At 46.2% G+C, this 111,430-nt stretch overlaps 2 protein-coding genes and 1 pseudogene across 2 annotated transcripts; 1 reads left to right on the top strand and 2 right to left on the bottom strand.

Annotated features, from left to right (window-relative positions):
• Positions 1-968: 968 nt before the first annotated feature.
• On the bottom strand, positions 969-67,320 carry LUZP1 (leucine zipper protein 1). Its single transcript, XM_036446456.2, has 4 exons — positions 67,195-67,320; positions 16,895-16,996; positions 6,789-9,967; positions 969-4,730 (listed from the first exon to the last, which is right to left on the bottom strand). The coding sequence occupies exons 3-4, from the start codon at positions 9,846-9,848 to the stop codon at positions 4,575-4,577; spliced, it is 3,216 nt and encodes a 1,071-aa protein (XP_036302349.1). The 5' UTR covers positions 9,849-9,967; positions 16,895-16,996; positions 67,195-67,320; the 3' UTR covers positions 969-4,574.
• On the top strand, positions 39,070-39,768 carry LOC118723788 (annotated as a pseudogene).
• An 18,943-nt stretch (positions 67,321-86,263) lies between the features above and the next one.
• HTR1D (5-hydroxytryptamine receptor 1D) lies at positions 86,264-104,598 on the bottom strand. Its single transcript, XM_045585035.1, has 2 exons — positions 104,530-104,598; positions 86,264-88,742 (listed from the first exon to the last, which is right to left on the bottom strand). The coding sequence occupies exon 2, from the start codon at positions 88,153-88,155 to the stop codon at positions 87,022-87,024; it is 1,134 nt and encodes a 377-aa protein (XP_045440991.1). The 5' UTR covers positions 88,156-88,742; positions 104,530-104,598; the 3' UTR covers positions 86,264-87,021.
• Positions 104,599-111,430: the final 6,832 nt, after the last annotated feature.

The following is a 111,430-nucleotide window of genomic DNA, read 5'->3' as shown; positions in this document are numbered from 1 at the left end:
TTTGGGTAACTTCACTGGTGTATTAATTTTCTGTTGCTGCTGTAAGTTACCAGCAAGCTCTGAGGGAAGATCCCATTTCCTTGCCTTTCTCAGCTTCTAGAGGCTGTCTGTACCCTTGGCTTATGGCCCCTTTCTCCATCGATCTCCGCGTCTTTCGAGCCCCCTCCATCTCACTCTCAGGAGACTTATGATTTAGTTGATGGACCGCCCAGATCATCTCCCCCATTTCGAATTCTTCAATCACATCTGCAAAGCCCCTTTTGCCATGTAAGGTAAAGACTTGTAGGACCAGAATGTCTGCCTATTCCTTACCCAAGGGCTCTTAGCAGACTAAATGTGTGCGTATAATCTGCTTCTAGAAATTGGATTTAACTTGCATTAGTGAATTCTTCCCTAAATGAGGTTTTATTCTTAGCAAGATTTAAGGGACATTGCATTGGTGGTCTGACTGGGGGGCTTTTTCCCTGGTTTTAGAATGAGTGACAGTAATTAGGAAATTTTGCACACCAGGATCAGGGCAAGTGGTATATTGGATGTAAATATCGGATGTAAAGGTGAGAACAGCATACAGTGGAAGGTATAAGGACTTTGGAGCCCAGCTCTGCCATTAATATTGTTACCTTGGGGCAGGGTGAGGGGTGGTTAAGGTGTTTGAATCAGTTAGGTGCTTTTGAGTTTGTTTTTTAAATAGATGGCATAGGCAGCTTAAGAAAAGATTGTTTTGTGTGTGACAAGCCTAAAAATAAAATGTAGCAATAAAATAGGTGCTGTATGATTCAAATGCCAATTCAGTTTTGGCTTCTAGATACATTATTTACTAAGCCTCAGCTATGTTTCCAGTCTTTACAGCACCATTAATTGGCTGAGAATTTTAAATAAATACAGTGAAATATACTAGCTGCACCAACACATAGAAACAGTTGTATGCAGAGATGACAGCAACAATAATGGCATCACTGACTCACACACATGGAAACTAGGGAGCTTTATTGGTTACATATTGTGCTGCAGAGCCAACAGACAGCATTAGAGCCAGAGGATACATGCAGACAGGCAGCTTCAACTATACACATGCACCCAAGGAGCCCTGAGTCACTGCTCATGGCTTCGCCCTGGTTTCCAGCGACAGGGTTCCGTCCTCCTTGGTCCCATGCTTGGAGCAGGAATGTAGAAGCTGCTGCACCTAGACTCCAAGAGCCGGGGAGAGGCCCGCGCACCTGCCTGAGCAAGTGAGTGAGGACCAACAGATAACGTAATAGCAGTTTCCGAGGGCTACTTCCCTAGCCCTCCCAATCTTTAAAATACAAAAAAATAGACTTTATTCTCTTAAAAATACATTCCATTCAGTACATTGTTCTGAGCTGTGAAGCAGCAGGAAAATAGGGCCCCTTTCCTATGATCTTGGTTATGAGGCTTTGAGGAGAACCCTGTTCCCCACTCAGGGTATTCCAAAGATAATCCCTAAGAGCAGCTCTTCCAAAGCAGTCTTAAACAACCAAAAACAAAAAACCACGCCAAAAAAGGCAGCTAGGGACCAGACCAGAGGCTGGGTCCCCGTTCCTTTATTGGAAAGTGGCAGCACTTGGCACTAACCCACTAAATATAATGAACTTAAAACTGCTCTAAGATGACAAGTCCAAGATCAATATAGACCCCCTCACACCCCATGAGAGAGGGTTGGTTTATGTGCAATCTTGCTTGTGGACAAGGATGGAATCCTTGGCCCCACTGCAAATCCCTGTAACCCACATTATAACTGTTTCATTGCCACTCAGACAAGAACAGCCACTGCTTCCTTTTGCCCATATCCCTGCAGCTTTCTCCAGCTGTTTTTAATACCAGAACGGCAAGAGACAGGTGAAAGCACGCACTTCCTCCAGCAAAGCAGCTCTGGAGAGCCAGGTTCCCCCCCTCTACAACCACATACCTGCCAGGAAAAATTGAAAGTTCGAGCTAAGCTGCAGAAAAGGCCTGTCATAAAGTGGGTTTATTGGCTGAGACGGGGAATATTTGGCTTGATTAGAGAACTATTCAACTACCAGGTCTCCCTTTTATTTGGATGTTTCTCCCAGAAACCCTGATGGTGAGGCCTGGGTCCAGATGGTCTCACCTAAGTTGCTTTTTAAAAACATGTCTTCCAACTTTGGAATCTAGAGCCAGCCTTGCCAGCCATTTGAAGCCTAAGGTAACTGAGCATATAGCCTTCACAGGCTATTACAAATGGTATTTTCTGTAATGCTGAGGACATTCCTTTAGAATCTATTTTTCAGCAGTTCTAGAAAATGTGCAGATGAAACAAAATATCCTGAAATAACTGGTACAATCAAACCTTATTGCACTCAGATTTTAAGATAGCCGCCCCAGCAAGAGAGAGTATCAGAGCTGTCCCTCTTCCGCACAGCATTCTGGGTCGCGGCAGATGTTGATGTTGCTGAAATGGGAAAAGATCCAGACTTTGGCACCAGGAGCTGCAGCACCAGAATCCAGGGCTCCAGTGCCCAAGATGAGAATTATCAGCGAGTACTTTGAAGGCATGGCTTGGCACTCATGTTACCAGCAGAAAAGAGCCAGACTTCCCTAGCCTCTTAGCTGACCACCAAGAGAAGACAGTCGGTTTCCTTTAGACTGCCCGGGTTGCCAACCAGTGAAGAATGGTAGGAAGGCTCTAAGTGAGAGGTTGCAGCCTTGGGAAAGCTAGTCTGACTGGTGACCCAGGAGGAGCCAGGAGGAAGGGGTTTTGAAAATTGCATCTAGTTGAACATCTGAGGCAGCAATGTGAAGTAAAGGCAAGCATCATGACTATGCCTTTAGATTGGCAAAACTCCAGAAAATGGAAATGGGAGGACATTCCTGTCCCTGAAAGGACAGTATGTGCTCCCCAAGCCCCCAGCACTGCCAAGTCTGATGCAGACATGGGGATGAACACTGATTCCCACACTGAGTGAAGGCAGAGAAGATGACTCAAGAAGGAGGCACACCAACTGGTGTTATGGGAAGTGCAAGGAGGAGATACTGTATGGCTTTGGTGCCGAGACCATCCATCTCTCCATTTTACAGACTGGAAAAATGAAGTCAACGGAGCTTCTCTGAGCTTACCCTCACAATTAACGGCCCAGGAAAACCATCACAGGACACATTTCCCAAACCCATTTGGATGACTGACACTTTACAAAATCAAGAATCACACCATCACCACCCAGTGGGATGATGGAAAAAGAAGGGTCTTAGAGAATGCCAGATTTAGGAACCTAGAAACCACTTCAAATAACTCATTTTATAGATAGGAGAACGGAGGCAAGATACAAAGCCATTAAGAAAATATAGCTTTCCTGACTCCTACTGTAATGCTCTTTCACTATGAAGGAACTGTCTGCTTCATAAAGGTAGCCTTTGAAAGGGGATCCCTTTTTGGAACTGAGAATGCTATAAAAATAGCAATGTCAAGATTATATGGTTCTTTTTAACTTCCCCGTGTGAAGGGTGAAGAAAACTGATCAGTTTTTATTTATGTGGCTTTCTGAATTGTATAAATCTGGGGCCCTTGATGGGCATGTGTTACCTTTCCTCACATGAAGTCACCATGACAGTTGGTTTGCAGGAATCATGGGCCCACTTCTGTAGGAATGCATCAGCTTGGTAAAGTGCGATACCTCCTCCCTAGGGGGTGGAGAGGAGGAACAGCCCAGGCCTTTCACAGAGCTATTGCTTTGTGGAGTGATTAATGGGAAAGTGCTTCTTCCTGTCCACTTTCCCCTTTGCGAGGCGCTTCCTAGAAGGCAGAGTGTGCTGGGTCAGGCCCAGTTTAGTCGGGGAATATTCCGAAGGTGGAAACAAAGTCAGCGTGAAGTTTCCAGCCACAGGAGAAGCAGGCAATGCCAGTAGCATTATTGGTGCCCAGGGAAGGAGATGCATGAGGTTTGTGCACTTCCAGGTGCCTTTGGAAGGTGAGCTGAGAGCTGGGGTCAGAGGAGGGATGATGTCATTCCAATAGGTGGGCAGGTTACCTGTGTGCTCTGCCCCCTGGAAACAGTGGTCAGCAAGGGGCCAGGTCATAGTCCCATAATCCCCTAGAGGCAGCACAGACCTCTCTGGTAAAAGTCTAAGGAATTCCAAAGGGGAAGGGAATGGAAGCTCCCTAAATGGAGCTGATGGCTGTTAAGTCTTAGGTCCATAGGGCAGACAGGGAGTGAATTGGATGTGGTTAGGAGATCAAGAAATCAGAACATTAACTGCGTGGAAGGGACTATTGTGTGGTGAGGATATAAGGAGTTTCTATATCATTCCCTATTTGTGGCCAGAGTGGCCGATTCTACTGGGAACAGGGCAGGGACAAGGAGAGAGGACTCATGCATCAGTCAGGGAAGGCTGGGCCTGGGTGACTGTCCAGCTTGTAGTTTCTGATCTCCATTGGCCACACGGCAAAAATGACCTGAGCCACAGCCTGGCTTTCTGCCACAATCTCCCAGCCAAGGCCTCGTGTCTAGCCCAGTTAACTGGCCCGGGATCCTTCATAGGATGGGAAGGTGGAAGAGCTGAGCAGGAGCAGAGGGCACAGCAGACCTCACCCGGCTGGCTCAGTTTTCCTCAGCACAGGGCCTGGCTGGCCGTAACCGTTCCTCAGCCTGTACTTGCCCAGGCTCTGACAGCCCCTGCTTCACAGGCAGTTCAGGCCGTTCCATGGAGCTGTGTGGTCGCCTGTAGACATTGAGTGTGCAGTCATCGCCTTCCTCCTGTGCCAATAGATGACAGAAGTGAGATGTGGAAGACAATATAGTGAGTCACAAAGATACCCTCGCTTCCTATATCCAGCCTGGCAGAGGGAGATCTTGCCCAGACACCAGCAAAGACAGGTCAATACAAAAGTTCCTTGGAAATCAGAGTAGACTGCAAACGCCAATCTAGGAACTCCTGGGGGATACTGGGAGTTCACAATGAACAGGAGCCCTACAGAGTATAGGGCCCGGAATGGGGCCATGGGAGTGGTAACCGTAAGCAGTAGCCAGTGTCCTCCAGTTCTGCACAGGAAGACGGTATGCTTTAGGGTCAGAGCCGTTTTCTTGGTGGGGAGGCAGGAAGTATGCTGAAACAAGCTGGACTGCGCCACCAATAAGTCACATGCCTTCCCTTTTATATGCCATATCCTCTCTCTCCTCATCACATACCTTCATAATGTCAGACAGCCAAAGTTCAGAGAGCTAGACACCCATCTTTCACTCCACTGCTCTTCTATCAGACTTCTGCCTTGTTAATGTTTTGCTTTGGTGCTCCAAAGCAAAAATTAAGATCAAAAGACACAAGTATGAGTGAGAAAGGATGGCAGGGTACAAAGAAGAGTGGACTTAAAGAGAGGACTCCTGGATTCAAATCTTAGTTCTTCCAGTATTTCCCTTGGGTGGCCTTGGATAAGGCGCTTTCTGTCATTGACCTTCAGTTTCTACATCTGAAAAAATGGAGATAAAATCTGCCTACAGCTGTTGGAGAGACTGAATGAGGTAAGTAGGTGGAGAAGTGCTTTGTCAAGTGTTAACATTTATCATATTAACAGCTGCTTAGGCATATATATATATATATATGCCTAAGCAACTGTTAGCCCAGTAGCTATGACACACACTGACCAACAGAGGGCAGACACTCAACACACAGGCATGGAAACATGGAACAGACTGATGAATCTCAGAGGGAAGTGGGGGGGGGGGGGGGGGGGAAGAGATTGACTAAAGATCTTTCTTGCATACTAGAGGCTGTGCACAGATTCATGCACCGGTGCGGTCCCTCAGCCTGGCCAGTGGGGATTTGGCCAAAACCGGCAATCAGACATCCCTGAGGGATCCCAGATAGTGAGAGAGCACAGGCCAGGCCGAGGGGGCCTCACTGGTGCACGAATCTGTGCACTGAGCCTCTAGTATAGTCATAATGCCTAGATCCAAATGTCATCATCACAGGCTCCAACATCTAAAAGATGCTCCCAGTGGCTTCCCCTTCAAATGCTGTTCTGACAATCTGACCCTCAAATGAGGAGCTTCTGGATTTACCTACAGGAACCAGCCCTACCTTCAGACTGATGATACAATGGCTTGGCAGGTATCTGGGGCAAAAAGATGCGCAGGCATAAAGCCTATAAAGTAGGCCCATTGTAAGCCCTAGCTCTCTTCATCCCTACATCAGGGGTGGGGAATGTTTGGCCCTCAGGCCGAATAAGGCCGCCAAATCACTTTGGCCCTGCCAAGACATTACAGGTGAGTTAGATGTCTGACTAAATATAGCAGGTTAACTTTTAGGTTAATAATTTTCACAGCCCTCAAATGATGCTATAAATATCCAAAGAGCCCTAGACAGAAAAAAGGTTCCCCACGCCTGCCCTACATGCTAGCAGCTGGCAAAGATCCTCTGGGCTAATGCAGCCAAATATTCGTTTCCCGGCTCCATCTCTGCTCTACAGAAAGGGCCTGGGCTTCCCTCACTCAGCTTCCCCACAGCTGTTTCTTGTGTCTCTAGGAGCAGCTCTGTGGAGCCAGAGGGGGAGCTCCTTTTTGGAGGCCTGCACGCACAAAGACACATAAGGAGACAAATTGGAAAATGATTTTTGGAAATTCATGCTCCTCTGTCAAATACCTTTCTCAAGGTACTTTATTGTCTAAGGGCAAGCCTGCCTTATTTTCCACAGTCATGTGAGCTACTCACTGTTTCCCAGCCCCATGGTCTCCATGATCCTGAGTCACACAAGCCAGGGAAAAGGGGCAAAGGGAAGGGGAAGGGACGGCTGAAGTGGGGAAAGAAGTGGGACTTACCGGGCCTGCCACATGGTTCCAAGCCGCAGCCGTGACAGCATCTCCCACCCGGTTCCGGCGAGGGAGCATCTCTGACACAGTGAGGCTACTTTGGGTCCTTCTAGGAGAGAGCTCAGGGGCACCCCCTGGGTTCCCGACCCTTCGCGTTCCCTGCTCCGAGAGGCAAGACCTGGGCTGCCCAAGGTCTGAGTAGTCTGTAGAGGACCTCTGGGTGTAGGCATTGGTAGACACCACGTTTTTACCCATCTGAGTTGGGGGATCTTCTAAAGAGTTCAAATCTCGCCTGCTCTTCCAAGCGTTCCGCACGGTAACGTGCCTGGCCTCTGAAGGGCTCACCTCTGGAGGGGCACTGTGGCCTTTCCACCTGATTGTCTCTGCAGGGGGTGCATGGTTATTCCTCTCCACCACATCCGATGGCTTGATTATAATGCTGCTCCGAGAGACCACTGTTTCCGGCCTGTTCTTCAGGGACCCATCTCCCATTCTTTCAGCCTCTGTGAACTGTAAGGTGATGTCATGTTTGTGAATGGAGAGCTCAAAGGGGGGGTTGACATGGTTGCTCACTGGCGTGAGGTCTGATGGCCCAACCTGGATATTGCTGGTGGACGTGTGCCTCTCGCGCGGGGCCTCAGCTGGGGCGGCTCTCGGGCCGCTGCCGTCAGAGGGGTAGATAGTGATGCTGCTCGTCACTTTGTTTGGGCCTGGTTTGGAGGTGGATGTCTGTTTCTCCAATGTGGCCTCGGTTCCAGACCCTCCCATGACTTTTTTCACATCTTTATCAATGATGACAGGTTTAATGACAGCTCTGGACCGCAAGGCCTCTCTGGGACTGAAGGGCCTTTGACTCTTTACTCCAGCACCATTGGCCTCTGGGAATTCCACAGTATTGGTGGAGCCTCTGACAGGTTTCACAGGCTCACTTTCTGTCCCAACGTCTTTCTCATCCTCAGACAGGGCTGTTCTAAGGCCCCCTCGGGATTTGGCTGTTTCTCTAAAGTTAGGCTGTTGTTTGTGCTCTGGCTCTGGGGTGATGGTTGTGTTTACCAATTTGGCGGTAACAAGAGACGACGTGTCCATGTCATCATCTGAGTCTGGCTTCTCTCTGCCACTAGATTTGATGACTCGACATCTTAGGGCCTCATGCTGACTGCTGTCTTCCATAACAACTGCTACAGGTTGATCAACTCCTTTATTTGGGGTTGAAAAACCCTGAAGGATGTTCTCTTGGCTTCTGGAGCCATAAGGATACTTTGATGAAAGCGGAGCCTTGGAATTGGAAGAAGTGGTATCAGCCTCTGAACCACTGGCAGCTTTTTTGCCCTTAGAGAGCCCTTCTGAGGAAGATCTTCGAGATGAGGCCAGAGCGCCAAGGACCTTAGAACTGCCAGAGTCTGCGGCCTGAGCTACTTGGCTTCCATTGCTAGGCGCCTGCCCCCTCTTGCCAAAGAGCGCCTCAGTGGAGGTGTCAGAAGCCTTGTCAGCTCTGCACAATATGTCATTGGGAATAGATCCATGGGTGGCATCATTAAATGTCCGTGTTGTCTTCTCTACTTTTCCCTTCATCCCACTCTCAGTGCCTGGCTTGGGAGTACCCCTCCAAACTTTACTGTGCTCCTGAGCAGCTGGAGGGTAGCGGCTGAGCACTGATGGCTGCTCCCTGGACTTCTTCCCTTCACTCTGAGAGGAGCAAGGTGCAAATCGGTCTTCAGTTCTCTTTGTCTCCTGAGTCCCACTGTCTGTACCTGCCCCCATGTTGGAAGCTTTGGCTGCCCTCCTGTTCGTAAAACCGGGAGAGGAAACCTGCCGGTTGCTCAGAGAATAGTTTTCATTAAGAGCAAACTCCCTGTTTCGGTGCCTTTCCCGCTTATGCTGAGGGGACAGTTCCCGAGATGTGTGCTTAGACATAGATACCTCATTCCCGTGGCCTCTAAACTTAGTCCTCTCGTGCCTGCCTTTGCTAGACAGGAAAGCATCCTCCCCTCCTACCTCCCCATTCTCTAATTCTTTCTGTTTCTTGATTTGTAGTTTTATCTCCTCCAACTGGCTGGCTAAGAGTTTGTTTTTATTTTGTTCACGTAGGTAATTATCCTGAAGGTCATTATTTTTGGCCCTCATTTTCTTAAGCTCTTCTTCCAAAGATTCAAAATGTTTGATTTGTGTCTTAAGTTTCTCAATCTCTTGGTTAAGGTCTTTGACTTTATTGTCTTCCTGATTTCGGTTCTTTTCATTTTCAGATTTATTTCTTGTTTCATTCTCTACCTGCTTTAGATAGTCCGAAGTGCCCTTCCTTCTGGATTCTTTGGATGGCAGAGTGGAAGAGATACCGTCCTCAATACGCAGGTCATTCCTTTCCAGAAGATTAGAAGCATTCCTTGTATAATCTCGGTTCATTTTTTTGTTCTGCTCCAGTTTTTGAGTGAGCTCTTTTATAAGTTTCTCATTTTCTTTCTCCTTTTCATTCAGGTATTTTCTCTCACTTACAAAGCTCAGAGTCAATGATTTAAGCTTTTCTAGCTCTGACACTAAACTCTGCTCAGTTTTATCTAGGCGGTCCTCAGAAGACTCCAGTTCTTTCACTTTGACCCTGAGCATTTCCAGCTCAGAGGAGATTTTCTTCGTCAGGTTTCTCTCCTCATTCAGGCTCAAACAGAGTTGGGTGCAGTCATTCTTACTCCTGCTAAAGGCCTCCTCCAGCTTCTCCAGTTCGGCCATTCGTTTCTGAAGCCGCTCAATCTCAGATTTCAGCTCCCGGGTGAGGTTTTCCTCCTCTTCAAGTTTCTCCTTCATCAGCTGACACAGGTCCTCTGCTTTCTTAATTTCCTCATCTTTGCCTTCGATTCTCAGCACTCGCTGCCGCAGCACTTCAATCTCAGCCAGCATGCTGGAGTTGCTGCCTTCTGCCTGGATCACCTTGTCCTGCAGATCCAGGAGCTCATCCTCTGCTTTCTGGAGGTTTTTTGTGGCTTCTTCCAACTCATCAAGGCGGCGGCTTAGACTCTGTAACTTAAACCGCAGGTGGCGGCTGGAGGCAGTATCCTTGTAGTTTGTAAATTCAGCCATGTCTACTGTCAGCCAGTGTGAACTCCAAGAGGCATCCAATTCCACTCGGGGGGATGAGAAATGGTTACCTTTCTTTTGGCATCCACAACCTTCTTTGGCAGCTGGAGACCATTATCACTCTACGGAAGGAAAACAAGCATGTCAGGCAGTAGTAAATAGAAAATCTGCACGTCAGCTCTCAAATGTGCTTCTTGTGCCTAAAACAAAGCAGGTCCTCTAATTGGAATAAACCTACAGGATAAGGTTCTTTATGGCTGATAATGAACTGATAATTTCAGCCTAATGAAGAACTCCACCAGCACCGTGGCCTGGGTGGCTCAGTTGGTGGGAGTGTGGTCCCCTACACAAAAAAGGTCGCAGGTTCGATTCCCAGTCAGAACACATACAAAGGTTGCAGGTTCAGATCCTGGCTGGGGCACTTTCCAGAGGCAACCAAAAAAAAAAAAAAGAAAAAAAAACATTAAAAAGAATGCCTCATTTCCCATGAGAAATTCTTCATCATTTGCCATCTTCATAATCTCAGGAAGTCGTTAGTTTTTCTATAAGTAATTACGTAAACAGCCTGGGTTTTACTTGGTTGTAAAATCAGGATAATGATGCCTACCACCTCTTTCCCCAGTATTGTTCTGAGGTAATGCATGGAAAGTTCTTAGTAACAAAACAGTAAACAATCCTAAGAATGTTAAGAACTATAGCTTCAGGGAAAGAAGCAGACTAGTGAAAAAAAATCACCTTATCGCAGGAACCGGTTTGGCTTAGTGGATAGAGCATCGGCCTGCGGACTGGGAGGTTCCGGGTTCGACTCCAGTCAAGGGCATGTACCTTGGTTGTGGGCACAAACCCGGTGGGGGCTGTGCAGGAGGCAGCTGATCTATGTTTCTCTCTCATCGATGTTTCTAGCTCTCTATCCCTCTCCCTTCCTCTCTGTAAAAAATCAATAAAATATATTTTTTTAAAAATCACCTTATTGATACAGGAAGATAACAGGACCTAGGTTCTATTAAGGCCGAAAGGGAATATAGCATACTTAGAGAATGAGAGGTCTAGGATGACTTGCTCGCACTGAGAAGCTAACCCAAAAATGGTCTCAGCCTGGTAATATCCCTGGGAAACCTACCAGAAGTAAACAGAAATAGTCTGGAAAGAAGTCCCTACCGAGTTCACACAAGAGTCCCACTGATTAAGTCCTGCTGAACCTGAGTCTGCAAGTCCAAACTACAAAACACATAAGGACCACTCTTATTATGACTGAACAAAAGAGGTTTACACCAATAAGAATCAAAGTAAGATAGGCTACAGATCATAAACTAAGTACATTCAAATCTTCAGTCATAAAAGAAGGAATCAAAAACAGGAGACAATAACAAGATGCTGTCAATGAAGATCAGGGGATTTTTCAATTAACCAAGTAAAATTTGCTAGAAATGTAAAGAAAAATAATAGATGCTAATGAAGAGTAGAGTGGTTAATAAGAGATATGAGGAAATTACAAAAGGCAGCACATAATTAAAGATAGAAAAAAAGAACGATAGGTTAACAGATAAGGAGAAATACAAAAGAGGTCCAAAAATGACAAAATTTAATAAGTAGTACTAAAGGAAGGGACAGACAGAATGGGGGGAGGCAATTTATAAAGAGCTATTAGCTAAGAAATTTCATGAGCTGATAAAAGATATAAAATGGAGCTCATCCATCATGGCTTAGTGATTGAGCATTGACCTATGAACCAAGAGGTTACAGTTTGATTCCTAGTCAGGCACTGCCCAGATTGCGGGCTCAATTCCCAGTGTTGGGCGGGCAAGAGGCAGCCAATCAATGATTATCAACTCTCCAAGATGATAAATTGTCCTCCCTTAAAATATACATGTATTTGTCTTGAAACAGAGCACCAAACTGACAGAACTGCAAGGAGAAATGGATGAAGCCAATACTACAATTGGAAAGTCCCATACCCTTCTATCATAAATAGACCTAGCAGACAGAAAATCAGTAGGGACATAAACTCAAATCAACTGGATATGGAGGATATGGACAGATTACTACAGCAGCAAAATATCCATTTCACATGGAACATTCACCAACACAGACCACATTCTGGGCCATAAAACACACCTTAACAAAGAGAAAAGAACAGCATTCACTATGTTCTCAGACCACAATGGACTTAAATTAGAAATCAATACCAGAAAAATAGCTGGGATATACCCCAAATACTTCGTTAAAAGATCAAACAACACATCGGTCAAAGAAATCTCAAAATTTTTAAAATACTTTGGACTAAATGAAAAAATAAAACTTTATCAAATTTTGTGGGGTGTAGCAAAAGCAATAGTTAGAGACAAAGTTACAGCACTGCATGCATATATTAGAAAAGAACAAAGATCTACAATCAAAGATTACATCTAAAACTAGATTTAGGAGGAAAAGGAACCATGGTTTAAGGCATAAGAGAAAACAGCAATCACTGTCTGAGAGAAAAACTGCACCAACAATGATTCCATAGGAAAAGCCAGGGGGAAAGAGAAACAACCTTAAGTGGAATCTGAGGAGGTGCCAAATGACACTTATCTCAGACCCCAAGGTCCCTTCCATTGGCTGCACTTTAAGCCTAGGCCACCAGATGGAGCCCATTCCCAATTCAAAGCACTCCAAAGCCCTGGAGGGTGGGATTTAGAGTAGAGCCTCCCTACCTCAGCCTCTGGATCCTGCCACCACTCTACCTCCCTGGGCCCAACTTTCTCTGTCACCTTCACTTCTTTTGGTCTCCCCCTCTCCTTTTCCCAACTTCCTCATCCTCAAAAGTGTAGAGAGAAAATTCTAAATTTATATATTGATATTTTTATAAGACAGAAACCCTTTCCCTCATTCCCATGCATGTTTCCTACTGTGAGTGCCACTAACAAAACACTACTTTGGCTTTGGCTAGTGTTGCTCACCCTGAGCTTCTAAACTGTACTTACTCGCCCTGGCTGGTTTGGCTCAGTGGATAGAGTATCACCTGCAGACTCAGGGGTCCCAGGTTCGATTCCGGTCAATGGCACATGCCCAGGTTGCAGCTCGATCCCCAGTAGGGGGCGTGCAGGAGGCAGCCGATCAGTGATTCTCTCCCTCTCCCTTCCTCTCTGAAATCAATAAAAACATATTTAAAAAGATAAAAGTAAGATTTTTGGCCTAATTTTTAAAAAAATTTTTAAAAATTAGTTAACATTCAACATTACTTTCTATTTAGTTTCAGGTATAGAGCATGGTTAGACAATGATTTTAACATCTTAACATATTTGGCTCCCTCAAGACTAAAGAAATAGTTTCACCACTTTTATTTAAAATAAAATCACCTACTTGACCCAATCTTTTTATTTTAAAAATGAAGGAACTGAGACTTAGAACTAAACACTGTGATTTCTCCAGCAACTTAGTCTCCTGTTCTTCCCATTGTGTAAAAGCATCCCCCTGCAAACTCTTTTATGTGTTTTTACAAAGTGAGCAGTTCTGATTATACAGACCAATAACAATAAGGTATAAAGTAAACAAATAAAGGACAATCACAAACTAAGCACTACTGTACTAAAGACCAGTGGTCACCAACCTTTCGGACCTCACGGATCACCAGTGGTCCACAAACCACCAGCTGAAGACCACTGCTATAGACAATGTATTAAATACTTAAATACATGCTTTCTCTAGGGATCCCAGATCTATTGTGTACTTGCTTTTAAATTACTTCCCTGAGGTTTTCTCATCCATACAAAGACAATATGCCATGGCTGGGTGACTCAGTGGTTGGAGCATTGTCCTAGTCTGGGTGACAGTCAGTGTTTCTCATGTCAATGTCCCCCTCTCTCTAGAATCAATGGAGGATATCCTTGGGTGAGGGTAAATATACACTAAGCGGCCAGATTATTATGATCTCTGGAAGCATACTAACCTAGCCACTCAGTGTGTGTATGTGTATGTATTAGAGGCCCAGTGCATGAATTCATGCGTGGGTAGGGTCCGGCTAGCCTGGCCAGGGTGAGGGGACATGGGCGGTTGGCCGGCCTGTCTGCTGGGCGAACTCTTGGTTGAGGTGACAACTTGCATATTAACCTTTTATTATATAGGATATACACTGAGTGGCCAGATTATTATGCTTTCTGGGACCATAATAATCTGGCCACTCAGTATATATATATATATATATTAGAGGCACTGGGGGTGATGGGGAGGATCATCCCTCAGCCCAGCCTGAGCCCTCTCACAGCCCAGGACTCCTTACTCCTTATCACCTGCCTACTCACTGGTAATCGCTGCTCCTTAGAGCTGCCGCAGAGGCAGAAGAGACTCCCGCCAGTGCTGCTCCATGAGCCAGGCTTTTGGCTGAGCAGTGCTTCCCCTGTGGGAACGACTGGTCACTATGATGCACATTGACCACCAGGGGGCAGCTCCTGTCCCCGGTGGTCAGTGCACATCATAGCAACCGGTGGTTCTGGTCATTCTGCTGTAATGGTTGCTTAAGCTTTTATTATATAGAAGATATCCTATATAATAAAAAGGAATATGCTAATTGACTGCCACACCCTCAAAGATGGCGGCACCCAGTCCCTTCAGTCCCCCAGTTGCCCAGGGCCAACCAAGGCTCAGGTAACCACGGCCAGCTGAGGCTTTCACTGCCGGCACTGGCAGCAGCAGAGGTGTGATGGAGGCATTACCTTCCCCTGATCACTGGGTTGCCTCTCGCCCCTGAGGGCTCCTGGACTGCAGGCTGGGCTGAGGGACCTCCCCTCCGGTGCATTAATTTTCATGCACCAGGCCTCTAGTCTATATAATAAAACCCTAATATGCAAATAGGCCAAGTGGCAGAATGACCAAACAACCAGTTGCTATGACGTATGCTGACCCACCAGGGGTATATGCAGACCATGGCAGATGTCAGCTGCAGTGAGATGGTAAGAGCAGGTGAGTGGGAGCGCCAGGCCAAGGTGGGGCACAGGTGCTATCATCAGGGTAAGCCTCTACTGAAAATTCTTTGCTTCTACGTGCCATGGTCTCACCCATTGCTGGCACGGGCCCACTTGCACCTGCTGCTGGTGCCTGGTGCCAGCACCAATCGCTTAGTGCCATCAGCGGGTGTGAGTAGTGGCTTCCGGCCCCAATTGTCCCTCAGAGCTTCTCCACCTCTCCTTGCTCCTGAGGGGCAATCGGGGCAGCAGCCACCACTCGCACCCATTGATGGCACCAGCCCCACTAGCACCCACTGCTGGCACCAGCTCCAATCACTCCACATGTGCAAGTGGGGCAGGTATCAACTCATGGGAGCAGCAGTGGCAGGAGAGGGGCTGCCGGCAGACAGGGGACTGGGAGCCCCAGTGAGAGGGGCCAGGCAAGGGCGCAGAGGATGGACCGGGACCTGCCCCTGTGCCCACCACAACCTCACAGCCCACAATTCAAGTTGCATGAATTCATGCACTAGGCCTCTAGTGTAATATTATCTTAAATTATTTACTACTTTTTTTTGCATTTCAACTTGAAAGTTAGTTTCAATCAATAGTTTCAACTGTCTATTTTCTATACCTTTCAACTTGCAAGCATTGGCTATTTGTAAATGTAATAGGCAAGTCTTTTCAATATTGTAATCCAAATTGATGTTCAAATTGTTAAACAAAATATAACCAAGAACAGCCCTGTAGAATGGCACTACAAAACAGCCTGTCTAGATAAACACTGATCCATTAATTGGTACTTGTACAATACCTGTATGAAGCCAGCTCAAAATTTCCTTTGTCTTAGGACCACATGAGAAAATGTTAAATACTTAATCTTATACTTAGTACTCAGGGACACATTATCTTTATAGTGCATTCCTGATTCTACAGACTAGGAACCTTTTCAAAAATAAATTGCCTTTCCCTAGCCTCTATGGTTAGAGCATTGGCTCACAAACTAAAGGGTCATGGGTTCAATTCTGGTTAAGGGCACATACCTCAGTTGCACGCTCAATCCCTGGCATCTGGTCAGAAAGATCAATGAACAAATGAATCCTGACTGCCACACCGCCCAATCAGAAATTAATTTCATAACCCAGTTCCCTGAGGTAGGAAAAATACCCCAGAGAGAGGAATAGAACAAGAATCTTAAATCAATTAACAGGACAAGAATTTGCCCAGACGTTCCCTCCTCCCTCAAGAAAAGCTCTATACTATCCGTGACTACGCCTGTTTCGCAGTAGGGGTTACCATGAGAGTAAAGGTCTTGCTAAGATTCCTTCCATGTGCAGTCACTCCTATGCCTAGACCCAGTTCCCAGACACTATCTCTGGTTGTCTATTGCTCTACCTTTCCAGAGAACTTTTCTCTATTACCCAGCTACCACTGGCGACCAAGACCATGTTCCCCACTCTCCAGTGGCTCCCATCTTGCTTAGACTAAAATGCATCCAAAGCTCTCACCTGGGCTCCAAGGCCCTCTGGGCACTCACTGCTCAAGTTTATTTTATTTCTTTACTACTCTCCACTTTCTTGGTCAACATCAACCAATAAAATACTGGTACACAGAACCCTAGGAAAAGGAACTATTAGTAGTTACCAATCGAATATTTTTTTGTTTTTTAAAGGTAAAGTTAGTCAGAGATTCAACCAAAAAGTAACTTTCTCAAGAGACGTTAGAGTACAATGAAAATAAGTCAGGTTTGAAATCTAATCCTACCATTTACCACCTGTGTGAATGTGGAGAAGTTATATAACCTCTCTCAGCTCATTTCCTCATAACAGCACTTACCTAATAGGGAGATAATGTATGTCAAATAGACTTGGCCTGGCATTTAATAAGTATTCAGTAAATGGTAGCTAGGCCTATTAAAGACTTCCAACTTCATGCAAAGATTTTCCTCTGTCAGACTGGTTAGTTGATTAAATGAGAAACCCTGTGAAGTACTTAGCATAGTATATGGTTCATAATGGTTATAAACAAATACCGACTTTCCTCCCTCTCTCATAATGGTGGAAAAATTGCAGACTTCATAAGTTACCAATTTTATCAGTGTGCCCAGGCTTCACAGCACAACCTACTTACCATTTAGGTAATTTAAGCTTTCAGTCAATGCTCTGGCTGCTCCCCTCAATGGTGGTTGTCCTGGAAACAGTCACTATCTTTCAATGGCAGTTGCCTCTTGACCTAGACAAAATAGAAACAGAAGAAAGAGATTGGTAAAACATGAATCACACCAAGACTGGGCAAGCTGAACCAAAGCCCTGCCCCAAAGACCATCACATACAGCACAGTGTCAGAAAAGAGACAAGGCAGAATCCGACTCGGCTGACTCTGAAGAAAGCTGGCTCTTTCCCAGGGGAGAGGTAAAGCTGGCTCTAGACTTCCCCTGTCCTATCAGATGATATGGTCTCAGTACAGACTACCCTGTCTTTCCTTAAATTAACAGATCTAATACATCTAAAAATTCATATGACATCTTACAGCTGGGAAGAATCTCAGATATCAACTAGTTAAATGCCCTCATTTTTAAGAAAGGAACTGAATCACACAATTGTTTAGAACTAAAGCTGGGATTCTACTTAAAAATAAGATATTCTGGAAAGTGGGTAAGAAAAACAAACATCACTTGGCTATCCACCACACCTAGGGAACATGTTATAAGTTTTATATAAGACAATAATACAGTAGTGTTACCCTTATAAAGAATCTAAATTTCAAGAGTCAAGTAACTTGTCCAAGGTCTTACAGCTTGTTAGTATCTAGGTAGTCAGAATTTAAGTCTATCTGACCTAAATTAAAAAGGCTCTTCACCATTCTCATTGGGTTGCCTTCTATATTGGGCCCTCAAAAGGGTCCCAAACAACCTAGAATCAGAGCTTCTCTGTCTGCAATCTTACCCTGCAGTTTTGTAATGAGCCTTCTTTTTACAAGAGAGCTGAAAGGTGTAATAACCCATCGGGTCTCACCCCTAATATAAGTTAGTGAAGATAGAAGATCTTCTGTCCTATCTTGAGGAAGAATGGAAAGACAGCTATGCCAGGGACAAAACTAAAGCTTTTTTTGTATGTAGTCTTACACTCAAACTATCCCCCTCTCCTTTCATCGCAACTTCCCATCCCTCCCCTTCCATACCCGGTAGCCCACCTTGACCGCCTACCAAGGATGCTGGTCCCTTAAATCTGATTCCCACACTCCCATCACTAATACCATAACACACACACAGAACGTATCCCTGCCTCTATCCCCCTAAAGAGCTGGAAGGCTAGAATTAAAACGGAGAAATAATAAAATGATAGTTTTTTATGGCCTTTTTTAAAAAAAAAGATGAGAGTCTGAAGCCTCAAGCCAATATGACCTGAAGGGAAAAGAATGATTACTAAGCAATGAAAATAGAAAAAAGGGTCTGTATCAGGGACAGCACCCAAGGGAGGACCTGGGTGAGTGTGGAAGAAGCTTTAGTTCTCTCTCTCCCACATATACTTTTATTTTTTAATATATATTTGATTTTTTTTTTTAACAGAGAGGAAGGGAGAGAGAAAGAGTTAGAAACATCGATGAGAGAATCATCGATCAGCTGCCTCTTGCACACCCCCTACTGGGGATGTGCCCGCAACCAAGGTACATGGCCCCGACAGGAATCGAACCCGGGACCCTTTAGTCTGCAGGCTGACGCTCTATCCACTGACCCAAACCGGTTTCGGCCCACATATAAACTTTTAAAAAGACTCAGTCTGAATAGAATAAGTGTGATTACTATTCAAACAGCTTCAAAAGTGGCCCACAGACTTTCGTCCTGCCCTCACCCATCACCTCTTTCCCCCTACACCAACCTTACACACGCACACACACAATTTACTCTACATTGATTATAACTTCTCCCACATACAAATTTTGAACTCTAAGAAGTGGCCAGATTTATGTGCATGCCCACTAAGGTCTCTGTAGCCCTAACAGTGAAAGCAGCACCCCTATTGACAGCTACTGCCCCCACCACCTACTGCTAAATTTGCTGGCATATTACTAAGGCTCAGGGGCTATCCCCTCAAACTGGATAAAATGCACTGACAAAAATCAAACAGGAACTCTAGGTGATCCTCATTTGTTTTCAACAGTCTACATTCTCTCCTATTTCTCAGGGGTAGAAACAAGCAGCAAATTAATTCCTTTCTTTACTTCTGAATGACTTTTACTTCTTGCAGCCTCTGTGTACTAGGCTTCTGTCCCCAGAAACAAGAGGATGACTGTAAACATCCTTAAACTCTTTAGTGCTGCCCCTTCAGAGAGCATTCCACCCAGGCAACGTCTCTGTGCTTGTTACTGTTGGTGGTGATAGTGCTGTGCCTGTTTCTGTGGAGAAGATATGAAAGGACCCTTACAGATAAGGAGAGCCCAAATGCCTCATTTTCCAAAGAAAGTAACTCCCAGAGAAAAGACTTACTTGCCCAAGGTTGCAAAGCAAGTTGAAGTGACTATGACTGAGTCCACCTGAGATAATAAGCCACACTGAAGAAATGCATCAGTCTATCATTTGACTGCTGAAGATTAAAGCTTTCTTAAATACAGATCACTTTTGCTCCCAAACACTTGGATAATAGATAAAAATGCTAGAAGGGAATTCTGCTTCCAATATTATCTTCCCACAGATAGCGACTATAAACTCTAGATAAAAAAAAATTTTTAACAACTGAAATTTCAATTTAATAAAAACAAACCCTAGATCCCCAGTCAGAGCGCATACAAGGGTCAACTGATGAGTGCATGAATAGATGAAGTGACAGGTTGATGTTTCTCTCTCCCTCTCTTCCTCTCTCTCTAAAATCAACAAATAAAAATTTAAAAAAATAAAATAAAATCCTAGGCTGTCCAGAGGAACCAAAGACAGAGCACAGAGCAGCCAGAGATAATAAGGAGATAACAAAGAGCCACAAAAGGAGAATCCAGGTTCTATGTATAAACTCCACCCAAATTTCTGGCTGACCCTGAACCATATATGCACAGGGCAGAATCCAAGGACCTCAGCAAAGGATAAAAGAACTGGACTGAGGCTTGACCTGCCACCTGCCACAGGTAAGGCAGGGTTTGCTATTTTAACCAAGTTAACTGTCTACTAACCAAGAAACCAGTCTCCATAACATAACATTCACATTCATTTATGTTCAGGATAGAAACCCAAATTACATAGAGAGCTAGCAATTAAACCTCTCTGCAAGGAAAAAGACAATCAGCAGAGGGCAAGTCCAAGATGACCCAGATGTTGGAATTATCAGATAAGGATGCTAAGCAAAGAAATTTTTTAAAAATTTAAAGTGGCAATTATAGAACACATTTAAAAAATTCCCTGAATGAGCTTAAGAACAGAATGTAATTGATAGAGAAAGAGACACTGAAACTTGGAGATGAATCAATAGATATTATCTGAACTGAAATAACTGGGCATCTGCAGTCTCTAGAACCACCACACTCCGGCCCTTCAGCTGAGTGTCCTCAATGACAACTTTACTTGCTGGTAACAGAAAGTCTGATCACAGAAAGAACCAGGATGACTAGGGATCACAGAAACCATTATCTTCAATTCTTTTGGACTGGCCACCCCTCATCTACTAATTAATCTCTTGAGGCATCCAGATATAAGCACAGAACAAAGTGTAAAGGTGAAAAATGAGAGGGTAGGATAAAAGTTTAAATCTGAACTAATCATAATATCCGAAGTCCCAGAAATCAAATCTAGTGCCCATTGTGTATACTGAGAAGCAGGAAATAGTTGTTTTTTCCCCTATAATTGCTGAGGTAGCATCCTCAGGATTGTTCAGGAAAAAAAAGCCAGAGGGATTTTAAAGTTTTTTCTGCCCTAAACAATAACTTCACCCAAAAGCCAACCTGGTCAACAGGCTGATGGCAGGAAGGGATGGGACCCAGCAACCACTGGGTCTGGGCCTGCAGAGTGCAGCAGCTTGGTGAGAGCCAACCCAGGGTCCCCAGGTTGGTAAAAGCAGCTCATCTGAATGCCACTACTGACCAGCTTCCCACACTCCAAGCACTTCATGTTGGGTTCAGAACGCTCCAGGTAAAAGTGGAGGCAGAAACAAGCTGCAGAAGACATGTCCATTTCTATTAGCCCCATCTTTTTCTTGTCTCCCACCTCCCACCCCACCTGCCCACAAGGGAAGAGAATCCAGAGCAAGTGATCTTTTCTGATTAGAGTGGAGAAAAAAGAGGTACCCCCTAAATGTAAAAAAAAAAAAAAAAACACCTTGAACTCTGCCACTAACGTAGTCACAACTCAAGAAAAGTCTTTTTTTTTTTTTTAATGCTCTCTGGGTCTCAGTTTCATCAGGTGAACAAAGGTCAGATGAAATAACATCGAAAGCCCTTTCCAATAACAATATGTATGACATCCTGAGTTTCTGGTCAAGATAGGGGAGTAGGTAAACATGCCAAATCAAAATTACAACTAACTAAACTATAAAACCACCTACATTGAGAACTACCTGAAATCTGGCTGCACAGAAGTCCTATAACTAAAAACATACAGAAGATACCACATCCAGACTTGTAGGAGGGGCAGAGACATGGAATAGGCTGAATCCAAACCCACAAGGTGGTTAAAAATCAGGAGGGCTATCTCAACCCGGCTCCAGAGGTTCCCCTGAGGAGTAAGGGTCGCAGTCCCACAGTGGGCTCCAAGGCCAAGGGTTCCAGGACTGGGAAGAGAAGTCCTCTAACTTCTGGCTGTGAATACCAGCCAAGACTGGCTGAGTAACACGGATAGCTGCTGGAGTCCGAGGCGTTCCTCTTAAAGGCCTGTGCATGGACTTAACGGGACTCACTCTGAGCCCCAGCACTGGGGGAGCAGCTCCAAAGGTGCCAGGGACATATGGGGAGAAACTGCATTGCCTGGCTTTGAGACAAGGGCTGGAGGGGCAGCTTTTTCCCAGACAGAAGTGCTAGCACAAGCCATGGTTCCTTTGCTGAGCCTTCACCCCACAGAACTGGCAGGCAGGTGCCGTATCTGAGTCTCCATAAATGTGACTAAACGCTCATTGCCTTGCCCCACCCCCTACTGATTTCCTGAGACCCCCACCCAAACTCTATGAACCCAGAGAGCCCCACATCATAATTAAAATGGCAGTGGTTAAAGAGAGAACCATAAAAGCATCAAGAGAAAATCAGCTATCGATCAGGGCACTGGTTGGCAAACTGTGGCTTGCGAGCCACATGCAGCTCTTTGGCCCCTTAAGTGTGGCTCTTCCACAAAATACCACAGCCTAGGCGAGTCTATTTTGAAGAAGTGGTGTTGGAAGAAGTTTAAATTTTAAAAATTTGGCTCTCAAAAGAAATTTCAATCGTTGTACTGTTGCTATTTGGCTCCATTGACTAATGAGTTTGCCGACCACTGTCCAGTGAGTTCCATAAGACTGTCAGCTGATTTCTCAATAGAAATTTTGCAGACCAGAAGGAACTAGCACAAAATATTCAAAGTGATGCAAAACAAGAACCCACAACCAAAAATACTTAGCAAAGCTATCATTTAGAATCAAAGGACACACAAAGAGCTTCCCAGACAAGAAAAAAGCTAAAGGAGTTCATCACCACCAAGCCAGTATTGCAAGAAATGTTACAGGTCTTCTTTAAGAAGAAATAAGTAATAATATGAATAATAAAATGGCAGTAAACATATATCTACCAACAATTACTTTATATGCAAATGGATTAAATGCTCCAATAAAGACAGAGGTGGCTACCCCTGGTCAGTGTAGTTCAGTCGGCTGGACATCATCCCATGAACAAACGGATGCAGGCTCAATCCCTGGTAGGGTGCGTGCAGGAGGCAGCTGATCAGTGTTTCTCTCTCTTCCTCCCCCTCTCTCTAAAGATCAATGAAAATGTCCTCTGAAGATTAAAAAAAAAAGGGGGGGGCCCTCCCCCACCACCATATGACCGATGAGCATGCAGACTAAGAGACTTGTGACTTTCTTAGGAAACTAGAAACAAACAGGACTAGAATCCAGTAGCCCCATCTTTAAACTTCAGGGTTTTTTCACCGTACCTAACAAAGAACCAAGAGTATAAGCAAGACTGGAACAGGAAGGAAAGGGTGTAAGAACTTCTAAGCACTTTGGAAGCACTATTAATAAATAATTGGGGGAAAAAATTAACAATTGATAAGACTAACTTTTGTTTAGGGATCATTTAAAAGAAGGTTCTCAAGGACCAATAGTTGGCTCTACTGTTACCTTTCCTAACAAGTAGCCTATAACTGAGACTAGGCTTCCTTGGCGCGTGGCCCATGTTCATGGCATTTAGTACAGAACCACAGGCCTCTCCCCCCGCACCTCCCTCCACTCTGAAAAAGCAATGAAAAAAAATATATCCTCAGGTGAGGATTAACAAGAAAAATTTTTTTAGTTTGTTTTAAGAAGTCTTTGTTGGTATATAAACTACAACCTTTCCTATCTATTATGGATTCAATCCCTTCTTAACTTCATATGCAAATATCCGCATTCTCTCTTACATCATCATTCTCTTTAACTCTTGCCCATCGTCATACAAACATGCTACTTGAAGTGTGGTCCACAAACCAGCAATGGCTCACGAAATGTTACCATTCGTAGTACAGAAATCAAGAGTAAGCATTTAGACCACATGTGTCAAACACAAGGCCCGCAGGCCAAATCCGTCCCGCCAGGCCTTGCAATGTGGCCCGCACCGCGCTGTCATCACTGCACTCCGCTGCGTTTCCATCACAATGACAGTTTATGACTGTTCAATAAACCATTCGGCCCACGATTTAGGCTGGATTTTAGATTTTGGCCCCTTCTCTGATTGAGTTCGACACCCCTAAATTTTAGACAGTTGTGTAGCAAAATGACACTGCTGCAACATCCAAACAGATGATCAGAGAACTTCTCAAACAGGGTCTAAACCTGTAAGAGAGTTAATGCATTCACATAGTAAATCACAGGTGGAGTTAGTTACATGAAATCAGACATAGTAATCCCAGACAGGTTAGGAACAAATTAACTGGTCCTGCATCACATAACGAGAAACTGTCCCCTAGAACAGTGTTTCTCAATACTGAATGTGCATGCAAAGCAGCTGGAAGGAGAGGGGAATCTCACTAAAATGCAAACTCTGATTCAGTGAGTTTGCGGTGGGACCTGAGATTCTATATTTCCAACAGGTTCCCAGGCTGAGCCAGAGGCCACATCTGAGAATCAAATTCTAGAATTTCCTATCTTGGGGAAAAAAAAAAAAAAACTCTCTTGGTCTCACATCTTCCAGCTACTTCAGCCCCAATGTCTCTGCTTCTCTTTATAGCAAAACCTCTTGAAAGAGTTGTCTATACTCTTCATTTCCTTTTTTAAAAAAATATATTTTTATTTCAGAGAGGAAGGGAAAGGGAGAGATAGAAACATCAATGATGCGAGAGAATCATTGATTGGCTGCCTCCTGCCCACCCCATACTGAGGATTGAGCCCTCAATCCAGGCATGTGCCCTTGGCCTGAATCAAACCCAGGACCCTTCAGTCCACAGGCTGTTGCTCTATCCACTGAGCCAAACCAGCTAGGGCTATACTCTTTATTTCTTTACCTCTTATTTTTTTAGTTCATTCCAATCAGGCTTCTACCCTCAACACTCCACTAAACTGTTCATCAGAATCAAAAGCCTCAGTATTACCAAATTCTGTGGTCATTCAGTAACCTCTAAACAGCATTTAACACAAATAACCCATCTTTCTCCATCCCACACTTTCTTCTTTAGTTCCAGGTTATCATACTTTCCGGATTTCCTTCTTATTCACTGGCTCACCCTAGTCCAATAGTCAGCAAACTCATTAGTTAACAGAGCTAAATATCAACAGTACGACGATTGAAATTTCTTTTGAGAGCCGAAAACTGACTTCTGCGCATGGGCCACGAAGTTTCAATTGCACTGTTCATGCAGACCCCCATGTGGTATTTTGTGGAAGAGCCACACTCAAGGGGTCAAAGAGCCGCATGTGGCTCGCGAGCCGCGGTTTGCCGACCACGGCCCTAATCTTTTATGCTGGCTCCTCTGCTTGACCAGGGCTGGTCTGAGGAGCTCTTTTTGGTATCTGCAGCCTCCCTTATGTGGGTAATCTCATCCAGTCCCACGACTTTTAACCTGCTAACCGGGGAGTTCCCTTTTTAATGACACAACCTGTAACGGGCGCATACTCTTTCACTAGGACGTGTCAGTACGTCACGCCCGGAGGACGTAATTTCATATTATTATTTTTTATTTATACTTAATGAAATAAATGAAATATATATATATATTTCCATTTATTTATATATATAAAGCACAAAGGAAAATACAAAATTACCAAAAAAATAGAAAAGAATACCGACAAAAAAAAAATGGACACATCGAATTAAAAAATTATAAATTTTACAAACAATGATAAAGATTACAAAAAATAGCCGAAACCGGTTTGGCTCAGCGGATAGAGAGTCGGCCTTCGGACCTAAAGGTCCCGGGTTCGATTCCGGTCAAGGGCATGTACCTTGGTTGCCAGCACATCCCCAGTGGGGGGTGTGGAAGAGGCAGCTGATCGATGTTTCTCTCTCATCTCATCGATATTTCTAACTCTCTATCCCTCCCCTTTCCTTCCTCTCTGTAAAAAATCAATAAAATATTTTTTAAAAAAAGATTACAAAAAATATGTACCGTCCCTCTTGGGGTGCAACATACGGTATATTTCAAGGACGTATTCATACGTCCTACCCGTTCCCGACATTGTTTACGTTTGACGTACTTATAGGTCCCGCTTGGTTAACAGGTTAATATCAGTGACCTCCAGATTTTTATCTCCAGCACTAGTCTCTATGAACTCCAGAAGCATATCGAACAGTCCACCTGACATCTCTACCTAGACGTCTAATTGGCATCAAATACCCACATATTCTCATGTTCTCAATGGTATTTACCTCTACCCTTCTCTCCCCAAACCCATTCCTCTCCAAATCTCCCGTCTCAGTTCACAGGACCACCATTCATCAACTTGCCCAGATGAACTTTCTGGCATCATTCTGAATTTTCCTTTCACTCACACGCCACATGGAAAGCCATCAGCATGTCTTACCAACTATTTCCAAATTCTCTTCCATCTATCCCTCTGCTCTCTGAACCCCCCTATTAATCACTCTAGTCCAAGCTACTGAACTCTCACCCTACTTACTACAATAGCCTCCTTAAACCAACACCCTGCTATCAACTGCCCCATATAGACCACTCTCCAAACAGGCAAATTAAATTCCTAAAAATCTATCCTGATTAAACAAAACAAAATACTTCTAACAGCTTTCCCTTTCACGTAGAATAACCCAAAGTCCTCACTACACCAGCCTCCAAGGCCCTACATGACCCGGCCCCTACCTCTCTGTCCTCATCACTACCAGGTCTCCTCCTCACTTCCTGCTTCTTGTACACACGGTATTCACTCTTCCCTTAGGGCCTTTGCACTGGTTATTCCCTTTGTACAGCTGCTCCTTTCTGTCAATGAAAGGTCATCTTAAATTTTACCACCTCAGTAAACACTTGAACAGCCAATGTAAAGTACCTCTCAACCTCTAAAATGTCACCCCGGTTTATGTTCACTTTAGCACTTAACCCTGTCAGGTATTTTTTGTATTTGTTTATTGCTTGTCTCCTCCTCCCCATCCCTATCCCCACCTTCTATTTAGCTTATCATTGTATCTCAAATACCTGGGTGACGATGATCTAAGATGGAGACACAAATTTGAGTCATATGCATAGATGTGAGGTTACTAGTCAGTGAGGTGGATGAGATCACTCTGGGAGAGTGTCTACTATGAGAAGAGAGGAGGGCCTGGGAGAGTAGAACGTTTAATAGCTCTAGAAGGGAGAATGAGCCTGTAAAAACAACAGAGTAGGAAGAAGAATAAGACACTGTTATGTTACTGGAGCTAAGAGAAAAGAGAGTTTCTAGAAGGAGTGGTCAAGAGTGTCAGCTTCACTGAGAAGATTAAAGACTAACAATGTCTTTTGAATTCAGCTTCATGGAGGACATCAGTGAACTTACTATGAGGTGTTACAGAGAAATGAGAGGGGCAGAAGCCAGACTGGAGCAGATAAGAGGAGTGAAACAATGAATACAGACAGCTTTTAGAAACGTTTGGCTATTTGAAAGCAAAAGTGATGGATCAAAGAGAATGCAGGGCTGAGGAACTCTTCTGTCCGTTTTTGTTTAGTGGGGCTACTAACCTAGAAGTGCAACATGTATAAGTTACAAGTTCCAGTAGTTCCAAGTCACCCAAAGGTCCCAAACCCTTTTTCCTCACATCCAGCTTAGATTGCCACTTCCCGTGGACTGACTAAAATGCCCAGAGCCTCAATCCAGAAGTCTCGTGTTTATACAGAAATCTCCCTTACAACAGTGGAAGGTAAAAATGCCCTTGCATACTTTCCCTTGGTGCTATCAGGAACGGAATACAGGGCTGAACATACTAAGGGCCAGAGTCATCAAGGTTTTCTGTTGCCATTTTAATTTCAAAGACATTTCGGGGGAGTCGCTGTTATTTCTACCCCTAGTAATAAGTTTCTTTCCATTCACGACCTCCACAGAATTTCCCTTTGTTTCTATGCCACACTCCCTCTCCTCCCTCCCTGCTACCCAGGTCACATACTATAGTGAAAAGAACACAGATGGTCTCAGAAGCCAGGGAATCTGCATTCTCACTAACAGCTTGGGTGATTAAATGTTACAACCTCAGTTTTTCCAAGTGTATATCTATCTATATAAAAGTCTAAGTGGCTGAAACCGGTTTGGCTCAGTGGTAGAGCATCAGTCTGAAGGGTCCCAGGTTCGATTCCGGTCAAGGGCATGTACCTGAGTTGCGGGCACATCCCCAGTGGGGAGTGTGAAGGAGGCAGCTGGTTGATGTTTCTTTCTCATCAACGTTTCTAGCTCTCTATATCTCTCCCTTCCTCTCTGTAAAAAATCAATAAAATATAATAAAATAAAAAAAATAAAAGTCGAAGTGACTGTTAAGATCAGAACTACCGGTCGCTACGACGCTCAACACAGGAGCTGCTCCCTGGTGGTCAGTGAGTTCCCACAGCGGGAGCATGGCTCAGCCAGAAGCTGGGCTCACGGCTGGCGAGCGCAGCTGTGTGCGGCAGGACTACAGGGCTGTGGTGGCGGCAGGCGCAGTGGGGCCGGACGAGCAGCAACAGAGCTGCACCTGGCCCCAGCTGGGGCGTCTCCCCAGCCGCCTGAGCTTCAGCACTGCTGTATCCCCCCCACCCGCTGAGGGTACTGGACTGTGAGAGGGTGCAGGCCACCTGTGCACAAATCCATGCACCAGGCCTCTAGTAGAGACTATAATATCTTCATGGGTCTGATATAAGAATTATATGAATATATACAATAAGTGCCTAAGTACATAAGGCCTTGCATAAAATACATTCTTTAAGTGTTGATTCCATTTTCTTCATCACCATTCTGATTAAGTCTTACTTTCTTTTCTTTTTTTCTTTTTTTCTTTTTAAATATATTTTATTGATTTTTTACAGAGAGGAGGAGAGAGGGATAGAGAGCTAGAAACATCAATGAGAAACATCGACCAGCTGCCTCTTGCACACCCCCTACCGGGGATGTGCCCGCAACCAATGTACATGCCCTTGACCGGAATCGAACCTGGGACCCTTCAGTCCGAAGACCGACGCTCTACCACTGAGCCAAACCGGTTTCGGCGTGATTAAGTCTTACTTTCCTTCCACATTTTTATTTAATTTCACTTTCCCTCTGTGTACATTCCTTCCTATGTACCAGGAAGCCCTTGAAAAAGAAACCTTGAGAAATTAACTTATGCAGTTTCAGCAGAAATGATTTTATTTATGGTATTTTTTTTTTTAAAGAAGAGTACTTTCCACTGAGCCAAACCGGTTTCGGCCAGAAATGATTTTAAAGAAATACTAAAATAAGTGGTTGAGTGATGGGGCCAGACGTGTAACCAAGTAGCATCTGAAAAGGCAGGGTGATACCCAAAATTAGAAGAAATAGGCTCCCTGCCAGGTTCTCTGTGTCTCCCCTCACCCAAGTTCCATCCTGTAGCTATGACACTTATTTTTATCTCATTCTTTTACTAAGTCATGCTTAACAACAAGTCTCAAGTCAATGTCTTCAGTATTAAAAACAAATAAAACAGTATTCACACTCCACACATACTGAGCAGTACAAAGGGCAATGGAAGCCTGAGTCCTAGTTTTGTCTCTTTTTTATGCGTTTACGGGTTCTGTGACCCTTGTAAAAGTCTGAGAAGGTTCCTCATTTGGGAAGCAGAAATGACAATATGTACTCACTACAAGATGTGCCTGGCTGGTGTGGCTCAGTGGTTGAGCATAGGCCCACGAACCAGGAGGTCAAAGTTCAATTCCTGGTCAGAGCACATGCCCTGGTTTTGGGCTTGATCCCAGTAGAGGGTGTGTTGGAATGATGTTCTTTATATCCCTCTTCCTTCCTCTAAAATAAATAAAAATAGACCTGACCAGTTTGGCTCAGTGCATAGCGCGTCGGCCTTCGGACTGAAGGGTTCCAGGTTCGATTCCGGTCAAGGGCATGTACCTTGGTTGCGGGCACATCCTCAGTGGGGAGTGTGCAAAAGGCAGCTGATCGATGTTTCTAACTCTCTGTCCCACTCTCTTCCTCTCTGTAAAAAAATCAACAAAATATATTAAAAATAAAATAAAATAAATAAAAATATATTTAAAATAAAAACATGATTATTGTTATAAGTATTTACAGAGTTTATCTTTGACCAGTTTTGGCATCAGTTTTATTGAGAAAAGTCCTCAGTTCTAGAATACTCTACTCTATGACCCAAGGCTACCTGTGTCTAATTCAAGTCCTCCTGTCCCTGATAGCTGAGAAATTTATACTTTTGAATTTCACTTGATTCCCTTTTCTTAGCAAGGTTCTTGACCTTCTCTCCCTAAATGGCTCCATGTCCCAAAATGGTAAAGCCTTCTAGTCCTGATGATCTCCAAGAGCCCGTTTTGGCTCTAACATTCTGAGTCTCTCCACCTAATGCTCCCAGAGCACTTTGTCCACGTCTCTACTTAAGCAATTTCCAGTCTACTTTGCTTTACAGTTTATCTTATATATTACCTCATAAGGAGAACAGGTGTTTGACTTACTGAATTTTATATTCCCCACAGGACTTAACATGGAAATTTGTACACAAGAAGTACTCATGAAATATTGGTAACTGCTTGATGCCAATTTCTAATTTTTTGTACCTACTATCCATGCCACATGATTAATTATAGACTACATCTTATGCTTTTATGATCCTTTTATACCTCCATAGACCTGGCACAGTGTAAAAAATAAACATTTAATATTTTAAAGACCAGTGACTAGTTCATTTCTTGATCAAGGTGAAAAAGCCATTCCCAAGAGATGAGTATATCCACCAAAGACATATACAAAACTAAGAATGTTTATGGCAGCTTTGTCATAGAGCTATAACCGTCCCTCTTATCCATCAACAATGAATAATATTTGTGGTACACCCAAACAATGAAATATTGTATTACATACTACTATATACAATATGGATGAATATCCAGATATAATGTTGAGCAAAAACTCCAGACCCAAAAGAGCTTATGTTATTTGACTCTATTTATATGAAACTCAAGAAGAGATAAACTAATCAATGGAGATGGAAGTTAGGATAAGTGGTTACTTGAGCATCCAATATCAATGAGGAAGAAGTGTGATGGAGCATTCTGGAGTTCTGGAAATGTTCTGTATCTTGATCTCATGTATATCTTGATGTGAGTAGTCTTTACATGACTGTATACATAAAAATTCATTTCTGAAAATTTTGTGTATTATACTGTAAGATATATCGCAATAAATGTATAAACAAATATGGAAGAAGAAAATCAGAACTTTAGTTATCAGTATTTTGTAAAAGTATTAGAAGCCATTGCTAATATACAGCCAATAATAAGAACTACTGTTCTATCTCAACAAGCTCAAACTTAAGAATCCCAGGTCTTCCTACAATAGTAACTGTGAAATAAGGTAATAACAGAAGCTTGAAAAGATGGTGAAGCAGCCTAGCTGGTGTGGCTTAGTGGTTGAGTATCAACCCATGAACCAAGAAGTCACTGGTTCCATTCCTGGTCAGGGCACATGCCTGGGTTGTGGGCTCAATCCTAGTGGGGGGCGTGCAGGAGGCAGCCAACTACGATGTTTTTCTCTCATCAATGTTTCTATCCCTCTCCCTATTCCTCTAGCCTCCTTCTCACTCTAAAAATCAATTTTAAAAAACATATTTTTTTCAAAAAGATGGTTGAGCAAGAAGAGAGGCACTTCTTTGAAATGAGTAAGGATCCAGGGCGAGGAGGAAAGTCAAGATCAGTGCTGATGGAACTAAGAACATAGCTGAAAGAGACAATGAGTAGTATAACAACTCAGATTCCAGTTCTAGCTTTACTACTGACTAGCTATGGTCATGAAGTCAGGCTAACTGCTTCAGTTCTCCAGGCCTCACAGCTTGTAAACAAGATCTCCCAGTATGTAAACAATGTATGGAGAGGAAGTTGAGAGGAATCAAGTAAGAACAGGCCCTTTTGAAAGAGCAAACCACTTATTCTGCAGTATAATTAACAACTTATTTATCTCCCCTCACAAATCTTGAGCTCTTAAAAGGTCAAGATTATGTATTTCATCTATGAATCCAAGCATATGCAAAGAATGTGGCATAGTTCAGTAAATGTTCAATGGCTAAATAGCTGAAAGTTATGAGAAGTACCTTATTTATGTATACTTATATCTATAATAATAAAAGAGTAATATGCAAATATAACAGCAGAACTGCAGAATAACCATCCAGACAACCTTCTGGACAAAGCCAGGGCTGTGAGGGCCTACTCTTCACGAATTTTATGCATTGAGCCTCTAGTAGATTTATAAGAAAGAATAATTCATCTTCCACATGACCACCCCTTTCAAATAACATTGAAAAAATACTATTTTTCTTATTAACACCAACTAAAGGAAGTCCAGAATCATCAAAAAGACTCCTTAGAATGTCCTACTAGAACCCTCAGAAGTCCATGCCTCCTCCTCCTATTCCTCCCTAAATAATATATACTTCCTGATAATAATATCTAATACATATTATTTCATAGTACAAAGTGCTTTTACTACCATACTCTCAACTCATCCTAACAACAATTCTATGAGGAGGTATTATCAAATCATTTTATATGTAAAGAAACTGAGGCTGGCATTTTAAATAATTTGCTGACCTAAAGCAATGCTACAAGCAATTAAAGAAAACTTGCAATTTCATTTGTAGCCTCTTTCTTCAGTGCCCAAGAGGAAAAATAGGAACATTATCCTCTCCTGGCTTCCACAAGAGATGAATTAGTCACTAACTGTTTTTGCTTCATTGATCTTACTATTAAATTTTCCTTATTCCCATGAAAATCAGTTATACAGATTATTTAAGCAAAGAGATCAGGCCAGCTCAAGAAGAAAAATCCCAAAACTATGAACAGCCACATTCAAAAGCTGTTGGCTAACATTCTTGTGTATAAAGCTAAAGAAAAGAAATTAAAACTTGCTCTCACAGGGATCTATAAACATTACTGACCAAGTAGCACTTAGGTAGTTAGTTATGCATAGCTGACTTAGTTTGTACTTTTATTTTTTCTTCAATAATTTGTACTGTCTATTGTCTTCCCTACACCATTACAAATTCTGCAAAGGTCACATCTTAGGAAGGTCTATCTCCTGTAAATGCATATATAGTACCCAAACTAGAATGGACCACTAGACATGTTTTACTGACCCAGTAATCCATATAAACTGCCTTTACCAAAATTAAAAATTATAATACTTTGAAAGTAATCAACAAGTTGGCATTCTTCCACAGAATTAGTATATATAAAATCTAGTCTCTAAGAAACAAACACCAAAGGACACTTAGCACTTACCTTCATGCCAGGCACACATTTGATGGGCACTTATAAAGGTATGCCAAATGGATGGTAACTAAGAGCTTAAAATCCAATAAAAATCACTTAAGGCAGAATAAAATAACCAAGAACCAAGAGATGGGTAGAGAACTGAATAGGAAAAACAGCCAATCAGAGTCTAAGGCAGTTCCACCCAAAGTCATGCTTGGTGTCCCAAAAGGGAACACTGGATTTAAGCACCTCATTACACCCACAGCAGAGACCTGTAGCCCAAGTGCATACACTAAGGAGGGGTCCACCAGACAGGTTCTCTCTTCCATGAGCATCTCAAGCAGCAGCAGCTCACCCCTTCCCCCCAATTACTCCACACCACCAACCAGTGCTGAGGCCCAGCCACAGGGCTGCAGGAGTTAAGACAAGTAGTACTAAAAGTTTTTTCTGGCACAAGCTTAAACCGATTAGTTTAGGTTACAAACACAACTGCAAGATTCCACTACACTGATGAAATTACTCTTTTTCTGCAAACTAAAAATAACCTATTTATCAAATCAAGAGCATTCCTCAAATATTTTTGTTCTTTCAGCAACTCAAAGTTCCATTTTCTCAAATACTTCATCTGGAGTGTTTTATTGGATCCAATTCTCCCCACATCCCCCCAGATTCCCCACTTCTCATCCCAATCCTATGAACACAGCAAGAGATCTAAACCCCGTTCCTAACTTCAGCTTATAGAGTTTCTTTTCCAATAACAAACACGGACAAAGCTTTGTGGTTCTTGCCTTGTGCAAAGCCACAACTGGAAGACTGGCTGAGTTGCAGCAAAGAATAATGAAAAGCAAAATGAAAAAAAATGAAGGACAAGACAGGGCATGATCAGGAAGTCAGCTAAATGCTTTTCATTCAGGCAGGAATGAAAGGAACCCCACCCACTTAGAATAGGGCATTCGGGTGAATGGTTTCCAGTACAGGCAAAGCCAGACTATACTTTATCACCTTATAATACAGCCATCAAGCCTGCTCAAGGAGACTCATAATCAAAGAGCTCTGAACAGCCTACGAGAATCATTATTCTAAGGTTGAAGTGGCAATTTCAAGGGAAAACAACTCACATAAGTTAAACAAATCAAACCTCTCAAACCTCAACTGCAGATTTTCTAGTCATAAAGAGTTGAAGGGGGCTCAAATCATACCACTAGGAAGTGGGAGTTCCAAGGAAGCTTGAATTCCTGTCCTCAGTAGCTCTCCCGGCCTGGAAAAGCCAGCACTCTTTTCCAAAGGTGGAACACTATGAACTCTGAACTTCCTTATAGTAGTCCCTTGTTCTTTGAAATAGCATCAGAAGAATGCCACAATACTGTGCCACCTCATATCAGCAATTTTGACCCTTTTTCATCTCATGACACACATAAACTAGTTAGTAAAATTCTAATTTAAAAAAATAGGTATTTTAATTCGTTCATACTGGACAGCTATTGTGTTGGCTGCTCTCATTTTTTAATTGACAATCTAAGGGAAATAAATTATTCCCTCACTACTCAGGTATTGTATGTTTTAAAAATTCTTGTGGCACAATAGTTGAAAATCAATGTCCTATACAGATCTAACAAAGCATTTGCTAGTCTAGAACAGTTACTTGAGATACACATTAACATACTTCCCACAACTTCCAAGACTTCAATAACCCTTATTTTTAATCGTTTACCATCTGTTTAAGACAAAAGAAATAAAAAACCTGGCTTATTTATACAAATCACACTCTCAAAAACATTACTCCTACAAAAAAAAAAAAAAAAAATAAAAATAAAAAATTGCCTGAGACCACCCAAGCTGTAATGTGGTAACAGTTCTAATGCAGAATCTATTCTGTGTGTCAAAGCAAACTGCAAGCTGTGGCCACTCCTGGATTCATGAAATCAAAGAGAATCAGAGCTAGAGAGACCCCTGGATCAATTATCATCCAGTCCAGCCTTTCACTTTAAAGATGGGGGAAATAAGGCCCAAAGAGAGGAAATGGAAACTTAAAGCAAAATTGGGCCTAAGACTTAGAATTCAAACCACTCAAGCCTCTTCTGCCACACTATACCTCTTGTGAGAATAAGTTTACAAGAGTAAAGTGGCTCAGAAGAGAGGAAAGAAAGTAAATACGTATACAAGAAAGTTTATTCTTGTATTGTTATTTATTTTACTAGAAGCCCGGTGCACGAAATTTGTGCATGGGGGGGGGGGGGGTCGTCCCCTCAGGCCAGCCTGCACCCTCTTCAATCTGGGAGCCCTTGAGGGATGTCTAACAGGTGGTCGGACATCCCTCACAATCCAGGACTGCTGGCTCCCAACTGCTTGCCTGCCTGCCAGCCTGATCAGCCCCTAACCACTCCCCTGCCGGCCTGGTTGCTCCCAAATGCCCTCCCTTGAAGGCCTTGTCCCTCCCAACTGCCCCCCCCCATACTGGCCCAGTCACCCCTAACTGTTCTCCCTTGCCAGCCTGGTCACCCTTAACTGCCCACTTCTGCAGGCCTGGTCCCCCCCAACTGCACACCCCTGCAGGCCTGATTGCCCTCAACTGCACCCCCTTGAAGGCTTGGTCACCCCTAACTACCCTCCTCTACAGACCTGGTCACCCCTAACTGCCTTCCCCTGCAGGCCTGGTCCCTTCCAACTGTCCTTCTCTGCTAGCTATCTTGTGGCAGCCATCTTGTGTCTACATGGGGGCAGCCATCTTTGACCACATAGGGGCAGCTATCTTTGTGTTGGAGTGACGGTCAATATGCATATTACCCTTTTTATTATATAGGATTATTTTCCATATGAACAACTGTAAACCTACTTTTGCCCCACCCTGTACTTGGTACCGTTCCAAAAGACCAACTCCTTGTGAACTCTCCTCCTCCTCTGCTGTTCTGCAGTGTGACTCTGGGCCAGTTACTGTTCCACTCCATCTGTTTTAATTTCAAGTGTTATTTTAAATTTTACCTAAGTTCTACTAAAAGAAAGATATAAATTGCCATTCACACCCTAATAGGGCCTCCCAAATACTGGAAAGGCAAAGTCAAAAACAACCAACAGCATGAAGTGACTACAAGAAACCTCTGAACAGAAGAGATAACATTCTTTGGGAGAAAGGGAAACATTTATCATATTTTCTTCTATAATTTAAAAAAAAAAAAAAACACTCTTTTTTAAAAATTTATTGATTTTAGAGAGAGGAAGAGAGAGAATATTGATTTGTTGTCCCATTCATTTATGCATTCATTAGCTGATTCTTATATGTGTGCCCTGACCAGGAATTGAACCCACAACCTTGGCATACTGGACCAATGCTCTAAGCAACTGAGCTACCTGCCAGAGCCAAAAGGGGCACATCTTTTTAAATACACACACACACACACACACACACACATATACACACATATATACACACACATATAATATATATATACACACATACATATATATACACACACATATACACACAATATATACACACACATATATACGCACACATAATATATATACATATATACACACACATAATATATACACACATAATATATATACACGCACACATATATACACACATATATACACACATAATATATATACACACACCCACACACATATATACACACACACATAATATATATATAAAGGGTGGGGGGAGGGAAGGGGGGAGGGGAAGAGGGAGGCAACACCAATAGGTTGCCTCCTGCATGCCAACTACCGGGCATCAGGCTCAACACCAGGACAGGTATCCTGACCATCAAACCAGCAACCTTTTGGTGCACTGGACGACGCCCAACCAACTGACCCACACCAGCCAGGGAGAAAAGGGCACTTAAAAAAAAAATGATTCAAATGGATGGCCCCATTGAAGGAAGCCACATTTCCAGGCTTCATATTCTAGTACCAAGGCCTAGAATTTCATTTCTCTGAATTTTGGTTTCTTTAACAGTAAAATAAAAAGTATACACTTTCATTCATTATAAGGCCCTTCCAGTTTCTAAAAGGTTCAACCTCTTTACAAGAAAGGAAGATAGTAGTCCTAACAGTATCCAAAAGGCAAGGTACTGAAGTCTTAAGCTTAGCTACTGGCCTGGAGATGGGTCCTGGGAGATAGGCTTCCTAGCTACTAGTCTTCCCACAACCTGACAATGACCATCAGTGGTACCACCAAAATTAAACATGGGAGACACAGTGCATACTTCCTTCAACAGTGTGCCCACCTTTAAGGATTTGGTTTGACCATCTGCAGATGGTTTAAATTTGCCCTCCCTTTCTTTGCATCAAATTAGTATTTATTGATGTCTACTATTAACTATATTAAACACCTCAATATCTTTATTGTTTTCTCTTTTTTTTTCTTTTTTAAATATATTTTATTGATTTTTTTACAGAGAGGAAGTAAGAGAGATAGACAGTTAAAAACATCGATGAGAGAGAAACATCGACCAGCTGCCTCCTGCACACCCCCCACTGGGCATGTGCCTGCAACCAAGGTACATGCCCTTGACCGGAATCGAACCTGGGACCTTTCAGTCTGTAGGTCGATGCTCTTATCAGTGATAAGAGTGAAAGCTGGCTGAGTGGTTTCGGCTCTGTTTTCTCTTTCATTTAGCATTTTGCATTAGACCTATGAAAAAAAAATTTAAAACCTTAAACACAATAACTAGAATTTTCAACTAACAGAACACACAAAAAAAACTATTGAATATAAGCAATTTTTTTTCTAAAGCATCATCAGTCTATATAGCCAATTCAGCATTCTCCTTTCAAAGGTTGCTCCTTCCTAAGGATGTGGCTGATGGTGAAAATGCAAAATAATGAAATCAAAGAGGACAATAGTTTTGTTTTCTGCTGACTTATCAATACATCTTTGGAAGCTACAGTGTAACCGAGATTAAAGCCAAGAATTAAATCAAGCAAAAGGAAATGCAAGCTCCAATGGAAATTATGAAAAGTAATGAATCTTAAATAAGCAGGTACTTGCCTGCCCACCCACTAAGCCTGGGATAAAAATGATTTCTATCAACAAGATTACAAACAGTAATTTTCAAGCTTCAGTATGGATATGGAATAACTTGTTAAAATTTAAGGTACCATCCTCAAATATTCTGATTTATTGGACCTGTTGTAGAGCCCATAGATTCACATTTAAGTTCTGATATAATCCAAGACTATATACTACTTTTCAAAGTACTATGTGTGGTGAAGGGAGAATTGTTAAGTCTCCTGGGTACCTAAATGTTTATTTTCTGGAGTGGTGTAACCTCTACTGTATGTCCTAAAGATATCAATAACATGAAGGCTGATTTTCAACTGTATCAGACCCACTCCATCCCTACAATAGACACTTGAGAATTAATATGGGCTAATTCCAATCATTTAACAAGGAAATCCTCTCCTCCACTACCCCCTAAAGCAACTTGTGAAGTCCTCCACCACTCTTCCTACAAAAGACCCTCCTAAAGGGGGTGAGTGGAAAGAGATCAACCAAAGAACTTGTATGCATAACCCACAGACACAGACAATAGGGGAGTGAAGGCCTGAGGCAGGCGGACTGGCTATAAGGGGTCAATGGGAGAAAAAGGGGGACATATATATACTTTCAATAATAAAGATTTAAAAATAAGTAAAGGGTTACTTAAAAATCCATCATTTGATGTGCTGCGGGGTGAGAACGGCCTGGGAGAGGTCGGGGGGTGGGGAGGGAGGAGATATATATACTTTAAAGTTTTATATATTGTTTAAACTGAGTTTAAACAATAAAGAATTTAAATTTTAAAAAAAAAAAAAACATCATCATTTGGGCTTCCTTTTTTAGACAGTCACTCACTGGCTTTATTCTGGCTCTGTTCATTTGTTACTTCTCAGAAAAGTCTTCCCTATCATCCCTAAGTGAGATCCTCTCTAAAAATAAGCATACACACCACAGACCCAGCCAGTGTGGTACAAATGATTGGGCATCACCCTGTGCACCAAAATATTGCCAGTTTAGTTCCTTGGGACCAGGATGCAGGTCAATCCCTGGTAGAGAGTGTGCAGGAAGCAGCCCATCGATCAATGTTTTACTCTAACATCAATGTTTCTTTAATTTCTCTCTCTCTCAAAAAATTAATTAAAAATATTAAATAAATCAATAAAATTAGTAAAAATAAACACCCTGAAAACAAGAGGTTAAGGATTGGCTTAGCGATAAACCCGTTCACGCCGGAGAGTGTCTCGGTCAGACCCGGCCGCTCGACGGGACTCTGAGGAAAACCTACCACTAGGTGGACGCCCATCTGTCATCATGGGTAAAGGAGACCCCAATAAGTCGTGAAGCAAGATGTCCTCGAATGCCTTCTCCGTGCAAACCTGCCAGGAGGAGGACCAGAAGAAACACCCCAACTCTTCCATCAATTTTTCCGAATCCTCCAAGAAACGTTCAGAGAGATGGAAGACCATGTCTGCAAAGGAAAAGTCAAAGTTCGAAGACATGGCAAAGAGTGACAAAGCTCACTCTCACCGGGAGATGAAAAATTGTTCTCCTCAAAGGGAACGAGAAAGGAAAGAAGAGATCCCAGTGTTACTAAAAGACCTCCATCGGCCTTCTTCCTGTTCTGCTCTGAACACTGCCCCAAAATCAAAAGTGAACACCTTGGTTTATCCATTGGGGATACTGCAAAAAAACTGGGTGAAATGTGGTCTGGCCAAAATGAACAAAAAGCAGCTAAGCTCAAGAAGAAATATGAAAAGGATACTGCTGCATAACGTGCCAAGGGCAAACGTAAAATGGGTAAGAAGGGCCCTGGCAGGCCAAGTAGCTCAAAGAAGAAAAATGAACCAGAAGATGAAGAAGAGGAGGAAGAGGAGGAGGAGCAAGATGAAGAATAAAGGCTGTCCTGTAACGTGTGTGTGCTCTCAGGCAATTGTTTTGCTAAGAATCTGAACACAGCCCTAGCTGGTTTGGATCAGTGGATAGAGCATCAGCCTGCAGATTAAAGGATCTTGGGTTTGATTCCAGTCAAGAGCACATACCCAGGTTGCAGGCTCGATCCTCAGTTGGGGGCATGCAGGAGGCAGCAGACCAATGATTCTCTCTCATCATTGATTTTCTCTCTCTCCCTCTCCATTCCATTCCTCTTTGAATCAATCAATATATTTCTTTTTTTTTTTTAAGTATGTGAATTCAAGTGCAGCTCAATATTAGCTTTAGTATAAAAACTGTACATATTTTTGTATAGCTGGTAAGATTCTTTGTGGAGAAAATGCTTTTATAAAAAAAATGCAGGTTAGCCCTGACTGGTTTGGCTCAGTGGATAGTGTCAGCCTGCGGACTCAAGGGTCCCAGGTTCGATTCCAGTCAAGGGCATGTACCTTGGTTGTGGGCACATCCCCAGCAGGGGGTGTGCAGGAGGCAGCTGATCGGTGTTTCTTTCTCATCGATGTTTCTGACTCTATCTCTCTCCCTTCCTCTCTGTAAAAAATCAATAATATATATATATATTTTTTTTTTTTTTTTAATGCAGACTGTAGCTTTTTGAGGGGGCTACTACATGAATTTTGATGTTAAATGTTTCTAAATATTTAATGGTTTCATTTCCTGTGCATGGTAGCACAGCAAACTCATGGGAATTAGTATCAATAGTATTTTTTGGGTTTTCTAGACTGTTGCATTTTGAGTGGTTTTTTTATTTTGTAATAAAATTATGTATATTAAAAAATATAAACACTCCTTCTCTAACTTGCTACTTGCCTCTCCTATTTTATTTCTCCCATGGTACTTAGCATTACCTGAGATTTTATCTTTATTTGAACTCTCCCTCACTAGAATGTAAGCTCTACAATATCAGAAAGAGGCTTTCTACCACTACCACTGTACTCCTGGTACCCAGAAACACACCTAGCAAGCATGCAGTAGGTGCTCCATAAATGTGTACAGATGAATCAAGCTCTACTTCAACAAACAAAGTAAGTTCTTGATCTTTTCATCCTATCCTATTCAGTTCACCTGCCACACTCACTGTCATCGAACATTTCAATTTCACCCTGGGTGGCAAGTCTTCTTTGTGATGGTTACATCATTCAGGAAACTGAATCCAGGTGCCAACCCAGAGAGACATCCTGCCACCTAATTTCACTACTCGGTGGTAACCTGAGATTCTCCCCCCTCAACTAAACTGCACTAGAGGTTTAAAAGTCCATCCTACAAATGTTTCCAAATGACTTATACATATTGAATAGGTATACCTTGGCTTCTATGTGAGGAGTCAAATACAATGTTGGCAAACACCCGAGTGAGAACTGCAAGTTTCAACAAAAGCAGAACATAGTATGTTGGCAGCCAATATCACTTCACTCTATTCTGTATTGAGTCAGCCAAACACTTTCTGTCAAGACTCAGCTAACTCTCACCACACACAAATACTTGTCTATTCATTTGCTTATCACAATAATCCTACATAATAAAAGGCTAATATGCAAATCAACCGAACGCCAGAATGACCCATCGCTATGATACACACTGGCCACCAGGGAGCAGATGCTCAATGCTGGAGCATGTCAGTGCACTCCCACAGGGGGACTGCCACTCAGCCAGAAGCCCTGAGCTGGGCTCCTGCCTGGTGAGCATAGTGGCATCTGGTGAGCACAGTGGTAGTAGCAGGAGCCTCTCCCGTCTCCGCAGCAGGTGGACATTCCCCAAGGGCTCCGGACTGAGAGGGGGTAGGCCGTCCTGAGGGATCCCCCACCCCTCCTCTACCCCTATCCCCCTCCCCCGAGTGCATAAATTTCGTGCACTGGGTGTCTAGTATCTTATAAAGCACATACTACACTTTACATATATCACCCTAATCCTCAAAATAGTTCTTCCTACAACATAGGTATTATTATCTCCATTTTATAGATGAGGAATTTGAAGCTCCAAGAAGTAACTTGTAAGTAATAAATAAACAGCAGGCTGGGATTCAAACTCATGTCTATTTGAGTTTAAATTCTTCCTTTTTTTCATTGTAACACTTTCATTCCTAAGGCTCTGCCATCACCCATCGCCTGTACTACACCTGCCATACAAAAGACATCTGATAAATGTTTACTGATTCCAAGAATAAAATAAAATATTTTAGTTCAAATGCAAGAATCTGCCTAAGATGAAATTCTTTAGTCCAATTTTAGTTTTAAAACAAAAAATCAAATTCACTCAACTCACTTTAAATAGTAAGTATTGGAAAATATAGCATTTTCAGTTTAAAAAAAAACAAAAAACTGGGTTTATTCCAAAATGGAACCTATCAAAATATAATGTATTACTATAGAAATCTGGATATAAAGCAAGTGAAACTACAAAAGCAATGTTGTTTAATGCACTAAGAGGTGGACATGAAGTAAAATCTGAACTCAAGTTGCCTCCCCAACTAACAATGGTACCCCAGCCCTAACCAGTTTGGCTCAGTAAATAGAGCATCGGGCTGTGGACTGAAGGGTCCCAGGTTCGATTCCAGTCAAGGGCATGTACCTTGGTTGTGGGCACATCCCCAGTAGGGGGTGTGCAGGAGGCAACTGATCAATGTTTCTCTCTCACTGATGTTTCTAACGTTCTATCCCTCTCCCCTGCCTCTCTGTAAAAAATCAGTAAAATATATTTTAAAAAAGAAAAAACCAATGGGTCCTAAAACTCAAATGTAATAATGTCTTTAAAAACACTTCATAGCCGAAGCCGGTTTGGCTCACTGGTAGAGCGTCGGTCTGTGGACTGAAAGGTCCCAGGTTCGATTCCGGTCAAGGGCATGTACATTGGTTGCGGGCACGTCCCCGGTAGCGGGTGTGCAAGAGGCAGCTGGTCGATTTTTCTCTCTCATCGACGTTTCTAGCTCTCTATCTCTCTCCCTTCCTCTCTGTAAAAAGTCAATAAAATATATTTTAAAAAAAACAAAACACTTCATAAACTGTAAAGTGTTATACAAAGATATTAGTGTAATTTGAACTTTAATGACAGAATAAAAGCCTAATGTAAGACTCAACTTATAAGATCAACATTATTAAAAGTCCCAAATATATCTGCATCATTAAAAGAGGTAAGTGTCCTAAACTCCAACTAGTTTATCCTTAAAAAAGATGTGGCTTACCCAATTATGAATCTTTTTATGTCTAAGTCCTATTTTTCCACCTACATTATTAAGTTTCTTGATGGCAGATAACTGAGATATAAACATCAATAAATTGTTTTGTTTTGAGAAGAATTAACAATGATCTCACCACAAGAAATGGGGGTAATGGCAAGGAGGCTGAACTCTTCTATCTCCACATAATAATTCCCTCCTTTCATGCTGAGGAGCTTATCCATTCAGAATAGCAGTTGCCAGGTCTATAAAATGGGTTGATAATTTCAGATAATTTCTTCCAGCTATAAAAGCTATGATTCCTAGGGACAACCAATAAACACTATCAGCATAAGCCTATATATTAGCTTAGTCCTCCACAGCTAACAAGAACTAAGCAAACTACAGAAAAAATTCTCAATAATCTTAAATAAAAGACTACTACTATATATAGCATTGGTCCTAATTAATGCCATAAAAATGCATTTTATCAATGAGCTTGATAGGGAATGATAAAATATTTTTACAATCAGTGGGATATGAATAAGTAAAAGAGGTGAATTAATGAGTGAAGATTTAGCTAGTTGGTTAAGAAGCTATTGGAATTATGTATAAGAAAATCTCATCATTAGGCTCACCATTATTTTTAGCCCTTAAACATAAATGAGCATTGCCCTATCAAAATTCAGATTATAAAGATAACAATGAGATTTGCAATCTTACAACACATTTTAACATCAGCATAGCCTTTTTTCTTATAGTTTCAACATTTCCCCCAATCCACCTCTCAACAACAAAATCCTCCAACTACTCAGCATCTACTAAATAACAAACCCACCCCATCACACTTCCTAAGGAAATAAGATCACTTAAAAGAATGTTGTTTTCCTGATTCATTCGTTTTCTGCGTATGTTTCTATATCTATATATAAGCCATGTGCCAGAATCACAATTCAATTTTACACCTGCAAGTGATCAGGGTTGTTATAATTTCAAAGAATAAAAGTGTACACACAGTAGACAATATATATTAGTTGAGTATATACAGATATAGAATACAAGTGACCAAAATATAAATAAGACTTATGAGAAGTACCCACTGCAACTACAGACTCAAGTATGAGTTCTTTAGTCTGTGTCACTCAAGGCCCTGGCATGCTGGCCATTATCTTTTTTCCTTTTCTGGACAGACTGACCTATTCATTATTTCCTAAGTACAAACTCCTTCATGTTACACCTTTGCCCAGACATTTCACCTGCCTGGAATTACCTCCGTCTCATCAAACCTATTCAAAAACAATTCAAATGTCACTTCCTCAAAAATGCCTTCCCTGACAATCCTAGCCAAAGTTGCACCCGCCTTCTCTCTTGTTACTCCCCACTGCAGTGGTTGACAAACCGCGGCTTGCGAACCACATGTGGCTCTTTGACCCTTTGAGTGTGGCTCTTCCACAAAATACCACGTGTGGGCACACACATACAGTGCGATTGAAACTTCATGGCCATCCTTTCTTCTTAAGTAGCTCTGGAGAGTTTGAGCTCAGAAGGATCTATGATGGGAAACTAAACCACAGAATTGTAGTGACAATATATATGAATAGAGCTTTCTAAGTTCACAAGTATTTTGAAAACACAATTTTGTTTTTTGGGTTTTTTTAAATATATTTTATTGATTTTTCACAGAGAGGAAGAGAGTCAGAAACATCGATGAGAGAATATTTTATTGATTTTTCACAGAGAGGAAGAGAGTCAGAAACATCGATGAGAGAGAATCATCTATCAACTGCCTCCTGCACACCCCCACTAGGGATGTGCCCGAAACCAAGGCACATGCCCTTGACCAGAATCGAACTCGGGACCCTTCAGTCCGCAGGCCGACGCTCTATCCACTGAGCCAAACCGGTTTCGGGCATAATTTGATTTTTACTGCTGTTATTATTAAAGCGGATGTTAACAACTATAACCACAGCCACCAAAGTATAACTGATTCAGACAAGATCATTGGCAGATGCTATAATAAAACCATTTGGTAGGAGAATAGGATATTCACCTTGTTTAAAAGTCTCTCCACAAATTAGTTACATAGAACAGTAGGTACCTTTACAATGGAGATCAAATTTACCATCAACATTAATGGGATAGATTAATATTATGTGCTTCCCCATATGACAGACATAGCATCATCTATGTAATATTACTTACTAAAAATGTTTACACTGCATCTAAACATGATAAAACAATCCTACAAATCCAATTTTAAACTACACCATAAATTAACAAGTGGCAGTTTCTTACAGGTTAGTTGCAATGTGGAACCTGAAGCCACATACATTAACTTACGTTTTGTTACATTAAAATCAATTGGTCTACCTTGCCCTTTGAATGGATCTTTTACCCAAGCATGATTTTATAAAATCATGCATTGATCATTTGGAATGCTAGTTCACTAAGCTGACAGATATGTGGATCTTCTAAATGTTGACACATTTCATTGTCCAATATCAAAAGAATCACTTTGGGTCTTAGCCAGTTTGGCAGTGGATAAAGCACTGGCCGTGGGACTGAAGGATCCAGAGTTTGATTTTGGTCTAGGCACATGCCTCTGTTGCAGGCTTGATCCCTGGCCCTAGTCTGGGGGAATGGGGGAGGCAACTAATTGATGTTTCTCTCTCCTCCTCCTTTCCATTCTTTCTAAAAATCAATGAAGCCCAGTAAATGTGGTTCAGTGATTGAGCACTGATCTATGATTCTCTCTCATCTATGTTTCTATTTCACACAACTTAAGTGGTTATCTTAAAGACTATCTAGTCCAAATCACTTTTCAGATGAGAAAACCGAGAACCTGAAAAATTACATGATATGCCAAGGTCATACTATCTGGCTATGGCAATGCTAGGTCTAAAACTCAAATTTCCCCAGTTCCTAGTCAAATATTCAACTACCTTTTGTATAACCCAAAGCTTCTAGAACTCCATAACTTCTGTATAACCTGTAGTATGGCAATCATTTCAATCAACATATACTCTTTCAGAGAGCCTCTAGTTCTACTATCTCATATATATGTAGGAATTGGGCAATGAATTCTAGGCATATAGATCCAAAAAAATCGGAAAATATCTGCAAGTCATATATCTAATCAGATACTAGTATCCAAAATATACAGAGAATTCTTACAACTCAACAATAAAAAGACTTAATTGCCAGCTCTAGCCAGTTTGGCTCAGTATATAGAGCATCAGCCTGTGGACTAAACAGTCTCAAGTTCGATTCCAATCAAAGGCATATGTCCACTGAGCCAAACCAGGTAGGGCTGCACTAATATTGTTACTAGAGGTCCCAATGCACAAAGATTCCTGCAAGAATGGGCCTTCCTTCCCCTGGCTGCCAACACTACCTTCGCTTCAGCCTGGAGCCACCTTTCCACCTCCCATATATTGCTATAATTCACATAATATTATCTATCAGCTGCCCAGAGGCCTGGGGCAGTGCAGAACACCTGCAGTGTCACCATGGTGACAATGCAAGTGTCCCACCCCACTTGCCTGTGTATGCAAATTAACCCACCATTTTATTGGGTTAATTTGCATGCTCACTCCTGATTGGCTGGTGGGCATACAAAGGTACAGTCAATTTGCATCTTATTCTTATTAGTGTAGATAATCATTTGGTTACCTTTGTCACTTACATAAATTACTAGAGGCCTGGTGCACAAAATTCGTGCTGCGGGGGGGGGGGGGGGGGTCCCTCAAACCAACCTGCACCTTCTCCAATCTGGGACCCCTCGAGGGATGTCTGACTGCCCGTTTAGGCCCGATCCTAATGGGATCGGGCCTAAACGGGCAGTCACACATCCCTCTTACAATCCAGGACTGCTAGCTCACAACTACTCACCTGCCTGCCTTCCTGATTGCCCCTAACCACTTCTGCCTGCCAGCCTGATCAACCCCAAACCACTCCCCTGCCAGCCTGATTGATGCCTAGCTGCTCCCCTGCCAGCCTCTTTGCCCCAAACTACTCTCCCCTGCTGGCCTGGTCACCCCTAACTGCCCTCCCCTGCAGGTTTGATAGCCCCCCAACTGCCCTCCCTTGCAGACCTGGTCCCCCCTAACTGCCCTCCCCTGATGGCCATCTTATGGCGGTCATCTTGTGTCCACATGGGGGCAGCCATCTTGTGTGTTTGAGTGATGGTCAATTTGCATATTGTTCTTTTATTAGATAGGATAATAGCATAAGAAGAGTGTTTATCTGTATATTCCTACTTAGAGGACATGCCTTGCTCAATAATATTGAATTGAGCCTCGGATGCATTAACCTTGTGCTGGTATTTCTCTTTTTCCTGAGAGGGCATACGTGAGAAGCTCACTTTTGTGTCTGTGTGTTTTAAAACAACCAAATAAAAATACATATTGTGCCCTGACGGATTTGGCTCAGTGGATAGAACATTGGCCTGCGAACTGATTTCAGTCAAGGGCACATGTCCAGATTGTGGGCTCAATCCCAAGTAGGGGGCATGAAAGAGGCAGTCAATCAATGATTCTTTCTCATTACTGATGTTTCTATCTCTCTCCCTCTCCCTTCCTCTCTAAAATCAGTAAAAATGTTAAATATATATGCAACAATAGAAGTACAAAGTAGAAAAGTAGTTGCGTTATGGAGTCAGGAAAGGTTTCATAGAAGCAAAGATGTCTAAACTCAATTTTAACCCTTTGTACACCAGAATCATCTAGAGATGCAAATGGGATGGTTTCTGTTTTGGATGCATGGCAGTTAACTGATTAAAGAATGAGTAAAAGTCCTCTCCAGCAGAGAGAGAGAGAGTATGTTTGTGTTTTGTGTATGGCCCAGTGCACGAAATTTGTGCACTCCAGGAAGGGAATCCCTCAGCCCAGCCTGCACCCTCTCAGTCCAGGAGCCCCGTGATCAATCACCCCACAGAGGAAGGCCCCGCCCACCTGCCACAGCACTGCCAGCCAGACAGCCTGGGCCTCCCTCTGCAGGGCAATCGCAGAGCTCCCCCCGACCCCCGATCCATCGCCCCGCAGAGTGTGGCCTATGCCCTCCCTCTGCAGGGGCAATCATGGGGCGATGGCAAGGGCCCCTAACCAACCGCATCACACCTACCTTGGCTGGCCTGGCGCCAGTGTGTGTCATAGCATTTTCTTCCAGATGGTCGTCATTCGGTTGTTTGGTCAATTTGCATATTATGCTTTTATTATTATAGATTATTATAGATATACTGAAGGCCTGGTGCACAAATTAGTGCACAGGTGGGGTCCCCAGGTGAACAATCAGGGTGGTCTTGCCCAGTCCCAAATGGGTCTTAGGGGGATGGGGGGTGAGGGGGGACTACAGGAGGTTGTATAAATAAATACATACATACATACATACATACATACATAAATAAATAAATAAATAGATAAATAAATAAATAAATATTTGTATGGATTTCGAAGAGGAAGGGAGAGGGAAAGATAGAAACATCAATGATGAGAACCACTCCCTTCTGGGGATTTAACCTGCAACCGAGGCAGGTGCCCTTGACCAGACTCAAACCTGGAACCCTTCAGTCCACAGGTTGATGCTCCATCCACTGAACCAAACTGGCTATGGTCTAATATCCCAATTTTAATGAGGAACTCAACTTCAGAAAGGTAACAGCTCACAGCATTATATCTATGCATTCTGTTCAATGTCAGAAATTTAAACTCAATTAATCCTTAAAACAGCCCTAAGAACTAGGTGTTATTAGTACTTCTACTTGTAGATAAAAATAAAAAAAATAAAAAAAAAACCTGTGATTCAGGGAGGTTAAGCAATTTGGTCATAAACAGCAGAACTAGGAATTAAATCCAGGTCTGCCTGATCCTAAAGTTCTCTTCCAGTAGATGTAATTGCTTTATCTACCCTTAATCATTATTCAGCCTAATTCAATATGGTTCCATTCTTATACTCTGCATTTCTACTGACTAGTGGTAGTAGTCTCTTGCCTGGACAGGTACAATACACCTTTGCTAAAGACATTGTTTCTGTGTACTAGGCCTTAGGAAAGGCTAACAGCTAGAGAAATACTAGCCAAGAAAAACTCCAACACAAAGTGACTGCTTCAAAAACTTTTCTCTTCAGGTTTTTCCAAAGGTAGAAGAGCCTCCAATGCTACAGCAGACTAGCCTAAGGAAGAGATGCAAAGAAATCTTTTCATCAAAGAAAAAATGGAAAGGGCAAGTCTGGCCAAGTTCTGTTTACAACAATGCAGAGATCATGCAGAACACATTGCAGCAAAAGCAGGTGCTGGCGGACATCTGAGCGCCATCAAGCCGCGTGAGACCATTAAAAAAATAATGAAAAGCTAGAAGTACTTCGATCCTAAAAATGCCTCTAAACAACTGCAAAAAATTGACATAGGACAAAATAGTGGAATTCAATAGAAGCAGTTCAAGAGTTAAATCCATGAGACAATTCATTTACCTTTTTCCCACATACAACAGGTAAGCTTTTTTCTCAGTTCCCAGCAAATCCAATACCCTTCAAATGCTGTTTCTCTTAGCTTACTAGATGACCTAGGAATGACGCAGCAAGCGACATCCTCCCCACTTCCTCTTTAACAGCAGAAAGAGAATCAAGGAACAGAAGAACCAAGTAGCTGGGAGCAATCTTCCTTCTCATTCCATTCTCATTCCAAACACCAGATTTGTCCTACTTACACAAGAGAAGTGACTATTATTTTTTTTAAATCAATCTTTATTGTTCATATTATTACAAAAGTTCCTCATTTCTTCCCCCCTCCACCAGGTTCCCACCCCACCCTCCGTCCCCTCCCCATCCCCCATTGTCCTCATCCATAGGTGCACAGTTTATGTTCAGTCTCTTCCTCCCTCCCTTTCCACACACTTGATCTTAGCCAAAAGGCCGAGAAGCGATCCCCTTTCCCCGATTGTAAATCCCTTTTCAGATAGTAAATCAGTTACTTAGCATTTTCTCATATCAATAATACCTCCACACAATGATACCCTTCACACAAAAGACATTTCCAAATAGGTCAACCAGCCTCATCCAGGCCCCACCCAAGGCACTCACAGATCATCACCCCAGCGCTATACTAACTCAACACATCCAGATCTAAGCCTTCATCACTTGATTCAGCAGACCCTCAAGTTCCCGCAAAAGTTTCCAGCCATGTCTGAGAGGTAGCCGTGGGGTAGGGGCAGGCGAGGAGCGAGCTGTTCCGGGCCTGGCTGCTCCGGGCCTGGCCACTCCCAGCCTGGCAGCCTCTGCTCCGGGCCTGGCCGCTCCCAGCCTGGCAGCCGCTGCTCCAGGCCTGGCCGCACCAGACCGAGAAGTGACTATTATGACACTCTTCCCAAACCATTTTTTTCTTTCAAACTAAAATTAAATAACCTTTTAAATTTTATCCATTAAATTTAGTTCTGATGTCCTTAGACAAGATCCTTCATGGATTTCTCATCTTTTAAATAGGAATAAATATGCTACAGTCTGCACATGTGTCAAACACAAGGCCCGCGGGCCAAATCCGTCCCGCCAGGCCTTGCAATGTGGCCCGCACCGCGCTGTCATCACTGCACTCCGCTGCGTTTCCATCACAATGACAGTTTATGACTGTTCAGTAAACCATTCGGCCCGCGATTTAGGCTGGATTTTAGATTTTGGCCCCTTCTCTGATTGAGTTCGACACCCCTACTCTAGACCAAGCATGTCAAACTCGCGGCACTCGGGCCACATGCCTAGTTTGTCTGGCATTTTGAGTTTGACATGCTTGTTCTAGACCCTCTCTCTCTTACAAGAATGTTATTTGGCTGAAAGCGGTTTGGCTCAGCGGTAGAGCGTTGGGTCTGCGGACTGAAAGGTCCTGGGTTCGATTCTGGTCAAGGGCAAGTACGTTGGTTGCAAGCACATCCCCGGAGGGGGGTGTGCAAGAGGCAGCCGGTCGATGTTTCTCTCTCATCGACGTTTCTAGCTCTCTATCTCTCTCCCTTCCTCTCTGTAAAAAGCAATAAAATATATTTTTTTAAATGTTATTTGAAGGATATGTTATTTAACGTACTTAAAAAAGTTAAAAGCATAACAATAGCTAACATTGATTGTATGTTTATTTTGTGCCATCCTAAGCCCTTTGCATGAACTCATTTATTTCACAGAATACTATGAGACAGATACTATCTTGCACACAAGCCACAGCAGGATCAGGAAAAAGCCAAAGAACAGTAAGATGGCAAGTCAAACCAATTATTTACTTAACAGTCCACATGGTACAGAGCACTACAAAATGCACAGTGCCAACTTGCTCCACCCCTTCTCTACTAGTCAGTACAGGCCACAGATGAACACCAGAGTTGTTTAATCCAACAACCAGCCAAGTTTCAGACAAAATGGCCATACCAAGCTAGATAGGAATAAACACACTTTTAATTTCTAGTCAAAGAATAGCGTGCTCAATGAGGAAGGTGATCAATAATTTAATGATTATAGAGAGATTAAGAAAAATGTCTGACTACATGGGCATTGGGTTTGTTTTTTTTTTTTAATATATTTTTATTGATTTCAGAGGGGAAGGGAGAGGGAGAGATAAAAACATAAATGACAAGGATCATTGATTGGCTGCCTCCTGCACACCCTCCAATGGGGATGGAGATTGCATGTGCCCTGACCTCAAATCAAACTGTGACCTCCTGGTTCATAGGTCGATGCTCAATCATTGAGCCACGCCAGCCAGGCCGGCATTGGGTTTTTTGATAGGGCTTTTACAGTCAAGTATTAAAGAACATAAATAAGAAGGGAAAGGTGTTAAAGAATGAGTGGAAAAGAAAAAACTGTATACAAATGCACTTCTTTTTTTTAAATATATTTTTATTGATTTTTCACAGAGAGGGAGAGGGATAGATAGCTAGAAACATCGATGAGGGAGAATCAACGACCAGCTGCCTCCTGCACAGCCCCTACTGGGGATGTGCCTGCAACCAATGTACATGCACTTGACCGAATTGAACCCGGGACTCTTCAGTCCGCAGACAGACACTCTATCCACTGAGCCAAAAAGGTTTTGACCAAATGCACTTTAAAATGGTCATCAATTATTGCCATCTTATTTTCAAAAAAAATGAAAATAAGATGGCAATAATTCAGAGACAGAAAGAGGGATTTTATTTGTTTTAGAACAGACAAGACCTCAGTGCATTTATAATCTGAAAGGAAGGACTCAATGGAGAGTGAAGTAAAGATGAAAGAGAGAAAGATAGTAATTGATAAAAGTGAGGTACTAGACAAAGTGGATACTACGGGATGGTTCAGAGAAGAAAAGTGATCCACATGGATCCTGAAAGTCACTGAACAAAAGTAATGAAAATGGAGAGAGCAGATGGTAGGGACTTTGAAAAATTAGGAGCCATGCATAAATGGAAAGCCAATGAGCTAAAAGCCACTGGACTAGAAATGCATTGATTATTCCCTGCTGTCCAAGGAGTCAGTCTTCAACCAGCAAAAACAGGAATAATATTTATTATTCATTAGAGAAAAGGTCTTGTTTTCTTTCTTTTTTTAACTTATTTAGGGGGGGAGAGGGTAAGAGGGAGAGAAACTTCTATTTGTTTTTATGCATCCATTGGTTGTCTCTTGTATGTGAAACGTTGGCATATCAGGACTATGCTCTAACCAACTTAGTTACCAGGACAGGGCCTTGTTTTCAACTGTGAGTTGAAAACAAGGAGATAGATGAAATGTTGGGAGAAAAGATTAAGAACCTAAGGCTTTGCTCACATTTGTACACAGGTTCTAGCTGACCCAGTTGGTAAAGGAACATCAGGAATGAGGCAGAGAGGGGTAGGGTTGAGTTTTATACTATGGAGATGATAGCAGCAGTTAGAACTTAGAAGCAATTATCAACAGCAAACATGAAGAGTAAGCTAAAGAAGTTAATAACTGCAGGTGATGGGAGGAATGAAGAGAGCGGTGCATACCAAAAAAAAAAATGCTAGGTATCATGACACTGAGTTTACAGACCTAACTACATTTTCAAGTGGTATGGTCTTCAAATCCCAGAAGCTGGATCCTGAAACTTCCTTTAATTTTATTTGCCATGACCAGCAATTTGTTGAACTGTCTCAACAGTTCGTTGTTTGTTTTCTGAAGCAGACCTTTGTTTAGGATTTGTGGAGAACTCTACCAAAGGATAATGAGGGGCATTACCCAAAAAAGAAGTGCATGTCATTGACTAGAACTAGGGCCACAGACCAGACTTGGTCTTTTAAGCCTCCCCCCTTTTCCCACACTATCCCCACCCCCACAAACACAGGATAAGTTAAACAAAAAACTCCTAACATAACAAATGCATTCCAAAAATTCCTCTGCACTTACATAATTAGATTACCATCTAATGATAATGTTATTTATAAGGTTTACAACCTCCATAACTAAGAACTTACACAATGTTTAGTGGTTTGAAACATACTATTTTTTTCCCCAAATGAGTACTTCCAAAACAAAAGGAACCTTTTAACTTCCAGTTCAATCCCAAAGCAATTTTAGAAGACTCTCAACATATTTCAAATACAATTGTAAAAACACATGGATATAAAGCAGTTAGCAGAAAATCTGAGGCAAAAGTCTATCTTGCCCCCTTTTCCAACTTCCGATAACTAGTCACAAATGTCCCTTATCTTTACCAATCTTCTAATCTTTAAATCCTCTCTCTTCCTTTTTCAAAACTTCTCTCCAACATATTCATTTTTTTAGCGCCTAAATTCAGGTCCTGATAGTGTTCACACCTGAATTTCTACAAAAATCTTTAACTGGCCTCTTTTCCAATAATCTAATAAACCCTTTGATTACTCGATCTATAATTTCAAGTTTATCAAGTCACTGTCCAACTTACAAGCCTTCAATGGTTCCCAAATGTTGGCAAGATCAAGTCCAATTGCCTCAGTATATCTTTCAAGACTGTTCATAATCTGACTGATCATTATACCTCCTACTCCATAATCTAAATTCTATTATGAGGTCACACAGTATTCTCAGGTCCAATCATAATACAAGTTTACTTCCAATCTCAGTATCTTTGCTCATGCTTCTGCCCTGGCCTGGAAAACCAAACTCTTCCTGTCTGTCTATTCCAATCCTATCCATCCATCTTACTATAAAACTCTGGTCCAAACTGCCTCTATGAAGACCTCACAGACTAAAATTCAGCCAAGACTAATCTATGTAAACAATTCTTTAAGATCCTGATTACTCAATCTCTTTGAAATTGAACTATAGTCTTTTTAAAATGTCTAACATAATCATCAGCTCTCAAGTTACCACAAAAAAATATTTTAGCACATATTTGAAAGTATATAGTTTTTTAAAATTATACTAATAATATTTCATCCTGGCTGGTTTGGCTCAGTGGACTGTCTGTGGACTGAAAGATCCCAGGTTCTATTCCGGTCAAAAGGCACGTGCCCAGGTTGTGGGTTCAACCCTCAGTAAGCGATGTGCAGGAGGCAGCTGTTCAATGATTCTCTCTCATCATTGATGTTTCTCTCTAATCATTGTTATTTCTCCCTCTCCCTTTCTCTCTGAACTCAATAAAAATATATTTTTTTAAAAATATGTTTTTGAAGAGTATCTCATATCGCACTGCAATACAGCTGTGGCAGAAAAATATCTTCTACATTCAACCAACTACCATCCACTCTTTAGCAGTCTTCCTATCCTAAGGAACATAAGCCAATGTTGACCTCATTTATTTAGGAAATAATGACCTTAAAGACACAGTTCATTAAATCGTCATGTGTTCTGGTTTAAACAATACAATCAATGTTCATGAGCAAGACACACACAACAGTATGTGATATCACAGGGAAATGGGGGTGGGTAGAGACTGAAGAGGATATGGGGGAGATAAATGGCGATGGGAAACTTGACCTGGGGTGGTGAACACATAATACAATATACAGATAATGTATTATAGAACTATATATCTGAAACTTATGTAATTTTATTAACCAACTAGAAATCTGGTACATGAATTTGTACACAGGTAGGGTCCCTCGGCCTGCCCTGTGCAATTCTGAAACTGACTCTCCGACACACCCTGAGGGGTCCCAGATTTCGAGAGGGTGCAGGCCAGGCCAACAGTGCATGATCAGAACTGGGCAGGCGGGAGGTTGGCCAGCCAGGGAAGGACCACAGGAAGGCTCCAGGGCGTGTCTGGCCCATCTTGCTCAGTCCCAATCAGCTGGACCCCAGCAGCAAGCTAACCTATTAGAGCGTCCGGCCCCTGGTGGTCAGTGCATATCATAGTGAGCAGTTGATTGGCCTTAGCCTATCATTAGCATATTATGCTTTGATTGGTTGAACGGCCGACTGGTCAACTGCACACTTAGCATATTAGGTTTTTATTATATAAGATGTCACCCCAATAAATTTAATTAAAAAAGTCAGGGAGTTGGGGGAAGCAAGTTCAGGAGTCAAACCCTAGCTTGGCATTAACCAGTTGTATTGAATTTGGGCAGGCTTATGTCTTAAGGATTTTCATTTATTAAAATGGGGATAATAGCCGAAACCGATTTGGCTCAGTGGTAGAGCGTTGGTCTGTGGACTGAAGGGTCCCAGGTTCGATTCCGGTCAGGGGCATGTACGTTGGTTGTGGGCACATCCCTAGTAGGGGGTGTGCAAGAGGCAGCTGGTCGATGTTTCTCTCTCATCAACGTTTCTAGCTCTTTATCTCTCTCCCTTCCTCTCTGTAAAAAAATCAATAAAATATTTTTTAAATAAATAAAATAAAATGGGGATAATAAAAAGTTGTTGAGAGAAAAATTAAAGACATGAAAAGCACTTAAGTACAGTGAATGGCATATAGTTAATATAGATTTGTTATTAGTCTTCAGTAACTAAGAATTCTTAGAAATTTTCAATTATAAGACTTAGCTAAGCTGCTTATTCATTGATTATTAGATATAAATTACTAAGATGGCCTAAATCAGAAATATAAACCCAGGTAACAAGGTAGATAGAACATTTGTGATAAAGCTGCTCTGGGGTTTAAAAAGCCAAAAATTAACTTCATTTATCTTGCTCAGGATTTAACTTCTCTATTTAACTTGAAACTGGATAAAACCAGAGATTTCTTTATGTTTAGAAACAGAAAAATGATGCTCACTGTTCGATTTCTGGTCAGGGCACAGGCCCAAGATGCGGGTTTAATCCCCGTGCGAGGGCAACCGATCAATGCCTCTATCTCACATCAATGTTCCTCTATCTCTTTTTCACACCTTTCCTCTCTCTCTAAAATCAATAAAAATATATTTATAAAAATAGAAACTGTTAATTTTGTTGCTATTGTTAATCCTCACCCAAGGATATTTTCCACTGATTTTTAGGGAAAGTGGAAGAGAGAAAGACAGAGAAACATCTATGTGAGATAAACACATTGATTGGTTGCCTCATCATGAGCCCTGATCAGGGCCCAGACCAGGGAGGAGCCTGTAGCCAAAGTACATGGAATCAAACCTGGGCATACACAAGGCAACAATCAATTTTTCACTCTCAAATAGATGTTTCTCTCTTCTCTCTTTTTCTCTCTCTCTCCCCCTTCCTCCCTCTCACTCCCTTTCTCCCTCTCACTCTGTCCCTCCCTCTCTCTCTCCTTCCCTCCTTCCCTCCCTTTCTTCTTCTCTTCCTCTCTCCCCCTCTCCTTCTTTTCAAAATCAATTAAAAAATTAATCTAGCTAATTTTTGCTTAGTGAATAGAGCATCAGCCTCCGGATAGAAGGATTCCAGGTTCAATTCTGGTCAAGAGCACATGCCAGGGTTGCGGGCTTGATCCCCATAGGGGGCATTCAAGAGGCAGCCGATCAATGATTCTCTCTCATCATTGATGTTTCTATCTCTCCTCCCTTCCTCTCTGAAAGCAATAAAAATATATATTCTTTTAAGTCATTAAAAATTAAATATACTCTCAAAAACTTTTTTTTAATAATGACTAATATTTACTACCTACCAACATTATGATCTAAGTGCTTTTGTACATTAAATTATTTAATTCCACAGCCACTATCACCAGCTTAGAGAGAAAAAATTGGGGCTAAGGCTATGAAACTGGAACTGTAGAGCTTTAAATAACCTTATTATAAGGCAAAGTGCTATTTAACCAAAAATGGTCAAAGAATGAGAATGACACAAATGAGTAACCAACTGTTAAATAATTAGCATACAATAAAGTTTTACTTGAATAAAATGTGATTCAGAAATGTATTTCAAGATCCCATGATGCCTAGAAACCAACACTATGAACAATTCTATTGTGAATGTATAAAGTGTAGGAGAAAATACATACTAACTTTGTAATCCATTCTGAAAAGTGTCTTTTTGTAATAAATTCCCCATAGTTTATCATTTGTCTCTTCATATTTCAAAAGAAAACTTCTGATTCTACATATACTTTTTTTTTTTTAACATTTTATTGATTTTTTACAGGGAGGAAGAGAAATAAGAGAGCCTGAAACGTCAATGAGAGAGAAACATTGACCAGCCGCCTCCTGCACACCCCCCACTGGGCATGTGCCCGCAACCAATGTACATGCCCTTGACCGGAATCGAACCTGGGACCTTTCAGTCTGCAGACCGACTCTCTACCACTGAGCCAAACCGGTTTCGGCTATACTTTTTATTTTAATCTATCTATATATATAAAAGGCTAAGTGTCTGTACGACTGGTATCTATGATGCACATTGACCATCGGGGGGCAGATGCTCACCGCAGGAGCTGCCATGACATGCACCAGCCATTTAAAAATGCAGACCTGGCACCACTCAGCTTCCCCGAAGTGGGACATAGGCCCTGCCACCACCCCAGAGCAACACCACACCAAATCGCAGCCAACGCTGCCAAGACCCCCTGGTGCAAAATGCAGCCCAGCCCAGCCCAGCCCGGAAAGGGTTGCTATGGGCACCAGTTAAGACGTCACATAGCAACTATATCTTCTCCCTAGCAACTAGCATCCTTGGAGTTTCTTCAGCCCAGGAACCAGACTTGCTTTATAGTCAGGTGCAAACATTTTACAGCTGAACCAAATGTGAAGCATTTTCCCATGCATCATCTCATTTGATTGTCACAGAAGTCCTGGAGTAGGTAGACAGAAGACTCGGTAGAATCGTATTTTCTTTTCATCAGCAAGAAGCAAAGAACAATATTAAAATATCTTTTCTAATTAATTTCCTTTCAATGTGCACAAATCCGTGCACTGAGACACTGGTAATAAATAAGTTAAAAAGCAAATAGGCTGATTTCATAAAATATTTCTAGCTCATTTAAAGAAAAAGAGAATAGTAAGATTATAAAAGGTAACAAAATTATTCCAATATCTCTCAGAAACCTCCTAAGTCCCTCTGCCCCAATGTTTTCATTTTTAAAAATTTACTAAATTACATGCATATTAGCATAACCAATGGGCACAGATACTGGGACGGTGAGGGCTTGCCCTTGGGAGTGGGAATGGCGGGTCTGGGGGTCAATTGGGAAAAATGAGACATATGTAAAACTTTAGACAATAAAAAATAAAATAAATATTACTGAGCAAAAGAGAAAAAAAGTTTCTAAATTACCCCAAAATCTTCTGATATTGTTTCTAAATTGCCCCAAAATCAGCAAAGTCAAAATGGCCCTGGCCAGTGTGGCTCAGTTGGCTAAGTACAGTCCCATGCACACAAGTTCGATTCCCAGTCAGGGACATATCCAGGTTGTAAGCTAAATCCCCAGAACAAGGCAGCCAATTGATGTTTTCCTCTCATCAATGTTTTTGTCTCTATCTCCCTCTCCCTTCCTCTCTCAAATCAATAAAAACATTTTTAAAAAAATATATTTTATTGATTTTATACAGAGAGGAAGGGAGAGAGAGAGTTAGAAACATCGATGAGAGAGAGTCATCGATCAGCTGCCTCTTGCACACCCCCTACTGGGAATATGCCCACAACCAAGGTACATGCCCTTGACCAGAATCGAACCCGGGACCCTTCAGTCCCCAAGCCGATGCTCTTAACCATTGAGCTAAACGGGTCCCGGCAATAAAAACATATTTTTAAAACAGTCAAAATAATAAATAGTAGGCAACTAATCAAAAATATTTATCACTCAATTGTGCAATATGTTAAGCTAAACAATCTCAGTTACTAATTAAATTTGCTTAAAGTTCACACAAAATTAGTATATGCATTTAATAAAAGAGGAAGAATAACTACTGAGAGAGCTTACTGACACGTAAGAGAAGGTGACTATAAACAGGTTTAATTGGCTTAAATTTTTCATTGTTGACATCATAATAAAATGCCATTTATCAGAATAATTCAAATGAAATTACTTTCAAATGAGTATCTCATTTCAGTTAATAACTCCAATCTGAAAGCATGAGAAGCACTGACTAAGCATCTTCCCAAGAAGACACTGTGCATAATTACTTTTTACCAATGACAGATTCCAAAGAAATATCTGCTTTGTGGTACTAGGACTGGAGTCTTTTACCTTCACAACCTAATAATTATAAAGTCACCTGAAGCAACTGGGGCACTCTCAGTCTTTGCATTAGAGAAAACACTAAACAGAATTCTAATAAAAAGAATCCATGTTAAGAAGCTGAGAAATTAAAATTGCTCCCTATACATAAACATCATTATGATCGATCATCAAAAACTCTACTGAGCCTGGCCAGCATGGCTCAGTGGTTGAGCGTCAACCTATGAACCAGGAGGCTTGGTCCCCATTGGGGGGGGTGCAAAGGCAACCAATCAATGATTCTCTCTTACCTTTAATGTTTCTATCTCTCTCTCCCTCTCCCTTTGTCTCTAAAATCAATAAGAATATTTTTTTAAATACTCTGCTGAGAATCTACTATGTGCAAAACTCAGTGAAAGGAACTGAGAGGAATAATGGCTAAGACAAAATTATCTACTGATCAAGAAGATTCTGATCAAATTAGGTAAAGATACAAGATAGTCAAGTTATCCAAGAGTAGGAGGGGTACTGGCATTACAAGCTGCAAGATTTTTAAGATCCAACTAGGTAGCTTAGACATGCTAGTGTGACTTACCAAAAACATAAGGGGTATCAGCAATTAATGTCACAATTTTTTAAAGTGAAGCTAACTATTATTGCAAAGCCAGGATAGACTTCAAAGAGGGGTAATTGAGCTGAGCATTGAAGGATGGAAAGATTAATTGGTTAAACAGCATAAGAGAAAAAAGGGACAAAAGATAATGGCAACAATGGTGTGAATTGGGCAAGTGGTAATTAAATATTTATAAATACCTACTATATCTCAGTCATTGTTAGGTACTAGGTATACACTGGTGAACAAAACCGATGAGTACTCTGCTCCTGTGAAGTCTAGTAGGGAAGACAGATAATAATCACACAAGCAGATATATCATTACAAATTGTAATGGGCGCTAAGAAGGGAGGCAACAGGAAATACTAGTAACGGGAAAGGACTGGCAAAATAGGGATGAGGGAAAGCAACTCTGATACATAAGCTGAGGCTTAAAGAATGCAGCCATGCAGAAACCGGTCTGGCTCAGTGGACAGAGAGTCAGCCTGCGGACTGAAAGGTCCCAGGTTCGATTCCGGTCAAGGGCATGTACCTTGGTTGCGGGCACATCCCCAGTAGGGGTGGTGCAAGAGGCAGTTGATCGATGATTCTCTCTCATTGATGTTTCTAACTCTCTATCCCTCTCTTTATCTCTGTAAAAAAATCAATAAACTTTATGAAAGAAAGAAAGAAAGAAAGAAAGAAAGAAAGCCAGAAAGAAAGAAAGAAAGAAAGCCAGAAAGAAAGAAAGAAAGAAAGAAAGAAAGAAAGAAAGAAAGAAAGAAAAGAAAAGAAAAGAAAAGAAAAGAAAAGAAAAGAAAAGAAAAGAAAAGAAAAGAAAAGAAAAGAAAAGAAAGAAAGAAAGAAAGCCAGCCATGGCTTAATCGGTTTGGGTCCCAGGTTCAGCCGAAACCGGTTTGGCTCAGTGGATAGAGCGTGGGCTTGGGGACTGAAGGGTCCCGGATTTGATTCGGGTCAAGGGCATGTACCTTGGTTGCGGGCACATCCCCGGTAGAGGGTGTGCAAGAGGCAGCTGATCGATGACTCTCATTGATGTTCCTAACTCTCTATCCCTCTCTCTTCCTCTCTGTGAAATATCAATAAAATATATTTTAAAAAATAAAAAATAAAGAGTCCCAGGTTCGATTCTAGTCAAGGGCATGTACCTTGGTTGCAGGCACATTCCCAGTAGGGGGTGTGCAGGAGGCAGCTTGATTGATGTTTCTCACTATCTCTCTTCCTTCCTCTCTGTACTAGTAAAAAAATCAATAAAATGTATTTTTATAAAAGAAAGCAGCCAGGTAAAAAGCAGGGGAAAGAGTGTTCAAAAGAGAGCCGGCCTAAATAGTATCGTCCTGATATATTAAAGTTGTGGTTTCAATCTTTAGTTGGGACACACACAAGAATCAACCAATGAGCCAAAACCGGTTTGGCTTAGTGGATAGAGCGTCGGCCTGCGGACTGAAGGGTCCCAGGTTCGATTCCGGTCAAGGGCATGTACCTTGGTTGCAGGCATCCCCAGTGTGGGGTGTGCAGGAAGCAGCTGATCAAATGATTCTCTCTCATCGATATTTCTAACTCACTATCCCTCTCCCTTCCTCTCTGTAAAAAATCAATATATTAAAAAAAGAACCAACCAATGAATGCACAAATATATGGATGTTTCTCTCTTCCTTCTTCTCTAAAATCAATGAAGTTTTTATAAAAGAAAAAGAGAAGGCCACCCATACAAAAGCCCAGAGGTATGAAAGAACTTGCTGAATTTAAAAGTAATAAGAAGCTACTGTGACTGAAGCATAATGGACAATGTGCTTAGAGGCAGGAGCCAGATTATATACAAGGCATAACAAGCCAAGATAAAATGTTTGCAGTCCTGGCCAGTTTGCTCAGTGATTAGAGTCAGCCTGCAGAGACAAGGGTCTTGGGTTCAATTCCCAGTCAGGGAGATGGTCAGGATCAGGGACACATACCTCAGTTCCAGGTAGAGGCATGTGTGGGAGGCAACCAATCAATGTGTCTCTTTCCCTTCAATGATTTTATCTTTCTCTCCCCCCACTCCTCCTCCTTCTCTTATACTCTCTGGAAATCAACGGAAAAAATATCCTCAGGGGAGGATTAAAAAAAAAGTGTTTGCATACTCATAAACATACCCTATATAATAAAAGGCTAATATGCAAATTGTCCCCTTGACCAGGAGTTTGACCAAGGGAGGGGCCAGCTGGCCGACCACCCACAGCCCCTCCCCCTGGCTGGCCCTGCCCCAATCAGCGCCCTTCATCCTATCGGGAGAAGCCCCTCCTGGCAGCTAGCCCAGCCCAATCGCGGCTGAGCTGGCCAGACCCCACCCATGCATGAATTCGTGCACCGGGCCTCTAGTTGTTGAATAAAAGGAGCCAGATCCAAAAGAATATGTGGTATATGATTCCATTTTTACAGAAGTACAAAAACAGATAAAACTGTCCTATCTGGTTTGGCCCAATGGATAAAGCATCAGCCTGTGAACTGAAGGGTCGCTGGTTGAGCATTGACCTATGAAACAGGAGGTCACATGCCAGAGTTGGGGGCTCAAACCCCAGGAGGTGGACAGGAAGCAGCCAAATAGATAGCCAATAGATAATTCTCTCTTAACACTGACTAGTGGCCCAGCGTGCGAAATCGCGTGCATCAAGCTGCCTGCCACCGCTTCCAAGGGAGCCGGCAGGAGCCAAAGCATGCCAGCAGGAGTGAGCCACTCACGCAAGAGGGAGGTGGAAGGGAAGGGAGCTGCCACCAGGAGCTGGAGGAAAGGGGAAGAGGGACCAAGAGATGCTCCATGCATCTCCTGATGACTGGTTGCACATGCAGCCTTACCCACCTGCACGCGCCTGTATTGGCTGTTATGTGTGAGGGTGTGATGACCATGTGCATATTAGCCTTTTATTATATGGAATGTTTCTATCTCTCTCCCTCTCCCTTCCTTTCTGAAACCAATTAAAATATATTTTTAATAAAAAATAAATAAATAGGTAAAAATAGCAATGCCTAAACAGGTCAGCAATGCTTGTTATGTTTTGGCTTATATTTTAATGTGGGATTTTCAAGCACTTATTTTGACCCCTCCCCCTACCCTTCCTTCTCCTCAACCCTAATACACCAAAGAGTGTAATAAAATAAAAAGACCCCAAACTTGAGCATCAATTATACAGGAGTTCAACTCAATAGTCTGCCCCTCACTAGCTTTGGCATAACTACTCTGAGCTCAGATCCCTCATATATAAAACGAGGATAATGACTATCTCATAGAGTTATTTTCTCCCCGTCATACCCAAAATACTGAGTTGGTGGACTGTTATTTTAATTTAATTATTATTTCCTAATGGTATATGGATGGTTAAAAAGTTTCCATTCTCAGGATTCATGGGTGGGAGAAGATGATTATAAAATAGGCAACATAAAGAAATAGAATGAATAAAGAGAAATAAGGAGTAAGAGGTGAAAAATTGAGTTTCTTTTAAAGTGCAATAACAAGTTTCAAGCATTTCCTTAGATATTAACTTAAATGAAAGCAGACTGGGCAGGTTCAGTAAAGAGAAATTGTGAGGAAAAAATAAACTTACGTCTTCCCAGCAAGACACAATTTCTACTTAATGTGTTCCCTTTGTGGAATATTAGCTAAAACAGGTTAGAGGTAAACTAAGGATATTCTGTCACAGGTGGAAGGGCAGGTCTTTAATTATTTTACAGCATCCCCACCCTGAAGAACTATTTGAACAACCATAGTCTGTAAGTGCTTCTTAAGGATGGCCAAAGATGTTCTATATTTCAGGAGCTACCATTTCATAAAAAATAAATAAATAGCAGTTCAACTCTTCAATAAATCTTTGGGTAAATCTTCTCCCACAGGGTATAAAAATAATGAAAACCTGGTATATTTCCCCTGATTTGACAAATGTCCCCATCTTCCCTCTCTTATTCTCCTCATGCATTTCACCATCAAATATCTAAGATTTCCCCTCTTTCCTACAAACTTGGCACCTGAACTCTCTAATATTCTCTCTGATGGCACAGTATTGAATGTGAATATAAAAACTTGACAAAATTTACAGGGACCACTCTGCTAACCAATTTAAACAAACGAAGTCAGTAGTGATTACATAGCTGTATACATTTGTCATGTATCCATCACAAAGTGTACCCTTAAAATTGGTGAATTTTATTGTAGGCAGTTGATTGTAGGTAAACTATACCTGGACAAAGCTGACTTAGGGGAAAAAAAAAAAGAGTCCAGCCAGTGTTGCTCAGTAGTTGAGGTCACTAGTTTTGATTCCCAATCAGGGCTCATGTAAACTCAATCCCCAAAATGTCCCATGCAGGAGGCAGCTGATCAATGTTTCTCTCTCATCAATGTTTATCTCTTTCTCTCTCTCCCTCGCCCTTCCTCTCTTTAATAAAGTCAAGAAAAACATTTTTAAGAAAAGAATGCATGCATTCATTCAGCAAATATTTATTTATTTAGCACCTATTATGTGCATTCAGAGTTTATACCAAATCTTTCAGCTTGACTATGTAGGTCCTACCTGTATGTAATGTGCTTTACTCATAAGCTGACAATGTCCCACAAAGCCATGTTACATGAAAAATGGTTTCATTTCTGATCACGAATACCACCTCAATGATGGCCTCTACAGTGGAAGAACCATTAGCTATCGAACATCTTCCATTACATAAATGCAATCTTTGATCACCCAGGTACTCTATAAGAAAAAAATGTATTAAGCAACTACTACATATAGAGCTATAGCACTACAGCAAGGGTTTGTCTTTCTAAAAAAAAAACCAACAAAAACTAAAACTAAAACAAACTAGAACATCTCAAAAGCATTTTGACAACACTGTTGGAGGAAAAGAAGGAAACACTGAATTGACTGGGTCCCAGTAACTTAGTGGCTCAGTCAAAGACCTAGAAACTAAGCCTCCTGCTTCCCAATGCAGTATGCCTAGTGGCGACTTTAGAAACAGACTTGAGTTTTAATTCCAGCTCCACTTCTTACTAGTTTTTATATAAACTTGGGGAAAATCCCTTTAGCTTCTGACCCTCACCATTTGCTCCTCTGTGAAACAGACGCCAACTACTTGTGAAGACTTTGAGATATATACCACCAAGCACCATTATCGGGCACAGAATAGGCACTCAACAATATTAGTTCCCCTTCTTGGTCTTAAATTATTTAAGAGTAAGAAAACACCTATTAATCAGGGCTGATCCAAAATCCCCGTTAGTAATCACAGGACGATGAACCAGTATTTGCTGTCTTGTTTATATTCTAATCAACTCCCTTCCCACCCCACCATTTCCAGTTTTTCAAACTTGAGCGACTATGTTTAGAAAAGCGATTTAATTTTAGAAACCTGGAAAATTCTTCTGAGTAAATTGAGCACAACTTTAATATGCCCCAAGGGGAATTCTGAGCAAAATAATTATTTCTGACAAGAGAACTTTCTCTAGGGGGTTATTCAATGTAACCACACGAATGCCACCAAACACGCAACGTGACAGGAAGCAATCTGGAACATGCTTGTGTAGATTCTCAGAAGGGAAATGTTCCCCGAAAACCCATGCTCCTCTCTCCCTCCTCCTTCATCCGAGGCAGTAAATTCTTACTGGGTGAACTGAATTCCCCCCGGTTCTGACACCAGTCCAGCTCCTTAGGCCAGAACTGCGGCAGTCCGTAAAAAGCCCTGAACAAACCCTACAAAGGTCAAAAGACACCGCCCCCCCCCCCTCCAAAAAAAAGGCAGGGACGTCCAGAGAGTCTTTTCTCCACCAGCGACAGACAGAGAAGGCACCAGGAGCTCAGAAGCATAATGTGCTTCTTCCCAAGGTCATTCATGTCAGAGGTGCGACAGGGAGTGTGCCTGCCTGTCTCTGCGGAGATCGCACTGCAGCAGCGTTTTTGGGGGTGTCTCTGCTCTTCCCCTCTCCCACCCGCAAGCGTGAGCACCCGTCTCGGCATTTCCGAGAGACAAGCCACGACAAGTTCTGCAGCGTTAGGAAAGGGGCTGACGGCGAAGAAACAGATGCTGCACAGCAAGATGGTCTTTCTTGGCTCCCGGAGCGTCCTCCCTCCAAGGTTATTCGCAGAAACCGCAGCCCCCCCGCCCGGCCGCTCCGGGACGCCGGGTTCCCTGCGGGCAGCCTCCGCAGCCCGCGGCCACTGGCCCCAGAAACCGCACTTCATTCCGGCGCCCCGGGAAGCCATGGCTCCCGCCCCGCCGGCGGGGCGGGGGTGCGCGGGGAGGAGGGAGGCGGGAGGCGGGAGGCGGGCCGCGTGCGCTGCGGAAAGTTCACCGCGGCGGCGGCGGCGGCCGGCCCGGCCCGGCTCGCCCGCGTCCCCCTGCAGATTCCACCATTAATTAGTCCTCAGGACTGTCTACTGGCAACTTAAACAAAGCGAATGCCTCACATTCCTTCCTAGCCCGGCGGTCTGGCCGTGAGACCAGCATCCGCCGCCGGGACGCGGCCGGCGAGGCGGGCCGACAGCTGCGGCGGCGGCGGGTCCCCTCCCCGCCCGGCCCGGCCCGCACCCCGCAGCGCAGTCCCTCAGCGTCCCCCGCACGCCGGCCGAAGGCTCCCACCCTCCTCCCTCCTCTCCTCCTCCTCCTCTCCTCCTCTCCTCCTCTCCTTCTCCTCCTCCTCCTCCTCCTCCTCCTCCTCCTCCTCCTCCTCAGGAGCGCCCGGCTCTTCCTGTAAGATCACTTCCTTCCTCCCGGGTGCCCGCGGGCCCCGCGCAGCCCCCTCCCCGGCCGCCGGCCCGCCGGCCCCCCGCCCCGCTCCCCGCCCCCACCGGCCCCGCGCGCTCGCCCTCCGCCTCCCCAACTCGACCTGAAAACTCTCCCTCCGCCCCCCCGTACCCCCAAAAACATCCCCTGAGCTCCCGCCCCAACGTTTCTCCTCAGAGTCTCCTTCCCACCGAGAGAGAAGTCTCTCCGAGGCTTCCCTCCCCCTCCAAAAACTCCAGAAACATTCTCAAGGTCTCGCCGACCCCCAAGGTCTGCCCTTCCGAGCCCTGCCCCCCGAAATTCCAAACTCGCCCCCACCTCAACTCCGCACCCCGCAGCCCGCCCCCGGGGCGCCCGCCGGCGCTGCCCGCCGCCCCCGCCGCCCCCGGCTGCCCCCGACCCCTCCGCGGGGCCGGCCATCCCCTCGGACGCCCCCCCCCCGGCCCCGGCCTCCCGCCCCGCGCCCCCGCCGCCCCGCCGCAGACCCCTCACCTCGGCGGCTCCGGCCCACGCTCCCGCCCGCCCGCCGCGGGCTCAGGCACTCGGCTCCCGGCCGCCGGCGCCTCCTCGGGCTCCCCTGGACTGACAATGAGGGGCGGGCCCGGCGGGTGACGTCAGCGTCCCGGAGGCGGGGTCTGCTGCGAGGGGCGGGGCTAGGCCGTACGCCCCGCCCCCTCCGCCTCGTTTACCCTTCCCCAGACCGGGACTCCGCCGCCAAGTTGTAGGCGCGGTGGGAATTCAAGATGGGAGGCAAAACGTCCTGCTTCCAAGAGGAGCACTCACTCTCTGGGGTGAGATAATCCATGGAAAGGTGGTTAGCCCGGGGCCTGATGGAGAAGCGATCACTCCACAAATACTATTTCTGTTACTCAGCCAATGTGGAGGAAAAGGGAACTCAGTTTAAGACTCAGGAGGCGTGAGTTTCCAGTCCCCAACTCTGCTTATTAATTGTGTGATCCTAAACAAGTCCTTTCCCCCTCACTTTCAACTTCTTTAAAATGGGGAGGGGCGATGACCAGATAGTCTCAAAACACCCTCCAATCATTATATATTTTCTGTGGACCTACTATGTGCAAGGTACCTACAGCCCAGAGACAGGAAGAGGGGAGCTTTCGAAGGGAGCCCAAGGCCCACACCCAGCATGGTGCAGGGCACAGCAAGAGACACTCCTGACAGATGCCCTCCCACATGCTGGCACAGAGCTGCATTCACAAGCTGGGGCATAGATGCGCTGAGGGCCGCTTCCGCTGACTGCAGCAGCATAGCTGGTCTCTTGAGACATCTCTTGTGTAAGTTCCTTATTGCCTATGGAATAAAGGCTAAAGCCCTGACCTACCTTTATACACACACACACACACACACACACACACACACTGTAAAGTTTATCCAAACTTCCTCTGGCACACCCACTGCTTTCCCACATCTGCCCCATGGCTCATGCTCATCCCTTGCTTACTTATCTCAGCTTACAACTCCTAGTTTCCCCCAGCCAGAAATGAACTCTCCCTGCTTGGAATATCCACAGCATTGTGTTTAACTCTCCTGTGGTCATGAACACATTTTTAACTTGTGTCAAATCAACCTCCCTTTGTTTCTTAGCATTTCCTCCCTTCCTTGAGGTCAGAACCCACACATGTTCCACAAGCCATGTAGTTGTCATTCTTATTTTCGTTCTTATGATCATCAATATTATTTCTAGCTTGTCACACCACATAACACTTCTAGTGACAATCCGCCCAATCGTTACACAGGAGAAGATTCTGAAGTGCTGAGGGAGGAAGAGGATTGCCATTGGAACAGGAACCAACACTCCAGTTTCTAGCCCCCAGGGGGATTCTGCAGAGGCATAGCTGACACACCAGGGTATCTCTGTCACTTGGCACCTCCTCAAAAATGGGGAGAGCTTCAAGTTCTCTCTGCAAATTCTTCTTTCTCTCTCTCTCTCTCTCTGCAAATTCTTCTCTCTCTCTCTCTCTCTGCAAATTCTTCTCTCTCTCTCTCTCTCTCTCTCTGCAAATTCTTCTCTCTCTCTCTCTCTCTCTCTCTCTCTCTCTCTCTCTCTCTCTCTCTGCAAATTCTCTCTCTCTCTCGCTCTCTCTCTCTCTCTCTCTCTCTCTCTCTCTCTCTCTGCAAATTCTTTGCAGCAGAGCTGACCCATTTCTCCCTCATGCCTTTCTCCTCTCACTTTCCTGACAAGCGATGGATCTGTGTTCAACTGCCCTTGGCATCTCTGCAGTTCACTAGGAGGGCTGCAGCAAGGCGCCGGGCGTTTCCAGAGCGCTGGCCTGTGGGAAGAGGGAGAGGGTTTGGGGATTCTGATTAATTTCCTGCACTGAAGACAGGCAAACGGCTGTCCTGAAATGCCTGGGCTGGTCCGCGAGGGCTCCTACCAAATGGAGGCTTATATTTAGAATAGGAAACTCAAAAACGCTACTTCCCATGAAAATAGGGCATGGCCACAGGATTGCTGCAGGCAAAGAACAGGCCTTTGCTGAGTCTTTCCCATGTGCTGACTCTGATTCCAAGCACTGCAAGCACTTGGAAGAGAGAACCCAGAACATTCAGGGGGGTTCTGGAGACAGAACTTTCTCCCCGAGACAGATGGCCCCATCTGCCACCTATTCATTCATTCACACCAAAGCTTGGGCACCAGACAAACCAGGATTCAAATCTCAGCTCCACCACTTACCAACTGTGTGACCTTGGACTTGCAGCCTCTGCACCTCGGTTTCTCATCTAAAAAATAGGAGTAATCTCCCTGGCAGGGTGGCTCAATTAGTTGGAGTGTCATTTCATACACCACAGTGTTGTGGGTTCGATTCCCAGTTAGAGCACATACCTAGGTGCCTATGGGAGACAACCAATTGATGTTTCTCTCACACATTGATTTTTTCTCTCTCCCTTCCTCTCTGTCTCTAAAAAGTTAATTAATTAACATATCCCTGAGTGAGGATAAAAAAAAATGGGAATAATAATAGGACCTGTCTGTGACTGTGATGATATGTGAAGTAACATGTGAAAGAGCGTAAGTGCAGAGCCTGGCTCCCGGTTCACGGGAGGATATGGGGGTTTCTGTGACTATTTCATGAGGTCCCGCATGTGCTGGCCTCTGGGCTGTAGGGCTAAGCGACAGTCCTGACTTCACAACCTCAGTTGGAAAAGGAATGAGGTAGATTTGCATGATCAGGCAAGAAAATGCACCTACTGGGTATTGTTAAGTGATAGGAGCAAGTTGCAGAATTACAGGTACCGAGTAGAATCCCATGGTTATAACTTTAATATAGGTTTAAATATACATAAAATATGGAAAATATAGAGAACTAAATAGAAGACTCTCTCCTTTTTTTCTTACTGTTCGACATGTTTGTGTGTGTGTGTGTGCGTGTGTGTGTGTGTGTGTGTGTGTGTGTGTGTGTGTATGTGTGTGTGTGTCAGCAACTTAAAAAAAAAGACTACCAGATGCTAAAATGGGGGGGGGGGGGGGGAGAGGGATGAAAACACAGCTACAAGACAGAGCAGCAGTGGGCATATGGGTCATAGAAAGTTCCACAGCTCACATCTCATTCTCCGTGACACTCCAGAAAAAGCCCCTGCCCAGAAATTCTCACTTCCCTCCCTCCCCAGCCCATTTGAACTTTCAATACTACAGCCAAAGGCAAGACTCCTAACAGAGCCCCCAGGAGCCATGGCAAAGCCAATAGGGAATACTTTTAAGCTGGATTTTTTTTCCTCCTTGTTCTATGCCCTCCTGCACCTCCCAAAGAATAACAATATGTTGCCATCATGTACCTACTGTGCCCAAAGTTTGCACTTTCATGTTCCTCATGATATATGTCTGCAATTTAATTTTAAAATAACTAGAGGCCCGGTGCATGAAATTTGTGCACGGGGTGTGTGTTCCTCAGCTCAGCCTGCACTCTCTCCAATCTGGGACCCCTCGAGGGATGTCGGGCCTAAACGGGCAGCTGGACATCCCTCTCACAATCCAGGACTACTGGCTCCCAACTGCTCGCCTGCCTGCCTTCCTGATTGCCCCTAACCGCTTTTGCCTTCCAGCCTGATTACCCCCTAACCATTCCCCTGACAGCCTGATTGCCCCTAACTGCCCTCCCCTGCAGGCCTGGTCACCCCTAACTGCCCTCTCTTGCAGGCCTGGTCCCCAGCAACTACTCTCCCCTGCATGCCTAGGTCCCCCTGCAACTGCCCCCTCTTGCAGGCTTGATTGCCCCCAACTGTCCTCCCCTGCTGGCCATCTTGTGGTGGCCATCTTGTATCCACATGGGGACAGCCACCTTTACCACATGGGGCAGCCATCTTGTGTGTTGGAGTGATGGTCAATTTGCATATACTCTCTTATTAGATAGGATTTTCTTTCCTTTCTTTCTTTTTTTTTTTTTTTTTTTTTACTTTAGAAAGAGAAGAAGGGAGTGGGGTAGAGAGAGAAATGCAAAAGATAAACATAGATCTATTGCCTCCTACACATACCCCAATCGGAGATCGAACCCAAAACCTGGGCATGTGCCTTGACCAGGAATTGAACCTGAAAGCTTTCAGTGTATGGAACAATGCTCCAAACAACTGAGCCACACAGGCCAGGGCTGCAATTTAAAATTTTTACAAGGAAGTTCTATTACTGAGTCATCAGGGAAAAGGGTATATATAAAATATATAATAGTGCTAACTAAGCTGGGGTTGGTTCACTTTGGTTGGTTTGAAAACAATAAAATATAACATTGTGGTTGAAGCAAGTGCTAAGGTTCACAGGAATCATAGAAAGCGAAAGTGGGGAAAGAGATAAAATCACCCTAAATTTCTCCTACTATCCCCCAAAAGGCATGATTTACATTTACCTTTCAGGCCACCCACCAGAACCTATATTTCATTAATTAATTAATTCATTCATTCATTCAACTGACACTTAAGGACTCTTTACTATCCACCAAGCATCATAGTGGTTACTTCATAGTTACTATTCCATATAGGTTATGGGAGTTACTATTCTTATCTTGCAGATGAAGGAAACAAGGCTCAAGAAGGTAAAGTATTAATAACTTGCCCAAAGTCTCACATCTAAGGAGATCTAAGCCGAGGCCTTCACAACATCAAAGCTCGATTCCTGAATGATGGGGGCTGAATTATGAAGCCCGTGAGCCGTGCACTCGGGCAGCCATGACGGCCTGGCTGGCCTTGGGCAAATCACTGCACTCTTCTCAGCAGTAGTTCCCTCATCTCTGCGGGATGCGGGCCTGCGGGCATGCCTGGATATTTTGTGGGAATTTAGTGTTTTGTAAAATCGTAACACATAATACAAAGGGAAGTCATTAGGTCAGCTGTCCCAGGACTGAATCCCACTCATCTTTGAATGTCTTGGTGCTGTCCTTCTTATTGTATAGCCCCCCTTTAAGGCATTTAGGACAGCCTTTCTCGCATGAACTCATACTATTCGCCCCACTAGCCTGGTACCTCCTCGAGGATGGGAACGATGCTTATTCACTTCTGAACCTTGTGCCCCAGTACAGGTCTGCCATGCATCGCTCCGTTCCTTTACTTATTTATTTCATAACGAATGGCTGAGAGCCCAACATGTGCCAGGCCCTGCCCAAACTGTAAGACAACAAAGATCTGGAGAGACAAGACAGCATTAAACGCAATTAATTATTTCATAACAATGCGTGAAGTGCCACCAAGTATCAAGCCGGGTGCTGTGAGGGCTGTGGGGATGCAGAGTGGAGACCTAGCTCAATCCAGGACCCGGGAAAGGCTTCCTAAAGGAGGTGGCCTTGAGGCTCAGAGAGGTTAAGAAACTTGCTCAAGGTCACACAGCTTGGCAGGGGGAAAAGCTGGGATTTTTTAACTCAGAATGCCTGACTCCATAGCCCATGTCCTGTCTGCTATACAACACTGCTTTTTATCTCTCCCACCTCATTCTTCCCTGGCTCTTATTCATGCAAAGGGAGCAAGGTCTATCGAACACGGAATGCACTAAAGCAATGTTTTTCCCAGCTTTGGGGATTAGGAGCCCCCCTTTGAGAATCTGGTGACATCCATGAAGCTCTCCCAGAAACAACATGTATACAGACAGCCCCCCCCAAATCATGCCTACAATGTCAAAGGGTTCATGGGCATCCTGAGGCTCAGCTTTAGAACCCACACATGCCATGGAGGGCCACAGGCCCTGAGAGTGAGATTCTCAAAACTTCCCACGGGGACCTCAAATGCCCAGACAGACCCCAGGATCCTACCCAATGAAAGATTTTCAAGATTCAAGAGAAAGATCCCGGGGTCCTGTAGAGACCCCCCCAAGTCCTCTGAAGTAACAGCAGGGCCCTGCAGAGGGATTCTCAAGAAGCTTCGGGCTGTAGAGGAACCTCCGGCCCCCTTACGGCAGGTCCTCTCCCCCCCCCCAGAGGAACCTGCAGGCCTTGGTAAGCCTGGCACCCTCTGGGCGGTCCCTGGCACCTTTGAAACTCCGAAGAAAAATGCAACACCCACCATGTCCCACACAAAAACAAGGGGCTTCCTGGCCTCTGGGAGGCCCTCCGTAGCCCCCAGATCCTGACCTCCTGTTCTTGAGCTTCCATAAGAGCCTGACTCCCACCCCCCAACCGCTCAAGAACCTGGACCAGGACTACAGACTCAGGCACAAACTTTAGAGCCAGAACAGACCATGAGTTGGATCCGGGCCCTGCGGTTTTTCTCGCCATAACCTTGGACCACTCACCGACAAACCCTGGGGTCCAGCATCGCACCTCCCAGAAGAGAGGGTCAGGCAAGTCTCCCTCCCCAGCCCAGCCCAGCCCAGCGGCGTGGGCTCCGGGCGGGACCCAAGCCTCTCCGCTCCGGGTCCGGCTGCAGCAGCTCCGTGCGATGCGGCCCGGCAGCCTCGGCACCGGGCGCCGGCGGCGGGGGAGGGCGGCGTCTGCCGCAGTGACAGCTCCGCGCCGCGGGCCTGGGAAGCCGGCGGGGCCTCTCCCACCGCCCGGCAGGGCGTTCCCGCCAGCCCGCTTCCTGCAGGCGAGGACGGGGAGGAGGGCCGGCGCGGAGGGGCCGCGGGGCCTGGCAGGCCTGGTTCCTGGCTTTCTCTCCGCATTTCCTGAGCAGGACCAGCCGGGGGATGGGACCCGGCACAAACCTCCTTCCCCCGGGAGCGCGGCCAGGAAACCGCGTCCTTGCTGACTCCGGTGCCCACTCCGTGCCTGAGCCCGGCTGGTCTCTTAGTCCTTCCAGCCAGGGAGGATGCCACCCACTTACCCCAGGAGGAAGCTGAGAGGCGAAATGGCACAGGCCCCACACCCCCCAACCCAGCAAGATTCCACCCCCATGATGGAGTTTATTAACTCCATCCTAAGAAGAGAAAACTGAGGCTTCAAAAAAGGAAGTGACTTACCCAAGGTCATCATACAAATATGACCTGCCAGGCAGGGGGCTACCAATGCTCTCAAACATTGCGTTGCTGAGTCCTCAGAATCTATGAAGGTAACCAGTGCACCCAGTTAGTAATGAGGAAAGGGAGAACCAGAGAGGCCAGCCGGCTGCTCCAGGGTCACACAGCGATGAAGCAACAGAGCTGGGAATGGAGCTCCGGTCTCCTGTTTCCAGAGCTCAGGCCTGCTTCCCAGAGGTCCTGCTTCCACTCCCGGCAGTCAGCGATCTGGGGGCCGGCACCTTGTCTCATCTGTTCCTGGGTCACCGGAACCCCGCCTGGAACGTGCAGGAAACAGGCGCTCAGAGTTGAGCACGGAGCCCAGCACAGAAGTTCAGCGGTAGAAGGACCGGTAGGAGGCTTTTAGCCTGACTTCTAGACGCTTCAGCCAAGTGAAAATGCAGCCTCCTTTGGACTAGGAGTACTTCCTATCGTGATGAATCTTCTCTCTCCCACGACAGCCCCTCCCCCTGTCGAACAAACACATTTGGTCTGAGATAGAAATACTCCATTTTGCTCATGCACGGCTCCTTGTAAACAAAGGAAGACCAGCCTGCGCGTTGCCTGGTGTTCGTCCCCGTGCTCTAAGGGTGCGTGGCTCCATGAGCTGGAACAACGCCAGGTGTTCACCCCAAGATGCTCCCTTTCTATGCACAGAGCTGTTCCAGAGAAAAGCAGCTCAGACTACATTTTCCAGCACCGCTTGTAAGTCTGTGAATACTTTTCACCAATAGGATTTGGGCAGGGAAATATTGTGCCATATTCAGGCCAAATCCAAGTTAATAAGTGTGTCTGCTTTCTCAAAGCTCTAGCTCTCTCTCTCTCTCCTCCCATCTGCCAACTGGATGCCAATATCAGGGTGACCTTGGAAACCACATGTTGAATGTGGCAGAGCCTTGGTCAGCCGGGGTCTCACTCAGTCACTGGAGTGAATGGGACAGACATTGGACCAGGTTCTGTTGCTGTTCAGACAGTGAGAGTTCAAGCTTTCTCTATTACAGCAGTGAGCATGGCTTCACTAGCACTGGGACTGACTTGGTTCAAGTTCGTTATGTCTTCCACATCATCGAGCATCGTATTGATCATTCAGAAGAGGCTCAAAAGACATCCATCGAGCACAGACTGTAGTCCAGCTGGCTCAGCTGGTCAGAAATAGTCTCGGTTCATCTCATTGATGCATTATTTCCTGCCTATTCCAAAAAGGGTTTTTGAGGTGGTTTCCATTGCAGCCTCAAGCCTATTTGATGAATAATTAAAGAGGAAGAAGAAATCAAAGAGTAATGAAAGCCTGGACCAAAAGCCAGTGGAGAAGGAGGGAAGAAAGATGAAAAAATGGACTAATTATAGCAGAAAGGCTAGGCTAAGTTTTCTAAGGATAGCAACTGTGACCGAGCAAAAACCGTGGCTCTGAGTCTCCTGGCAGTCAAAGCAAAGAGGGAAACAGGACGAGCTGTAGCTGTAAACAAGTGATTAAACACAGGCCCTGGAACCAGGCTGTGTTTTTCGAAGCCCGACTCTACCCCTTACTAGTAGTCATGTGACCTTAAAAGTTCTCTGTGCTTCTGTTTCTTCATCTGAAAATGGGGTTGATATAATAATAAACCCCCTCTCTTAGGATCATGCTGGCCACTCCCTCCTCCCTCCAGCCTGCCCCAGGCAGCCCCTCACCCTATAGGAACCATCTCCTGAACAAGACGGATAAGTTTCACTGAGAATAACTCCAGCTAATCAGAAGCCGTGAGTGGATGGAAAATCAGACAGCACTGCCATCCCCTAAGCCCAACCTGCAGCTTTTATTCAGGCCCCGGGTTGGTCTCTCTGCCTCGAGGCTCCCCCACCTCCATGCCTCCCTGATTGAGAGCCGGAGTGATTGTTCTTAACACATCTAATCACATCATTCTCCCGCAGAATAATCTTCAATAGCTCCTATTGCTCCGTTTAAAGTTCAAAGACAATAGCCGGCTTTAGTCCCCAAGGCCCAACCTACTTTCCCCAACCTTCCCTTTCCTCTCAGACATCCTTGGCCCCATGGCCCCCCACATTCATAGTTCCCAGCCTGAGCGCCTAGTTTTCTGTGTGGTGTGAGATGAATAAACATGTGGATGAGCTGTCCAAGCAGGGCTGTGAGGCTGTCAGGGTCCGTTAGCCTCACCTTTCTGGCATCTGAAGGCGATTTCTCTGCCAGGGGGATGTACTTTCGTCCACCTGGAAAAGGAACCAGTCAGGAAGAGAGCATCAGCCACGCTGGTTCTATGTAGAGTCTTGGGAAATGAGGGTCTTACCTTGAGGCCAGGTGTCAGAGAGGTGACATGATAAAACAGCAAAGGGGAGCCGAGACCGGTTTGGCTCAGTGGTAGAGCGTCGGTCTGTGGACTGAAAGGTCCCAGGTTCAATTCCAGACAAGGGCATGTACCTTGGTTGCGGGCACATCTCCAGTAGGGGGTGTGCAGGAGGCAGCTGATGGATGTTTCTCTCTCATTGATGTTTCTGACTATCTCTCTTCCTTCCTCTCAGTAAAAAATCAATAAAATATATTTTTTAAAAATAAATAAAACAGCAAAGGGAAGCTACCGTGTTTCCCCGAAAATAAGACATCCTCTGAAAATAAGACCTACTTACAGGTTTCCTTCTGATTGAAATATAAAGCATCCCCCTGAAAATAAGCCCCCCCCCCCCCTAGGCTAAACATGAGAGATTTGGTCCACTGATTCTGAAAGAAATGGAGTCACAAGAAATTCACCAGGAAATTCAGGAATTGGATTGTTATGATGATGTTCCAAAAGATGATGACATGATTGTCATTGAATAAATGAGTAAATTCTTGATACTGTAGGATTCACAGTTTGTCTGGTTTGTGTTGACAACTACCGTACTACCGTACCAAATAGGGGTAATAAATTTCCTTTATTTTCATTTAACAATAAATGTGTACGGTATTCTTCTTCATGGAAAAATAAGACATCCCCTGAAAATAAGACCTAGCGCATCTTTGGGAGCAAAAATTAATATAAGACACTGTCTTATTTTCGGGGAAACAGGGTATATTTCCTATAAAATGTGTGCTACCTGTTCCCAGCCTTTTAACAACCTTCCTGTGCTATCACCCTTGGTTGGGGCAGAATCCACCTCTGTAGAGGCATGTATTGCATACAGTTGCCAGTGTTGTCCTACTGCAGGCACAGGCCTCCCTCCTCATCCTGCTCCCTGGCCAAGGAAAATTGCTCTATGCGAGGAAGGTGCCCATCCACCTTGGATTTCTGCATCTTCCACTGGTGCTCCTGCGCCACCTCGTGGTTCTGTCTGGGATATATGGGTATTTCTGCCCAAGAGCTCGGATCTCAAGGGTGGCATTTTCATCTGTCTGCATCCCTCTCAGGCCCTCTGCATTCCTCACCGGAGCCTGAGTTTCTGAGAAAGGCAGCCGTGGGTTCTGTCTCACTGTGGAATCTTGGGTCTGTTACTGCGGCTCTCCCGACTCAGGTTCTTCGTCTATAAAAAACGAGTCCTTCTACCCGCCAACATTCTAGGATCTTTATCTGAAGTGACCTGTGACCTTATCTCAGGGGGCAGAATGCAAATTCTAGGAGGGCCGGGAGTTGCTGGCTTGTTCACTTTCTATCCTAAGTATGTGAGGGCAAATTATAGACAGTGTTTTGTTGGTTTGGGGGTTGGATTCATATTGTAGAAACACTGTGTGTACACATGAAGGAGGTGATAGTCATTCTGCCCACGTCTGTCCAAGTCCTCTGTTATATTTGGGAACAGGACTTTGAAAGAAACATGCATAACGTGTGACTCACTCACAGGAGGGTGAACAAAATGATGGTGGTGGGGACCACAAAAACCACATTTTATGAACAGTTGGAGGAATGAGAATATTGAGTCTGGTATTAAAAAAAAATACTCAGGGGGGAATGTGTCTACCTTCTGAGGAGGGCATCTGGGGAAGAGGGATGGGAGATTGAGGAGTGAGGGCTGCTACTTCAGGATTACAGAAACCAAAACCAAAACAAGCTTTCAGTCTGAGCTAGATAAAGAACAGACCTGCATTTGAATCTCAGTCTGTCCCTAACTGGTTTCGTAACCTTGGGCAAGTTCTTACATTACGTTAAGACTTGGATTTCTCAGGAATAACATGGGTATAGTGTGGGACACTTAGGACTGTTGTGAGGGTGGAACGATATAAAGTATTTATTTATTTATATTTATTATTTTATTTTAAAAAATAAATCTTTATTGTTCGATTGTTACAAATGTTCCTATAAAGTATTTTTTTATACAGTATTTTTTTTAAATACCCAGTGCAAAGCTGAGTGAGTGTAGCTATGGTTAAAAAAAAAAATTAAAAAAATAGAAAGGTAGCCCAGCCAATGTGGCTCAATGGTTAAGCATCAACCCATGAACCGAGTGGTCACTAGTTCGACTCCTGGTCAGGGCACATCTCCGGGGTGTGCAGGAGACAGCTGATTGATGTTTCTATCTCTCTGTCCCTCTCCCTTCCTCTCTCTAAAATCAATAAAAACCTTTTTTTTTTTCTTTTCTCTTTTCCTCCTCCCCCGCCCTCCAAATAGGAAGGTAGTGAGCACCCTGTCATGGACATGTGAGCAGAGTCTTGAGTGTACGAGGTGTTAATGCCCAGGAGACAAGCAACTGTTGGGGTGTGGCTCAGGGTGATGGTGTGGGCACTACTGGCTCTTGGGCACAATGCTTCGCTCTATATCTTGGGCTTGCTATTTATTTGCTGTGGGATCTTGGGCAAATTACTTAACTGTTTTGAGCCTCAGTCTCGCCATCTGCAAAATGGGGATAATACTAGTTCCCACGTCACTGAGTCATTGGGGGATCAAGAGATAAATAATAAAAATGTGTGAGCTACTGCTCTAATGTTAGCGATCTGGTGGGGTAGTCCTGGATGACCTCGAAGGTTCCCTTCCATCTAATGCCCTCCAGGGGGGGAATCCCTGCTCCTACTGTTGGGAGCAAAATGTCCGGGGCCCTGGCGAAGCAGGTAGATGCACTAAGACTCCCAGATGCAGGGGACTGCTGGCCTCTGCTCCCTGCCCATGCAGTGTTAACAGGGCACTGTGCCTTCCTTCCCCCACCAGCCAGCCCTTCTGGTGGCAGGAAGGTGGCTGGAATGGCACCTGAGGGAGCTGAGGGGGCAGGGCCTGGGTGGAGTACAGGACAGGCCCAGGGGAAGAGAGGCTGTCTGGCTTTCTCATCTGCTCATGCACTTTGGTCCCCAGATAAACCAAGCTCCGTGCGGGCTCCAGCTGCCGTGCAGGGCATAGAGATTAGCTGATAGCACAGGGACGATCAGAGGTTGCCAACTGGTGGGCCAGGAGGCAGATCTGACTGGCAGGCCTCTTTTGTAGTTGGCATAGTTGCACAGGGACTTTGTTTGCTTTGCTTTTTAATTCACTGTCAACATTTAAAAATGAGGAGATGGCATAGGAAATCCAGAACACCATTCTGCTTGGAAGGGAGCAGTGGCTGCTATCTCTACATGGGGTATCTGAGCTCCAGGCCCCAGAGCCCCCACATTCCCCTGTTGTGTCACACCCAGGCCGCTTCATTCACGGATAAATGGCCCCTGCAGGCCCCTAAGCTTTTTATCCCAGGGAGAGAGCACTGGCTTTGACAACATGTAGGAGAAAATGGGACAAATCCCAGCCCAGTTATGTGACTCATTAGTGCTCCAAGCTCCATTTCCCAGTCCATAAAAGGGGAATAAAGACATGGATTCCTCCCGGGGCTAACATGAAGATTAAGTAGGAAAATGTCTGGAATGTAGTAGGTGTTCAATAAAAAATTCCTCATGAGTAAACTGGCCTGGTCTCATTCAATAATCTCCTCTGACTCTAAAGGCTACCATGCCAGGCCTCAGCCACCCTAGGAGGCTGGCACTGTTATTCACGCCGCACAGAAGGGGAAATGGAGGCACAGAGATATTGAGCAAATAAAAAGGAGAGCTAGGCTAGGCAGCCCAGTCTGTCTGATTCCCAAACCTGTGCTTTTCCACTACCTTGCCCTGCCCCTCTAGGCTGCAGGCCGCCTTAGCCCTGGTCACTCCACTGGGGTTAATAGTGTGGATTTTGGCCCTGGCCGATTTGGCTCATTCGATAGAGGATTGGCCTGCAGACGAAGGGTCCCAGGTTCGATTCCGGTCAAGGGCACATGCCAGAGTTGCCAGCTCAATCCCCAAAGCGAGGCTTGCAGGAGGCAGCCCAGCAATGATCCTCTCCCATCATTGACGTTTCTCTCTCTCTCTCCCTCTCCCTTCCTCTCTGAAATCAATAAATATCTATCTATCTGTCTATCTATCTATCTATCTATCTATATTTTTTTAAAGTGTAGATTTTGAGGTATCCCTGTATGGCTTGCATTTTGACTCTACCACATACTAGCAGTGTGATCCTAGGAAAATAATGTCATTTCTTAGGACTTTCCGTTCTTTATCTGGAGGACAATAAAAGGACCAACTTTATGTGGGTGAAATGAGTTAAGCTCATAAAACACTTAGGGCAGCACCTGGGCACACAGCGAGGGCTCAGTAAACGCTGCTATTACTGTCATTAGCTGACCGCAGCCTGTGCGCCAGGGGCTGGGAGTCCAAAGCTCAGCGGGTCTCTGCGGGGCTCAGTCTGGTGAGAGAGATCGGAGGTCAGAGTGACATATGCTGGAAGGGAGCCTGCCGTACGGGGGGTGAGGGTTAATTTTATGTGTCCGCACGGCCGCGCCACTGTGCTCCGACATTTGGCCAGACATTATTCTAGATGTTTCTGTGAATGAGATGTGCATTCGAGTCGGTGGGCTTTGAGCAGAGCGGAATGCCGGCCAGAAATGGGCGGACCTCGCTCATTCCCGGAGGCCGGAATAGAACAAAAGGGCTGGAGGGAGTTTCCCCGAGGGTGGCCTTTGGACTTCGTCTGCGATGTTGGCTTTTCCTGGTTCTACAGCGACTGCCTTCGGACTCGAAGGGTCATCTTTTGTCTGAATCTCCAGCCTGTTGGCCTCCCCGTCAGGTTTTGGACGCACCAAGCCTCCACACCAGGAGAGCCAATTCTCTTTCTCTGGCTGTGCACATCCAGGGGTCCTGTTTCTCCAGGTGGGGCTGGGGGTTATACCGTTACCTCTGCCAGAGGGGCATTCCTACCTCGTTTGGCAGGGATGGCGGAGGCCATCTGAGGGTCTGGGACAGTTTCTCCAATGACTGGGATTCCCTTCCTCTGAGGGCCCCACCGAGAAGGGACAGCACATACAGAGGCTGCCAGACTCAGGACTCAAAAACGACTTAAGACCTGTAGCCCTGCTCTGACCGGTTTGGCTCAGTGGATAGAGCATCGGCCTGTGGACTGAAAGGTCCCAGGTTCGATTCCGGTCAAGGGCACGTACCTTGGTTGTGGGCACATCCCCAGTAGGGGCTGTGCAGAAGGCAGCTGATGGATGCTTCTTTCTGGTCCGATGTATCTAACTCTCTATCTCTCTTCCTTCCTCTATGTAAAAAATCAATAAAATATATATATATTTTTAAAAATGTAGCTCGGAATGATGGGAGTTCTCCCCGGGGGTTCAGTGGTGCAGCTATAGGAATCAGGGGGGAGGGGGCGGGAGCGTGTGGCCAGCTTAAAAGCATTAGGTGTGTCCAGAAGATTTAGTGCTTTGAGTTTGACCTCAGGTGCAATACGGGCCAACTCCTCCCTGGGTCACGTTAAGAGAAGGAAGGCTGACAGGCCTGAGGCTGCTCGGCCTGCAGGCACAGCCCTGGCCTCCAGGTTCCAGAAGCGCAGGTTCCTGGAGCGACTGGAAATCAGACGTGGGCGCAGTGGGAAGAACAGTCAGTCCTGGCAGAAGAGGGACTGGGTGTCTCACGGTCACTGAGAATGTTCCAGGAGGTAGGTACATTCTTCTCTGTGATGTAACCAAGACATCGCTGTGAAGAGAAAGAGCATGCACTTTGGATGGGACAGACCTAGATTCAAACTACAGCTGTGGGCTGCTTCACGGCCTTTCAGTCAACCATGGTCCACATAGACGACAGTGGTCCCATCAGATTCTATTCACGGCCCAGACTGTAGTGGGCTGTACCAGTGGTCGGCAAACTGCGGCTCGTGAGCCACATGCGGCTCTTTGGCCCTTTGAGTGTGGCTATTCCACAAAAATACCCCGTGCGGGCGCGCACATACAGTGCGATTGAAACTTCGTGGCCCATGCGCAGAAGTCGGTTTCCGGCTCTCAAAAGAAATTTCAATCGTTGGACTGTTGATATTTGGCTCTGTTGACGAATGAGTTTGCCCACCACTGGACCAACTAGGTTTGTGTATGTGTAATGACAACATCACCCAATGACACATTATCAGGGTGTATCCCCGTTAAATGGCACATGACCAGTCACCCTCTCTGAGCCTCCATTTCTTCTGCTGCCAAATGACCCTCAGACCTCAGGGGGCACCCATGCAGCCTTGGAAATCCCCGGGTGACGGCTCGAAGCAGCCAACGAACATCAACTGTTCGTCCCATTGAACTATCCTTTGGCTATCCCCACGTCCCCACCCAAGGCCCCAAGCCTGTGCCAACCTTCAGTGCCTCACGCTGCCCTTCCCTGCCACCATCCAACCAACCTGTGGGAGGGCAAGGGAGCAAGAGAGGTGCCCTCTGGTGTGCTGGGGTGTGCTCAGCAAGTAACAGAAGAATCCAGTGAGTGGCTTAAACCGTCAGAATGGCTGTTGCTCACTGAACAAGAAACCTGAGGCAGGTGGTCCCGGGGCTGCTCTGGGCCTCATCCTGTGGCTAAGAAACTGGGTTGGCTCTTCCCCCTCGGCCATCCTCTCACATCCGCAGTGTTTCCCCGCAGGATCCCAGGACTGTGGCCCTCCTTCCCATCCCCATCGTCACAGGGCTGCTTCCAAGCAGGAAGAACATTACCCCCCCTACCTCGCCCCTGTTTGTCTCTCTTTTCCTGTAAGAAGTCTCTTTCCCCAAAGCCCCAGCTGACTTCCCTTACACCGTGCATGACGAACTTGTCCCGGTCTGCCAGGTATTTTTCTGATGAGAACTGAAATTCCCAGGTCCTGGGAACCCCCTTAGTCCTGGCGATTTAACCTGATGGTCTCCGTACTTACACCCTATTGGCCAGAATAAGAGTATCCCAACTGTTTTAAACCAGTCAGGATTCACCTGCTGGGACACTGGGCGTGCTGCCATTTGAACTGGTGGGAGGCGGGGCAGGGTGGGGGCGTGGTTCTGTGGGCAAGGACTGGGATGACTGCTAGGTGGGCACCCTGTTGTGTCTGCCACACCAGCAAATACCAGAAATTAGCAGAATCCTGTCCCAATCCTGTCCTGCTCTTCCCCCATACACCCGTCGTCATCATCATGCTGTGTGTGTTTGTGACTAAGAGTGAAAGAATTAGGAGCATGACAAGGATGTTGGGGGAGGGGGAGGCGTAGAGGATGGCCCCGAATATAGCCTTCCTCGGTGATCTGGGAAAACAAGTTTACTTATTTTTAAGTTTTCAAAAAACAAATTTATTTTCAATTTGACTTTCATGTGGCCAAGTTAGTGGGCAGTTCTCCGGGCATGGCATCCAAATGGGCAGGTTTCAGGTTGTAACGAGGAAGACCAGAAACAGCTGCTCATTCTCCGAAGCTGCCCAATCCTTTGTCACTGAGTAGACATGGAGGAGGGGTATGTGAGCAGAAGGACAGCGGCTGAGTGCATGCTTCGGGGTCAGTCCCAGACACAGCTTCTTGGGGACACTGGGGTCACCCAGCCTGCTCACTTTTCTCTAGTCTCAGCTACACTCAGGACAGAACGGCCCTGAGTCTGACTTAGGACCCACCTGACACCAAATCTCATGATCTGTGAGATTCCAGCCCCAGGGCCAGTCACTTTATCCTAAAACTTTAAAGACAAAGACATTGAGAACAAGTCATTTGTAAGCCTAGAAAGGGTGTTCCATTCATCCCATTGCTCATTCATTCAAACAAATACTTACTGAGCATCTACTATGTGCCAGGCACTGTGGTGTGTTGGGAAGCGAACAGTGAACTTGACAAGTAAGATCCCCACCTTGAAGAAATTGACACTCTAGCCGAAACCGGTTTGGCTCAGTGGATAGAGCCTCGGCTTGGGGACTGAAGGGTCCCGGGTTCGATTCCGGTCAAGGGCATGTACCTTGGTTGCGGGCACATCCCCAGTAGGGGGTATGCAGGAGGCAGCTGATCGATGACTCTCTCTCATCGATGTTTCTAACTTGCAATCTCTCTCCCTTCCTCTCTGTACAAAATCAATAAAATATATTAAAAAAGAAAAGAAATTGACACTCTAGAGGTGGCAGACAGACAATAAGCCAGAACTAACACAGATATTTCATCATCAGTAATAAGTATAATAATAAAAAAAAAATAAAGCCAGAAAAGGGGTAGGGAATGGATAGGCAGGTTGGGGGTGAAGGATGCTCTCCTAGATCAGAAGTCTGCGAAGTACAGCCTGCAAGCTGCTATCTTAGTAAATAAAATGTCATCGGAACACAGCCAAGCTCATTTGTGTACACGTTGCCTATGGCTGCTTTCACGCTGCAATGGCAGAGCTGAGTAGTTACAACAGAGATGAAATGACCTGCAAAGTGGAACATAATTACTCTCTGGGCCTTAAACAAGTTAGCTGCCACAGGCAGATACTATTTCATACCCACTAGAACCCTCTCATCAAAAAGGCAATAGTGAATACTGCTGAGGATGTGCACAGGTTGGAATGGAAATGTAAAATGGTGCCGCCGCCAAAACCGGTTTGGCTCAGTGGATAGAGCGTCGCCCTGCAGACTGAAAGGTCCCGGGTTCAATTCCGGTCAAGGGCATGTACGTTGGTTGCGGGCACATCCCCAGTAGGGGGTGTGCAGGAGGCAGCTGGTTGATGTTTCTCACTCATCGATGTTTCTAGCTCTCTATCCCTCTCCCTTCCTCTCTGTAAAAAAACATCAGTAAAATATATTAAAAATAAAATAAAATAAAATGATGCCGTCGCCTAGGAAAACAGTCTGGCAGTTCCTCAAAAGGGTTGATTACCATAGGATACAGCAATTCTACTCCTCAGTATGGACCCAAGAGGAATGAAAACATACGTTCACACAAAAACTTGTACAAGAAAGCTCACAGCAGCATTGTCATAACAGCCAAAGAGTGGAAACAACCCAACAGTCCATCAACAGATGGATGAATAAATAAAATGTGGTATAGCCATACAAGAAAATATTCTCTGTCAATAAAAAGAAATGTAATAGTGATAGACCCTATCAGAAAGAATATATGTGGCCCTATGCTCATAGCAGCACACTTTACAACAGCTAAGGTCTGGAAATAGCCCAAGTGCCCATCAATAGCTGAATGGATAAAAGAAGCTGTGGTATATTTACACATTGGAATACTATGCAACTGTAAAAAAAAAAAAGGATCTCTTATCTTTTAAGACACGTGGAGGGATCTGGAGAGTATTACGCTAAGCGAAATAAGCCAGTCAGAGAAAGACAAATATCACATGATCTCATTTATGTGTGGAATCTATGAACAAAATAAACGGACAAACAAAATAGATCCAGAGACATGGAATCATGCAACAGACTGACAATTGTCAGAGGGAAGGTAGAGGGCAGGAAGAGATTAACCAAAGGGCGTATATGCATATATGCATAACCCATGGACACAGACAACAGTGCAGTGAAGGTCTGAGGAGGAGGTGAAAGTCGGGAGTAGGGGTTAATGGGGGGAAGGGATGTCTGTAATACTTTCAACAATAATCATACATTTTAAAAATAAATAAAATATACAATAACATCCCGATTATTATTGCCATTTTACAGTTGAGGAAAGTGAGGCAAAGAGGGATTAAGAAACTTGTGCAAGGTTACCCAGCTAGAAATTGGTAGAACCTGGATTTGCACTGAGGTATCAGGTCCTTATCTCTAATCATCGTATTATACTAACTCTCACTGTTAGGAGGTTCCGGTGAGATACCAGACGCCAGGACTCTGGCTCAAGGCCTGGCATGTGGTAGGTGCTCAATAAATGCTGGAGACAAAATTGAACGGACAGGTTTCTACATCCAGGGAGAGGGGGGAAATTACTCAAAGACTTTACTGATCATGATGTCTCATGCTTTTTATTTGATAAGACTCAACATGTTAAGATCTCTAATGAGAATGGCATGTAAAAATTCAGGGGAGAGAGGGAATCAGAATGGTGTTCCACTCAAACCTTGGTGGGTCCAAAGCCTGTCAATCTACTTCAGTGGGGGCGATTGTGGGTTTTAACCTCAGAACATGAATAGGGTGCAGAGAGACTGGAGGAGGAGGAAGGGTACAAGATAGTGGATTTGGTTCCAATCTTTCCACTCCACTGCCCCCAGCCTCTGAACCTCTCTCTGTCACTCCACACTGATATCACCTTACATGAACAACTGGGAGAGATCCAGTCTAAGAAGGAATCAGAGGGTGAACACCCTCCTTTGAGGTCCATAAAAAAAAACTTTGGTAGACCAGAAAGCCGCGCTTGTGAGCCTGGCTCTTCCCACAGAGTCAGTATCCCGCCTGAATTGCATCCGCGCGGAACCCTGTGGGCCATGTTTCCTCCGACATGGATGAACCCTAAAAATATTAGGCTGAGGGAAATCTTCAGTCTTTGTCCCCTTTCACTCAGCTTCCCGGCTTTGAGTTGGCTTAGAAGTCAAGAAGACAACAGGAATAAGAAATAAAAAAACACACACAACAATTCTGTTGATTGACCCCAAACCCCTCATATCAGGATTAACCCAAATCTCAGGTAAAATAAAAAATAAAAAAAGGACAATTCCAGTTGGGTGATAGGACACAAATGATAACCAGAGTCCCCACCGGGCAAAACTAGGAGGCTTTCCGGAAATGGACCACTTTCTGAAACGCTTGGCGGAACTCTTCGTTGAACACGGTATAGATGATGGGGTTGATGAGCGAGTTTAAGTAGCCCAGCCAGGTGAAGAAGTCAAAGAGGGCTCGGGGGATCCAGCAGGCGTCCCGGCAGATGGGGAGGACGAGCGACGCCACGAAGAAGGGCAGCCAGCAGACGATGAAGGCGCCCAGGATGACCCCCAGGGTCTTGGTGGCCTTCCTCTCCCGAGCGGCCGAAATCCTCTTGCGCTCCAGCGCGCTGTCCGCCAGCTTGATCTTCACCTGCTGGAAGAAGAGGGCCGAGCCGGCCAGGTGGGAGTGGGCCTCATGGAGGCCGGGGTTGAGGGAGCAGAGGGAGGACCCCGCCGAGCCCGTGATGAGCTGGGCCGTGGTGAAGCGCTTCCCGTAGAGGGAGGGCGGGTTGAGGATGCGGCTCCGGGCGGCCAGGTAGATGCGGCCGTAGAGGATGATGAGCAGCAGGGACGGGATGTAGAAGGCCCCGCACGTGGAGTAGATGGTGTAGGAGATCTGAGAGGTGTTCACCTGGCAGTCCAGCAGCTCCTCCTGAGCTTTGGCCTGCCGCCAGAAGAGGGGCGGGATGGAGATGCAGACGGAGATGGCCCAGACCACGGCGATCATGGCCGCCGCGTGGCCGGCCGTCCGGCGCTTACTGTACTCCAGGGCGTCGGTGATGGCCCAGTACCGGTCCAGGGCGATGACGCAGAGGTGCAGGATGGAGGCCGTGCAGCACGTGATGTCCGAGGACAGCCAGATGTCGCACAGGACCTGGCCGAAGCTCCAGGTGTGGGTGATGGTGTACGCAATGCTGATGGGCATGACCAGGATGGAAACCAGGAGGTCCGTCGTGGCCAGCGAGCCGATGAGATAGTTGGCCGGGCTGTGGAGCTTCCTGGTGAGGAAGATGGTGGTGAGCACGAAGGCGTTGGAGAGGACCGTGGCCAGCGTGATGACGGCGAGGACCACGGCCAGAGAAATCTGGAGGGCCTGCAGGGTCCCCGGGTCCCAGGCCTCTGGAGGATCCGTAGCATTCAGAGATCGGTTGGAGGCCTCCTGCAGAAGGCCTTCCACTGACTGGTTCACCGGGGACATTCTAGGGGGCTCTCTCTTCCCGCAGACGTGGACACACACAGCTGCCTCTTTCACAGCTGCGTTGCCCACAGAACAAAGTCATCGTGTTTCGCGCTGGCGGGGCCATGCGTCAGAACAGACCACACAGGGAAGAAACCTCAAGGCTGGACTATTTCAAGAGCATGGAGGTGACCACCAGCTGGCCGTGAAAGGTCTTTCCTAAACCGGATGGATGCCAGGACGTCTCGCTGTTCTGGAACTCTGCCCCACCAACGGTCAGGCCCGCCGGACCCATGCTGGATGTGCTAGACATTCGTCAGGGTACCACCCCAGTGTGGGCAGTGCCCTGAGATTCTTGCCTTCGGCGTTGTGGCTCCTTCCGAGGCCTGTGAGATAGACATGTTGGATGAGGAGCTCAGAACCCCTCCCCCATCCCTATTCTGAGGCCATAGGGGATTTCGGGTTGCCTCCGGGGAGCTTTGAAAACGAGAGACACACAGAAATAGCAGCTGATTCAGAGGAAGGCGGCCAGTCGGCAGCTCCCAGGTCCGTCTCGACACATCATGAGGTCCTTAGCGCTGGTTCCTGTCCCACTGATGGTTGCGAGCCTGAACAGACAAAACATCCCGGTTACCAAGACCCGCAGAATGCGTGAGCCGCGAGAAGGCAAAACAAACGGGTCCCCGTGGGTTCATGGAGAAGGGCACGTGTTCCGAGTTCTGGGGTTTGAAAAAGAAGAAAAGTCGAGAGTTATGTTCCAGAAGGACAGGTTAGACACTTGCGAGTAACTGTAGGAGGAAAAGGACCCTGCTTAGCGCGGCCCTGGTGCAGCAGAACAGGCATTCTCCACCGTGTCCGGGGGAGGGCCGCGGGGCCCACCCCCACAATTCCCAGGGGCAAAGTCTCATCGCCGTTGGAAGCATCACAAGCTTGTTACAAGCACCGTAAGCAGCTCTGCAAATCGTGAGTCAGAAATCCTTCTATTTACTCAGTGGAAACTAAACAAAACAACTCTGTGCACAGAAAAGCAGGGAAAAGAAAAGAGGGAAGGAAAAAAAAAAAAAAAAAAGGCCAGGAAAGATACCAAATTGTTAGCATGTATTTCTCTAGACATTGGCGGGGGAAGTGACTTTTCTTCTATTCCACGGGATTTCCAAATTTCCTAGAGTGACCCCCTTCCCTCAAAAGGCAAAGAACAAAACACCATTTTGTTAGCAAAGACATGAAAACCCTGGACATTTTTCACGGTGAAAGTTCAAATTTAGAAAAGATACATTCGGCTGCTGAAGCTGGTTTGGCTCAGTGAATAGAGTGTTGGCCTGCGGACTGAAGGGTCCCAGGTTCGAATCCGGTCAAGGGCATGTACCTTGGTTGCGGGCCCATCCCCAGTAGGGGGTGTGCAAGAGGCAGCTGATCGATGATTCTCTCATGGATGTTTCTAACTCTCTAACCCTCTCTCTTCCTCTCTGTGAAAAATCAATAAAATATATTTATTAAAAAAAATACATTTGGCTTTCCAAATGGAAATTGGAAATTTGGTCACAAGAAAATCTTAAAGACTCTTTTTCTTTTCCCCTCTGGCCTTGAATCTGGGCTTCCGTATCCGGGACATGGGCAAGCCCGGGCGCTCTGAGGGCATGGGGACCTTGGAACTGAGGATCAGAAGGAGGCAAACCAGCGGCAGCCAGTGCAGGCCCTTCCCTGGCAGCTGAAGTCCATGGGGCCTGGCAGGCAGCCCCTGGGTCTGTGGGGTTGGTAAGAGGAATTCCCAGACCCTTTAGCCCCATCCACACCCCCACTCCACCTGTCCCTGCCTTGCATGGAACACTACAATTCCACCAGGAATCCCTACCATCAATTTCATTTCTTCCCGACTTAGCACACAGGGAGCATTCATAGCCCAGAGAAGGCATGTTCGACCCTGGAATGGAGCTGGCAAGGCAGAATCTGTGATTTACATTTAATAAAAATGTGATGATTATAGCCGGGACCGGTTTGGCTCAGTGGATGGAGTGTCGGTCTGCGGACTGAAGGGTCCCGGGTTCTACTCTGGTCAAGGGCATGTACCTTGGTTGTGGGCACATCCCCACTGGGCGGTGTGCAAGAGGCAGCTGGTCGATGTTTCTCTCTCATCGACGTTTCTAACTCTCTGTCCCTCTCAATTCCTCTCTGTGTAAAATCAATAAAATATATATTTTTTTAAATGTGATGATTATAATTATGTATGACTATGTCTTGCAGTTTGTGTGGTTTTCAACGTAATATATTTTGAACAATAGTCTGTTCAAAATATATTACCACAACCATCTTTCTTAAAGGCTGCATATGGTCCCCTGGCTGGCTACCTCGAGGACAAGGGTTTAACAGTCCAAGTGGGAAGGGATGGCCCGTGTTCCTGGTGGCTGGAAAGGCAGGAGCAAAGGCCCAGAGGTCAGAAAGTGCACAGCATCGTCAGAGGGCGGCAAAGGGAGCAGCTGGCTGGGCTGAGAGGCCAGAGGCAGGGAAGAGCTAAGGCCCGGAGGTAGCTGAGGCCAGGGGTGGCAGGCAGCCAGGCACTGGGGAGAGTGTGGCTCGGACCATGGGGCAATTGGGCTCTAATCCCTGTTCTATGACAGCCCTCCTCTATGACCTCGGGCAAGTCCCATACCCTTTCTTAAAATAAAATAAAATAAAATAAAAATATATTATATATATATATTTATTGATTTCAGAGAGGGAGAGATAAAAACATCAACGAGGAGAGAGAATCATTGATTGGCTGCCTCCTGCACGCGCCCGCCACTTCGCCCCCTGGGCCTATGCCCTTGGCCGGAATGCAACCCAGGGCCCTCCAGTCCGCAGGCCGAGGCTCCATCCACTGAGCCAGACCAGCTAGGGCCCGTATCCTTTCTGAGTCTCGGACTTCTTCCCCCAAAACAGTGGCCACCCTGCCTGCCTCCCAGGGCTGCTGTGGAGTGTCCAAGGCTCCTGGCAAGGCCAGCCTTTGACACCCAGGACATGCTGAGAGGCGTCAAGAATCACTGTCATGCCCGGCTGGCATGGCTCAGTGGTTGAGCATCGATTCCCATTCAGGACACATGTCCGGGTTGCAGGCTCGAACCCCAGTAGGGGGCAGCTGATCAATGATTCTCTCTCATCATTGATGTTTCTGTCTTTCTCTCCCTCCTTCTCTGAAATCAATGAAAATACACATTAAAAAAAAAAGAAAAAAAGAATCATTATCATCCTACCCAACTTCCCCTCTGGCCTTGAGCTCTGCTCAGCTTTATAGGAAAGGTTCAGTCTATGTCTATGGATGGATTTTTAAACGCTAAGCAAACCTGTAATGTGGTAGTTTTCCTCCCACTCCCCAAAACTGTGGGCATTTCATCTTTTAAAAATATCTGCTGAGCCCTGGTCAGGTAGCTCAGTTGGTTGGAGCTTCAGCACGATTTGCCAAGGTTGCGGGTTCAATCCCCAGTCAGGGCACACACAAGAATCAACCAAAGAATACAAAGCTAAGTGAAACAACAAATCGATGTGTCTCCCCGTCTCTCCCTCCCTCCCTCTCTCTCTCTCTCATCAATCAATTAAAAAATATATCTGCCTAGAGGAGAGAAAACAGTCTCAATTTAAGAAAACCAATCTTGAGTATTCAGCTCAAATAAATTCTTACAAAAATTCTCTTAAAAAAAAAAAAAAAATCTTAAGCCACCTGCTCCAAAATACTCCCAAAGTTTGAAAATCCTTTCCTGGGGCTCCTGGTATGTCCCAGGTATTGAGTTGGCCCTGGAGCTGAGTGACTGGTCTGTGATGTGGGAACATGGCCCCTCCTGACAAAGAGCCAACCAGTGCTCAGGGAGGTGAGGTCACCCAGGTGGGAGTGGAAATCTCCATTCTTCTGCACACTGCCTCTCTCCAGGAAGAAAGGCCTCAGGCACAGGTGCTTCAGCAGTGAAGTTGAATCTGGATCTCAGGGAACAGGTGAAAATATGATCCCTCCTGCCCGACCCCAAAAGCTTCTGTAAAGATCCCTCCCACTTTGGTTCACATGGAAAATGAGAAGTTGGGTTGGACTGCTTGGAATTTTCTTCCTTCCGGACAGTCTGGGCGAGAGGCGCCGTCCTTTCCCACGGAAGGCTGGTGTGCTTGCCCCACAAACCCAGGCCTCTCCTTGGGTCCCAGGCATTCCAGTGACCTCATTCCAGAGGAAGGCGTGGACTCGGAAAGTCCTGAGAGGCTGAAGGGTGACGTCCTGGGAAGGACAGGCTGGATGGGCTTGGTCCTCCCTCCCCGGGCCCTCCTGCCTGCTGTCCTTCCCGTCCTGAGCACAGTTGGGGGAACTTCCCATAATCCAGCTGCCATTGGAGATACAGACTGTAGCACTAGAGTCAACTACCTCTCTCTCATCACGCTTCAAATAACAAAATTAAAAATGCAAATTTAAACAACAATGAGCCCTAACCGGTTTGGCTCAATGGCTAGAGTGTCAGGCCTGGCCTATGGACTGAAGAGTTCCAGGTTCGATTCCGGTCAAGGGCATGTGCCTTGGTTGCAGGCACATACCCACTAGGGGGTGTGCAGGAGGCAGGTGATCAATGTTTCTCTCTCATTGATATTTCTAACTCTCTCCCCCTCTCCCTTCCTCTCTGTAAAAAAATCAATAAAACATATTTTAAAAAACAGAAAATAAAACGAGACCATTTTCACCCAACAGATAGGTAAACATTTCCAATCTGATCACGTCATGTCATTCCGTGAGGGTACAGAGAGCAACAGGAATTGCCAGCTTCCACCAGGAGAGTATAAACTGGAGGCCCCTTGTTAGCAGACAATTTGGCAGTATCTCATGAAGCAAACTCTGTGGTGACTACCTCACGGGCCAGTAGTTTCACTCCTAGGTCTGCATGACAGACACTCGTGGAGGTGTTTCCCAGCTGCCAGCAGCCAGCATGGCCACGGCAGCACTGGCTGTAACGGACAAGAGGCCACCCCAACATCCACCAGCAGGGTGAGGGAACGGGGCATATTCCTGCCATGAGGCGCTGCAGGGAAGCACAGCAGGTGGACCAAAGCAGCACGCATTCACACACACAGCACTGAGTGCCAGAGCCAAACACATGCAGGAAGAAACAAACTGCTCAGAGGTCTAAATATGTGGCAACACAGAAGGAAAAGAAGGCAAACATCTATCTATACAAAGAGGAAATGTGCAAATTAGAACGGGACTTTGACCAGACAGGAGGAGGCTGCATGCGCAGGTGAGGCCCGGAGTGGAGATGGAGACAGAGCCAGGGGGCGCTGGTGAGCCGTGCCTGGCTCCGGCTGGCTCCCCAGAGCCGGAGCAGACACGGACACGGACACGGACACGGACAGCAGACACGAACACTGGCCCGCAGCCTCTGCAGCTGAGCACAGGCCCGGAGAGGAGGGTGGTTCCCTCCGGGTGGGTCCCTCCCAGCTCCCATGGGTGCCAGCGGTTGGCTTCCACCTCCCACGGAAGCCGAGTGGCTCCCGTGGAAGCAGTGTGGCTTCGGGTGGTGGGCTGCGGTTCCCGCCGGCTCCTGTGGAAGGGGCAGGCGGCCTACTGAGCGCGATGTCACATGATGGGCTACGAGTTAAATACAAAGTTATACCTGGAGAGGAAAGAATGTATTATAGGAATATAATTGTGGAGGGGTTTCAAAGATATCAATGATGTTCTATTTCTGTTGTTGTTGTTGTTGTTTAATATATATTTATTGGTTTCAGAGAGGAAGGGAAAGGAAGAGAGAAATAGAATCAGCGATGATGGGAGAGAATCATTGATCGGCTGCCTCCTACACGCCCCCTTCTGGGGATCGAGCCCGCAACCCAGACATGTGCCCATGACAGGAATCAGACCTGGTTCATAGGTCAATGCTCAGCCAGTGAGCCACGCCAACTGGGCAATGATGTTTTATTTTTTAAGGTGATGGAGGGTACATGGGTATTTATTTTTCTTCTTTAACATGCATATATACTTTTGGCGGGAATGATATATTCACTGTTTTTCTTCAACAGTTTTGTATAATATACACATACACACACACACACACATACACACACACACACACACACACACACACGAGGCCAGATGCACGAAATTCGTGCAAGAGTAGGCTCTCACAGCCCCGGTTGCATCCGGAAGGTCATCTGGATGGTCGTTCTGCTGTTTGGCCATTCGGTCGATTTGCATATTACCCTTTCATTAATATCTATCTATATCCACACTACTAGCAATAATATTGATATATTTTGACACTTCAATACCTATTGATATATTTGGGTCCCAAAGATGTGAGTTCTGGTCCCAGCTCTGCCACTGAGCAGCAGGTAGCCGAGGATAAGTCACAATTTCTTTCTGACCATCAGTTCTTCCGAGGGAAAATGGGAACATAAACATGGATATGCTGCCCCAAAGGGGTGCTGAATAGTCCAGGAAGATCATGAATATGATGTGCTGTAGAGTCCTGAACAAGTGTTACCATGGTAACAAAGATGGAGGGCAGTAGTGAGAAGCATGTGTTTTATGCCAGGCAGGCTCAGGCCCCAATCTCTGCTCCGCTTTCTCTCTGTGGCCATTGGGCAAGTTACTTGAGCTCCCGGGCCTGCACAGCCCGGGGATAGAGATGCGAATCCAGATCTCACAGGAGTTGGGGAAGAACTGCTAAGATCATGGATGCAGATGCCCATCAGAGTAAACGATGACTTCTCTGGTTTCCCTGCGATGCGTCCAACTATAGTCAGGTCTCCTACAAGGTCTCTTCCCTTACAAGGTGACACTGTCCATGTCAGTGACGATGTCTGCTCTTGTTAGAGCTACTTGTCCGCCAGGCCAGGGAGCTTCCCCCTTGCCCACCACACTCCGGGAGCATCCGCACAGCTGGGCTTTCCTCAGCTTCTCCCCTCCCAGCAGCATCTCCCCTGGCATCCAGATCACAGAACTCCAGCACACCATGCACGCCGCCCTCCCCAGCTCCAGCAGCTCTGCAGAGGGAGGAAGGGTGGAAAGCAGGCACACAGACCTGAGTTCCAGTCCCAAATGGTCCCACAGGCTCCTCTGACCACAGCTGATTGGACCAGGAAGAAGATGTGACCCGATATGGACCAGGCAGATTCTCTTGGGAATGCAGAATGGAAACACTGGGCAGACAGATGATAGAAAGCTAAGGATCCTGAGGCTGGAGTCAGGCCACAGCCATGACCAAATCTGGGGCAAGTTTTGGGGGAGCAGAAAAGCCATAAGTAAACAAAGAGAACAGATCTGCAGAGAGAGGCAGGAGAATGGAGCGGAGAAAGGAGCGGGGGTGGAGGGATGGGGAGGACCACCTGCCCTGGGATAGGAGGAAGGAGCCTTCCAGCCCCAGAGATGATCCTCCCAGCCCCCAGAGCCCATCGGTGACCTCCGTGGCCAGGAAGTCTCAGTGGTACCAACGCCTCCTCTTCCGAGGTGAGCCAGTTCGAATGGACACCACAGGCCCGAGGAACGGGAACAAGACAGGATTCTCAGTTCCTTCCCACCAAGCAGGCCCTCCTGTGGATGGAGGCGAGTCATTCTGCCTCCTGGCCTGTACATTGAGGTGAATAGCATCTTCCTCCCAGAACTGCTACGTGGATTCAGTGGAGGGAAAACATGCCTCACCCGGTGGCCACCCAGCACAGGCGCCTTTTATCCCTCTTCCCCCAGGCATCCCACCGGGGAGATCCCCGCCCTCCGTTCCCAAAGGACCTGGATTTTAAGTGAGTCATAAAACTTTGCCAGAAACAGAGAAGATGGATGTTTTTTTTTTTTTGGTTTTTTTTTTTGTGTGTGTGTGTGTGTGTGTTTTGAAGAGTAGCCTGGGGGAAGCACACTCTGTTATCTTTTTTTTTTTTTTTAATATATTTTATTGATTTTGTACAGAGAGGAAGGGAGAGAGATAGAGAGTTAGAAACATCGATGAGAGAGTCATCGATCAGCTGCCTCTTGCACACCCCCCTCTGGGGATGTGCCCGCAACCAAGGTACATGCCCTTGACCAGAATCGAACTCGGGACCTTTCAGTCCCCAAGCCGACGCTCTATCCATTGAGCCAAACCGGTCTCGGCTGGATGGGTTTACTGTATGCTCAGAAGCCGGCCTCATCCTTTTGGAGGAAAAAAAAACAACCACCAAGGTTCTGTGATAGAGATTTGTCGCAGTAGGATAATCCCCACAGAGGGACTGTGCATCTGTCTGCTCTTTCTCTGGAAGCTGGGCGGCACGGATGAGCAAGCCCTGCGCAGGGCAACGGGCCTCCATGAATCTGGAGAGTTCTCCCGCCTGTGCAAAGTGCATCCACAGCTGCTATTTCATCTTTCTGTCTGTCTCCCGGAACCTCCCACAGCCCTGCTTTCTCCTCGGTAAAATCAGGGCATCCAGTCTATTTGCCGGGGGTGTCAGGGGGTGAGATAAAAAATAACAGATGTGAGAAAAGCTTTAACATGGGTGTGTGTGTGTGTGTCTATCCACAGCTATCCATCTGCAGATCTATATTTGAGGGCAAGTTTTGATCTCTAATCATTATCCTTTTTTAAATGAAAGATTTTAAAATTGGTTTTAAAGAGGGAGGAAGGGAGAGGGAGAAAGAGAGAGAAACATCGAAGCAAGAGCAAAGGACCGAAACCCGGGCCTGTGCCCTGACTGGTGAGCGACCCGGTGACCTTCCCGTGCACAGGGCGGCGCCCAACCGACCGAGCCACACCTGCCAGGACTCTCCCTGATCAGCATCTTGAGCAAGTTCATCTTTCACCTTAGTTTCTCTAATTATAAGAATATGGGAAATGTAGAAAATTAAAAGTAGCCCAACCTCTGAACCAAAACTTCCACGCTCAGCTCTAAAACAAACGAAAACATGTATGTGCACCAGAAGACTTGTGCAAGAACTGCGGGCAACGGCGCTATTTCACAATCCCAACCTGAAACCAGCCGGCAGACATCAGCAGGAGAACGGGCAAATCCGCTGCGGCTGATTCACCCGGAACGCCTCACTCTACGTCCCTGTGTGTCCCCCAGGGGGGACCCGCTCCCCGCTCCCCGCAGCCACAGAAGCAGCTCAACATGATGGCACCGGATGTGATTCAAACTTCCTCAAGTTCAAGAAGAGGCAACACCGACCTCTGCTGACGGAAGTCACACCCTGGCGGGAGGGAGTGCAGTGACTGGGAAGAAGCGTGAGGGGGCTTGTGGGTACAAGTCATGCTCTATTTCTCTCTTCTTCTTCTTCTTCTTCTTCTTCTTCTTCTTTTTTAATTTTATTGAGTTTTTACAGAGAGGCAAGGAGAGGGATAGAGAGCTAGAAACATCGATGAGAGAGAAACATCGATCAGCTGCCTCCTGCACACCCCCCACTGCGGATGTGCCCGCAACCAAGGTACATGCCCTTGACCGGAATCGAACCTGGGACCTTTCAGTCCGCAGGCTGATACTTTATCCACTGAGCCACACCGGTTTCAGCCATGCTCTGTTTCTTAAGCTGGGTGTGTTCTCTTTGTGAAAATGCATCAGGCGGCACACTTGTATTTTGGGTACTTTTGTTTTTGCAAAAAGTTTACCTAAAAAAGTAATGGTTAAGTGCCTAACAACCATGGGCATCCATTTTGCTGATCAAAAGGAGACCCTGCCAGAAACCGGTTTGGCTCAGTGGATAGAGCGTCGGCTTGGGGACTGAAAGGTCCCGGGTTCGATTCCAGTCAAGGGCATGTACCTTGGTTGCGGGCACATCCCCGGTAGGGGGTGTGCAAGAGGCAGCTGATCGATGACTCTCTCATGGATGTTTCTAACTCTATCTCTCTCCCTTCTTCTCTGTACAATATCAATGAAATATATATATTTTTAAAAAGGAGACCCTGAGCTTGTCACTTAACACTTTTCAGCTTAGTTTCCTCAGGCGGAAAAGGGGGCAATACCAGTTCCAACCTCAAACTGCTCTTAGGTTTGCGTGAGCTGAAGAGAGAGCACCGGCCGCGCAGTAATTGCTCCCTTCATTCTAGCTCGTTATAAGGAACAGCCCCCCCCTGGCAAACATGACTTAGAAGGAACTTTTCAAATGATATCACCCAATCAGCGGAGAGAGCTGCTGTACAGAGAGGCGGGTGACGCGCACGAGACCCCAGAGCAAAGTCTGGCCTCCCTTCCAGCTCAGCTCCGTGCTTCTACCACCCACGCTGCCTTCTGGGTCCAGCATGGACCAGCCATGGCCAAGAGAATGAGGCTTGTGAGGAAGTGGGCAAAAGGGTTTTAAACGCTCACCATCTGCCCCTAATATTTTATTTTTTAAAAATATATTTTATTGATTTTTTACACAGAGGAAGAGAGAGGGATAGAGAGTTAGAAACATCGATGAGAGAGAGTCATCCATCAGCTGCCTCTTGCACACCCTCTACTGGAGATATGCCTGCAACCAAGGTACATGCCCTTGACCGGAATCGAACCTGGGACCTTTCAGTCCATAGGCCGACCCTCTATCCGCTGAGCCAAACCAGCTTCGGCTTGCCCCTACTACTTTAATACTTACTAATCCTTAAGGCAGAGTTAGTTCCCATTTTATAGATGAAAAAACTGAGGCCCAGAGAGGTAAACCCACTAGCCCAAGGCCACAAAGGTGGCATAACTAGGATGAGAGCCAGCGCTGAGAAATTCTAGAACAGCCACTCCTGCCCACCTGTGGCCACTGAAGGCCTTAAATGTGGCCTCTGTGATGTGCTGTTAAGCGTAAAAACCACTGGTTTCCAAAGGCTTAGTTCAAAAAAGAATGAAAAGTATTTCAACTAATCATTTTTATATGTTATATGTTAGTGATTTGGATATGTTGAGTAAATAAAATATATCATTGAAATTAATTTCACTTTTTTTTAAAAACTTGGTTATCTCTAGATTTTCTAAATCTGAAATTATATTTGTGACTTGCATTCTAGTTCTCTTGGGTATCACTGCTCTAGAACCAGTGGTTCTCAGCAGGGTGATGTCGCCCTCTAAGGGTCACTTTGAGACTGTTCTCAGAGAAATCAACGCGATCCAGGTAAAGGGCTGGGAGAGCAGTAATGGTAAAGTAACAGCAAAGATTAGTAAGAGCTTACTATGAACCAGACACTGTTTCAAGCGCTCCTCCTCTATCAACTCATTAAAGCCTGACCAGAACCCTCCGAAGTCATCCCATTATTCTTCTTCCCATCGCCCAGGGGGAGGGGACTGAGGCCCAGAGAAGCGGCTTCCCTAAATCCCAAGCTGGGCCTGGAACTGGGCTTACTCCACTCCATGTTCCGCCATTCATAGAGGTGCTGAGCACAGTCAGTCCCACGCCCTTCCTCATCCTGCAGATATCTACCCCACGCATGCCTGGACACATTCAAAAAACCTTTGCTGGGTACCTACTGTATGCCAGGCTCCATCACGTCCTTGGAAAGGGCCTCTTTTTGCTGAGGGGAGGGTACACGGACATCATTCAGCACTCAGTACAGCCCAGACAGAAGGCAAGAATGTGGCTCCTGAGTGCTCCTCACCCTGAACAGGCCCAAGCATCACCTGGGGACCTTACGGGAAACGCAGGTTCTGATTCTGTGGGTCTGGAGCAGGACTGAGATTCTGTATTTCTATCAGAAGCACCCATGGGCCGCGAGGAGGTAATTGTACAAGGGACAACAGCAGTGCCAACCCTAGGGTTCGAGCAGGATGTCAGAGTGTCAGGGCAGGAAGGACTCTTCATCTAATCCAACTCCTTCACGGGCAGGAGAGAGAAACAGAGAGGGTAAGACACTTGCCCAAGGTCACACAGTAGCTACAGGCAGAGCCCAAGTCTTCAGATTCCCATCAGCGCTCCTGCTGCCTCCAGTGTGCAGCAGGAACTTGAGATGAATGACAGAAGCATTCAGAGGCTCCCACATCTGTTTCACACAATGTGCTTTTTGGCATTTTCAAGCCCAACCCTTACCCCCAACACACACATCTCGCCTTTGAGCTTCCACACAAAGGGAGTAATTCTGAGGGCAGATTCTCAGGGCAGATCACACTCTGCAAGAACCCTGAAGGGCGGTATCCCTGGCCCTGAAGCTCCAGCCCCTCCCTTGCTGACTGCCTGTCTTCCTGCCGGGCCTGATGTCCAGAGGGGTGGAGGACACACGTGCAGTGCCATGAAGCCCAGTGCCCTCTGTGTAGAGCATCCACTGCCCTCAGCTGTCCAGCGGCAGGCAGTAAAACGCAGCCCCTCAGCCCTGCTGAGAATGCCACAAGGTATCCTTCCTCCTCTCCCACCTGTCCAATTCCAACGTCAACCTCAGGATCAAATTCAACCATCTCCTCTTGGCTGAAATGTGTCTACTCTGTCCACCCAAATGGGGCCCCCCCTCCTCTGTCCAACAACTGCCTCACGTTTATGACTGACACACGTGTCTCTCGTCATCCCGCAGGCCAATGCCGAGGGGCTTCCTCCCTCACGCTGGTCCATTCCGGGAGCAGACACTGGTTTGTTCGCAGCTGTAGGTTTTGGACTTAATACATACAGTGGTTCAGGAAGGATTTACTCAAAGCGTGAGTGAAAGAACACTGATGGTTTTACTTTTGACAGCCTGTGCCTCTGGCACCAAATGTCCTTTAAAAAAAAAAATATATATATATATATATATATGTGTGTATATATATATACATATATATATATATATATATATATACGTATATATATTTTTTTAATTAATTTTTACAGAGAGGAAGAGAGAGGGATAGAGAGCTAGAAACATCGATGAGAGAGAATCATCGATCAGCCGCCTTCTGCACAACCCCTACTGGGGATGGGCCCGCAACCAAGGTACATGCCCTTGACCGGAATCGAACCTGGGACCCTTTCAGTCCGCAGGCTGACACTCTATCCACTGAGCCAAACCGGTTTCGGCACCAAATGTCCTTTGGTCATTCCTCCTGGATGTACCACAGGGCCCCCCACCTCAATCGAGCCACCATCTTCCTCATCCATACCCTACTTCCTGTCTCCTCCTTGGATGGCTTATTCACCCATCCCCAACCTCTAGAATCCTCCCTCCCTCTCTCTCTTACTCAGCCTTTTATTTTACGGATGAGGGAGCTGAGGCCCAGAAAGGGAACGCAATCAGCTCAAGGTCACACAGCAAGTACGTGGCCAAACCCAGGACCTTGCTCTCTGGACAGCCCGGACTCCCTCCCTAGCATGACCTCTAGTTCCTCTCCAGGTTCTGTCTCTTCTCCCCTGACTTCTCTACTCACATGTGGGGCATCTGTGCCTTGGTTCAGGCTGACAGACTGCCCTCTGTCTGGGAGAGCAATGTGCCCCACTCTCTCTCAGACATGTCCGCTGACATCTGCTCTCCGTCCTCTGAGGCCCTCTCAAAGCCACTTCCTCTAGGAAGCCTTCCTGGTCAGCCAGATGCAAAACCTGCCTCCTGTACACCCGCCCCTGGCTCCAGGCTGGTTTGTGCCTGTGGCGGAAGCTCCTTGAGGAGCTACCCTCCCCACTCCAGTGCCAGGAGCACTGTAGGCTGCAATGGATGTAGAGCAACTCCCAAAAAACAAACACAGATTAAAAAAGAAAAAGAAAAGATATAGAGCGACTCCTCTTCCAGGGCTCACGGGAGCCCTGGAGAAATAACTGCATTCTCTCCCTCCTGTCTGACATTCTCCGCTGGCTCCCACATCTAAATAAAATTTAAAAATCGCACCGCTGCCCTGACCGGTCTGGCTCAGTGGATAGAGCGTTGGCCTACGGACTGAAGGGTCCCGGATTCGATTCCCGTCAAGGGCATGTACCTTGGTTGCGGGCACATACCCACTAGGGAGTGTGCAGGAGGCAGCTGATTGATGTTTCTCTCTCTATCCCTTTCCCTTCCTCTCTGTAAAAAAAAAAAAAAATCAATAAAATATGTATATTTTTTAAAAAATCGCACCATGGTCCACAAGGTCCTGTGTTAACTGCTGCCCCCGCTCTCCCCCAAACCTGCCACCTCTCTGGCCCCATTTCCTACCATCTGTTCCCCTTAAATGTCACCTCTCAGGCAAAGCGTTGGCCAGCCAACATAAAGTAGTTCTCATCCTGTAAGCTCGCCCCTGCTCCAGGTTCATTTCAGCACTTCCCCCCATCGGCCACCGCCTGAGCATTCTGGGCTGGACCCGGCATCTGTGAGGTCGTGTACAGAAGTGGTCTGGAGGGGCCCACCCAGGGAGAGTGTCCGCTAGGAGAGGAGAGGAGAGGAGGGCCTGAGAGAGCAGAGGAGCGAATGGCCAGAGAGAGGAGGATGAACCTGCAGAAAGAGCCGCAGCAGCAGCACCGCAGACAGTACTGAGTCGCAGGAGCCAGGAGAGCGCTCCCGGAGGAAAGGAGTGGTCAGCCGTGCCGGGGCGGCTGCTGAGAAAGTTAAAGACTGAACACTGTCTGCCGAGCTCAGCTTCCTGGAGGACAGAAGTGGCCTGGCCAGACCCCCTCCCCTCTGTGAGCCTCGGACAGGGGCCATCTGTGCAATGAGAGGAACTTCTTAAGTCCTGGGAACTCTCTGCTCTGAGATTCTGTGTTTCAGCACAGATCCACATCCCAGTCGCCAGAAAGACCAGTCATCCGCCTGCAGCCTGGGAGAGGAGGAATGGCCTAATGAGCACACTCTGAGGAAGTTTCTGGGTCTGCGCTGGGCACTGTGGGGAGGAGAGCAGCCCCAGGTCCTACCAGTCAGGTCCAGCTGGTCAGTTCCCTCCCTCCTATGTGACCCTCTCGTCCTGGCTTCCCTGGATGCCTCCAGGACAGAGACCACCCCTTCCTCCCCACCAGCTGGGCAGGATCAAAGGCTGGAGGAGGCTCAGCTTCTTCCCACCAGCTGGGCAGGATCAAAGGCTAAAGTGACCTTGCTTGCTGGGACCGGTTTGGCTCAATGGATAGAACTTCGGCTTGGAGACTGAAGGGTCCTGGGTTCGATTCCGGTCAAGGGCATGTAACTTGGTTGTGGGCAGATCCCCAGTAGGGGGTGTGCAAGAGGCAGCTGATCGATGACTCTCTCTCATCGATGTTTCTAACTCTCTATTTCTCTCCCTTCCTCTCTGTACAAAATCAATAAAATATATTTTAAAAAATAATAATAATAAAAAAATAAAGTGGCCTTGCTTGCCGCTGTCGGTAAAGGGCCCTCGATGTCCTTGGGAGGAAGGCGAGACCCTGGCCAGCGACTATGCAGTCCAGCGGGGAGAACAGACCCACGTTGGAGGCCCAGTCCAAGGAAGAGGTTGAGAGGCTGTGCTGAACAGTGACCTCATTTGATTTGCACAGCAAACCTATGAGGCGGACATTCTCATGCCCACGTCACATGGAAGGAAACCAAGGCTCAGAGAGGTTCGGGGCTTTCCCAAGGTCACACAGCTAGCAAACAGCCAAGCCTGGTTTGTAATGCAGCCTGTCTGATAGAGAGCCCCTACACTTTTTAAAATAAATATACATTTTTATTGATTTCAGAGGGGAGGAAAGAGATAGAAACATCAATGATGAGAGAGAATCATTGATTGGCTGCCTCCTGCACGGCCCCCACTGGGGATTGAACCAGCAACCCAGGCATGTGCCCTTGACTGGAATCGAACCCAGGATCTTTCAGTCTGCAGGCGAGGCTCTATCCATTGAGTCAAACCAGCTAGGGAGAGGTCCCCTACTCTTAATCCTTGCACCTCCCCAGAGCTGGGGGAAGCTTTCGTCATACATTCTGTCACAAGCAGTGTGACCTTGGGAAAGGTTTGTTCCCCCTCTCCACATCTGCCATAAAGCCGATTTCTTAGTGCCCTCCCAGTCCTGACAGTCTGTGATTAGCTGGGATCCGTACACAACTTTACCGTTTACAAAAAGGCATCCATTCGGCGGCTCCTCCATCCCCCGAATCTCGCAGGGTGGGGAGAGGCAGACCCTGCATTTGACAGATGTGCAAACTGAGGTTGAAGAGATGCAGTGACCTGCCCAAGGTCACAAAGCCAGCCCGGGCCCCCGGGGCTTGTGGTCTGGAGCCCGGGTTCCACCCTGGACGCTCCTGCAACTCCCCTCCGGAAAGGGGCGGCCCGCGCGGCGCCGCACCCGACCTGGCCGGCAGGGGGCAGCGCCCGCTTCCCTCGCCACCCAGGCCCCGCGGGGGAGCCGCAGCCCCCCACCTGGGGGCGCGCCTCCTGCCCCGACCACACCGCGCCCCCACGCCCGCACCCCCGGCACCCCAACGCGCGCCCGGGACCCCGCAGCCGCCCGGGCCCCGGCCCCGGCCCCGGCCCGCCCTCCGTCCTGGGACCCGGACGGGCAGGTCCTCGGGGACCCTCTTCCGGAGGCGCCGGGAGGTGGGACGTCCCGGGCGGCCGAGGCCCGGTCCCAGGCGCCCGGCTCCGGCGGCCCCTCCGGGCGCTTACCCGCTCCCGCCGCGCGCCCGCCCGGGTCCTGCTTCCTCCGCGCGCCGCGTCCGGTCTCCCCGCCGGCCGCCGCCTCATCTCCGCGCCGCCGGAGCCGAGCTCCCTCCGCCCTCCCGGCCCTGCGGCTCCGTCTCGCGCTCCCCTTCCCGCGCCGCCACTCCTCCCGCGCCCCTCCCTCCAGCTCCCCTTTCCTCCCCTCCTCCCCCTCCTCTCCGTCCCCCTCCCGCTCCCCGCCCCCCACCCCCGCCCGCGGCCTCCGCTCCAGGCCCCCCGCCCACCCCGCCCACCGGGAGCGAGGCCCGGCCCCCTCCCGTCCGGGTCCTGCGGGAGCTCCGAGTCCCACTCCACCCCCCACCTCCGCCCTGGCCGCCGCCCCAGCCCCGGGCTCCCCATCCCCACCTGTAGGAGGGCGGGTGGCTGGTCCGGGGTAGAGGGTGGGGAGGTGGGCCACGGCCAGAGACTCTGTGGAAGCCCAGCTCCCCCATCCGTCCCTGTGCCCTGTGTCCATCGCTAGTTGGATATTTTTTCTTCTTCAGTTAACAGGTATTTATTTACCAGCCCCCTGCGCATTAGGCATGCTCTAGGCGCGGGGAGCACAGCTGGGAACAAAACAGAGGTGGATGCCATGGAGCTTAATGAACGTGGTAAGTCAATCTTAGGAGCGTTTATAGGGGTGAGGGGCATGGAAGGAATACAGCAGGGGAAGGAGACAGAGAGTAAGGGGAGGTCTCCCTGAGAAAGTGGATCTGAGCAAAGGCAGGAGGTGAGGGAGGGGTCCAGCTTCCAGTGAGGGACAGCGCTCAGAGACCCTGAGGGGACAGGGACCAGCGGGCTCTGGGGCCGCGTGAATGGCAGGAGCTGAGGTCGGAGAGGCAGCTCCTTCCCTCATTCCTACAGCCGGTGCCAAGGAAGGGGAGGCGACCCCCCAGGTTCCAGCGGGTGTGGGGATGCTGGGATGCATCTACCTGCTTGCAGAGAACGGGGGTGGAGAGACCAGGGCACAGAGAGGAACAATGAGAAACGTCCGCTGAAGCGGCCCCACGCTGGGCACGGCTGGTGTCCCGGCTTCGTGTGGCTCCCGGGGAGCTGGCCGCTGTCCTGACAGGCTCTCTGCCAATTTGGACTCCACGTATCTCGAAGCTTGTTGTTAAGTGCACTTGCCATTATGAGCCCTTGATGGGTTGACCCCTTCAACATTGCGAAGTGCCCCTCCGTCCCTGGCAGTGGTTCTTGTGAAACCTCGTTAGCTGGGTGCCGCTGGTTAACGGGCAGCCCATAAGCTGCGGAACACCTGGCCACCAAAACCCGGCAGTCCCTCCTGCTGTTCTCCTTAGTGTCCTGCTCTACCAACTCCACACCCGCCGGCCCTCCCCTCCTTTTCCCACACCGCACCCTCTTGGTTTACCAGCTGACGATCAGCCTGGATCCTTCATCTCGCTCAATCTTTCTTTTTTGGGAGGCTGGGATCAATGGGCATTAATAATGCAAAGGCCCTTTTTGTCCCAGTGCAAACCCAGGCCGATCAATCACTGGCAAACGGACAAGAGTTACATGCAGCCTCACCCCTCTTGGCCTTCTTCACTCTACTCGGGCCCTGGGCTCTCTTCCCGAATAGGAAATAGGAAATTGCCAAACGGAGGCATTTCCCCAAATAGGTACTGCTGCTGACACCCCAAGGTGAACAGCCCTAGAGGAGGAAGGGGTCCTAGCCAGGCAGCGCCGCCAGGGTCCCAGCCTGAGCCCCTGCAGCAGGGAAACCCACATGGCAGAGTACAAACAGACACACCAGGCTTCTGTCCCCCCCGGAGAAGACCCAGCAGCTCCAGAAGCTGCCCTGACCGGGGGTGAGACACAGAAGGGACCGGAGAGATGGGCAGCATCTCGGCACGCGCTAACGAAACTCCCATCACGGAACAAGAGCAGGCCAAATGGTGAGTGCCACTGGAAAGCTGGGTTAAGCAAAATTCTGGGTCTGCTGGAGAGGGCTCACGTCAGCCTCTCAGCCCTCACGCTGGGCCAGCGGGTGTGTGAAGCACAGACCCCACTCTCAGGAAGCTCACAGGCCGGGGGGGAAAAAGCCCACACGCAGTAAAGCACAACCCAACCCAAGTCGGGGGAGGGGCAGGGGTAGCAGGGGCTTCAGGGGCTCAGAGCAAAGCAGGCCCCACCGGGGAGGTGGGCAAGGGCAACCCCTGCACTGAGCCTTGAAGAGGGGTGGGAGGCATCTGAGCAAACAAGAGGGGAGGGGAGCAGAGAAGTTCCCTGGTAGAAGGAACAGGATGTGCAAAGGCCCAGAGGCTACAGAGAATTTGGTCTGTAGATGTCGCTAGAGTGAGGGAGAGTGGTCGGGATGAGGCTGGTGGGCATGCAGGGGTCAGCTCATGAAGCCTCGAATGCCAGGTGGAGGGCCTGAGGCTTTATCACAGGAGCCAGCGAATGGCTTTGAGCAAGGCTGTGGCATGATTGGACAGGGCAAAGTTGGCACCCTGTGGTACCCTGAACTCTGACATCCACGTGGGCATCACCAACAGTTCCGTCACAATCTCCATCCCTGCTACCGCCATCCAAACACCTTGGAGCGAGTCCCAGATCAGCTGCCCCTTCCAGACCATTCTCCATGCATTACTGGAGCAAGACTTCCTAAAGCATATGGATCCCCTGCCCAGGCATCTCAAGTCCCTCCTCACTCCCTCCTGCAGAGGTCCCGAGTCCCTTATCCCGGCATTCCAGGCTCTTCCCAGTGTGTTCCCACTCTCTATGCCCTCCCTGACTTCTTGAACCTGGCTCATGCTTTTTCTTCCATTCAGAAAGTCCTGGCCCTCGTTTCCATTGGTTAGAGTCCTACTCACTTTGACACCTCCTTGGTCTCCCATGACTCATCCTTCAAGGCCCAGCTCTGAAACGCCCTGCTCTGTGTGGCCCTTCCCACTCCTCCTGATGGAGGTGGTGAGTCCCTCCTTAGAGGCTGATGCAAGGATCAGGCTGAATTTGAATCCTGATTTCTCAGTAGCTGTGCAACCCTGGACAAGTCATCTCAATTCCGAGAGCTAGCTCACAGGAAAAGGATAACAATAATAGTACTTCTTCATGGGGTGATGAAACCGTGCATCTGAAGTACATTGCACGGTGCCTGGCACAGAGTGAGCCCTCCCTGAGTGCTCCCTGCAGTATAATGGCCACACCATTCACATTTATTTTGTGTCCATCTCCCCTAATATTATGAATTTGGGAAGGGGGTATTATTCACCTAGGTATGCCCCCATGCCTACCACATGGAAGACATTCAACCAAAGATGGATGGATGGGTGGATGGATAAATTAATGAAAAAAGAAGCCACCTGGCCACTCCTGCTCCCCTAGAGTCCCCTCTGCTGAGGAGGTGGAAGTCTGGCTTGTTCATTTCTGAACGGGGTTGAATGAATTGTGGGTAAGAGGACTCTCGTCTGGGGCACGCTTTGTTGTCAGACAGTCTATGGTTGGCAGTTTCTTCTGGGGCCAGCTGTCTAGACAGAGGGGACATCTGCACCACCGAGGAGCAGGGACAGCATGGGAATCAGGATCCAGGGGAGGGTTTTCTTCCTCCATCACGCAGGACCTGGCAGAGCAGGTTTGCTGTCTGCCGCCAGCAGTAGAAATTAGTTCCCAGCTTCCACCGGGGGAGACAACCAAGAAGGGCTCCGCATGTCCCCAACCAGCCAGTGACAAGGGTAAGAGAAGGTTGGAGAATCCATCAAGGAGAGGAACTGAGATGTATTGAGCAGTTTTTAATGTGCTAAGCACGATGCTAAGTGCTTACCATGCATTATCCTCTCTGCAGCTCCGGGAGGGAAGCACTTTTGTGCATTGCCACTCGATGAAGAAAGAAACAGACACAGAAAGTAAGCGACGTTCCCTTGCAAGGGTCAGATCAGGATGGGACCTGGGTTATGTCTAACTCCCAGGCCCATGCTCCTCCCTGTGAATCACACATTTAGCCAACTAATGCCCTGAGCACCTTCTCTTTGCACAGGGCCTGTGGGAAGCGGCGAGAGGCTAGCAGGGGTAATTAAGCCGTGACTTCTTCTCTCCAAGAGCTTATCACCTGAGGACAGAAGTGATCTCACTCAGCGCTGTGTTCCCAGCCCAGGGCCTGGCAGTACCATGAAAGTGGAATAAAGCACAGATGTCAGACCCGGAAGGCTCTTTGGAGTTCAGGTATACCCACCCTGTTTGCTTACAGATGGGGAAACGGAAACCTAGAAGTTGGAACTAACTGGAGACCATGGTAAGGGGCTTGGGCTCTGGATCCAGACTACTTGGTTTGAATCTCAGCTTTACAGCACTTACCAGCTGTGTGACTTCGGGTTGGTCAATTAACCTCTCTGAGCCTCAATTTCTTTGACAAAAAAAAAAAAAAAAAAAAAAGGATGGTTTGGTTCCATGGACAGAGCATCGGCCTGCAGACTGAAGGTTCAGTTCTGGTCAAGGGCACATCTCGGGGTGCGGGTTCAATCCCCAATAGGGGGTGTTGCAAGAGGGAGCCAATCAATGATTCCCTCTCATCATTGATGTTTCTATCTCTCTCTCCCTCTCCCTTCCTCTCTACAATCAATAAAATATATATTTAAAAGGATGGATTTGTGAGAATTAAATAAGATCATCTATGCAGCCCTGACCAGTTTGGCTCAGTGGATAGAGCGTCAGCCTGCGGACTGAAGGGTCCCAGGTTTGATTCTGGTTAAGGGCCTGTACCTTGGTTGTGGGTACATCCCAGTAGGGGGTGTACAGGAGGCAGCTGATCGATGTTTCTCTCTCATCGGTGTTTGTAACTCTCCCTCTCCCTTCCTGTCTGTAAAAAAAATCAATAAAATATATATTTTTAAAAATATCATCTATGCATGGAGCTTAGCATAACACTTAACATGTAATCCCACAACAGTTGGCTCCGTTTGTGATGAACTCAGTGAGTTAGGAACAGATCTAGGCTAGACCCTGGGCTTCCTGACTCGAAGTCCAGTGCTCTTTCCAGCTCCTCAGGTTCCTTATGTCCATTAGAGTGTGGTCAGGGGAGAATGGGAGTCACTTAGGTGTGATCAGGTGTCTGCTGTCTTGGGGAACAAGTGCCTCCTGCCACGCCCACTCCCGGACTTTGAAGTCTCTCTCCCCTCCTTCCTTCCCCGAAACCCCCTGCCCTGGAGCAGAGACTCCTAACCAGAGACACACCACACACTGAAACTTCTGATACCATCCCACACCTCCCATCGCAATTTCCTCTGCCCCCGCAGGGTGGGCCTGAGCAGAGGAAGGCGCCGACAGGAAATTCCCCGGAGCAGGGAGGGGTGGGTGTCCGAGGTCGGCCAGGGATACTATCTCCAGCGTCAGGCCTCCCAGCGAGCTGGGAAGGAACCGGTCCCACGGGAGACGTTTTTCTGTTTGTTTTCCTCAAGCTTGACTTCTAACAAGAGAATTTAATTAAGAGCTCCGCTGCTTCGCCCGGGGAATAGAACTCGGAGGGAACAGCGAGGCAGAGGCTGGTGCCCGCCAGGAAAGGAGGAAGGGTTGACTCAGATCAGCCCGGGATGGGTTAAGCCACAGCTGAGACGTTCAGCTCACAGAGGACATTTGGTGTGACCCCAAGACAAGCATCTTTTCCTGCAGGAAAAGTGTTAGATTCTGCGGTGCAAATGTGAAGACGTTTAAACCAGCTGAAGCAACAGGCAGAGTTTGATTTCTCCAATTGTTCCCGCTCATACCTCTCCAGCTGTCCTCCCTGGGGCGGCTGGGGTGTAGAGGCAAGTCAGTGAGTCTGAGTTCAAACTCCAGTCCTGCGCCTCCCTCAGCCTCAGTAGCATCATCTGTAAAATGGGACAACTCCACCAATGCAGTCACATGATCCACCTATACAATAAGGATACTAACATCTTTCTTGCAGAGTTGCGGGTGGCGGGGGGGGATGAATGAGCTGGGGAGGGGGGGGATGAATGAGCTGGGAGCTGGGAAACAGAAAGGAGATAATGTGTGTGAGAGAGAAAAGAGCACGGGCTGGAGAATTAGACAGGCCTGCTGCTCCCTTGGGGCTGGACGACGTTTCTCTGAGCCCCACTTTCCTCATCTGTAAAATGGGGAGGTTAGTGCCTACTTCACTGGGTTAGCAATGAGACGAAATGAAACATGGTCTGGAAATACCTACCCCTGGGCCTGGCCAATCATTAAATGTTTGTGAAATTGGAAACACCCCCTCCCCACCCCTCCCTTCACCACCGGATTCCCAGATTTGTCACGGAGAGGAGAGGAGGGCTTGTTTGTGATTTGACATGGCTTCCTCCTTCTCTGCTCTCTGAGACTTCGGGGGGCTGGGCTGGAGGCTCAGTCATTTGCCAGGAGGACACATCTTCCCTGACTTTCCACTCGCTGCAGGACTGACATGGACTGCGGAATGGGCCAGCTTAGTCATCTTAAAATCCAATCATCAGTTCTGTCCTTTTTTTTTTCTTTTTTCTTTTTTTCTTTTTTAAGACAATATTCAACGTAGTCTAACCTGTCGTTTCAGCCAAAAAGAATGAAATGTTTTGTGAGTAGAGGTACACGCCCTGGAGGAGCTGATGTCCTGATCTCTTGGTTTAACTCGTGACAAAGCTGTTTGAGAAGGACTTTGATGTTTCTGCCCCCACGTGGCCAGGAGGAAGCCTCTAACTCACACCTCAGCTCCTGGAAGTCTCAGGAATCTCTCAGGAAGAACTGAGGCTGCAGGAGACAAAAGAGGGTGGTGGGTGAGGGCATGCGACAGGGGGTGGGGGAGGCTGGGGGAAGGTCAATGGGGGGGAAAGGAGATATATGTACTAATATATGTAATATTTTAAAAAGAAAAGAAAAGAAACAGAGAAGAAACTTGGCCCTGGGTTTGAGTTCCCATTCAGCTGGC

Source organism: Pipistrellus kuhlii, unplaced genomic scaffold, assembly GCF_014108245.1.
Source record: "Pipistrellus kuhlii isolate mPipKuh1 unplaced genomic scaffold, mPipKuh1.p scaffold_m20_p_2, whole genome shotgun sequence".
Classification (NCBI taxonomy): Eukaryota; Metazoa; Chordata; class Mammalia; order Chiroptera; family Vespertilionidae; genus Pipistrellus; species Pipistrellus kuhlii.
Note: the sequence above shows the minus strand (reverse complement) of the source record. Positions and strands in the feature narration are given on the sequence as shown.

What these genes read in the sequence shown, in the direction of transcription:
- LUZP1 (XM_036446456.2), bottom strand. Translation starts at nt 9,848, where the DNA reads ATGGCTGAATTTACAAACTACAAGGATACTGCCTCCAGCCGCCACCTG. An exon ending in GGAACCATGTGGCAGGCCCG is followed by an intron (nt 4,731 to 6,788) that starts GTAAGTCCCACT and finishes CTATTGGCACAG; the next exon opens with GAGGAAGGCGATGACTGCAC.
- HTR1D (XM_045585035.1), bottom strand. Translation starts at nt 88,155, where the DNA reads ATGTCCCCGGTGAACCAGTCAGTGGAAGGCCTTCTGCAGGAGGCCTCC.